Raw genomic sequence first — 144,179 nt, forward strand, 5'->3', positions numbered from 1 at the left:
GCTTTGGGGTTGTGTTGCAGCCAGTGGCACAGGGAACATCTCACGAGTAGAAGGAAAAATGGATTCAATAAAATTTCAGCAAATTTTGGATGGTAACTTGATGCCATCTGTGAAAAAGCTGAAGTTAAAGAGAGGATGGCTTCTACAAATGGATAATGATCCTAAACACACCTCGAAATCCACGGGGGATTACATCAAGAGGCGTAAACTGAAGGTTTTGCCATGGCCTTCACAATCTCCTGACCTCAACATAATTGAAAATCTATGGATAGACCTTAAAAGAGCAGTGCGTGACAGACAGCCCAGAAATCTCAAAGAACTGGAAGACGTTTGTAAGGAAGAATGGGCAAAGATACCTCAAACAAGAATTGAAAGACTCTTGGCTGGCTACAAAAAGCGTTTACAAGCTGTGATACTTGCCAAAGGGGGCAGTACAAGATATTAACTCTGCAGGGGGCCCAAACTTTTGCAGACGCCATTTTTTTGTTTTCTGTTATTTTGAAAGTGTATATGATGGAAATAAAATCTAACTTTTGTTGATATATTATAAGAATGTCTAATCTGTAATTTGATGCCTTTTGGAGATTTTTCCATCTTTCCTTGGCTTCTTTATGCACATTAATACAAATTTTCAGCTGGGGTGCCCAAACTTTCGATCCCCACTGTAAGAATAATCGGCCGATTTTCGCTCTGTTAGTGGGTCAATGGCACCGGACGATTTTCGTGGTTCTTTCCCTTTTCAGAGATCGGGCATGTTGGAAAATTTGTGAAAAATGACCGACTTTCGACTCGATGATGGTCAAATCGTACGATCGTTTTTCCTAAAAGAATATGCGCATGAGCCGTGACCTGGAAGGAACAGAAGTTTTGGCTATTATATGGGGTGAACTTTATGATTTGGTCGGCCGATTTTCGAAATCATTAATGGCGCTGTCGAATTACCGAGCGAACAACGTTTTCAATTTTCAGAATTCATTCGAAATTTGGCCCATGTATGGCCTGCATAAGTGTCATTTCTGTCCACTGCTTCATCCCTGTGCTATAAGCATGAGTCACTTCTGTTGAGTTTTCCTGACACCAAGAGACAAATGGTGACAGGGGAGGGACCTCAAGCAGATTGACTTCCTCAGCTCTGTTCCTGTGAGCGGTGTGAAGAGGGGTGTGTCCTTTCCCTCCAATCGGCTCTCAGAGCACTCCTCACTGATGTAACTTCGGTTGTCCGCCCCCTGCTTTTCAAAGCTGAAAGATCCTGTGTAAATTGTGCATTTGAACAGATTTATTTATTTCAGGTACTTATATAGCGCCGTCAATTTACACAGCGCTTTACATATATATTGTACATTCACATCAGTCCCTAACCCTCAAGGGGCGTACAATCTAAGGTCCCTAACCCTCAAGGGGCGTACAATCTAAGGTCCCTAACCCTCAAGAGGCGTACAATCTAAGGTCCCTAACCCTCAAGGGGCGTACAGTCTAAGGTCCCTAACCCTCAAGGGGCGTACAACCTAAGGTCCCTAACCCTCAAGGGGCGTACAATCTAAGGTCCCTAACCCTCAAGGGGCGTACAACCTAAGGTCCCTAACCCTCAAGGGGCATACAATCTAAGGTCCCTAACCCTCAAGGGGCATACAGTCTAAGGTCCCTAACCCTCAAGGGGCGTACAATCTAAGGTCCCTAACTCACATTTATACATACTAGGGACAATTTAGACAGGAGCCAATTCACCTACCAGTATGTCTTCGGAATGGGAAGAAACCGGAGTACCCGGAGGCAACCCACGCATGCACAGGGAGAACATGCAGACTCCAGGCAGGTGGTGCCGTGGTTGGGATTTGAACCAACGACCCTAGTACTGCCAGGCAGAAGACTAACCACTTAGCCAATGTGCTGCCCATGTAGGGGAAAGACGGCCGTAGATAAACAGGTACAACTTACTGTAGGAGGATTTGTTGCATCAACTGAAGCCAGTCACCTCACTGGGTACATGTGAGGGTTTACAACCCCTTTAAAGACTTCCATGGGGCTTGGATCGACTTTTAGAGCCTCAGCGCAGTTCAGCGAACCGAACCCATGTACGTTTGTCTCAACCCTAGTGGGAGCAAAACCTGAACCTCACACCTACTGTACATATCACCCCATAAGCCAGTGGTTCTCAACCTTCCTAATGCCGCGACCCTTTAATACAGTTCCTCATGTTGTGGTGACCCCCAACCATAAAATTATTTACCCAGTAATTATAATTCATGAGTGTCGTTTTACCTCCAATACTGCTGCTTTCAACACAGTAGCTGCTCTTTACACATCAGAAATATGTGTTTTCTGATGGTCTTAGGGGACCCCTGTGAAAGGGTCCTTCGACCCCCAAAGGGGTCGTGACCCATAGGTTGAGAACCACTGCCATAAGCCATATTTCTAGACTGACATATTCAAAATCATCATTTTGCAGAAATAATTATTTCTTGCCATTACTATTCCATTACCACGAATAATATTTATTTTCAGTACGGCTAAACAATCACTTCTTACATCCCGTCATCCGTCTGTCCTTCCTCTCCCCTAGGATACTTCTCTACGCTGCGGAAAACATCTTGATCAAGAAAGCAGCGAGTCCATATCACAAACCTCATCCCGCTTCTTCGGGGGCCCAGAGACAGAGCACTTATTGTATAAAATATGTAGCAGCGTTTGTTCTGTTGCTGCCGCCACAGTTCAGATCACTTACAAGTCGAGCGTTTTCCCCATTCTCTCTCATCCCGCGCTCTTTTTTTTTTTCGGCTTGCGGTTTTTATCTTATTCAAAGAGCACCAGACAGCCTTTGAAGACAGCTCAAAGCTCTTCTTCTTTTTTTTTTTTCCATTTTTTTTTTTCTTCACTTCTCAACTTGATACTGAATGAGGCGTCTTAGGAGAAAACATTCAACCCCGTGGTAATTTGGGATACTCCAATTATATGAGAGTATAGAACATTTGTATGATTTTTCTTTTTAACAAGAGTGTGACTATCACTGAAGCACCATCAAACAGACAAGCGTTAATGCATGACTATTGACGGAACCAGGAGAGGAGAAATAGGAAAAAAAATATAAGTTAAAGAGAGGAAATGCTGAAAAGAAGAATGTTTTGGCTCGTGATGAGAATAGTAAAATGTTGTACTGTATCTTTTGGACTAACGAACGGGGCTTAGACGTATTTAATTAAAAACCCTATATCATTAAAGAGACTAAAAAAAAAACCATAAACCCATCCTGCCCCTCCCTCCTACCTCCCTCTTGCCCATTCAGCAGTTTATTTTCTTTAATACCTGTTGAAGGACTTTCCTAAGTCCACCATCCGGGTCCCTGGGGTTGGTGCTGCTTTGGGGTGCTGTCTTCTGGATACTGAGAAGCCTCCACTCCAATGCCATGAGGGAAGTGACATGGACACCTAAGTAAGGATCCATTTTCCTGGTCACACAAGAAGAAAGAAGACATTTGACTAGATGATCGCATAAACACAAATTTAGATGACAACCAATAGGTTGTATCAACATCATGAAGGTGGTGACATGGACTACCGAAGAAGGATCCTTCCTTCTGTACACAGAAGAAGAGAGAACACATGGGACTGGATGGTCGAATGGCCAGAAATTTAGGTGACAACCAATAGGTTGTATCAACATCATGAAGGTGGTGACACAGACTAGCAAAGAAGGATCTCTCCTTCTGTACACATGGGACTGGATGGTCACATAACCACAAACGTAGGTGGCAACCAATAGGTTGTATCAACATCATTACGTGGTGACATGGACTACCAAAGAAGTATCCCTCCTTCTGTACACATGGGACTGGATGGTCACATAACCACAAATTTAGGTGGCAACCAATAGGCTGTATCAACAGCATGAAGGTAGTGACATAGACTACCAAAGAAGGATCTCTCCTTCTGTACACATGGGACTGGATGGTCACATAACCACAAACGTAGGTGGCAACCAATAGGTTGTATCAACATCATGAAGGTGGTGACATAAACTACCAAAGAAGGATCCCTCCTTCTGTACACATAAGACTGGATGATCGCATAACCACAAATTTAGATGGCAACCAATAGGTTGTATCAACATCGTGAAGGAGGTGACATAGACTACCAAAGAAGGATAGCTCCTTCTGTACTCATGGGACTGGATGGTCACATAACCACAAATTTAGGTGACAACCAATAGGTTGTATCAACATCATGAAGGTGGTGACATAGACTACCAAAGAAGTATCCCTCCTTCTGTACACATGGGACTGGATGGTCACATAACCAAAAATTTAGGTGTCAACTAATAGGTTGTATCAACATCATGAAGGTAGTGACATGGACTACCAAAGAAGGATTCCTCCTTCTGTACATATGGGACTGGATGGTCACATAACCACAAACTTAGGTGGCAACCAATAGGTTGTATCAACATCATAAAGGCAGGGACATGGACTACCGTAAAATGATCCCTCCTTCTATACACAGAAGAAGAGAGAAGACATGAGACTGGACGGTCACATAACCACACATTTAGGTGACAACTAGAGATGAGCGAAGTATTCAAAAATTCGATTCGGCTGATTCGGCGAATTCGCGGAATAAATTCGATTCGAGTCGAATATATTCGCTGCGAATTTAAGTTATAAAAAGGGTGTTTCTAGGCTTCAGAGAGCCTTTATATTAGTGCAGAACACTGTACCTTTAATTTAAATGCCCTTGGAGTCTGCTGGGGAAGAGAAATAATACTGTCAGTCAGTATGACATGCAGATGAGTGCCGTCGATCTTAGAATCACCGCACACTTCACTCATTTGGGCAGTCACGGGGCCAAAACCAGAGTGTGGAGCCACAGTGTGGCGGTGGAGGCAGCAGCAATGGGAGGCCATACAGCACCCTATGACAAAATGGAACCCACCAGCAGTGTGAGGAGACCTGAAAGTGGCACATGGCAGAGTGTGGCGATGGAGACAGCAGCAATGGGAGGCCGTACAGGGACCCATGACACACTCTGGACCTGGCAGCAGCATGAGGAGGCGGTACAGGGGCCCATGACAGATTACGGGCCTGGCAGCAGCATGAGGAGTCGGTACGGGGGCCCATGGCAGATTACGGGCCTGGCAGCAGCAATGGGAGGCCATACAGCACCCTATGACAAAATGGAACCCACCAGCAGTGTGAGGAGACCTGAAAGTGGCACATGGCAGAGTGTGGCGATGGAGACAGCAGCAATGGGAGGCCGTACAGGGACCCATGACACACTCTGGACCTGGCAGCAGCAAGAGGAGGCGGTACAGGGGCCCATGGCAGAGTGGCGAAGCGTAAGCAGCTTAAATTGAAGGCCATACAGAGGCCTATGTTAAAAATAATAACATGTTTGGGGCATGATTCATGGCGGATTTAGTCAGTTGTGTCAGGAACTGGTGGTTTGAAATCCAGACTAATCCACGCCTGATTCATTTTCACAAACGTGAGTCTCTCCACACTTTGGGTGGACAGTCGTGTCCTCCGCGGAGTTACAATACCTCCTGCCGCACTAAACACGCGCTCCGATGCCACGCTACTGGCCGGGCATGACAGCCTTTCAAGGGCAAATTCAGCTAGTTGGGGCCAAAGGTAAAGTTTCGTTGCCCAGTAGTCAAGGGGATTGTCTACCTCGGTTGGCAGGGTGCTGTCCAAGTAGGCCCAAGCCTGTTGTTTGAGGTCCTGCTCCAGGTCCACCTGATGCTGCTGCTGCTGCGGCTGGTTAGTAGTTTCCTCACTGCGCTGGTGAAGAAAGCTACTCATCATCGACTGCAGACTGAGGCAGCCGCTGCTGGTGGAGCTGCCACTGCTCCTACCACCCCACCCCTCCCCTGCTGCCATGGCAGCGGAACGCGAGCGCACAGGGCCCACAGTGTCTGAGGATGGACGTTGGCGCAGAAAGGCAGAGACCAACTGACTACATAGGTGGTTTTTATAGTACTTTATTTTGACCTCCCTCTCAGCAGGTGTGAAAAAGGCCACCATTTTTGAACGGTAGCGAGGGTCCAACAAGGTGGACAGCCAAAAGTCATCCCTCTGTCTGATGGTTATTATTCGGCTGTCGCTACGCAAGCAACCGAGCATGCTATGGGCCATTTGTGCCAAGGAATGCGAGGGACTCCCTGCCTCCATCTCCACAGCATACTGCCACGGTGCGTCTGGGTCCTCTGTCTCCTCCTCCTCCTCTACCAGATGCTCCTGCTCCTCCACTCCTGTCCGCTGAGTGGAAAAACCACCCACTTCACTCAATAATTCCTGAGCACCAATGTCCTCCTCTACCTCCTCCTCTTCTTCCTGTCCTGCCCCCACAGGGGTCATGTGGCGTTGAGATCTGTGCGCCACGTCTACCGCAGCCTGACCAGCCATTGTTAACAGCATTTGTTCCAGGACGTGCAACAGAGGAATAACGTCGTTCATCCCATAGTCCTGCCGACTCACGAATAGCGTGGCCTCCTCAAAGGGCCTGAGCAAGCGGCAGGTGTCACGCATGAGCTGCCAATGGCTGACATCTAAGTTACACAGGGGAGTACCTTTATCCGCTTGTAACATCAGGAAATCGGTGATGGCCTTTCGCTGTTCGTAAAGGCGGTTAACATATGTAGGGTTGAATTCCACCTTGTTGCAACGTCACAGCATGAGGAGTCGTTACGGGGGCCCATGGCAGATTACGGGCCTGGCAGCAGCAATGGGAGGCCCGTAATCTGCCAGCACCCTATGACAAAATGGAACCCACCAGCAGTGTGAGGAGACCTGAAAGTGGCACATGGCAGAGTGTGGCGATGGAGACAGCAGCAATGGGAGGCCGTACAGGGACCCATGACACACTCTGGACCTGGCAGCAGCATGAGGAGGTGGTACAGGGGCCCATGACAGATTACGGGCCTGGCAGCAGCATGAGGAGTCGGTACGGGGGCCCATGGCAGATTACGGGCCTGGCAGCAGCAATGGGAGGCCATACAGCACCCTATGACAAAATGGAACCCACCAGCAGTGTGAGGAGACCTGAAAGTGGCACATGGCAGAGTGTGGCGATGGAGACAGCAGCAATGGGAGGCCGTACAGGGACCCATGACACACTCTGGACCTGGCAGCAGCAAGAGGAGGCGGTACAGGGGCCCATGGCAGAGTGGCGAAGCATAAGCAGCTTAAATTGAAGGCCATACAGAGGCCTATGTTAAAAATAATAACATGTTTGGGGCATGATTCATGGCGGATTTAGTCAGTTGTGTCAGGAACTGGTGGTTTGAAATCCAGACTAATCCACGCCTGATTCATTTTCACAAACGTGAGTCTCTCCACACTTTGGGTGGACAGTCGTGTCCTCCGCGGAGTTACAATACCTCCTGCCGCACTAAACACGCGTTCCGATGCCACGCTACTGGCCGGGCATGACAGCCTTTCAAGGGCAAATTCAGCTAGTTGGGGCCAAAGGTAAAGTTTCGTTGCCCAGTAGTCAAGGGGATTGTCTACCTCGGTTGGCAGGGTGCTGTCCAAGTAGGCCCAAGCCTGTTGTTTGAGGTCCTGCTCCAGGTCCACCTGATGCTGCTGCTGCTGCGGCTGGTTAGTAGTTTCCTCACTGCGCTGGTGAAGAAAGCTACTCATCATCGACTGCAGACTGAGGCAGCCGCTGCTGGTGGAGCTGCCACTGCTCCTACCACCCCACCCCTCCCCTGCTGCCATGGCAGCGGAACGCGAGCGCACAGGGCCCACAGTGTCTGAGGATGGACGTTGGCGCAGAAAGGCAGAGACCAACTGACTACATAGGTGGTTTTTATAGTACTTTATTTTGACCTCCCTCTCAGCAGGTGTGAAAAAGGCCATTTTTGAACGGTAGCGAGGGTCCAACAAGGTGGACAGCCAAAAGTCATCCCTCTGTCTGATGGTTATTATTCGGCTGTCGCTACGCAAGCAACCGAGCATGCTATGGGCCATTTGTGCCAAGGAATGCGAGGGACTCCCTGCCTCCATCTCCACAGCATACTGCCACGGTGCGTCTGGGTCCTCTGTCTCCTCCTCCTCCTCTACCAGATGCTCCTGCTCCTCCACTCCTGTCCGCTGAGTGGAAAAACCACCCACTTCACTCAATAATTCCTGAGCACCAATGTCCTCCTCTACCTCCTCCTCTTCTTCCTGTCCTGCCCCCACAGGGGTCATGTGGCGTTGAGATCTGTGCGCCACGTCTACCGCACCCTGACCAGCCATTGTTAACAGCATTTGTTCCAGGACGTGCAACAGAGGAATAACGTCGTTCATCCCATAGTCCTGCCGACTCACGAATAGCGTGGCCTCCTCAAAGGGCCTGAGCAAGCGGCAGGTGTCACGCATGAGCTGCCAATGGCTGACATCTAAGTTACACAGGGGAGTACCTTTATCCGCTTGTAACATCAGGAAATCGGTGATGGCCTTTCGCTGTTCGTAAAGGCGGTTAACATATGTAGGGTTGAATTCCACCTTGTTGCAACGTCACAGCATGAGGAGTCGGTACGGGGGCCCATGGCAGATTACGGGCCTGGCAGCAGCAATGGGAGGCCCGTAATCTGCCAGCACCCTATGACAAAATGGAACCCACCAGCAGTGTGAGGAGACCTGAAAGTGGCACATGGCAGAGTGTGGCGATGGAGACAGCAGCAATGGGAGGCCGTACAGGGACCCATGACAGATTACGGGCCTGGCAGCAGCATGAGGAGGCGGTACAGGGGCCCATGACAGATTACGGGCCTGGCAGCAGCAATGGGAGGCCCGTAATCTGCCAGCACCCTATGACAAAATGGAACCCACCAGCAGTGTGAGGAGACCTGAAAGTGGCACATGGCAGAGTGTGGCGATAGAGACAGCAGCAATGGGAGGCCGTACAGGGACCCATGACAGATTACGGGCCTGGCAGCAGCATGAGGAGGCGGTACAGGGGCCCATGACAGATTACGGGCCTGGCAGCAGCAATGGGAGGCCCCGTAATCTGCCAGCACCCTATGACAAAATGGAACCCACCAGCAGTGTGAGGAGACCTGAAAGTGGCACATGGCAGAGTGTGGCGATGGAGACAGCAGCAATGGGAGGCCGTACAGGGACCCATGACACACTCTGGACCTGGCAGCAGCATGAGGAGGCGGTACAGGGGCCCATGGCAGATTACGGGCCTGGCAGCAGCAATGGGAGGCCCGTAATCTGCCAGCACCCTATGACAAAATGGAACCCACCAGCAGTGTGAGGAGACCTGAAAGTGGCACATGGCAGAGTGTGGCGATAGAGACAGCAGCAATGGGAGGCCGTACAGGGACCCATGACAGATTACGGGCCTGGCAGCAGCATGAGGAGGCGGTACAGGGGCCCATGACAGATTACGGGCCTGGCAGCAGCAATGGGAGGCCCGTAATCTGCCAGCACCCTATGACAAAATGGAACCCACCAGCAGTGTGAGGAGACCTGAAAGTGGCACATGGCAGAGTGTGGCGATGGAGACAGCAGCAATGGGAGGCCGTACAGGGACCCATGACACACTCTGGACCTGGCAGCAGCATGAGGAGGCGGTACAGGGGCCCATGGCAGATTACGGGCCTGGCAGCAGCAATGGGAGGCCCGTAATCTGCCAGCACCCTATGACAAAATGGAACCCACCAGCAGTGTGAGGAGACCTGAAAGTGGCACAGGGCAGAGTGTGGCGATGGAGACAGCAGCAATGGGAGGCCGTACAGGGACCCATGACAGATTACGGGCCTGGCATCAGCATGAGGAGGCGGTACAGGGGCCCATGACAGATTACGGGCCTGGCAGCAGCAATGGGAGGCCCGTAATCTGCCAGCACCCTATGACAAAATGGAACCCACCAGCAGTGTGAGGAGACCTGAAAGTGGCACATGGCAGAGTGTGGCGATGGAGACAGCAGCAATGGGAGGCCGTACAGGGACCCATGAGACACTCTGGACCTGGCAGCAGCATGAGGAGGCGGTACGGGGGCCCATGGCAGATTACGGGCCTGGCAGCAGCAATGGGAGGCCTGTAATCTGCCAGCACCCTATGACAAAATGGAACCCACCAGCAGTGTGAGGAGACCTGAAAGTGGCACATGGCAGAGTGTGGCGATGGAGACAGCAGCAATGGGAGGCCGTACAGGGACCCATGACACACTCTGGACCTGGCAGCAGCATGAGGAGGCGGTACAGGGGCCCATGACAGATTACGGGCCTGGCAGCAGCAATGGGAGGCCTGTAATCTGCCAGCACCCTATGACAAAATGGAACCCACCAGCAGTGTGAGGAGACCTGAAAGTGGCACATGGCAGAGTGTGGCGATGGAGACAGCAGCAATGGGAGGCCGTACAGGGACCCATGACAGATTACGGGCCTGGCAGCAGCATGAGGAGGCGGTACAGGGGCCCATGACAGATTACGGGCCTGGCAGCAGCAATGGGAGGCCCGTAATCTGCCAGCACCCTATGACAAAATGGAACCCACCAGCAGTGTGAGGAGACCTGAAAGTGGCACATGGCAGAGTGTGGCGATGGAGACAGCAGCAATGGGAGGCCGTACAGGGACCCATGAGACACTCTGGACCTGGCAGCAGCATGAGGAGGCGGTACAGGGGCCCATGACAGATTACAGGCCTGACAGCAGCAATGGGAGGCCCGTAATCTGCTAGCACCCTATGACAAAATGGAACCCACCAGCAGTGTGAGGAGACCTGAAAGTGGCACATGGCAGAGTGTGGCGATGAAGACAGCAGCAATGGGAGGCCGTACAGGGACCCATGACACACTCTGGACCTGGCAGCAGCATGAGGAGCCGGTACAGGGGCCCATGGCAGATTACGGGCCTGGCAGCAGCAATGGGAGGCCTGTAATCTGCCAGCACCCTATGACAAAATGGAACCCACCAGCAGTGTGAGGAGACCTGAAAGTGGCACATGGCAGAGTGTGGCGATGGAGACATGGGCCCCCTGGCCACGCTTGACTTTCTGGCCACATAGTCGACATACGGCTACGTTTACTTCCTCGGGCGGCTTGACGAAAAATTGCCACACCGCCGAGTAGGAAACTTTGCCCCCGCTACTCCTCACTGGCTGACTGCTACTTCCTCCGTGCACACCGGCACCACTACTGGCCGTGGTGGTAGGCTGCAGTGGAGCTGGTGCTCTACTCCGTGGCCGTTTGCCTCCACTGACACTGCTGCGACGCTGCTGCCTCCTGGGCAACCCACCGACTGTTTTGCTCGCTGCCAAGCTGGCACCCTCTTCTCCTGATGATGCGGAAGCAATAGCCTGATGACGACGAGGCTGCCAAGTGCGATCAGCCTCATCATCATCAATTAGGGTCTCCGCCTCACTACTAGCCCCCTCGGCTGCGTGTGGGTCAGGAGACAGACCTGTCTCTAGACCGGCTACCGAGCCACTCTCCTCGCCAGTACTTCTTCGCCTGGCTGCTGAAGAGGCGGATGTCTCCCCCCGTTCCTGACCGCCCTCTGTTAGCTCTTCCTCACTGTACAGTGGGGCTGAGCCCACAGCATGCGATACTTCGCTTGGTGAGGGAACACCAAAGGACAGGGGCAGGTAGAGGACACGTGATTTCAGTGGGCTTGCTCCCGGGCCATGCCAACTAACGGTTGTGTCTGACGTACCCACCGACTGTTGGCTGTAGGTGTCAGAGGTGACCTGGGAAGAGGAAGACGACCGAGCCAACCAATCGATGATGGCAGGGTTGTCGGTGGAGACACGACCGCTGGATGACACCGGGAGCACTGGCCTCTGGCTGCGACTAGTGCTGCCTCGACCCCTTCCTCTGCTGCCACGTCTGCTCGCTCCTGAAACATTGCCTCCGCTGCCACTCCTCTGCGTGTTGTCTGACATACTCTTTAATTCAACGATTCTGTGTCCCTGAGTAACGTTTCTGTGTCCCTGAGTAACAATTCTGTGTCCCTGAGTAACGATTCTGTGTCCCTGAGTAACGATTCTGTGTCCCTGAGTAACGATTCTGTGTCCCTGAGTAACGATTCTGTGTCCCTGAGTAACAATTCTGTGTCCCTGAGTAACAATTCTGTGTCCCTGAGTAACAATTCTGTGTCCCTCAGTAACAATTCTGTGTCCCTCAGTAACAATTCTGTGTCCCTCAGTAACAATTCTGTGTCTGTCCCTGAGTAACAATTCTGTGTCCCTGAGTAACAGTTCTGTGTCCCTGAGTAACAGTTCTGTGTCCCTGAGTAACAATTCTGTGTCCCTCAGTAACAATTCTGTGTCCCTGAGTAACAATTCTGTGTCCCTGAGTAACAGTTCTGTGTCCCTGAGTAACAGTTCTGTGTCCCTGAGTAACAATTCTGTGTCCCTAAGTAACGATTCTGTGGCCCTAAAGTCTCTTTGGCCCTAACTCTGTCCCTAATACAGAGAGGTCTGTCTCTCTTGAATGACCGGAGGCTAATGGAGAATTCTAAGATGGCCGCAATTTATAGCTCGACCATTACACAGTGCTGGCTGGCTGGCTGCTGATTGGCTAATGCTATCACATGTCATGAATGAATGCATTATGGGTCAGCGCGCCTTGTCTGCGCGCCTTCCCAGAGATCCCCGCTCCGTCGCCACACATGTCGCCGCCATTTTTGGAAAATTTCGATTCGCGCATCCGAAGTCTGCTAATTTTCGGATTCGGCGCGAATCCGAAACGAATTCCACTTCGCCAAGTTCGATTCGCTCATCTCTAGTGACAACCAATAGGTTGTATCAACATCATGAAGGCGGTGACATAGACTACTAAAGGAGGATGCCTCCTTCTGCACACAGAAGAAGAGAGAAGACATGGGACTGGATGGTCACAAGGCCAGAAATGTAGGTGGCAACCAATAGGTTGTATCAACATCATAAAGGCGATGGCATGGACTACTGAAGAAGGATCCCTCCTTCTGTACACAGAAGAAGAGAGAAGACATGGGACTGGATGGTCGAATGGCCAGAAATTTAGGTGGCAACCAATAGGTTGTATCAACATCATGAAGGTGGTGATATAGACAAGCAAAGAAGGATCCCTCCTTCTGTACACATGGGACTGGATGGTCATATAACCACAAATTTAGGTGGCAACCAATAGGTTGTATCAACATCATGAAGGTGGTGACATAGAATACCAAAGAAGGACCCCTCCTTCTGTACACAGAAGAAGAGATAAGATATGGGACTGGATGGTCACAAGGCCAGTAATATAGGTGGCAACTAAGAGGGTGTATCAACATCATGAAGGCGGTGACATAGACTACTAAAGAAGGATCCCTCCTTCTGTACACAGAAGAAGAGAGAAGACATGGGACTGGATGGTCACATAACACATTTAGGTGACAATCAATAGGGTGTATCAACATCATGAAGGCGGTGATATAGACTACCAAAGAAGGATCCCTCCTCCTGTGCACAGAAGAGAGAAGACATGGGACTGGATGGTCACATGGCCAGAAATTTAGGTGGCAACCAATAGGTTGTATCTACGTCATGAAGGCGGTAACGCGGACTCCCAAAGAAGGACCCCTCCTCCTGTGCACCGAAGAAGAGAGAAGATATGGGACCAGATGATCACATGGCCACAAATTTAGGGGACAGCCAATAGGTTGTATCTACATCATGAAGGTGGTAACGTGGACTCCCAAAGAAGGACCCCTCCTCCTGTGCATAGAAGAAGAGAGAAGATATGGGACCAGATGATCACATGGCCACAAATTTAGGGGACAGCCAATAGGTTGTGCCAATGTCATGAAGACGGGGACATGGACACCCGTAGAAGGACCTCTTCTGTGCACAGAAGAAATGGGATCAGATGATCACATGGCCACAAATTTAGGTGATTAAAAAGTGAATGTACTTTTTTTTTAAATAACACAGCCATGTGACCACCATGTAAGCTCTGACATGGTTATTAAAAGGCTCTGTTGCTGAGCAAAGCCGTGTACGTACGTGCTATAGCTTTGTTAATAAAGTTCCAGAGTGCCAGATACCACGTCAGTGACAGATGCCACTATATATCTTACTAGGTGCACTTAGAAGGTGCATTTTGTTTGTATGAAAGGTTAGGGTTAACATTAGGGTTCCTCTGTTTTTAGTATTTAATATCATGTTCTCAAGGGGCCAATTTCTGGCACAAGGTTAGCTGGAGGGAGCATATGTAGCTCTCAGGGATGCGTTGACGGCCTATTCAACTCTTGAAAACCTCTGAAACCACCTTAATTTCTCGTTCACCATTGATTATTGCTTTTCTGACAAAAGTGATGTCATATTACTGAAATGTCTTGCTTTTCACCAATATTCTCAATTTTTGCTAATCGGTAATATACAGTAAATGAACAAGAGGAGTATCAATTGTCCAATTAATTAGTGTGTGTAGCGCTTACCCTCACAGGAGCCGCTTGTATGATGGGTCCTCTACTCTCTGCCATGACTCTGTAAACCTCTTTGTCTGATTTGACACACCTGGTTATATAATAGCATGCTGCAAGAACCTATAGTATATTAGCTCAGGCATTAGAACACCACTTACAACTGTGGATACTGTATATAGTAAATAAATCCCCCTGTGCTGTGTGGAAGAGCTGTGGCAGTCTCAGGACAGGATGGACAGAAATACAAATCCTTTGGTAGGTAAAACAGTTTCCATATACAGTGAAGGAAATAAGTATTTGCTCCCCTGCTGATTTCGAATGTTTGCCCACTCACAAATGATCGGTCTAAAAATGAAATGTTCGGTGTATTGTAACACTGAGAGACAGAATGACAGCAAACAATTCAGCAGAATTGCATGTCTAACAAATGATGACTGATCTGCATGTTCATGAGGGAAATAAGGATTTGATCCCCTATCATTCAGCAGGATTTCTGGCTACCAGGTGTCTTTCATGCAGGTAGCAAGCTGAGATTAGAAGCAGTCTCTTAAAGGGAGTGCTGCTGATCTCATTTTGTTACCTGTATAAAAGACACCTGTCCACAGGAGCAAACAATCTGATTCCAAACTCTCCACCATGGCAAAGACCAAAGAGCTGTCCAAGGATGTCAGGGACAAGATTGTAGACCTACACAAGTCTGGACTGGGCTACCAAACTATCGCCAAGCAGCTTGGTGAGAAGGTGACAACAGTTGGTGCAATCATTTGCAAATGGAAGAAACACAAAACAAGTGTCAGTCTCCCTAGGTCTGGTGCACCATGCAAGATCTCACCTCGTGGAGTGTCAATGATCATGAGAACAGTGAGGAATCATCCCAGAACTACACGTGAGGATCTTGTCAATGATTTCCAGGCAGCTGGGACCACAGTCACCAAGAAAACAATTGGTAACACACTACGCCGACAAGGACTGAAATCCTGCAGTGCCCGTAAGGTCCCTCTGCTCAAGAAAGCACATGTCCAGGCCCGTCTGAAGTTTGCCACTGAACATCTGAATGATGCAGAGGAGGACTGGTGGAAAGTGTTGTGGTCAGATGAGACCAAAATCCAGCTCTTTGGCATCAACTCAGATCGCCGTGTTTGGAGGAGGGAGGAATGCTGCCTATGACCCCAAGAACACCATCCCAACTGTCAAATGTGGTGGTGGAAACATTCTGCTTTGGGGTGTTTTTCTGCTAAGGGGACAGGACAACTGCACCACATCAAAGGGACGATAGACGGGGCAATGTACCATCAAATCTTGGGTGAGAACCTTCTTCCCTCAGCCAGGGCATTGAAAATGGGTCGTGGATGGGTGTTCCAGCATGACAATGACCCAAAACACACGGCCAAGGCAACAAAGGAGCGGCTCAAGAAGAAGCACATTAAGGTCCTGGAGTGGCCTAGCCAGTCTCCAGACCTTCATCCGATTGAAAATCTGTGGAGGGAGCTGAAAGTTCGAGTTGCCAAACGTCAGCCACCCAACCGTAATGACTTGGAGAGGATCTGCCAAGAGGAGTGGGCCAAAATCCCTCCTGAGATGTGTGCAAACCTGGGGGCCAACTCCAGGAAACGTCTGACCTCTGTGATTGCCAACAAGGGATTTGCCACCAAGTACTAAGTCATTTTTTGTGAAGGGGATCAAATCCTTCTTTCCCTCATGAACATGCAGATCAGTCATCATTTGTTAGACGTATTTCTGCTGAATTTGTTGTTGCTATTCTGTCTCTGTGTTACAATACACCGAACATTCAATGTTTAGACCGATCATTCCTTTGTGAGGGGCAAACATTCATAATCAGCAGGGGAGCAAATAAGCATTTCCTTCACTGTATGTAATTTACTGGCATCCAGTCTTAGAGACGAGACAGGTAGACGTTCCTCTTGCCCTCCTTTAAGGATGTTTCACATTCACTTGGCTAGGCAAGTGGTGTTTCAAACAGACCAGAGTCAAGGAAAGGGATAGCAAACACCAGATTAGCCTGATGGCCTCCAGCTACCTTTGAGAACAGAATCCTGGGAAAGCCTCATTGTGCCCCTTCTTTGTTTCTAGGGGTTCCTTTCTCTGAAACCTAAAGGCAACCATACACTATACAATCGGATTGTACAATTTCCTTTAGATCTACCATAAACTATGTAGTGCAAGGGCCTGCTTGATTTGATACTGACCAAATTGAGTGTTTAGGGGTGTCTTTATGTTACTTAGTTTTGGTTAATATAAAATGAGATTATACAGACATTGTACATTCAGATTGCATAGTGTATGGGCAGCCTAAGTCTAATGCTCCCCTCCAGGTCCCCAGAATCTGCATGCAGCCCCCGTGGCTCTCAGCTGAACCTCTGCTCAGATATTATAAACTCCTCTGTATTTTTGTACACGAAGCCCGCTCTGCTTTCAACGCTTTGACTACTTAATGACGGTTAATGTCGGATCAGCGAGGCAGAAAATAGCCGAGAAAATGACTGAAAATTCCGTCAGGAATTACAGATATGGTGGGTGGATAATGGTGGGTTTACGGCTGTCATTTCCTCCGTTGGAATGGGTTGCAGCCCCCCACCCCCCACCCCCCCAGCACCAAGTGATCGAAAGGCACCTGCCATGGGGCTGGGCACAGCGCGCAGCTCGCCACTTTTCCGCACGGCTCGCAGGGTCCCCCGGGGCCAGCCTCGTGCTGATTTTATGGCACCATCCAATTAGAGGAAAGTGTCTGAACACAAAAGAGCAGGAGTGGAAGCCACGAAGAAAATGGTTATTAGCTCTAGAGCCGTAATTGTGCCATTTACTGTACTGTCCTGCCAACTCTATAAACTGGCATCGCTCGGCCTCGCCCCCGGATAGCGAGCGATTGGAAGACCGTTACCTCTTATATGGCCGGGCGCTGGAAGAAAAAGCGTAACCAAGAAAGGTCGTTCTGATGTTAAAGGGGACATTCATGTCTGTATTGTGCTGAGCCAGTAAGAACACTCCGTAATCTGCGACCAAAACTGAAAATAAGGCCTTGAAGAACACATGGAGAACACTCCCTCCATAGCACTGGGGTTCTGCTTTTTATCAGTGCATAGCTTCCCATATAGAAGAAAAATATATTTGAAAGATATTTTAAAAATATTCTTCCCAAATATATTGACATGTTTTTGAAATGCTACAATTGTGGCCATATTCAATATATTTCAATAAATAAATAATAATAATAAATATATATATATATATATATATATATATATATATATATTTATATTTATACTGCATGTTGAAATGCGTTTTTATAACAAAATATATATTTTTTTTAAAAATACATTTCAAATATACTGTATGTCTTTAAAAATACAAATCTGCATTCTTGGAATGCATTTACAAATATATGTAAAGATGACTTTTTTATATGTTAAATAAAAAATCTAAAGAATGTATTTTCAAAAAACATATTTTTAAAAATATTTTTCATATACTTTGTAATATATAAAAAATGCATTTCAACATGCAGTATACTGTGTATGTGTATGTATATATATATATATATATATATATATATATATATATACATACATATGTGTGAGTGTATGTATGTATATATATATACATATATATATATTTTTTTTTTAATATATTGAATATGGCCAAAATTGTAACATATATATATATAAATATATATATATATATATATATATTTATATATATTCTGCATGTTGAAATGCGTTTTTATGAAACATATATGAAAAATATTTTTAAAAATACATTTCAAATATACTTTATGTCTTTAAAAATACAAATCCACATTCTTGGAATGCATTTACAAATATATGTAAAAATATACGTTAAAATTACTTTTTTATATGTTAAAAAAATCTGAAGAATATGTTTTAAAAAAATATATTTTTAAAAATATTTTTCATATATTTTGTATTATATAAAAAACACATTTCAACATGCAGTATCTATCTATCTATCTATCTATCTATCTATCTATCTATCTATCTATCTATCTATCTATCTATCTATCTATCTATCTATCTATCTATTATCTATCTATCTATCTATCTATCTATCTATCTATCTATCTATCTGTCTGTCTGTCTGTCTGTCTGTCTGTCTGTCTGTCTGTCTGTCTGTCTGTCTGTCTAGCAATCTATCTATTGAAATATATTTTGAAATATTTTGAATCCGGCCAAAATTGTAGCATTTCCAATACGTCAATATATTTGGGAAGAATATTTTCAAAATATATCTCAAATATATTTTTCTTCCATATGTGTAAAACCCCTCAAGACATTAAAAAGACCAAAAAGGATAGATTTAGGAAAATGATTACCGATGTCATAGATGGGTAGGGAACTGGTGACTTTTTAAAAAATATATTTCAAATATATTTTTCTTCCATGTGGGTTGAAAGCCCCCCACCCACTGATACTTGCCTTCGCAGATCAAACCCATTCTCAAAGCCCTCAAAAATATCCTGCAGGACGGCATTAGAAGATGGCGTGCATATGTGCACCAAGGCACAGAACAAACTAAATTGCAGCAGGTTGCATATGCATTCACATTTCCATGACAGAGTCAATTTACACGAGCAAGCTAATGCATGCAGGCACGTTGCACAGACGTAGGTGTGCGCAGGCACATGGGCAAGTGCGCATTCCCAATTTTAGTGCCAAATGGCCCATTTAAGGAACAGAGCTGAGACAGGAATTTTCCAGGACCTTCTTCAGTTGTTACTCTGCAACCCGAACCTGTTTCTGAGTTTTTCCTTGCTGTTGCTGACCCGGCCTGCTCTTGGACTTTGTTTTGCCTTCCTTCCACTGAAGTCAGCTAGTTCCTGACCACAGATTGTCTCTGCTGATTCTTGACTTAACATTGGCTACTTTCTGATGATAGCATTATTCCTGTTGATTCCCAATTTTGACCTGGGCTTGACCGTGACTATGGCTTGTCTCTGCGAATTCCTGGCTTGACCTTGTCTAATCCCTGACCATGGCTTTTTCCTGTTCATTCCTGGTTTTGACTTCAGCTAGACCTTGACCTTAGCTTGTCTCTGCCTATTTCATGGCTTAACATTGCTTAGTTCCTGACCAGAGCTTATTCCTGTTAATTCCTGGTTTTGACTTCAGCTAGAACTTGCCTACAGCTTTTCTCTGCCTACATTTTCACTTGACCTTGGCTAATCCATGACTACAGCTCATTTCTGTTGATTCCTGGTTTTGACCTCAGCTAGACACTGACTACAGCTTGTCACTGCCTATTTCCCAGCCTGACCTTGGCTAGTTCCTGACCACAGCTTGTCTCTGCTGATTCTTGTCTTAACCTTGGCTACTTTCTGATGATAGCATTATTCCTGTTGATTCCCAGTTTTTACCTGGGCTAGACTGTGACTATGGCTTGACTCTGTAAATTCCTGGCTTGACCTTGTCTAGTTCCTGACCATGGCTTTTTCCTGTTCATTCCTGGTTTTGATTTCAGCTAGACCTTGACCTCAGCTTGTCTCTGCCTACTTCCTGGCTTAACATTGCTTAGTTCCTGACCATTGCTTATTCCTGTTAATTCCTGGTTTTGACTTCAGATAGAACTTGCCTACAGCTTTTTCTGCCTATATTTCCACTTGACTTTGGCTACTCCAGGACCACAGCTTGTTTCTGCTGATTCCTGGCTTGATATCGGCTCGTCCCTGACCACAGTTCATTTCTGTTTAGACACTGACTAGCGCTTGTCACTGCCTATTTCCCAGCCTGACCTTGGCTAGTTCCTGACCACAACTTGTTCCTGTTGATTCCTGTTTTTTTTAACTCAGCTAGATCCTGACTATGGCTCACTGATTCTTTGGTGTGAATTCGGCTTTTCTCATGATCACCAATCTGGCTGCTACCCTGCCTGCTGTACGTCATCTCAGTTGCTGACCACTACCTGTCCAAACTATGCTTTTGACCTTCTGTGTGTTCCACCCAACTGCTTTACTGCTGTTTTACATGAACATCTCACAGACAAGCCTGCCTAAAGAAGGAAGCCTCTGTGGACTGGAACTGTGGCACCTGTGCCATGGTGTGTGTTTTTGCTCCCTGTGCTCCATTATAGGGTTTTTGGACCAGAGGTATAAGGGAAGTCATCTAGTTACTGTATCTTGGCCTCCAACCAGGTACATTGTACTCCTCCTCCTTCCAGGATCCCTGAGCATCCATTTGCCAGGGCCAGTCACTGATACGTGCGGGAGGGTAGAAGGTCATTAGCCCTATTTAAGATCTGAGACCACCCAACACAGAGTTGAGAAGCAATGGTTAGGGAGAGGGGCTATTAAAAGGGTTAGTGTACCCTTAATTGGCAAAATGACAGATTCTCTCACTGGCTGTGTACAGTGACTCTAAGTACTGCAGTCAGAGGAGAAGGCGATTAGCATTTTCAGCAAGAGCAACCATCGTATTTCCCTCTGCATAGGTTCCCTTTAATTTTAGATAATGTTGTATTTCAATGTATTAAAAAATGGCAATGAACTGCCCCTTCTCAACTCTTCTGCCTCACTATTGGTTACTGAGCCCATCAATCATGGTTAGGAACCATGAGTGAGATAGGAGAGGTGGGCATGTCATCTACTTATGAATTCCAAGCTGGTATTTGCATATCAGAGCGCCTAAGTGTTCAGGGTTCCAGAATGCGCAAGAAGACATGCAGAGCTATGTGCAAGCATATTAGGAGGGTTCATTTTTGTTAACTTCCTGAGCTGGTCAGACACCACAGCCCTTCTCATTACACCTATGAGCATTGATATTTGAAATAGTACTTCATACACAGATACATAGACTTATCTCTCTGAATTAGCTCATCCTGGAGTTGAGATTTTGGGGCTGCAAGCTGGCCGCATAGATCCTGCATGCTGTTGGTGCGCAGCCTTCTGACACAAAGCAAGGTTCGTATGCAGCAGCATAAGTGTTAATTATTGTTAGGGATTAGTATAGTGCTCAGGTTTACTTTAGGTTTAAGGGTTCAGTGTTAGGGAGGGGGGCATTAAGGGTTCAGTGGTGATGTTGGTGGGGTCACATTAGGGGATTCAGTGGTGATGTTGGTGAGGTCACATTAAGGGATTCAGTGGTGATGTTGGTGGGGGTCACATTAGGGGATTCAGTGGTGATGTTGGTGAGGTCACATTAGGGGATTCAGTGGTGATGTTGGTGGGGTCACATTAGGGGATTCAGTGGTGATGTTGGTGGGGTCACATTAAGGGATTCACTGGTGATGTTGGTGGGGGTCACATTAGGGGATTCAGTGGTGATGTTGGTGGGGGTCACATTAGGGGATTCAGTGGTGATGTTGGTGAGGTCACATTAAGGGATTCACTGGTGATGTTGGTGGGGTCACATTAGGGGATTCAGTGGTGATGTTGGTGGGGTCACATTAGGGGATTCAGTGGTGATGTTGGTGGGGTCACATTAGGAGATTCAGTGGTGATGTTGGTGGGGGTCACATTAGGGGATTCAGTGGTGATGTTGGTGGGGGTCACATTAGGGGAGTCAGTGGTGATGTTGGTGGGGTCACATTAGATGATTCAGTCATGATGTTGGTGGGGTCACATTAAGGGATTCAGTGTGATGTTGGTGGGGTCACATTAGGAGATTCAGTTGTGATGTTGGTGGGATCACATTAGGGGAGTCAGTTGTGATGTTGGTGGGGTCACATTAGAGGATTCAGTGGTGATGTTGGTGGGGTCACATTAGGGGATTTAGTAGTGATGTTGGTGGGGTCACATTAGGGGATTCAGTAGTGATGTTGGTGGGGTCACATTAGGGGATTCAGTGGTGATGTTGGTGAGGTCACATTAGGGGAGTCAGTGGGGATGTTGGTGGGGTTACATTAGGGGATTTAGTGGTGATGTTGGTGGGGTCACTTTAGGGGATTCAGTGGTGATGTTGGTGGGGGCACATTAGGGGAGTCAGTGGTGATGTTGGTGGGGTTACATTAGGGGATTCAGTGGTGATGTTGGTGGGGTCACATTAGGGGAGTCAGTGGTGATGTTGGTGGGGTCACATTAGGGGATTCAGTGGTGATGTTGGTGGGGTCACATTAGATGATTCAGTCATGATGTTGGTGGGGTCACATTAAGGGATTCAGTGTTGATGTTGGTGGGGTCACATTAGGGGATTCAGTCGTGATGTTGGTGGGATCACATTAGGGGATTCAGTGGTGATGTTGGTGGGGTCACATTAAGGGATTCAGTGGTGATGTTGGTGGGGTCACATTAGGGGATTCAGTGTTGATGTTGGTGGGGGTCACATTAGGGGATTCAGTGTTGATGTTGGTGGGGTCACATTAGGGGATTCAGTGGTGATGTTGGTGGGGTCACATTAGGGGATTCAGTGGTGATGTTGGTGGGGTCACATTAGATGACTCAGTCGTGATGTTGGTGGGGTCACATTAGGGGATTCAGTGTTGATGTTGGTGGGGTCACATTAAGGGATTCAGTGGTGATGTTGGTGGGGGTCAAATTAGGGGAGTCAGTGGTGATGTTGGTGGGATCACATTAGGGGATTTAGTGGTGATGTTGGTGGGGTCACATTAGGGGATTCAGTCATGATGTTGGTGGGATCACATTAGGAGATTCAGTGTTGATGTTGGTGGGGGTCACATTAGGGGATTCAGTGGTGATGTTGGTGGGGTCACATTAGGGGATTCAGTGGTGATGTTGGTGGGGTCACATTAGGGGATTCAGTGGTGATGTTGGTGGGGTCACATTAGGGGATTCAGTGTTGATGTTGGTGGGGTCACATTAGGGGATTCAGTCGTGATGTTGGTGGGATCACATTAGGGGATTCAGTGGTGATGTTGGTGGGGTCACATTAGATGATTCAGTCATGATGTTGGTGGGGTCACATTAAGGGATTCAGTGTTGATGTTGGTGAGGTCACATTAGGGGATTCAGTCGTGATGTTGGTGGGATCACATTAGGGGATTCAGTGGTGATGTTGGTGGGGTCACATTAAGGGATTCAGTGGTGATGTTGGTGGGGTCACATTAGGGGATTCAGTGTTGATGTTGGTGGGGGTCACATTAGGGGATTCAGTGGTGATGTTGGTGGGGTCACATTAGGGGATTCAGTGGTGATGTTGGTGGGGTCACATTAGGGGATTCAGTGGTGATGTTGGTGGGGTCACATTAGATGACTCAGTCGTGATGTTGGTGGGGTCACATTAGGGGATTCAGTGTTGATGTTGGTGGGGTCACATTAAGGGATTCAGTGGTGATGTTGGTGGGGGTCACATTAGGGGAGTCAGTGGTGATGTTGGTGGGATCACATTAGGGGATTTAGTGGTGATGTTGGTGGGGTCACATTAGGGGATTCAGTCATGATGTTGGTGGGATCACATTAGGAGATTCAGTGTTGATGTTGGTGGGGGTCACATTAGGGGATTCAGTGGTGATGTTGGTGGGGTCACATTAGGGGATTCAGTGGTGATGTTGGTGGGGTCACATTAGGGGATTCAGTGGTGATGTTGGTGGGGTCACATTAGGGGATTCAGTGTTGATGTTGGTGGGGTCACATTAGGGGATTCAGTCGTGATGTTGGTGGGATCACATTAGGGGATTCAGTGGTGATGTTGGTGGGGTCACATTAAGGGATTCAGTGGTGATGTTGGTGGGGTCACATTAGGGGATTCAGTGTTGATGTTGGTGGGGGTCACATTAGGGGATTCAGTGGTGATGTTGGTGGGGTCACATTAGGGGATTCAGTGGTGATGTTGGTGGGGTCACATTAGGGGATTCAGTGGTGATGTTGGTGGGGTCACATTAGGGGATTCAGTGTTGATGTTGGTGGGGTCACATTAGGGGATTCAGTGGTGATGTTGGTGGGGTCACATTAGGGGATTCAGTGGTGATGTTGGTGGGGTCACATTAGGGGATTCAGTGTTGATGTTGGTGGGGGTCACATTAGGGGATTCATTGGTGATGTTGGTGGGATCACATTAGGGGATTCAGTGGTGATGTTGGTGGGGTCACATTAGGAGATTCAGTGGTGATGTTGATGGGGTCATATTAGGGGATTCAGTCGTGATGTTGGTGGGGTCACATTATGGGATTAAGTGTTGGAGTTGGTGGGGGTCACTTTAGGGAGTTCTTTGGTGGTGTTGGTGGGGTCACTACCACTTGCCCTCCTTAGGATTCCCCCCCCCCCCTTATTTCCTGACCAGGCCATTTTTTGCGTTACTGCGCTGCGTTACTTTAACTGACAATTGCGCAGTCATGCAACGCTGCACCCAAATAAAATTTACGTTCTTTTTTCCCACGAATTGAGCTTTATTTTGTTAGTATTTGATCGCCTCTGCATTTTTTATTTTTGTGCTATAAAAAAAAAAGACCAACAATTTTGAGAAAAAAAACAATATTTTTGACTTTTTGCTATTAAACATGTCCAGTAAAAAAATGTAAAAAATCAAATTTCATCATAAATTTAGGACAAAATGTATTTGCTAAAAAAATCCCAATAAATTAATTGGTTTACGTGAAAGTTATAGCATCTACATATGTGGTATATATACTGGAATTCTTTTTTTAATACTAGTAATGGTGGCTCTCAGTGACTTATAGCAGGACTGTGGGATTGCAGCAGACATTCTGACACTGGGGGGAGGGGGACTGACTTGGTGTTACTGACATCCCCAGTGACACCACTACAGTGATCACTGCTAAAAAAAAAAACACTGACACTGTACTAATGGCCCTGGTCAGGAAGGGGTTAACATGAGGGGCGATCAAAGGGATAACTGTGTGCAGGGAGTGGTTTACTAGGGGGCGGTGTGTTGGTGCTTTCACTATTTTTGTATCTGATTCACATGTGAATGTGTTGTGAATTTTATGTGCTTGTTGTTTTAGGGGTTTAAGCACTTTTCTCTTTGTTTTATGATTATCCCGCATTTGGGATTCACTGTTTATACACTGTGTGTATGCTTATTATCCCGTATTTTGGGATTGGGATGTTTGTTATTTTATTTTACCATACATTGGGTCCAAATTCAGGACCAAGTTGATTGTCTCACAATATTCACTATATGGCACATAGTACTATATTTTAGATTGATGAAGGATCTTATCACTACAATGTTTTTTATGAGTAATTTATTGTATACGTTGTTTTAGCGCTGCACTATATATTTGAACATACGCTGATGTGACTTCAGGACCTCAGAGAGCGACAACATACATTGATGTCACTTCAGGATCTTGGAGAGTGACCACATACATTGATGTGACTTCAGGACCTCAGATAGTGACCACATACATTGATGTCACTTCAGGATCTTGGAGAGTGACAACATACATTGATGTGACTTCAGGACCTCAGATAGTGACCACATACATTGATGTCACTTCAGGACCTCAGAGAGCGACAACATACATTGATGTCACTTCAGGATCTTGGAGAGTGACCACATACATTGATGTGACTTCAGGACCTCAGATAGTGACCACATACATTGATGTCACTTCAGGACCTCAGAGAGCGACAACATACATTGATGTGACTTCAGGACCTCACAGAGTGACCACATACATTGATGTCACTTCAGGACCTTGGAACGTGACCACATACATTGATGTGGCTTCAGGACCTTGGAGAGCGACCACATACATTGATGTGACTTCAGGACCTCAGAGAGCGACAACATACATTGATGTGACTTCAGGACCTCACAGAGTGACCACATACATTGATGTGACTTCAGGACCTCAGAGAGCGACAACATACATTGATGTGACTTCAGGACCTCACAGAGTGACCACATACATTGATGTGACTTCAGGACCTCACAGAGTGACCACATACATTGATGTCACTTCAGGACCTCGGAGAGTGACCACATACATTGATGTGACTTCAGGAACCTTGGAGAGTGACCACATACATTGATGTGATTTCAGGACCTCAGAGAGCAACAACATACATTCACTTGATTAGATATTGATGTAGCGCTGAAATATTCTCAAAAGTCAATCCGAAAAAAATGCTCAGTAAATATCATATATACATCCAAAACAGGTATGGTGGCTTTTAACCATGAGCGGTGCACTATGTGTTGAGCTTAAATTCCTGCAATTCAGCTATATTGCGACACACAGTGATTCACTCTATGGAGTATAGGTCGCCTCTTATCAATGATTATAGTAACAGTGATAATAAAATGTCCACAATATTCAGTGTGAATTATACTTTGTTGAACACACTAGAAGCGATGAGAACACATGCTTCTGTGCCGGTGCAGGTGCTAGGTGATAATCCTTATGTGGCTAGCATGCAGGATAGAGTCATGGTGATTTTCCCTGGTATTTATAAGGGGATCCTGCAGTCAATTGGTTAATCCTTATGTCAGTCAACGCGGCCATTTTGTTGAAGTCCCGATGCTCTGGGACACTTTACCGCAGCCATTTTTTCGTGGTTCCTATGTGTATATGTCAATATGGTACGCTGTATACACCTTAGCAGCTATATTCTATAATTTTGCCGATATATACAGCGACCTTATGTTTGTAATACAAACTTAAATACATATACTAATTGTATGTCTGCTGCTGTAAACACAATACTTTGTATTCTGTTTGGTAGATTTTGAATTAATGATGTTGTTATTCTAAGTAAATGAAGGGTGATTAAAAATTAATAAATAATTCAAAATAAAACCAAATTTATTGAGTATTATTAAAAAAAGGTTATATAAACCAAAGAATATACATACATTGATGTGACTTCAGGACCTTGGAGAGTGACCACATACATTGATGTGACTTCAGGACCTTGGAGAGTGACCACATACATTGATGTGACTTCAGCACCTCAGAAAGCGACCACATACATTGATGTGACTTCAGGACCTTGGAGAGTGACCAAATACATTGATGTGACTTCAGGACCTTGGAAAGCGACCACATACACTGATGTCACTTCAGGACCTTGGAGCGTGACCACATACGCTGATGTGACTTCAGGACCTTGGAGAGTGGCCACGCCCCTCGTAGCTTCATCAGGATAGAGTCATGGTGATTTTCCCTGGTATTTATAAGGGGATCCTGCTGTCAATTGGTTAATCCTTATGTCAGTCAACCCGGCCATTTTGTTGAAGTCCCGATGCTCTGGGACACTTTACCGCAGCCATTTTTTCGTGGTTCCTATGTGTATATGTCAATATGGTACGTTGTATACACCTTAGCAGCTATATTCTATAATTTTGCCGATATATACAGCGACCTTATGTTTGTAATACAAACTTAAATACATATACTAATTGTATGTCTGCTGCTGTAAACATAATACTTTGTAGATTTTGAATTAATGATGTTGTTATTCTAAGTAAATGAAGGGTGATTAAAAATTAATAAATAATTCAAAATAAAACCAAATTTATTGAGTATTATTAAAAAAAGGTTATATAAACCAAAGAATATACATACATTGATGTGACTTCAGGACCTTGGAGAGTGACCACATACATTGATGTGACTTCAGGACCTTGGAGAGTGACCACATACATTGATGTGACTTCAGCACCTCAGAAAGCGACCACATACATTGATGTGACTTCAGGACCTTGGAGAGTGACCAAATACATTGATGTGACTTCAGGACCTTGGAAAGCGACCACATACACCGATGTGACTTCAGGACCTTGGAAAGCGACCACATACACTGATGTCACTTCAGGACCTTGGAGCGTGACCACATACGCTGATGTGACTTCAGGACCTTGGAGAGTGGCCACGCCCCTCGTAGCTTCATCAGGATAGAGTCATGGTGATTTTCCCTGGTATTTATAAGGGGATCCTGCTGTCAATTGGTTAATCCTTATGTCAGTCAACCCGGCCATTTTGTTGAAGTCCCGATGCTCTGGGACACTTTACCGCAGCCATTTTTTCGTGGTTCCTATGTGTATATGTCAATATGGTACGTTGTATACACCTTAGCAGCTATATTCTATAATTTTGCCGATATATACAGCGACCTTATGTTTGTAATACAAACTTAAATACATATACTAATTGTATGTCTGCTGCTGTAAACATAATACTTTGTAGATTTTGAATTAATGATGTTGTTATTCTAAGTAAATGAAGGGTGATTAAAAATTAATAAATAATTCAAAATAAAACCAAATTTATTGAGTATTATTAAAATAGGTTATATAAACCAAAGAATATACATACATTGATGTGACTTCAGGACCTCGGAGAGTGACCACACACATTGATGTGACTTCAGGACCTTGGAGAGTAACCACATACATTGATGTGGCTTCAGGACCTCAGCAGGGCGGACTGACAACTCATCAGGCCCCCGGGCAATAGGGGATCATGGGGCCCCTGTGTCATTGCCCAAACTCAAAAAAGCCTATGAAAAGGTACCAGGGGCATCTCATGGGGCCCCCTACTGACCCCGGGCCCTTGGGCAGTGCCCGAGTTTCCAATTGGTCAGTCCACCCCTGAGTGCCACTGTTGCCCACCCCTGCCTTAGAGCTCAGATAGTGACCACATAGATTGATGCTACTTCAGGACCTCAGAGAGCGACAACATACATTGATGTCACTTCAGGATCTTGGAGAGTGACCACATACATTGATGTGACTTCAGGACCTTGGAGAGTGACCACATACATTGATGTGACTTCAGGACCTTGGAGAGTGACCACATACATTGATGTGACTTCAGGACCTTGGAGAGTGACCAAATACATTGATGTGACTTCAGGACCTTGGAAAGCGACCACATACACCGATGTGACTTCAGGACCTTGGAAAGCGACCACATACACTGATGTCACTTCAGGACCTTGGAGCGTGACCACATACGCTGATGTGACTTCAGGACCTTGGAGAGTGGCCACGCCCCTCGTAGCTTCATCAGGATAGAGTCATGGTGATTTTCCCTGGTATTTATAAGGGGATCCTGCTGTCAATTGGTTAATCCTTATGTCAGTCAACCCGGCCATTTTGTTGAAGTCCCGATGCTCTGGGACACTTTACCGCAGCCATTTTTTCGTGGTTCCTATGTGTATATGTCAATATGGTACGTTGTATACACCTTAGCAGCTATATTCTATAATTTTGCCGATATATACAGCGACCTTATGTTTGTAATACAAACTTAAATACATATACTAATTGTATGTCTGCTGCTGTAAACATAATACTTTGTAGATTTTGAATTAATGATGTTGTTATTCTAAGTAAATGAAGGGTGATTAAAAATTAATAAATAATTCAAAATAAAACCAAATTTATTGAGTATTATTAAAATAGGTTATATAAACCAAAGAATATACATACATTGATGTGACTTCAGGACCTCGGAGAGTGACCACACACATTGATGTGACTTCAGGACCTTGGAGAGTAACCACATACATTGATGTGGCTTCAGGACCTCAGCAGGGCGGACTGACAACTCATCAGGCCCCCGGGCAATAGGGGATCATGGGGCCCCTGTGTCATTGCCCAAACTCAAAAAAGCCTATGAAAAGGTACCAGGGGCATCTCATGGGGCCCCCTACTGACCCCGGGCCCTTGGGCAGTGCCCGAGTTTCCAATTGGTCAGTCCACCCCTGAGTGCCACTGTTGCCCACCCCTGCCTTAGAGCTCAGATAGTGACCACATAGATTGATGCTACTTCAGGACCTCAGAGAGCGACAACATACATTGATGTCACTTCAGGATCTTGGAGAGTGACCACATACATTGATGTGACTTCAGGACCTTGGAGAGTGACCACATACATTGATGTGACTTCAGGACCTTGGAGAGTGACCACATACATTGATGTGACTTCAGGACCTTGGAGAGTGACCACATACATTGATGTGACTTCAGGACCTTGGAGAGTGACCACATACATTGATGTCACTTCAGGACCTCGTAGACGACATAGAGTGACCACAAAACTGATTTGACTTCAGGACCTCGGAGAGCTTCACTGACTCTCATATTTAAATGGTATTGAGCAGAATCTTTTTAAATGTATTTAATCCGAAAGTCTGGAGTTTTCTCATCCTCTTTATAGATTTTGTTCAGAACACGCTATGGTTCTGTTAGTCCTTATACAATACACTCTCTGAAACCCACATCTCTATACACAGAACAACACACGGATACAAAGGACTGCAGCTGTTCTCTCCCCGACACATGGATGATGGAGTATAATTAAACTCCAAACTTTCTGCTTTTCTCAGGGAGTTACACAAGGCAACAATCTGCGTATATGTGCATTAGAAGCTGCAGCAAATCAGAACCCACCTCATTTCCTGGCTGGAGGACATCCAGCATCATCAAGCCCTTTCCTCTGCAGCTTAGCTGCTCCTGTCCCGCCCCTTCCATTCATTTGATTTCAGTTCTTTCAATTCCCACATGCAGAGCACTTATCCAAAGCTAAGGGGCTCATCTATAAAACAAATGTACAGCATTTGCACAGTTGTCAAGAATAATCCCCTAAAGCGAGCTTCACCCAAAAGGGGAAGTTCCGCTTTAAGCCTTTGTCCCCTGCTCCTTTGAGGGGCGGGAACGGATACCTGAATTTGAAATCGCCTGGGCGATCGGAAGCAGAAATTGTCCTCCCCCTCTCCCTCTCTGGGACATGTGAGAGGTCCCAGAAGACTAATGGACCATTCACAAAGTGCAGCGCTTCTCACACATGTGCAGCCGGGTGCCCACACTGAATATCCCGGAGCCAGGGAGAGAAGACGGTGGGTGAAACCAGTGGCAGTGAAGACACCGCGGGAATGGGGGACAGATAAGTGGCTGTACTTTAAAAGTCAGTAGCTACAGTTTTTGTAGCTGTTGACTTTTATTTATTTATTTTTTTAGGCGGAACTCCACTTTAAGGTGTCTACTTTGTGTAATTCCTATGATCATCAGCTCCATCTAGTGGCCATAATGTGGTATTTCCTAGGAAACCTCATTCAGAAAAATACCACATTCTGGCCACTAGATGGAGCTGGTGACCCTGGGTAATAAACGTATTAGACACATGACAGGGATTATTTGTGATGGCTGTGTGAATGCTGAGATATATGCATAGCAAATGTTTTTTTTTTATAAATATACTCCCTAGCGTTTGCTTTTTTATGTAACTCATTTAATACTGTTGCAATGCATCTGAGTCTATTCCTCTGTTTACACACACTGCTAAAAACAGCTTAAAGCCCAATTCCAGCTTGGCTCAAACATAATCAAATGGATTTCCTGGCAGCATTATAAAATGAGAGAAATGCATCTCCAGCTACTATAGTCACCTGATCTCTGGAGCTGTCTTCTGCGTCCAGCAATGCTCCTTTTCCAGGTTGAATGAAGCCTGCGGCCATCATTCATTGCTTTTCTTCACCTTTTTCTCTGGACTTATAGGAAAATGTTTTGGCATTTAGGATCCACCTACTGTCATGCATGGCTGGATCTAGGGGCGTGCTGGGGTGGGCTGTGCCCAGGGGCGGACTGACCATTTGGAAACCCGGGCACTGCCCGAGGGCCCGGGGTCAGTAGGGGGCCCCATGAGATGCGCCTGGTACCTTTTTCATAGGATTTTTTGAGTTTGGGCAGGGACACAGAGGCCCCATGATCCCCTATTGCCCGAGGGCCCCATGAGTTGTCAGTCCGCCCCTGGCTGTGCCCCCCAGGATTTCAGTTGTGCCGGATGCCCCCTCCTCCTACGTACTTTGTGCCATGCCCGCTGAACTCCTTTCCTTCCCCTGCACTCACAGCTGGCCACATCTAAAGTGATCAGTCCCGACAGGAGCGGCAGAGAGGAGAGAGCAGGAGGAGATGCCGGCTCTCTGTGATCGACCCCACCTGTCATACCAGCGATCCTCCATACAGCAGGTTACATAGGATCACTATTACATCCGATGGTACACGGCTCTATTACCCCCCATCCACATTTCCACGAGTTGAGCACTCTTTGGAGGAGATGGGGGGGGAGTAATAAAGCCATCATCTGTAATAGTGATCCTATGTAACCTGCTGTATGGAGGATCGCTGGTATGACAGGCGGGGGAGATTGCAGAGAGCCGGCATCTCCTCACTACTCTTGTTGTTCCCACATGAAAGATTGGGGGAGGGGAAGTCGTGGAGGAGGGGTGGGGGGGTTATTTGTACTGGGAAGGGTAATTGGGGAAGGGATGTGTTAGGAGGCAGGATTGGGGAAGATTTGTGCTAGGAGCGGGGAATGGGGGGGTGGGGGGATTGTGCTAGGAGCGGGGAATGGGGGGGGGATTGTGCTAGGAGGGGGATTTAGGAGGAGTATTTGTGTATTTGTGCTAGGAGGGGAGAATTGAGGGGGGGATTAATGTTAGGTGGGGGGAATTGGGGGTGATATACAGTGGGGCCAAAAAAGTATTTAGTCCGCCACCAATTGTACAAGTTCTCCCACTTACAAAGATGAGAGAGGCCTGTAATTGGCATCATAGGGAGACCTCAACTATGAGAGACAAAATGAGAAAACAAATCCAGACAATCACATTGGCTGATCTGGAAAGAATTTATTTGCAAATTATGGTGGAAAATAAGTATTTGGTGAATATGAAAAGTTCATCTCAATACTTTGTTATATATCCTTTGTTGGCAATGACAGAGGTCAGACGTTTCCTGTAAGTCTTCACAAGGTTGGCACACACTGTTGCTGGTATGTTGGCCCATCCTCCATGCAGATCTCCTCTAGAGCAGTGATGTTTTGGGGCTGTCGCTGGGCAACACGGACTTTCAACTCCCTCCAAAGGTTTTCTATGGGGTTGAGATCTGGAGACTGGCTAGGCCACTCCAGGACCTTGAAATGCTTCTTACGAAGCCACTCCTTGGTTGCCCGGGCGGTATGTTTGGGATCATTGTCATGTTGGAAGACCCAGTCACGTTTCATCTTCAGTGCCCTTGCTGATGGAAGGAGGTTTGCACTCAAAATCTCACGATACATGGCCCCATTCATTCTGTCCTGCTGAACTTGCATCCTCTGCCCCCCCGACATTTTTACTGCACCCCCAAATTAGACAGGCTAGATCCGGCCCTGCCGTCATGACCAGAGCAAAAATACCTGCAAAAAGACATGTATTGATTCTTTTTTAAAGGTGCGCAAATGTCTCCGCATTCACGCAACCTGCATGTATAACCCTCGTAATGTGTCTAATATATAAAAATCCTGCGATTATCAGCTTCATCTAGTGGCCATATTCTCCTGAAATACCTCAATCTGGAAAATACCACATTATCCCTCATATTCCTTCTGTACTGAAATGTATTGTAATTGTACTGTCTCCCTTAAATTGTAAAGCGCTGCGCAAACTCTTGGCGCTATATAAATCCTGTATAATAATAATAATAATCACCACTAGATGGAGCTGATGATCATAGGAAATACACATATTAGACACATTGCGGGGAATAGTCAGGACAGCTGTGTCAATGTTGAGATATTCGCACAACAAATTTTTATTATCAACAGAAAAGTATTTACTATTCACGTCTAAGTCATTTCATGCGATTGCATTGTGTCTACGTCTATTCCTTCTTTTTACATGCAAAACTTATACTAACAACTCACGAATACTTGCTAAAATATGTGATCGTTTCCCTGGATCAGTTTTTTTTTTCTTTTTGAAGGCAAACCACATTTTTACAGCCTTTTTTTTTTCGTTTGAAAAAACAAATAATCCCCCCTCCCCCCAATCTCTAGACCCTCTCTGGCTCCTCAGGGGGCCGCCTTGTAAACATAAAAAAGATGGCAAATGGATACATTTAAAAAAAAAAAAAAGTCCAGCATTTGCATATATCTCTTTCATATAGCCTTGGCGTTTATGGATATTTTTTTTTTCTTTTATTTCCCTTTTCAACGCTCAGATTTCAAAGCGCGTTCAGAGCAATTAATTACACCCTAGCAGCGGCTATAGGAAATCGCAGCTGTCATTATCCACTCAGCAATATTGCACTTACAGCTGTGAATATTTGTCTTTGTGGCAATTACTCGGAGCGGGTGCTAATTGACAAAAGTCGGGTCATGTGACCCCGGCTGGCTTCCAAACGTAACCTTCCCCATATATAATAATTAGGATAATATCTTAAATCGCAGGCTTGTCTGTTATTGTGGGGCTGTCGGCTGGTCTTACTGTATACGTTGATTATGTAATTTAAAGACTTTCCTTGGGGGTCATGGATGTCATTAAAAGTGGAGCGATTATGCAGAGCTGGAAAAATTCCCATTAGCAGTAATTCCTGTGTAATAAAAAAAAATACGTGGTTATGGGGGAACTCCAGTTGGGCTACAAAATGTATATATGGGAATGGCTACAAAAGACTTTTTGTAATATGTTATTAAAACAAATTTCCTCACTTCAGTCCAGGGGCGGACTGACCATTTGGAAACTCGGGCAATGCCCGAGGGCTCGGGGTCAGTCGGGGGCCCCATGAGATGCCCCTGGTGCCTTTTTCATAGGCTTTTTTGAGTTTGGGCAAGGACGCAGGGGCCCCATGATACCCTATTGCCCAGGGGCCCCATGAGTTGTCAGTCCGCTCCTGCTTCAGTCTTTAGTTAGCTGTGGTTTTCTAATGACCAAAAAAAAAAAATCCAAATTTCTCTTCTATTTAACAATAGCCATTATTATTATTATTATACAGTATTTATAAAGCGCCAATAGTTCGCTCAGCGCTGTACATTACAATGGGGGACAGAACATGTGACAGAACAATACCAATACAATGCAAAACATGAGGGGATCGAGGGTCCTGCTCCTTGGAGCTTACAATCTAGGAGGGAGGGGATGGTGGCACAGGAGGAGATAGCTGTGGGGGATGGAGTGGTGGGAAGGGTGGAGGAGGTCGGCAAGTTAGCAGGGGGTGGGGTAGGCTTCCCTGAAGAGGTGGGTTTTCAGGGTGCGCCTAAAGGAGAGGAGAGTAGGTGATAATCTGATGGGTTGGGGCAGGGAGTTCCAGAGGATGGGTGACACCCTGGAGAAGTCCTGGAGGCGGGCATGGGAGGAGGAGACCAGGGAACTAGAGAGAAGGAGGTCTTGTGAGGAGCGGAGTGTGCGTGTTGGGCGGTACTTGGATAATAGGTCAGTGATGTAGTTCGGGGCAGTATGGTGGACAGCTTTGTACGTCAGTGTTAGGATTTTGAATTTGATCCGTTGTGCAATCGGAAGCCAGTGGAGGGATTGGTAGAGGGGGGTGGCGGAGATGGAGCGGTTGGAAAGGTGAATGAGTCTGGCAGCCGTATTCAGGATGGACTGAAGCGGGGATAGCCAGTGGCGAGGCAGGCAGCTTATGTGGCTGCTATAGGCTTGGTGGTGGAAAGGGGCCCCATTAGGTTGGCTTTTTAAATACTCAAAATATGTGTCACCAGTCACAAATTCCCTTTTCAGGCTGCGATGTAAGGAGAATTATCTTAGCTTTCTTAGTAGTGTAGCTATATTGCCCTTAGAGCAGGGGTGGGCAACTGTGGCCCTCCAGCTGTCGGTGAACTACAAGTCCCATCATGCCTCTGCCTTTGGGAGTCATGCTTGCAACTCAATTTTGCAATGCCTCATGGGACTTGTAGTTCTACAACAGCTGGAGTGCCACCAGGGGCAGACTGACAACTCATGGGGCCCCCGGGCAATAGGGGATCATGGGGCCCCTGTGTCCTTGCCCAAACTCAAAAAAGCCTATGAAAAAGGTACCAGGGGCATCTCATGGGGCCCCCTACTGACCCTGGGCCCTTGGGCAGTGCCCGAGTTTCCAAATGGTCAGTCCACCCCTGAGTGCCACTGTTGCCCACCCCTGCCTTAGAGCTTCTGATCATCCTGGCCAGCACTGAAATTAACCCTTTGTGTCTAACACAGTCTTCTTCATGCTTTAAAAACTCCAGAGAGTCTCTATAGGTAAAAAAATGTTGTAGCTTGTATTAGGATTATACACTATATTGCCAAAAGTATTGGTCGCCGGCTTTTTTACTCACATGAACTTTAATGGCCCCCCAGTATTAGTTTGTAGGGTTCAGTACTGAGTTGGCCCCGCCCTTTGCAGCTATAACAGCTTCAACTCTTCTGGGAAGGCCGTCCACAAGGTTTAGGAGGGTGTCTATGGGAAGGTTGGACCATTCTTCCAGAAGCACATTTGTCAGGTCAGGCACTGATGTCGGGGGAGGAGGCCTGGCTCGCAGTCTCCACTCTAATTCATCCCAAAGGTGTTCTATGGGGTTGAGGTCAGGACTCTGTGCAGACCAGTCAAGTTCCTCCACCCCAAACTGGCTCCTCCATGTCTTTATGGACCTTGCTTTGCACTGGTGCGCAGTCATGTTGGAACAGGAAGGGGCCATCCCCAAACTCTTCCCACAAAGTTGGGAGCATGAATTTGTCCAAAATGTCTTGGTATGGTGATGCCTTAAGAGTTCCCTTCACTGGAACTAGGGGGCCAATCCCAACCCCTGAAAAACAACCCACACCATAATCCCCCCTCCAACAAATTTCACACTCGGTACAATGCAGTCAGACAAGTACTGTTCTCCTGGCAACTGCCAAACCCAGACACATCTATTGGATTGCCAGACAGAGAAGCGTGATTGGTCACTCCAGAGAACACATCTCCATTGCTCTAGAGTCCAGTTGCGGCGCGCTTTACACCACGGCATCCGACGCTTTGCATTGCACTTGGTGATGGAAGGTTTGGATGCAGCTGCTCGGCCATGGAAACCCATTCCATGAAGCTCTCTACACACTGTTGTTGGGCTCATCTGAAGGCCACACCAAGTTTGGAGGTCTTTGGCTATTGACTCTGCAGACAGTTGGTGACTTCTGCGCACTGTGCGCTTCAGCATGCGCTGACCCTGCTCTGTCATGTGACGTGGCCTACCACTTGGTGGCTGAGTCGCTGTTGTTTCCAGTTGCTTCCACTTTGTTATAATCCCACTAACATTTGAGCGTGGAATATTTAGTAGCCAGGAAATGTCACGGATGGACTTATTGCACAGGTGACCACCTATCACGGGACCACGCTTGGAGTCACTGAGCTCCTGAGAGCGACCCATTCTTTCACTAATGTTTGTAGAAGCAGTCTGCATGCCTAGGGGCTTGATTGTATACACCTGTGTCCATGGAGGGGATTGGAACATTAATTTAATGATTTGATGAGACTGTCCCAAAACTTTTGGCAATATAGTGTATATTAATCATATGCAGGAATACAAACAATTATGTCATAATATGAAATATTGGCCATTATTACTGGTACTACAACTTTTGTTCTGAAGACATGTTGGTATAGGGCCCCAGGATCTGTAGTTATGCTCCTGGATGGGGGTTGCATCTTCCCGCTCAGCCATGAGTCTACTAACAACTGGAAGTCTATGCCACAGATAAAACTACAGGTTGCAAGGGATATGGCATCCCCAGTTATATTCTTGAGCAGCCTTTTGCTTAAGAGGAACCTTTCAAATTATTTTCCGATCTAAGGGAACCCCTGATAAAACCAATTCACTGGAGGGGTCAATGGGAAAATGCCCCTTACATTGGTGGTCAGTGGAAAGAACGTCGCCCTTACAGATAGCAATTTATATTATTGGGGTCATGTCAATAGCTCTGCCAAGTGGCAATGGCCCCAGAAGCATACAGGCACTGCAAATTGGAGGTCAATCAGCTACAGCTCAAGAAACCCTTAGCAACCTCTGGAGTGATGCCAGGATTCCATGGAACCCTGGCTGAGAATGGCTGGCTTAGAGTGTACTAAGTCAAATAAAAGAGAATGAAACACAACCAGGGACGGACTGACCATTTAGCCCAGGCATGTCCAAAGTCCGGCCCGCGGGCCAATTGCGGCCCGCGTTCCGGACTGAAACGGCCCCACAGGTGAGCTACCCAAATACATAACTTACGGCCCCCGGTAGTGATTCCCTGAAAGCTACTGAGGACTCCAGCGATCTCTTGACATCATCAGCTGGTGCAGGAAGGAGAGCCCAAATCTCGCGACGTCCGAGATCTCATGAGATTTCTGCTTTCCTTCTCTGTGTGCCGGCTGATGACGTCAATTCCCGCTCGACAGATCCCTGGAGTCCTCAGTGGCGTTCGCAGAATCACTAGTGGAGGGCCGTAAGTTATATATTGGGCAGCTCATCTGTGGGGTCCGGAACGTGGGCCGAGTGATCCCAGGTGGTGCGCAGGGAATTACTACTGGGGCTACCATTTACCATTATTTACTGTGTCCGCAGTCTCTGGTCATCTCCTGTACTATGTCCGCAGTCTCTGGTCATCTCCTGTACTGTGTCCGCAGTCTCTGGTCATCTCCTGTACTATGTCCGCAGTCTCTGGTCATCCCCTGTACTGTGTCCGCAGTCTCTGGTCATCCCCTGCACTGTGTCCGCAGTCTCTGGTCATCTCCTGTACTGTGTCCGCAGTCTCTGGTCATCTCCTGTACTATGTCCGCAGTCTCTGATCATCCCCTGTACTGTGTCCGCAGTCTCTGGTCATCTCCTGTACTGTGTCCGCAGTCTCTGGTCATCCCTGTACTGTGTCCGCAGTCTCTGGTCATCTCCTGTACTGTGTCCGCAGTCTCTGGTCATCTCCTGTACTGTGTCCGCAGTCTCTGGTCATCTCCTGTACTGTGTCCGCAGTCTCTGGTCATCTCCTGTACTGTGTCCGCAGTCTCTGGTCATCTCCTGTACTGTGTCCGCAGACTCTGGTCATCCCCTGTACTGTGTCCGCAGACTCTGGTCATCCCTTGTACTATGTCTGCAGTCTCTGGTCATCCCCTGTGCTGTCCGCAGTCTCTGGTCATCCCCTGTACTGTGTCCGCAGACTCTGGTCATCCCCTGTACTATGTCCGCAGTCTCTGGTCATCTCCTGTACTGTGTCCGCAGTCTCTGGTCATCTCCTGTACTGTGTCCGCAGTCTCTGGTCATCTCCTGTACTGTGTCCGCAGACTCTGGTCATCCCCTGTACTGTGTCCGCAGTCTCTGGTCATCTCCTGTACTGTGTCCGCAGTCTCTGGTCATCTCCTGTACTGTGTCCGCAGTCTCTGGTCATCTCCTGTACTGTGTCCGCAGACTCTGGTCATCCCCTGTACTGTGTCCGCAGTCTCTGGTCATCTCCTGTACTGTGTCCGCAGTCTCTGGTCATCTCCTGTACTGTGTCCGCAGTCTCTGGTCATCTCCTGTACTGTGTCCGCAGTCTCTGGTCATCTCCTGTACTGTGTCCGCAGTCTCTGGTCATCTCCTGTACTGTGTCCGCAGTCTCTGGTCATCTCCTGTACTGTGTCCGCAGTCTCTGGTCATCTCCTGTACTGTGTCCGCAGTCTCTGGTCATCTCCTGTACTGTGTCCGCAGTCTCTGGTCATCTCCTGTACTGTGTCCGCAGTCTCTGGCCATCTCCTGTACTGTGTCCGCAGTCTCTGGCCATCTCCTGTACTGTGTCCGCAGTCTCTGGCCATCTCCTGTACTGTGTCCGCAGTCTCTGGCCATCTCCTGTACTGTGTCCGCAGTCTCTGGCCATCTCCTGTACTATGTCCGCAGTCTCTGGTCATCTCCTGTACTATGTCCGCAGTCTCTGGTCATCTCCTGTACTGTGTCCGCAGTCTCTGGTCATCCCCTGTACTATGTCCGCAGTCTCTGGTCATCTCCTGTACTATGTCCGCAGTCTCTGGTCATCTCCTGTACTATGTCCGCAGTCTCTGGTCATCTCCTGTACTGTGTCCGCAGTCTCTGGTCATCTCCTGTACTGTGTCCTCAGTCTCTGGTCATCTCATGTACTGTGTCCGCAGTCTCTGGTCATCTCCTGTACTATGTCTGCAGTCCATTGGTTCAGAATTTTTTTTTCCTGTTTTTCGCCTCTAAAACCGAGGTGCGTCTTATGGAGCGAAAAATACGGTATCAATTTGGGCTATAATGGATTGGTGCTCAGGATCGCTTGACGTCATCAGACAGTGCAAGGAGAAACAAAGCCCAAATCTCGCGACCTCCGAGATCTCGCGAGATTTGGGCTTTCCTTCTCCCTGTGCTGGCAGAGTGATTTAACACCTGTTTAGATTTGTCATCCAAGTCACAAAATGAAAAGTATGCCGTTTTCAATAAACTTTTGCATAAAATAGTTCATTTGCATTTAATGTTAATGGTTCATCAGAATGTCGGGCAAAATGGTCGGCCCTCGCACATGTTCACTTCATCAAATCTGGCACTCTTCCAAAAAAGTTTGGACACCCCTGATTTAGCCACTTGGGCACTGCCCTAGTTCCCGGGGCCAGTAGGGGGCCCCATGAGATGCCCCTGTTACCTTTCATAGGCTTTTTTAGGTGTGGTTTGAGTGTGGGCAAGGACAAAGGGGCCCCATGATTTCCTATTGCCCGGGGGCCCCATGAGTTGTCAGTACGCCCCTGAACACAACACTCCAAGAAAACAGCCCAGGGGTATAGAAGAGTAATGGTGGCTTCAACCCAACTTCTCCAAGGCCACGCCCTGACGCATTTCGCCCCACCAACAGGGCTTAGTAAAAAACATTTTGTTAATGTTTTGCATAGAGTAGGTAAGGTTTAAAACTCTATGTTGTCCATGTGTCTCATTGGGAAGGTTTTCCTTTATTCCTGTCTCAAAAAACATAACAGGACGTAGGTAGAAATCCCTCCAGATTAGGTAAATCCATTCTTAGGCAGTTGTGTTGTCCTAACAAGTCTTCCCGTTGTAAGATTTCTCCTCTGTTCAAAAATGTTCCCTGACTTTCAGCCACAAAGATGAATAGAGACAATGAATATCCCCAACGGGGACACAGACAGCAATAAAAGCCTGATAGAGAGTCTAACTATTCCCCATTCCATCCAAAACGAAAAAAGAAATGGCTTTAGATACAATTTAAAGGCAGAAACTTCTATTGACTTTACATTTTGAAAGTTCTGTTTCAATATTTTTATTGAGAAAGTTTTGTTTTAGGAATACATCACACTCAAAATACGCCCACGCAGGGGCAGAGCAGAACAATAACACATAAACAGAGACATCCTGCTGACTTGTATTAGTCAAATAACAAAATGTCCAATGTCGTCAAGAAAGGACGGCAAAAAGCCGAACCAAATAGCAACAGTAATCTAACATAATATCGGAAAGAATTGGAAAGAAAAAAGGTTAGAAAAAAGGAAAAAGAAAATAAAACAAAAGGAAATCAGAAAGAAAACATGAAAGAAGGGAAACTAGAGGGCTCACGGATCCGGGGCTGGCATAGGCAGCGACTATAGGAGGCCATAACTAGTAGGAGGCAGGGATGGCAAGGAATAACATATCCAAGGTTCCCAAACCTTAAGGAATCTGCGATGAGAATTATTAAGAATGCTAGACATCTGTTCATTGAACAACACAGCATTCATTCGGGTCTTCACCCCCTGGAAGACAACCGAAGGGGTTCTCCAAGCTTGAGCTATAACACGTTTGGCCGAAATACATTTTGAAAGTTCTTAGCACGTCTATCCCATTATCTTCTCATGCAGAATAAGGTAAGACTCTGCAATGACGTGCGCTAAGATCCTTAAATATAGCGAGAAAGGCTGAACGAGGAAAGCTAAAGCAGCCATCAAATCTAGGGACTGGTGAGCTTCAATATATAAACTTTTTGTTCTTGGGTTTAAACACACTTTAAAGCTGAACTCCAGAATATGAAAATATTATCTAAATCCATTCATCATGCGTATTCATCCTGGAAACATGATGTGCTTTGTGTATTTCTTCCAGATCTGGGCAGTAATCCAGTGTGAGACTTTATTTTGTGTAATAAAGACTGGTCACTGCTGCTCTCTCTCATTGTGCAGGGTGATTGGATGACTTGTCTTCTCCCCCTTCTGAAGACAGCCTGTAGTGGGTGGAGCTTCTGGACCCCTCCCACAACTCTGCTCTCTGCACAGGCTAAGTAAGGCACAGAGATGGCATCACCACTACTTTTACAAGCTAATAGCTGGATTTGCAAAGGCATTTGGTGCTCACAAAGTGGATTCATATCCTTTATGGCAATTGATGAATTTATTTCAGATTAAAAAGTGTGTGCCCGAATTTCAGCTTTAAAACTAGCCCCTATTGCCCTCTGTAGCTGAAAGTACTGTGGAGTAATTCATTCTCAAAGATTACAGGAAACATACTCTTTTTCATTTATCTGAACTGCTTTTTTTTGCTCCTCCCTCCAAGCAGTAACTTATCAGCTCAGCTCTTCCTGCTTCACCCCTCCCACCAGTGACTCAGCAGCTCAGATCCTCCTGCTCCACCCCTCCCAGCAGTAACTTAGCAGCTCAGATCCTCCTGTTCCACCCCTCCCACCAGTGACTCAGCAGCTCAGATCCTCCTGCTCCCCCCCTCCTACCAGTGACTCAGCAACTCAGATCCTCCTACTTCACCCCTCCCACCAGTGACTCAGCAGCTCAGATCCTCCTGCCCCACCCCTCCCATCAGTGACTCAGCAGCTCAGATCCTCCTGCTCCACCCCTCCCAGCAGTAACTTAGCAGCTCAACTCAGATCCTCCCGCTCCACCCCTCCCAGCAGTAACTTATCAACTCAGATCCTCCCGCTCCACCCCTCCTACCAGTGACTCAGCAGCTCAGATCCTCCTGCTCCACCCCTCCCACCAGTGACTCAGCAGCTTAGATCCTCCTGCTCCACCCCTCCCACCAGTGACTCAGCAGCTCAGATCCCCCCTGCTAAACCCCTCCCACCAATGACTCAGCAGCTCAGATCCTCCTGCTCCACCCCACTCACCAGTGACTCAGCAGCTCCACCCCCTGAAGCTCACATCTCCCTTCTTCCACACCCAGCCATGGCTCAGCAGCTCACCTCCCCTTGCTCAACCCCTCTCAGCAATGACTCAGCAGATTATCTCCCCTACACCCAGCAGTGACTCAGAAGTTCAGTTTCCTCTCTCAACAGTGACTCAGAAGTTCAGTTCCCTCTCTCAGCAGTGACTCAGAAGTTCAGTTCCCTCTCTCAGCAGTTCAGTTTTTCAGAAACTCAACAGCTGAGCTCTCTCTGATCTACTCCTGCAAGCAGTGACTCGAGCAGCTTTCCAATCTCTTATGTTAACAAGAGGGGAGAGAGCAGAGTGCTGAGACCTGACTTGAATGCCTTTGCTTAAAGGCTAAGTCTGAAAAATAAAACAATACATACAGCCATATTTTCAGGATAAAAAAAAGTTGCATTTATTTATTTCCATTGGAGCCTGCAAAGAATTGCACTTGTGATTGGTGGATGGCAGGAGCAGCTGCAGACTGTTCCTCCAGCTCTCTGTCCAAACAGAGCTGCAGGCTTTCTTTTGGAGACTGGAGGAAGCGTCAATGGACTATGAGTGCCGTGAATATCACACCTTGTGTTCCATTGTGAACTGCAACTGCGACTGGTTAGAGGGTGGGAGGAGTCACATTTGCAACTTGACAGAAGCGCAACTCCAAGAAAGGGTACAGACCCTCTCCCCCCTGGTCCTTGAGTGTAGACTCACACATCCAGTAATGGCAATGACAAGCATCCGAGATGCCGCTCTTCCATCTGACCTTTATGAGGCATGCTATACGGCCTCAGCCAGTGATAACTCCACTGACATGTTTCACCCCACCAACTTAGCCAGTAAGTCCCAGTGGGCAGACTGAAACGCATCAGTGGTTGAGGTCACTGGTGTAGTGCTGGCTGAGGCATGCCTCATATGTATCGGATGGGTGAGCGGTGTCATGGCCACTTCAGGGGTCACACTTGCACCATGTTCCATATTAAACTATTCCCCCCAGCCCGCGCCCCCCCCCCCCCGACTTCTCCATCAAGATCAATAACACAATCATCAGTCCCTCCCCTCATGCCAGGGTACTAGGTGTCATCCTAGACTCCCATCTGTCCTTTCACCCCCAAATCCAATCACTGTCCACATTTTGTAGACTTCACCTCCACAACATCTCCAACCTCCGCAACATCTCCAACCTCCACAGCATCTCCAACCTCCGCAGCATCTCCAACCTCCGCGACATCTCCAACCTCTGCAACATCTCCAACCATCCGCAGCATCTCCAACCTCCGCAACATCTCCAAGATACGCCCGTTCCTAACCTCGGAAACCACTAAGCAACTTATTCCCTCCCTGGTTATATCTCGCCTTGAGTATTGTAACTCCCTCCTCATTGGCCGACCTCATCGCAGGCTATCCCCTCTTCAGTCTATCATGAATGCTGCTGCCAGACTCATCCACCTTACTAACCGTCCTGTATCTGCCACCCCTCTCTGCCAATCCCTCCACTGGCCTCCACTCACTGTCCTCCACCCCTCTCTGCCAATCCCTCCACTGGCCTCCACTCACTGTCTTCCACCCCTCTCTGCCAATCCCTCCACTGGCCTCCCCTCAGTGTCCTCCACCCCTCTCTGCCAATCCCTCCACTGGCCTCCCCTCAGTGTCCTCCACCCCTCTCTGCCAATCCCTCCACTGACCTCCACTCAGTGTCCTCCACCCCTCTCTGCCAATCCCTCCACTGACCTCCACTCAGTGTCCTCCACCCCTCTCTGCCAATCCCTCCACTGGCCTCCACTCAGTGTCCTCCACCCCTCTCTGCCAATCCCTCCACTGGCCTCCACTCAGTGTCCTCCACCCCTCTCTGTCAATCCCTCCACTGGCCTCCACTCAGTGTCCTCCACCCCTCTCTGTCAATCCCTCCACTGGCCTCCACTCAGTGTCCTCCACCCCTCTCTGCCAATCCCTCCACTAACCTCCACTCAGTGCCCTCCACCCCTCTCTGCCAATCCCTCCACTGACCTCCACTCAGTGTCCTCCACCCCTCTCTGCCAATCCCTCCACTGGCTTCCCATTGCCCAATGGATAAAATTCAAAACATTAACAATAACATATAAAGCCATGTCTAACTCCGTCCCAAACTACATCACCAATCTTGTCTCTAAATATCACCCAAACCGTACTCTCCGCTCCTCGCAAGACCTCCTGCTCTCTAGCTCCCTTGTCTCCTCCTCCCATGCTCATCTCCAGGACTTCTCCAGAGCCTCCCCCATCCTCTGGAACTCTCTACCCTAATTTATCAGACTATCACCTACTCTGCTCACTTTTAGGCGATCTCTGAAAACCTCTCTCTTCAGGGAAGCCTATCCTGCCCTCAGCTAATAATGGATTCTTCTATTCCTCCTACCAGTCCATCCCCCACAGTTACTACCTTTTGTACCACTAGCCCCTCCCTCTTAGATTGTAAGCTCCCAGGATCAGGGCCCTCCTATCCCTCTTGTATTGAACTGTATTGTTGCTGTATTGTCTCCCGTTATATTGTAAAGCGCTGAGCAAACTGCTGGCGCCATAAATCCTGTATAATAATAATAATAAATATGGATGAAACATGATGCAAAATGTGGAGTTACCCTTTAAGCACAGTTCCATTGTCAGTTAGGCAACATAGGCAGTTCCACAATTGTATCTCTGCACCTGGAGTTCCTGTTTCAACTTTGTTTAGCATCTATAGTAGAAACGGCCATTGATCTTCCGTCCGATCGGTTTAAAGGTCGACCAGCCCACAGCTCCGGCGTTGTCAAAGACGCCCGCAATGATGCCGAAATGAAACCGTAAATACATAAATAAATATAATGTTCCTTATTGATATAGAGCTGGCAGGATTCCTCATCCTCCAGGGAGGCCATCTGGAGCGCACAATACGACTGTCAGAACTTTATTGTCCATCACAAGTTTTACAGCAGGACCATAAAAAGTGTCACGATAAAATTCCCATTTTTTTTTACTGCAAGTTTAATCAGCAAATTGTCACTTTAGACTTGGTCTGGGTGTTTGATCGCAGAGGGGGGAAAAGAGGAAAGGATAAAGGATGACTATAGCGGGCGCACTGTCCCGTCCCTAATGGAGCTCTCTGTCAGTTAAAGGGCTTATTTAGATGGAAAAATGCAGATTGCTTTCCGCTACGTTCAGCTTGTGATAGAGATCAGTTTTAAAGAAGAGCTAAAGGCTCCTTTATGGCGGTCCAAATGCAGTTCCTATGTGAGGCATGTGACGGGAGTCACTTTGGGTGGGGGGCCCATGGAACACAGCCCCCTTTGGAGAGGTAGGGAGACCCCTGTCTCAGCTCCCCATATCCCTATTATGTGTAAGTCACCCTGTGCTTGTTAGGGGTACAGGGTGGAATGTTCTAATATTTGGGTGGGTGGGGGGTGTTCATTGTTCACTGCTATGTGGCTGCATCCCATTGTTCTATTGTGTGTCTTGCTTGGGAGCAAACTATTATGGGATGTATGGGTTTGTGTATTGTCTACTGCCACCTGGTGTATCCCATTGTCCTATTGTGTGTCTTGCTCAGGGGCGGACTGACCATTTGGAAACTTGGGCATTGCCCGAGGGCCCAGGGTCAGTAGGGGGCCCCATGAGATGCCCCTGGTACCTTTTTCATAGGCTTTTTTGAGTTTGGGCAAGGACACAGGAGCCCCATGATCCCCTATTGCCCGGGGGCCCCATGAGTTGTCAGTCCGCCCCTGGTCTTGCTTGGGAGCAAACTATTTTGGGATATATGTGTTTGTTCTGGCTTGGTGGGGGGTGTTTCCGGCAGCCCTTCACCCTGATGGGACGGCCTGCTGATGTGTTTCCTGTTACTGGGTGTATCTCCCATCCCTGTGTATGTATCTTGTGTCTATGTTAAAATAAAGCAGTCTATTTCCTGTTTTAATACAAGTCTGGTGCTGTCTCGTCCTGTATGGTCAGCGGTGGTGTCCGTGGATCTGTGTTCGGACAGGGAAGCAGAAGTCTAATGGAATTACCCTAGTGCAGTCGGGTCCGGTTCCGTTACAAGGCACAAACCTCACAAAGCAAGACAAAAACTTACTTTACTGAGCCAAGTCCTCCTTCATTTGCGTCTCATGCGCTCACCCCACTGGGCACTGCAGGTCACAGTGGGAGGGTGTCAGTAAGAGAGACAGTGCTGTCAATCCAGAAAGTAATGGGCAGAACAAGGTGTGGTCAGATGCTGTTTGACAAGATGCACGACCCCTACAGGTTCTTATTGCAATGCAGCTCCCTGGGATTCAAGGTACCTTGGCTGGTGGAGTCTGGTGGCACATTACGTGGCACATTACGTGGCACCAGCTCAGAAATGCATTGCGGAGGTTAGAGAAGTGTAATAGGAACTGTTATCTATAGTGTGCAGTGTATGATCCAAGGAACTGGACCGCACAATCCAAAACTACTGGGTGAAGAGATGCTGCTCATTACAGGAATGACGGATTAACATCAATATTGTGTTTCAGCATATGCCTCTGTCAGCCACTAGGGGCGTAAGCGTGCGCTCCTCCCTGTCCCCATCTGAGCACTGCCCACAGGCACATCTCCCCAAAACTGTTCCGTAGATGAAGGAGAGTTCAACCCACCGAAAGTCTTTATTGGTGAGATTCTGTGCCGAGTTTCTGCCTCTGCACACTTTCTGTGCCCATTGTGAGGGGTTCCCATCATCCCTGTGCTGAGTTCTCAGGTCTACACACCTGCTGTGCCCATTATGAGGGGTTCTCACCATCCCTGTGCTGAGTTTCTGTCTCTGCACACTTGCTGTGTGCATTATGAGGAGCTCCTACCATCCCTGCACTGACTTCCCAGGTCTGCACACCTGCTGTGCCCATTATGAGGGGTTCCCACCATCCCTGTGCTAAGTTTCCACCTCTGAACCCCTGTTGTGCCAATTATGAGGGATTCCCACCATCCCTGCACTGAGTTCCCAGGTCTGTACACCCGCTGTACCCATTATGAGTGGTTCCCAACATCCCTGCACTGACTTCCCAGATCTACACACCTGCTGTACCTATTATGAGGGGTTCTCACCATCCATTCACTGAGTTTCTGGGTCTGTACACCTGCTGTGCCCATTATGAGGGATTCCCACCATTCCTGTGCTGAGATTCCGACTCTGTACACCCGCTGTGCCCATTATGAGGGGTTCCCACCATCCCTGTGCTGAGTTCCCAGGTCTGTACACCCGCTGTGCCCATTATGAGGGGTTCCCACCATCCCTGTGCTGAGTTCCCGACTCTGTACACCCGCTGTGCCCATTATAAGGGGTTCCCACCATCCCTGTGCTGAGTTCCCGACTCTGTACACCAGCTGTGCCCATTATAAGGGGTTCCCACCATCCCTGTGCTGAGTTCCCGGCTCTGTACACCCGCTGTGCCCATTATGAGGGGTTCCCACCATCCCTGTGCTGAGTTCCCAGGTCTGTACACCCACTGTGCCCATTATGAGGGGTTCCCACCATCCCTGTGCTGAGTTCCCAGCTCTGTACACCCGCTGTGCCCATTATGAGGGGTTCCCACCATCCCTGTGCTGAGTTCCCAGGTCTGTACACCCACTGTACCCATTATGAGGGGTTCCCACCATCCCTGTGCGGAGTTCCCAGCTCTGTACACCCGCTGTGCCCAGAGCTCCTGTCCCTGGGCATGTCCACTCTCAGGCAGAAGTTTTCCTTTTAGAGTCGAACTCTCGGGCTCCTCTTTAACTCGAAGCGAGAAAAATCAGAAATGCGCCGCGAGTCAGAAAGTGTGAAAAAGGTCAACTCTCCTTTAATGGGGGCGACCTTCATCTTGACGTTCCTGTAGGATGCGAAGGCTACAATTCCACATCATGGATGTTGGTACGTGCGGACACACCGGGACGTCTGGCAGATACTACGTCGGGGGAGGGGTGAAGAACAATCCAAGAAACGCAGGACGGCCGGGAGCCGGTAGACCGCGGCGTGCAGAAAGGTCACGGTAGAGGTCACTTTCATTATGTGGAGCAGATGCAGCTTTAACGAGATCTCAGGACACCGTTGCCGTTTAGAATCTCCTGGATTGTTAAACATTATTAAAAGCCTGAGTAGGTAGACATTACCGCCCAATTACCAAAGCAGAGCGGGCGATAAAAACGGTTATCATAACACCGAAGTGGAGGCCATATGTGAGGAGAAGCACTTTGGTTCTCAGTCATATCTAGAGGCCCCCTGACACCGACTCTATACGACAACTCCTACCTTCTGCCCGTCCTTTCTCCTCCTGCCTTTCTCCACACCTGCCGTCATGGCCAAAAGTATTACCCCCCCCCCCTGCATTTCTGTCAGATCACGCACCACTTTGCACAGATAATTGTGGCAATGACAACCTAATTCAGGAAATAACGGAGGGTAATATCTAAAAGGACCCAGAGACAGATCTCTTTTATGGTGTTAAACTTTCAGTCAAAGAATAGAAGAACTCAGGTTTATGCCGGCCATAGGAGGGTTGAAAATTGGCCGATTTTCGCACCCTTAGTGGGTTAATTGGTCAGCCGTTTTTCAGGCTTTATACGCATTTTTTTTTATTGGGCATGTTGGAAAATTCGTGGCCGATTTTGATGATTGGACGATTTTCCTGGCAATGATGGGCAAATCGGCCAATCATTTTTCCGATAAAAAAATCTGTGCATGAGCTGTGACCTGGAAGAAGAAGAGGAAGAGGAAGAAGAAGAGAAAGAAGAAGAAAAAAGCAGCAGAAGAAGAAAAAGAAGAAGAAGAAAAGCAGCAGAAGAAGAAGAAGAGGGAGAAGAAAAAGCAGAAGAAGAAGAAGAAAAAGAAAAGCAGAAGAAGAAGAAAAAGAAGAAAGAGCAGAAGAAGCAGAAGAAAAAAAAGAAGAAAAGCAGAAGGAGAGGAAGAAAAGAGAAGAAGAAGAAGAGGAAGAAAAAAAAGAAAAAGCAGAAGAAGAAGAAGAACACAGAAGAAGAAGAGGAAGAAGAAGAGGAAGAAGAAGAAGAAAAAGAAGAAGAAGAAGAAGAAGCAACAGAAGACGAAAAGCAGAAGAAGAAGAAGAAGAAGAAGAAGAAAAGCAGAAGCAGAAGAAGAAGAAGAAGAAACAGAAGAAGAAAAAGCAGAAGAAGAAGAGGAAGAAAAGAAGAAGAAAAAGCAGAAGAAGAGGAGGAAGCAGAAGAAGAAAAAGAAGTAGAAAACCAGAAGAAGAGGAGGAAGAAGAAGAAAAAGAAGAAGAAAACCAAAAGAAGAGGAGGAAGGAGAAGAAGAAGAAAAAGAAGAGGAAAAAGCAGAAGAAGAAGGAGAAGAAGAAATGGTGACACTGTACTACTTGTGGAGGGTGATGACGATTTTTTTTTTTTTACACTGATTGCTTTTGCACCCATAAAGGCTGTAAAAGCAATCATTTCTCCTTCTCTCTGGCTGCATTCTTGCAGCCATTGAGAACTACTGTGTGAGATGTGATTGGTCACAGCTTGTCACATGGTACAAGGCTGTTGTGAATAGCCCTGTACCATGTGATCTCTGTGATCATTCACAGATTTCACACGTAGTAAGCAATGATGTCAGAAGTGACATCATTGCTTACTACTCTGCATGTGATCACTGATTGGCCAATCTGTGATCACATGATTTAGGACCTCGCACAGAGGTCCCGTACAACGATCGATGTTCCACTGTGTCCGGAGGACACAGCGGGCACCGGATCGCGGTGCTGCGCACTCCCAGGGAGCGCGCACAAGCAGGGGGCGGGGAGGCTGTTTATAAACATCCACCCGACCCTGCACTGCCACCGTCCGGCCGTTTATATGCAACGGCCGAACAGGAAGTGATTAACCTCCCTGGTGGTCTAACTAATCAATATTTTTGAATGTCAAAGCGGTACATTGTGCTTCTGTGTCCTCCAGTGACCCCTGCACTCCTGTATCCTCCAGTGACCCCTGCACTCCTGTGTCCTCCAGTGACCCCTGCACTCCGGTGTCCTCCAGTGACCCCTGCACTCCCGTTTCCTCCAGTGACCCTTGCACTCCCGTTTCCTCCAGTGACCCCTGCACTCCCATTTCCTTCAGTGACCCCTGCACTCCTGTTTCCTCCAGTGACCCTTGCACTCCCGTTTCCACCAGTGACCCCTGTCCTACAGTGAATCCTGCACTCCCTTTTCCTTCAGTGACCCCTGCACTCCTGTTTCCTTCAGTGACCCCTGCACTCCCGTTTCCTCCAGTGACCCCTGCACTCCCGTTTCCTCCAGTGACCCCTGCACTCCCGTTTGCTCCAGTGAACCCTGCACTCCCGTTTCCTCCAGTGAACCCTGTCCCCCTCTTTCCTCCAGTGAACCCTGCACCCCTGCATCCATCAGTGAACCCTGCACTCCTGTGTGCTCTAGTGAACTCTGCACTCCTGTATCTTCCAGGGACCCCTTCACCCCTGTGTCATTGGTAACTCTTTGACTCCTGTACACTTCAGTGAGCCCTGCATTCCTATTTCACAAGTGACCCCTGGACTTCTGTTCCTCCAGTGACACATGTGATCCTGTGTCCTCCAGTGAACCCTGCACCCCTGTGTCCTCCAGTGACCCCTGCACCCCCTTGTCTTCCAGTGACCCCTGCACTACTGTGTCTCCAGTGACCCCTGCACTCCTGTGTCCTCCAGTGACCCTGGCAATCCTGTGTCCTCCAGTGACCCTTGCACTCATGTGATCTTCAGTGACCCCTGCATCCCTGTGTCCTTCAGTGACCCTGGAACTCCTGATTCTCCAGTACCCTGCACTCCTGTGTTCTCAGGTAACCTCTACACTCCTATGCCTTCAGTAACCCTTGACCCCCTGTACATTCCAGTGACCCCAGCGCTCATGTGCCGCCAAGTGATTGTAAAGGAAAAAATTGTATTCTTTTAAAATAACAAACATGTCTATACTTCCCCCCTCTCCCACATGGAAGAAAAATATATTTGAAACATATTTTAAAAATATTCTTCCTAAATATACTGACATATATTTGAAATGCTACAATTTTGGCCGTATTCAATATTTTCAATATATATATATACTGCATGTTGAAATGCATTTTTATATATTACAAACTATATGAAAAATATTTTTGAAAATATATTTGTTTTAAATATGTTCTTCAGATTTTTTTAACATAAAGATGTCAATTTAACATATATTTTTACATATATTTGTAAATGCATTCCAAAAATGTAGATTTGTATTTTTAAAGACATGCAGTATATTTGAAATTAATTTTTAAAAATATTTTTCATATATTTTGTAATAAAAACGCATTTCAACATGCAGTATATATATATATATAATATGGCAAAAATTTCAAATATATGTCAATATATTTGACATATATTTCAACATGCAGTGTATATATATAGAATATGGCCAAAATTTCAAATATATGTCAATATATTTGGGAAGAATATTTTAAAACTATATTTCAAACATATTTTTCTTCCATATGGGCTATGCAGTGACTTTGCACAGAGCAGCCTGGATCCTCCTCTTCTCGGGTCCCCTGATGATGCTTCTGGCTCTCCCTTCCTGCCCAGTGTCCCCATAGTAAGCCGTTTGCTCCTATGCCCTGGACACACAGAGTGTGGCTTGTCCCCTCCCTCTGCAGTGCGCAGAAGTCACCATCTGTCTGCAGAGTCAATAGCTAAAGACCTCCAAACTTGGCGTGGCCTTCAGATGAGCCCAACAACAGTGTGTAGAGAACTTCATGGAATGGGTTTCCATGGTGGAGCAGCTGCATCCAAGCCTTACATCACCAAGTGCAATGCAAAGCGTTGGATGCCGTGGTGTAAAGCACGCCGCCACTGGACTCTAGAGCAGTGGAGACGAGTTCTCTGGAGTGACCAATCATGCTTCTCTGTCTGGCAATCCGATGGACGTGTCTGGGTTTGGCAGTTTCCAGGAGAACGGTACTTGTCTGACTGCATTGTGCCAAGTGTGAAATTTGATAGAGGGGGGATTATGGTGTGGGGTTGTTTTTCCAGGGGTTGGGCTTGGCCCCCTAGTTCCAGTGAAGGGACTCTTAAGGCGTCAGCATAACAAGACATTTTGGACAATCTCCTGCTCTCAACTTTGTGGGAAGAGTTTGGGGATGGCCCCTTCCTGTTCCAGGCCTCCTCCCCCGACATCAGTGCCTGACCTGACAAATGTGCTTCTGGAAGAATGGTCCAACCTTCCCATAGACACCCTCCTAAACCTTGTGGACGGCCTTCCCAGAAGAGTTGAAGCTGTTATAGCTGCAAAGGGCGGGGCCAACTCAATATTGAACCCTACGGACTAAGACTGGGAGGCCATTAAAGGTCATGTGTGTGGAAAGGGCGAGGCCAACTCAATATTGAACCCTACGGACTAAGACTGGGGGGCCATTAAAGGTCATGTGTGTGGAAAGGTCGGCCGAATAACACTTTTGGCAACAGTGTATAATGCCATCAATTTACGCAGCACTTTACATATATATTGTACATTCACATCAGTCCCTAACCCTCAAGGGGCGTACAATCTAAGGCCCCTAACTCACATTCATACATACACATACTAGGGCCAATTTAGACAGGATACAATTAACCTCCCAATATGTCTTTGGAGGTGCGAGGAAACTGGAGTACTGGGAGGAAACCCACACAGGCAGAACATGCAAACTCCAGGCAAGTGGAGCTGTGGTTGGGATTTGAACCACCAACCCTAGTACTGCCAGGCAGAGGTGCTAGCCACTGTGCTGCTCCAAATGGCAGAGGACGAGGCAGAGGACAGAAAAGACACCTAATGCTTTGGATAGATACAACTGCAAACTGTAGAGGGATATGCTTTGTCCATATTTTATGCCTGAGGTTTACAAACACTTTAAGAACCATGTCATACTAGGGATTCTTCAGCTGGTGATACCTCTGTATCAGGGGAAGTATTGAAGCAAGAGGATCAACAAGACAAGCAATTTCAGAAGACAAAAGAGGTCAGCAAAGCAAGCCTGCCCATTGTTTACTGGCTCCAGAAAGTGTCTAGATTATTTAATACATTAAAGCGGTGTTCCACCCAAAACTGGAGGCTCCATTTTTCTGTCTCCCCCCCTGCTGCCATATTTGACACCTTTTGGGGGGAGGGGGGAGCAGGGTCAGGGGCGGACTGACAACTCATGGGACCCCTAAGCAATAGGGGATCATGGGGCCCCTGTGTCCTTGCCCACACGCAAACCACCCCCAAAAAAGCCTATGAAAGGTACCAGGGGCATCTCATGGAGCCCCCTATTGCCCCCGGGCCCTCAGGCAGTGCCCGAGTGCTGGAATGGTCAGTCCACCCCTAAGCAGGGTACTTGGTTTTGATAGGTACCTGCTCCCACTTTGGAATTTCGGCACCCCCTGTGGCCCCCTGGGACACTTCCAAGGTCCCAGAGGACTGCAGCCCATTCACAAAGCATGGCGCGCATATGCAGTAGGAAACTGGTGGTAAGGCCGCAAGGCTTTACTGCTGGTTTCCCTTAGTCAAGATGGCGTCGCCAGCACCCGACTGCTAATTGAAGAATCGGCTCGGGGTCAGAACACCGCTAGATGCCTGGGCTGGTAAGAGACCTAATATTAAAAGTCAGCAGTTACAGTATTTGTAGTTGCTGACTTTTTTTTTTTTTTGGGAGGTGGCGGGGGCCGCAATTCCAATTTAAGAGGAGAAGCACGACATATCGTATCTATGATGCACTATGAGGAAAACCAATCCTGGTGACCAGGGGCGGACTGACCATTCGAGCACTCGGGCGCTGCCTTAGGGCCCAGGGTCAGTAGGGGGCCCCATGAAATGCCCCTGGTACCTTTTTATAGGCTTTTTTGGGTGTGCTTTGAGTGTGGGCAAGAACACAGGGGCCCCATGATCCCCTATTGCCCGGGGGCCCCATGAGTTGTCAGTCTGCCCCTGCTGGTGGCAAATAAAAGTCCTGCTTTATGCTGCACTCCTTCCTATTGGTAGAAAGAACGGAATGAATAAAAATGGATGACAGGGCAGCAGACGTCCACACGCATGTCCCTTTATGGAATCTGAACATTTACTGAACAGGCTAAATTAACATTCCCCCTCCAATGGGTTTATCTGTGAATGGACATATCAGAAGGTCATCACCGTTCCATCTCTGTGGGACATCAATTGCAGTTTCCTGAAATAAGCGCGATGTGCGATTAAGTGGTGTTTTGATTAAATGATAAATTGCAGATGGAAACGTATAATTTGCGGCAAAGGAAGCGCCATTACGAGCGCCCTGTCTCCAGGGTCACACAAACAAATCATAGAAGCCTCCAGACCTTGTTTGTTTGCTTGGCTAGAACGCAAGTGAAAATTGTCATCATCGCTACTTCTTATCAGTCAGCTACATGCGTTTCTGTATTTCCCGTCTACGTTGGATTGCTCAATGGTTGTTGGAGGCAACACAGATATCTGTAAACAGTACAAAAATGTGTATGCTGCTTATTCAGATTTTGGTTATATCTTTTTTTCTAGCTATGAATTGATCCGAGCAGCCGCCATTTTTGTTGCATGTGGTATGGGCGCACACTGGGGGTCTTCGGCTGACCAGGGGCGGACTGACCATTTGGAAACTCGGGCACTGCCCGAGAGCCTGGGGTCAGTAGGGGGCCCCATGAGATGCCCCTGGTACCTTTTTCATAGGCTTTTTTGAGTTTGGGCAAGGACACAGGGGCCCCATGATCCCCTATTGCCCGGGGGCCCCATGAGTTCAAGTCTATTGGGGCCAAAACACTTGACTATGCCCTAAATAAAAGCTAATGCCATTTCAAGCATCAAGAGACACTACCCCTAAGCATGGCTGGATCTAGGGAGGCTTGGGGTGGGCTATGCCCCCCCAGATTTTAGTTGTACCCTCCCCCCCCAAAGCCAACCCTAACCTGCCACTATACTGCCCTAACCTGCTACTGTGTTGCCCTAATCTGACATTATACCACCCTAATCTGATACTTTACCGCCCTAGTTTGACACTATACTGCCCTAGCCTGACAATATACTGATCTCAGCTATGCATTGTGTGAGGGGGACTAGCTCTACTACCTGTGCCCAGGCTGTGAACAGTACAGGGATGGGGGAAGCAGCCATGCCCCTGTCCTCTGCCCTGCCAGCAGTGACCCCTGTCCTCTGCCCTGCCATCAGTGACCCATTTACTCTGCCCTGCCAGCAGTGACCCCTGTCCTCTGCCCTGCCAGCAGTGATCCCTGTCCTTTGCCCTGCCATCAGTGAGCCCTGTCCTCTGCCTTGCCAGCAGTGACCCATGTCCTCTGCCCTGCCAGCAGTGACCCTTGTTCTCTGCCCTGCCAGCAGTGACCCCTGTCCTCTGCCCTGCCATCAGTGACCCCTGTCCTCTGCCTTGCCAGCAGTGACCCCTGTCCTCTGCCCTGCCATCAGTGAGCCCTGTCCTCTGCCTTTCCATCAGTGACCCCTGTCCTCTGCCCTGCCATCAGTGACCCCTGTCCTCTGCCCTGCCATCAGTGACCCCTGTCCTCTGCCCTGCCATCAGTGACCCATGTACTCTGCCCTGCCATCAGTGATCCCTGTCCTCTTCCCTGCCAGCAGTGACCCTTGTTCTCTGCCCTGCCAGCAGTGACCCCTGTCCTCTGCCCGGCCATCAGTGACCCCTGTCCTCTGCCTGGCCATCAGTGACCCCTGTCCTCTGCCCGGCCATCAGTGAGCCCTGTCCTCTGCCTTGCCAGCAGTGACCCATGTCCTCTGCCCTGCCAGCAGTGACCCCTGTCCTCTGCCCTGCCATCAGTGAGCCCTGTCCTCTACCCTGCCAGCAGTGACCCTTGTTCTCTGCCCTGCCAGCAGTGACCCCTGTCCTCTGCCCTGCCAGCAGTGACCCCCGTCCTCTGCCCTCCCAGTAGTGACCCCTGTCCTCTGCCCTGCCATCAGTGACCCCCGTCCTCTGCCCTGCCATCAGTGAGCCCTGTCCTCTGCCCTGCCAGCAGTGACCCCTGTCCTCTGCCCTGCCAGTAGTGACCCCTGTCCTCTGCCCTCCCAGTAGTGACCCCTGTCCTCTGCCCTGCCAGTAGTGACCCCTGTCCTCTGCCCTGCCAGTAGTGACCCCTGTCCTCTGCCCTAACTGTCAAATCCTGACCAAAGGTTTCATATTTAATCCACATATGAATAAAATAGTAAATACAATGAAATAATACATTGTTTACTCTGTATTAAGCGTGATGTGTCTTTTTACAAAGGGGCGCCTGCTGTAATTTCCTGTAATAGTGGTGGGGGAACAGAACTGAGCATAGGAGGTACGTCCTAGAAAATTGAATGACATTTTTTTGAGGGCATGTTTTCAATGCTCAAAGTCCTCAATGGATTAAAGCACCCAGGCACAAAAATCAATGGCTATAACCATATTGTGATTTCTCAGCACAGACATCTCCCCGGTAGAGGTAGTCTAATGCAGGCCATAGACGGGTCGAAAATCGACTGTTTTTTTATAGAAAAAATGAAAAATCGGTCGTTCGATTACCACCATTGGTAAAAAAAAAATCGGCCGCTTTTTGTCCTGTCTATGGCCAGCATTTAATTACTTCTGTCCCTTGCAGAGAGCTCCGCTATTATATTTGACATAAAAAAGTATTGCGGTTGCAACAATGTATCCATTTGTATCCATTTCGGATACAGATGTTTTTATTTGGATACAAATGGATAAATTGTTGCAACGGCAAGACTTTTCATATAAAATATAATAGCGGACTGGAATTCTTTTTCTTCTTCTTTTCTTCTTTTTCTTCTCCTTCTTTTCTTCTTTTTCTTCTCCTTCTTTTTCTCCTTCTTTTTCTTCTTTTTCTTATTCTTCTTTTTCTTATTACTTTTCTTCTTTTTCTTATTCTTCTTTTTATTCTTCTTGCAGGTCACGGCTCATGCGCAGATTTTTTATCAGTAAAACGATCGGCCGATTTGCCCATCATTGCCAGGAAAATTGGCCGATCGTCAAAATCGGCCACAAATTTTCCAACTTGACCGATAAAAAAAAAGTGACAAAACCCTGAAAAATGGCCGACCAATTAACCCACTAACGGTGTGAAAATCAGCCGATTTTCGACCTGTTTATGGCCTACATAGCTCTCCAACACCTTCCAAACTTTAAAATATAGTTTTTTGGTCGGTATGGCCATTTATTTCTGACACCTTTTACAAATCAATTTGTGGGGGTGTACCCTGGCACATGCCATAATTGTCCAGCAATCACATGTTTCAGATTTTCTAATGTATTCCCATCGTGTGACTTGGCCAACTATTCAGCATCCTTCACTCTGCAGTTGCTACACGGCAGCTAAATGCGGCAGTTTATCACGGTGACAGTTCCATGTATATGGTGTCCTCTTGGTCTCCCGGTTAATTTTCTTCACTATATTACTGTCATTTTTCCAGGCATGTAAAATTCACACAATTTAATCATGTTCTAACATGTCCTTTAAATATCACATGCCTTTGTCCATTACTTGGAATGTGTCATATTTTATTTCACACTAGTGCACATTATCTGTCTCCTGGCGTTACCATGAAACGACGCTTCATCATGTCTGCCAGCAATGGACACATCTCCCAGAAGAGAGATAGCACATAGACGCTGCAAAGTAATGGCACCAGCTAGGGAAAACAAAAAAGGGAATTAAAACACTGAAGGGCCATATTTTATTTAAATTAGTGAATCCCCTGAAAAAAATAGGATGCAAGTAAGAGCAAAACTATTCTCAGACCCCCTTCATAGGCATTCTGCAACATATTTAACCACTTCCAGTCCGGACACTTTCCCCCCCTTCCCGTCCGGACACTTTCCCCCCCTTCCAGTCCGGACACTTTCCCCCCCTTCCAGTCCGGACACTTTCCCCCCCTTCCAGTCCGGACGCTTTCCCCCCCTTCCAGTCCGGACACTTTTCCCCCCTTCCAGTCCGGACACTTTCACCCCCCCTTCCAGTCCGGACACTTTCCCCCCTTCCAGTCCGGACACTTTCCCCCCCTTCAAGTCCGGACACTTTCCCCCCCTTCCAGTCTGGACACTTTCACCCCCCCTTCCAGTCCGGACACTTTCCCTCCCTTCCTGTCCGGACACTTTCCCCCCCTTCCAGTCCGGACACTTTCCCCCCCTTCCAGTCCGGACACTTTCACCCCCTTCCAGTCCAGACACTTTCCCCCCCTTCCAGTCCGGACACTTTCACCCCCTTCCAGTCCGGACACTTTCACCCCTTTCCAGTCCGGACACTTTCACCCCCTTCCTGTCCGGACACTTCCCCCCCCCCTTCCAGTCCGGACACTTTCCCCCCCTTCCAGTCCAGACACTTTCTCCCCCTTCCAGTCCGGACACTTCCCCCCCCCCTTCCAGTCCGGACACTTTCACCCCCTTCCAGTCTGGACACTTTCACCCCCTTCCAGTCCGGACACTTTCCCCCCCTTCCAGTCCGGACACTTTCCCCCCCTTCCAGTCCGGACACTTTCCCCCCTTCCTGCCCAGGCCAATTTTCAGCTTTCAGCGCTGTCACACTTTGAATGACAATTGCGCGGTCATGCAACACTGTACCCATATTACTTTTTTAGCATTTTTTTGAGACAGATAAAGCTTTATTTTGGTGGTATTTATTCACCACTGGGATTTTTAAATTGTTTTGCTATATAAATGAAAAGTAAAAACATTTTGAAAAAAAGTGTTTTTCTTGTAACATTTCGCAAATAAATAATATTTCATCATACATTTTGGCTATAAAATTAATTCTGTTATCTTTTTAGTAAAAAAAAATAACCCAAATTAGTTTATAACCAAAAATTATAATTTTTTTATTTTTTTTTTTACATTTTTACTTTATTTTTTTATATTATTAATATTATTATATTTTTTTTTTACATACTGTCACCCTAGCAGTACAGTGTCACCACAGTGACACTGTACTACTTGTGGGGGGTTATGAAGATTTTTTTTACACTGAAGGGCCATATTTTATTTAAATTAGTGAATCCCCTGAAAAAAAAATAGGATGCAAGTAAGAGCAAAACTATTCTCAGACCCCTTTTATAGGCATTCTACAACATATTTAACCACTTCAAGTCCGGACACTCTCACCCCCTTCCAGTCCGGACACTTTCACCCCCTTCCTGTCCGGACACTTTCCCCCCCTTCCAGTCCGGACACTTTCCCCCCCTTCCAGTCCGGACACTTTCACCTCCTTCCAGTCCAGGCCAATGTTCAGGTTTCGGCGCTATCACACTTTGAATGACAATTGCGCAGTCATGCAACACTGTACCCATGTGACTTTTTTAGCATTTTTTTGAGACAGATAAAGCTTTATTTTGGTGGTATTTATTCACCACTGGGAGTTTTATTTTTTTTTGCTATATAAATGAAAAAGTCCAAAAATTTTGAAAAAAAGTGTTTTTCTTATAACATTTTGCAAATAAATAATATTTCATCATAAATCTTGGCCAAAATTTATTCCGTTATCTTTTAAGTAAAAAAAATAACCCAAATTAGTTTATAACCAAAAATTAAAATGTTTTAAATTTATTTTACATTTTTATTTTATTTTTTTATTTTAATATTTATGTTTTTTTTTTTTTGTTGTTTTTTTTTTACATACTGTCACCCTAGCAGTACAGTGTCACCATAGTGACACTGTACTACTTGTGGGGGGTGATGATTTTTTTTTTACACTGATTGCTTTTAGACCCATAAAGGCTGTAAAAGCAAACATTTCTCCTTCTCTTTGGCTGCATTCTTGCAGCCAGTGAGAAATACTGTGTGAGCTGTGATTGGTCACAGCTTGTCACATAGTACAAGGCTGTTGTGAATAGCCCTGTACCATGTGACCTCTTTGATCATTCACAGATTTCACATGTAGTAAGCAATGATGTCAAAAGTGACATCTTGCTTACTACTATTCATGTGATCACTGATTGGCCAATCAGTGATCACATGATCGGGACCTCACACAGAGGTCCCGTACAATGATTGGTGTTCCACTGTGTCTGGAGGACACAACGGGCACTGGATCGCGGTGCTGCGCGCTCCCTTTATAAACGGCCACCCGCCCCTGCACTGCCACCATCTGGCCATTTATATACAATGGCTGGATGGGAAGTGGTTAAAGCTGAACTCTAGACAAACAGCTAAATACACTGATAAAATACATACAGTATAACAGAGAAGTTTCACCTGCCAAAGGATTTTTATTTCTGTTCATCCGGTCCTGAGAATTGCACAGCTCCGCTATACCACACATACTTATCTGGAAAGCAGGAGACCTGGTTGCTTCCTGCTGCAGTTACACTAACACTTACAGATCTTGTGATTACCCTAGCCAATGATTGGACATTACATGAAGAAGCAGCAGACTGATGAACTCATCTCTTTGTTACCCTGCCCTCTCAGCATGATTCTTGTTAGTGTAGCGCTACCCCTGAAGGAGTCACTGGTGATGATAGGTCCTCTGCCACGACTCTCTAAACTGCTCAGTCATTTACTAAAGCTGTTTGCACCACCATTCAAATAATACTGCACAGAAATCAAACCACTTAAGGGTAAAGTGATAGAATGTGTTAAGGCAATGCAAACAAACATGGGGTAACTCAATAAATACTGTTTGTGGTTATGCAGACTTAAGAGTGCTATACCGTGTGAAATCATCTATAACACACTAGCTGAAACGTAAAGATTTTAGCAAGACTAAACTGACCTACAATCGGGTAACCAGAGTCTCTAAACAACCTCAACCAGTTCAGAAGAATCAAAAAGGGTCCTGGTATACAACTAACAAATACAACTCTAACAGCAGGCAGGTGTATGTGTCTGTAGTGGATGAGGTACCCCTTGACATGTTTGAAAGTCCCTGATGCCTGGTATTTAACATTGGCTGGCTTTCGGTGGGGCCCTTCTTTGGGTGATGCACTATCCCTTTAAGAGTTTAGTGGAATGATTGGGGACAGGTTGCTAAGTAGGACAGTCTCTATTTGGACTAAAAGTGTTTGGTGGGCTGTAATAGTTTGTGTCTTTAATACCTGGTTGACGTCTATATTTAAAATGGACCTAGCATCAGACATATTTGAGGTGTGTGCATGTCAAGTAGAGTGTTTAACAATTCTAGATATTTATTACTACTTACAGAGATCATGATATGTGGCGATAGTGATATCTGGAGTGGAGTGTAGAGAATAGAGGAGCAATACTGAACACAGCGCCAACCTCATTTACCCCAAAATCAGGAAAAAGCCAATCAGATTAAAATTCCATGTCTGTGCCGAGGCAGCTGTGCTCAAGCCATTTGCTGCCAGGCATATTTTTGCGGGTTTTTTTGCACACATTTAAAAAATAAATATAGTTAAAAAACCCAAAACATTATATATTTTCTGAAAGCAGAGATCCATGAGAATAAAATGCTGGCAGTTCCAATTTTTTTTATATCACATGATATTAGCGCAACTGTTTATCAAGCGCAAATTTTCAGTAATTTTAGGACACGCAAATGCAATATATTACTTATAAGTGATCTTACGCTACAACCTTCATATTCTTTCATTTAAATGGGACATGTTGTTGTGTATTATTGCAAATGGCGATATGCAGTAGGCACATGGGTATGTAGTATATATAGTTACATAGTTAGTTAGTCTGGCTGAAAAAAGACAAAAGTCCATCCAGATTTATGATTTGATGCACAAGATAGGGTTGCTTTATTTACATTTAGGGAAGGAAGAGGGAAATATTTGGGTTTCTAGAGCATTGGGCTGACTTTTCATTGGGGTACAACCTATATGCTAGAGATGGTCTGCACCTAAATGGAAGGGGTCTGCTGTGCTGGGGGAGAGGTTTATGGGAAGGCTGGAGGAGTATTTAAACTAAGATGGAGGGGGGGAGGTACAATTAGATTATAAAGGGGGAAAACAGATCAGACAGGGGTCAGTACTTATTGGTGGGTGGAATGGGGAAAGATGGGGGGAGGGCTATGGTAGATGATAAGACAGTTCCCATGTTACAAACAACCACTGGAATTGGTACCGTTTGTATGAAAATAAAAAAAATATGCAAAATACGTGTGCGCGAGGTGTCACATTAAAATGAATTAAAGTGTTCACCAATGCCAGAAGTCTGCCAAGCAAAATAGATGGAAGATTTGGTGCATGAAGAGAACTATGATTGAATTGGTATTGCTGAATCTTGGCTTCATTCTTCACATGACTGGGCCATTAATATTCCTGGCTATGTTCTCTTTCACAGAATCAGAGTAAAAAGGAAAGGTGGTGGTGTCTGTCTCTATGTGAGAAGTGATCTCAGAGTGAGTGTGAAAGAGGACCTCATTGATGGAGAGTGTGATGAGGCTGAAGCATTATGGGTGGAACTGCAATGGGGGTGCGTACTACAAAGGTAATCATTGGAGCTTGTTATAGGCCTCCCAGTGTTAATGAGGAGGTGGAAACTCAGCTCCCTGCATAGATCAAAAGGGCTGCAAGGGCTGGGACAGTGATAATAATGGGGGATTTTAACTACCCGGAAATTGACTGCAGTAGTGTCACTGCAGGAACAGTCAAAGGGCAAAAATGTATAAAACTACTACAGGACAATTTTACGGTACAGTTCATAGATGCCCCAAATAGGAATAATGCTGTGCTGGACCTGGTCATCTCCAACCATGCAGAGCTTATTACGAATGTCCATATAAAAGAACATCTGGGTAGCAGTGACCATAACATGATTTAATTTATTGTTAGCTGTAAACAACAAACACACACTGAAAAAATAAAAATGCTCAATTTAAGAGAGCTAATTTTCCAAGGCTGAGAGCTGCTCTCCAAGACTTAGACTGGGAGGGAATATTGGCATCGATGAACACCACACAGAAATGGGAGTTCTTCAAAAAGACTGTATGTGAATACACTGCAAAATATATTCCAATGGGCAACAAGTTTAAAAGGCTAAAAATCAAACCTATGTGGCTTATGGCCAAAGTTAAAAAGGCTATAGATAATAAGAAAAGAGCTTTTAATAAATATAAAAATGAAAGAACGCTATCATCGTTTAAACATTACAACGAATATAACAGAGTATGTATAAAAGAAATCAAAGCCGAAAAAATTGAAACCGAATGAAAGATTACTAATGATAGCAGGACCAACCCCAAAAAATTAATCTACATATTAATAGTAAAAAGATCCGGTCCGATCATGTAGGCCCTTTACAGAATAATCTAGAGTGGGTGACTGGGGACAAAGAGAAGGCAAATTTATTAAATCCCTTCTTCAGCTCTTTGTATACAAAGGAGCATGGCGGAGCTCTTGTCCATAATGGACATGGTACTGACACAGCTCCAGATGATCCACATTGGCTCACAATTGATATGATCCAAAAATATTTAGACAGAATAAAGGTGAATAAAGCCCCTGGACCGGATGGCATACACCCACGGGGCCTTAAAGAATTGAGCTCTGTCATTTCAAAGCCATTGTTTTTCGATTTTAGGGACTCTTTAATGACTGGCATAGTACCACTGGATTGGCGTAAGGCCAATGTGGGGCCAATATTTAAAAAGGGGTCAAACTCTTTACCAATTATAAACCTGTTAGTGTAACTTCTATAGTTGGGAAGATACTGGAGAGTTTAATAAAAGATCACATAGAAGAGTTCTTGCTGGAAAAAAATATTTTAAGCAACAGACAGCATGGATTCATGAAAGTGGCTGTGGATGTGATATACTTGGACAGAGGGGTGGCGGTGGATGTGGTATACTTGGACAGAGGGGGGGCTGTGGACGTGGTATACTTGGACAGAGGGGTGGCGGTGGACATGGTATACTTGGACAGAGGGGTGGCGGTGGATGTGGTATACTTGGACAGAGGGGGGGCTGTGGACGTGGTATACTTGGACAGAGGGGTGGCGGTGGACATGGTATATTTGGACAGAGGGGTGGCAGTGGACGTGGTATACTTGGACAGAGGGGGGGGGGGGGCTGTGGACGTGGTATACTTGGACAGAGGGGTGGTGGCGGACGTGGTATACTTGGACACAGGGGTGGCAGTGGACGTGGTACACTTGGACAGATGGGTGGCTGTGGACATGGTACACTTGGACAGATGGGTGGCGGTGGACGTGGTATACTTGGACAGAGGGGTGGCAGTGGATGTGGTATACTTGGACACAGGGGTGGCAGTGGAGGTGGTATACTTGGACAGAGGGGCGGCGGTGGACATGGTATACTTGGATTTTGCAAAAGCGTTTGATACCGTTCCCCACACACGGCTAATGTGTAAGGTAAAGCCTACAGGCTTGGAAAAATCTGTATGTAAATGGATAGAAAACTGGCTAAAAGATCGTATTCAGAGAGTAGTGGTTAATAATTCATACTCTGAATGGTCTAGGGCAGTGGTGGGCAACCTTTTTTTTCAACTGAGCCAAATCTCGCCAAAACCACGACTAAAATTTATTTTGAGAGCCACATTTTTAAAACTGAAAATACATAGGATGGTACACTGTTTTTAGCTTCAATAAGTTTTTATAGTAATTCATCCCCCATAGTAATTCATCCCCCATAGTAATTCATCCCCCATATAGTAATTCATCCCCCATATAGTAATTCATCCCCCATAGTAATTCATCCCCCATATAGTAATTCATCCCCCCATATAGTAATTCATCCCCCATATAGTAATTCATCCCCCATAGTAATTCATCCCCCATATAGTAATTCATCCCCCATATAGTAATTCATCCCCCATAGTAATTCATCCCCCATATAGTAATTCATCCCCCATATAGTAATTCATCCCCCATATAGTAATTCATCCCCCATAGTAATTCATCCCCCATATAGTAATTCATCCCCCATATAGTAATTCATCCCCCATAGTAATTCATCCCCCATATAGTAATTCATCCCCCATATAGTAATTCATCCCCCATAGTAATTCATCCCCATATAGTAATTCATCCCCCATATAGTAATTCATCCCCCATAGTAATTCATCCCCCATATAGTAATTCACCCCCCATAGTAATTCATCCCCCATATAGTAATTCATCCCCCATATAGTAATTCATCCCCCATAGTAATTCATCCCCCATATAGTAATTCATCCCCCATAGTAATTCATCCCCCATAGTAATTCATCCCCCATATAGTAATTCATCCCCCATAGTAATTCATCCCCCCTATAGTAATTCATCCCCCATAGTAATTCATCCCCCCTATAGTAATTCATCCCCCATATAGTAGTAGTAAGTAAGTAGCAAGTAGTAAGCCAAGTCCCCCCTGTGTCAATTCACTTACCTTTGCTCCGCGCGTTCCTCTCGCCGTGTTCCTGCGCCGTTCCGGTCTTCAGGGCGGACTGTGAGAGGAGCCTAGCTCCCCTCACGTTCGTCACGCTGCCCCGCCTACACACATCCTGACAGCCAATCACTGGCTATCAGGATGTGAGTGGCAGCGAGACTGGCCAATCATTGCATTTGAGCGCGCTGCCCTGGCTGTTTTTTTTTTGGATCACGCTGCAGAGTCCCTGCCGCCTGAGAGGAGGGAGGGGAGCGAGCGCCCGGCACACAAGAGCCGCATTAAAGCATGTAAAGAGCCGCATGTGGCTCGCGAGCCGCGGCTTGCCGACCACTGGTCTAGGGGTGTCAGTGGTATACCCCAAGGTTCAGTGTTGGCATCCTTACTTTTTAATACATTTATAAACAGTATAGGGTCTGGGATTATAAATCCCATTTCAGTCTTTGCAGATGACACCAAGCTGTGCCGGGGAATAACGTCCTTACAGGATGTCTCCAACTTACAAGCCGACCTCAATGTTCTGTGTAATTGGGCAACTATGTGGCAAATGAGGTTTAATGTTGATAAATGTAAGGTTCTGCACTTGGAGGCTAAGAATATGCATGTATCATACATACTAGGGGGGTACAACTGGGGGAATCAATGGTGGAAAAGGATCTGGGGGGGTCAATGGTAGAGAAGTATCTGGGTGGGTCAATGGTGGAGAAGGATCTGGGGGTTCTGGTAGATCACAAGCTTAAAAATGGCATGCAATGCCAAGCTGCGGTTTTCTAAAGCGAGCAAAATCCTCCCTTATATTAGGAGAGGTATAGACTCCAGAGAGAGATATATAATTTTCCACGGTACAAAACAGTAGTAAGACCTCATCTGGAAAATGCAGTTCAGTTTTGGGCACCAATTCACAAAAAGAACATTGGGGAACTGGAGAAAGTACAGAGAAGGGCAACTAAACTGATAAGAGGCATGGAGGAGCTCAGCTATAAGGAAAGATTAGAGGAACCTTTAAGGAGGAGTGGGCTCCCTCAGGTCCACCTGCCCTTGGTTATCCATTACAGCAGACTTCCACTCACCCTGTGAAAAAATAAAAGTCAGCAGCTACAAAAAAAGACTTACCTGTCCCTTGGTCCCCCGCAGCCCGTTTCATTGGCCGTCCTGTGTTCCAGGCGCAGGCATCTTCAGTGTGGGCACCCGGCTATGATAGCTTGCGGCTTCACAGCCGGGTACCCATTGCACATGTGCGTATAGCGCTGCGCTTCATGAATGGTCCTGCAGTCTTCTGGGACCTGTCACGTGTCCCAAAAGACTACATGGAGGGAGGACACCTTCCGCTTCCAGTCGCCTTGGCGATGGGACCGGAAGTGGGAGCGGGTACCTGTCAAAGGTGCCAATCCTTAATGGGGAGCAGGGGAGCAGTCTTTAAAGCGGAACTTCACCTTTTGGGTGGAGCTCCTCTTTAAATACATGTGTCTGTACTATGGGGGCTCGCAACATTTGTAGAGTTAGGTACTGCACAATATCGGGGTGCCATGACGAGGCTCTGTGGCTTACGCATGTATTTCAAATGTGTGCTAACTAAACCTCTGGTTTTAATGCATACTGTTAGACGGGTTAATTCTATTTGTTTGCAGGCTGGTTGGCAAGCTGAGCTGGGAATGTTTCTCTTTTGTTGTTTGATATGTGTCGCCCTTCCATGTGCTCCTTGCTGTGAAGGCCAGTTATAGACTGGGGCAGCGGCCATATTTTGTACTATGTAGCTATGTAACATTTAGCACTGCATATTTTATAAATGCACAAATGCACTATATTTACCTAATCCTTTACTTACTCATTTATGTGCATATTGATTTTAATTGTAACTCCTGACAATACATCGGGTTTATTTACCACTAACCAGTCTGATGTTTGCTTTGTGATACTGAATAGAGATGAGCGAAGTATTCAAAAATTCGATTCGACTGATTCGGCGAATTCGTGGAAAAATTTCGATTCGAGTCGAATATATTCGCTGCAAATTTACCTTATAAAAGGGTGTTTCTAGGCTTCAGAGAGACTTTATATTAGTGCAGAACACTGTACCTTTAATTTAAATGCCCTTGGAGTCTGCTGGGGAAGAGAAATAATACTGACAGTCAGTATGACATGCAGATGAGTGCCGTCGATCTTAGAATCACCTCACACTTCACTCATTTGGGCAGTCACGGGGCCAAAACCAGAGTGTGGAGCCACAGTGTGGCGGTGGAGGCAGCAGCAATGGGAGGCCATACAGCACCCTATGACAAAAATGGAAACCACCAGCAGTGTGAGGAGACCTGAAAGTGGCACATGGCAGAGTGTGGCGATGGAGACAGCAGCAATGGGAGGCCGTACAGGGACCCATGACACACTCTGGACCTGGCAGCAGCATGAGGAGGCGGTACAGGGGCCCATGACAGATTACGGGCCTGGCAGCAGCATGAGGAGTCGGTACGGGGGCCCATGGCAGATTACGGGCCTGGCAGCAGCAATGGGAGGCCGTACAGGGACCCATGACACACTCTGGACCTGGCAGCAGCATGGGGAGGCGGTACAGGGGCCCATGACAGATTACGGGCCTGGCAGCAGCATGAGGAGTTGGTACGGGGACCCATGACACACTCTGGACCTGGCAGCAGCATGAGGAGGCAGTACAGGGGCGCATGACAGATTACGAGCCTGGCAGCAGCAACTTGGACAGGAGGACGTTCAGCTTCTGCACCGTCGGGTGCGTGCTCGCAAACTGTTGTCTCTTGGAAACGGATTCCAAGAAAGACTGCTGACGGAATCCGTGAAGAGGAGTAGCAGGAGAAGGAGCATCTGAACGAGCGGAATATGCCAACAAGCGACAACAGGGGCCCATGACAGATTACGGGCCTGGCAGCAGCATGAGGAGTCGGTACGGGGGCCCATGGCAGATTAGGGGCCTGGCAGCAGCTATGGGAGGCCCGTAATCTGCCAGCACCCTATGACAAAAAATGGAACCCACCAGCAGTGTGAGGAGACCTGAAAGTGGCACATGGCAGAGTGTGGCGATGGAGACAGCAGCAATGGGAGGCCGTACAGGGACCCATGAGAGACTCTGGACCTGGCAGCAGCATGAGGAGGCGGTATAGGGGCCCATGGCAGATTAGGGGCCTGGCAGCAGCTATGGGAGGCCCGTAATCTGCCAGCACCCTATGACAAAAAATGGAACACACCAGCAGTGTGAGGAGACCTGAAAGTGGCACATGGCAGAGTGTGGCGATGGAGACAGCAGCAATGGGAGGCCGTACAGGGACCCATGAGAGACTCTGGACTTGGCAGCAGCATGAGGAGGCGGTATAGGGGCCCATGGCAGATTAGGGGCCTGGCAGCAGCTATGGGAGGCCCGTAATCTGCCAGCACCCTATGACAAAAAATGGAACACACCAGCAGTGTGAGGAGACCTGAAAGTGGCACATGTTTGGGGCATGATTCATGGCGGATTTAGTCAGTTGTGTCAGGAACTGGTGGTTTGAAATCCAGACTAATCCACGCCTGATTCATTTTCACAAACGTCAGTCTCTCCACACTTTGGGTGGACAGTCGTGTCCTCCGCGGAGTTGCAATACCTCCTGCCGCACTAAACACGCGCTCCGATGCCACGCTACTGGCCGGGCATGACAGCCTTTCAAGGGCAAATTCAGCTAGTTGGGGCCAAAGGTCAAGTTTCGTTGCCCAGTAGTCAAGGGGATTGTCTACCTCGGTTGGCAGGGTGCTGACCAAGTAGGCCTAAGCCTGTTGTTTGAGGTCCTGCTCCAGGTCCACCTGATGCTGCTGCTGCTGCTGCTGCGGCTGGTTAGTAGTTTCCTCACTGCGCTGGTGAAGAAAGCTACTCATCATCGACTGCAGACTGAGGCAGCTGCTGCTGGTGGAGCTGCCACTGCTCCTACCACCCCACCCCTCCCCTGCTGCCATGGCAGCGGAACGCGAGCGCACAGGGCCCACAGTGTCTGAGGATGGACGTTGGCGCAGACAGGCAGAGACCAGCTGACTACATAGGTGGTTTTTATAGTACGTTATTTTGGCCTCCCTCTCAGCAGGTGTGAAAAAGGCCACCATTTATGAACGGTAGCGAGGGTCCAACAAGGTGGACAGCCAAAAGTCATCCCTCTGTCTGATGGTTATTATTCGGCTGTCGGTACGCAAGCAAGCGAGCATGCTATGGGCCATTTGTGCCAAGGAATGCGAGGGACTCCCTGCCTCCATCTCCACAGCATACTGCCACGGTGCGTCTGGGTCCTCTGTCTCCTCTTCCTCCTCCTCTACCAGATGCTCCTGCTCCTCCACTCCTGTCCGCTGAGTGGAAAAACCACCCATTTCACTCAATAATTCCTGAGCACCAATGTCCTCCTCTACCTCCTCCTCTTCTTCCTGTCCTGCCCCCACAGGGGTCATGTGGCGTTGAGATCTGTGCGCCACGTCTACCGCACCCTGACCAGCCATTGTTAACAGCATTTGTTCCAGGACATGCAACAGAGGAATGACGTCGTTCATCCCATAGTCCTGCCGACTCACGAATAGCGTGGCCTCCTCAAAGGGCCTGAGCAAGCGCAGGTGTCACGCATGAGCTGCCAATGGCTGACATCTAAGTTACACAGGGAGTACCTTTATCCGCTTTTAACATCAGGAAATCTGTGATGGCCTTTTGCTGTTCGTAAAGGCGGTCTAACATATGTAGGGTTGAATTCCACCTTGTTGCAACGTCACAGCATGAGGAGTCGGTACGGGGGCCCATGGCAGATTACGGGCCTGGCAGCAGCAATGGGAGGCACGTAATCTGCCAGCACCCTATGTCAAAAAATTCAACACACCAGCAGTGTGAGGAGACCTGAAAGTGGCACATGGCATGAGACACTGTGGACCTGGCAGCAGCATGAGGAGGCGGTACAGGGGCCCATGGCAGATTAGGGGCCTGGCAGCAGCTATAGGAGGCCCGTAATCTGCCAGCACCCTATGTCAAAAAATTGAACACACCAGCAGTGTGTGAGGAGACCTGAAAGTGGCACATGGCAGAGTGTGGCGATGGAGACAGCAGCAATGGGAGGCCATACAGGGACCCATGACAGACTTTGGACTTGGCAGCAGCATGAGGAGGCGGTATAGGGGCCCATGGCAGAATAGGGGCCTGGCAGCAGCTATGGGAGGCCCGTAATCTGCCAGCACCCTATGTCAAAAAATTCAACACACCAGCAGTGTGAGGAGACCTGAAAGTGGCACATGGCATGAGACACTGTGGACCTGGCAGCAGCATGAGGAGGCGGTACAGGGGCCCATGGCAGATTAGGGGCCTGGCAGCAGCTATAGGAGGCCCGTAATCTGCCAGCACCCTATGTCAAAAAATTGAACACACCAGCAGTGTGTGAGGAGACCTGAAAGTGGCACATGGCAGAGTGTGGCGATGGAGACAGCAGCAATGGGAGGCCGTACAGGGACCCATGAGAGACTCTGGACTTGGCAGCAGCATGAGGAGGCGGTATATAGGGGCCCATGGCAGATTAGGGGCCTGGCAGCAGCTATGGGAGGCCCGTAATCTGCCAGCACCCTATGACAAAAAGTGGAACACACCAGCAGTGTGTGAGGAGACCTGAAAGTGGCACATGTTTGAGGCATGATTCATGGCGGATTTAGTCAGTTGTGTCAGGAACTGGTGGTTTGAAATCCAGACTAATCCACGCCTGATTCATTTTCACAAACGTGAGTCTCTCCACACTTTGGGTGGACAGTCGTGTCCTCCGCGGAGTTACAATACCTCCTGCCGCACTAAACACGCGCTCCGATGCCACGCTACTGGCCGGGCATGACAGCCTTTCAAGGGCAAATTCAGCTAGTTGGGGCCAAAGGTCAAGTTTCGTTGCCCAGTAGTCAAGGGGATTGTCTACCTCGGTTGGCAGGGTGCTGTCCAAGTAGGCCTAAGCCTGTTGTTTGAGGTCCTGCTCCAGGTCCACCTGATGCTGCTGCTGCTGCTGCTGCGGCTGGTTAGTAGTTTCCTCACTGCGCTGGTGAAGAAAGCTACTCATCATCGACTGCAGACTGAGGCAGCCGCTGCTGGTGGAGCTGCCACTGCTCCTACCACCCCACCCCTCCCCTGCTGCCATGGCAGCGGAACGCGAGCGCACAGGGCCCACAGTGTCTGAGGATGGACGTTGGCGCACAAAGGCAGAGACCAACTGACTACATAGGTGGTTTTTATAGTACGTTATTTTGGCCTCCCTCTCAGCAGGTGTGAAAAAGGCCACCATTTTTGAACGGTAGCGAGGGTCCAACAAGGTGGACAGCCAAAAGTCATCCCTCTGTCTGATGGTTATTATTCGGCTATCGCTACGCAAGCAACCGAGCATGCTATGGGCCATTTGTGCCAAGGAATGCGAGGGACTCCCTGCCTCCATCTCCACAGCATACTGCCACGGTGCGTCTGGGTCCTCTGTCTCCTCCTCCTCTACCAGATGCTCCTGCTCCTCCACTCCTGTCCGCTGAGTGGAAAAACCACCCATTTCACTCAATAATTCCTGAGCACAAATGTCCTCCTCTACCTCCTCCTCTTCTTCCTGTCCTGCCCCCACAGGGGTCATGTGGCGTTGAGATCTGTGCGCCACGTCTACCGCACCCTGACCAGCCATTGTTAACAGCATTTGTTCAAGGACGTGCAACAGAGGAATGACGTCGTTCATCCCATAGTCCTGCCGACTCACGAATAGCGTGGCCTCCTCAAAGGGCCTGAGCAAGCGGCAGGTGTCACGCATGAGCTGCCAATGGCTGACATCAAAGTTACACAGGGGAGTACCTTTATCCGCTTGTAACATCAGGAAATCGGTGATGGCGTTTCGCTGCTCGTAAAGGCGGTCTAACATGTGTAGGGTTGAATTCCACCTTGTTGCAACGTCGCAGATCAGGCGATGATGTGGAATTCCGTTCTGCCGCTGCAGCTCAAGGAGGGTGTGCTTTGCGGTGTAGGAATGGCTGAAATGCATGCAAAGTTTACGTGACATTTTAAGGATGTCTTGCAGTGGGATGGTGGATTTTAGGAACCGCTTGACAACCAGATTGAACACGTGAGCCATGCATGGCGCATGGCACAACCTTCCTTGACGCAGAGCAGACACCATGTTCTTTCCGTTGTCGGTCAACATGGTTCCGATTTTCAGTTTGCGCGGAGACAGCCATCTGTCGATTTCTCTGTTCATTACACTCAGAAGTTCCTCCCCTGTGTGACTACGTTCGCCAAGGCATACCAGGTGCAGAACAGCGTGACACCGTTGCGCCCTGCACATGTGATATGCCGGTCGGGTAATGGGACTTGGCACGGGGGTGGCGGCTGAGGACACGGCGGAAGAAGAGGTGGTAGAGGCGGATATCTTTTGTGGACCAAGGACGTGCAAACGTGGAGGCAAAAGCGGCGTGACCTGTCCAAGTTGCTGGTGCGGCTGTGACGGCACCACGTTCACCCAGTGGGCCGTAAATGACATGTACTGTCCCTGACCGTAGTTACAGCTCCACACGTCGGCGCTGCCGTGCACTTTGGCAGAGACCGACATGCTCAAAGACTGGCCCACCATCTCTTCTACATGTGAATGCAGGGCTGGCACTGCCTTTTTGGCGAAGAAATGACGGCTTGGCACTCTCCACCGCGGCGCGGCACAAGCCATCATTTCTCGGAAAGGTGCTGAGTCCACCACTTGGAAAGGGAGGGACTGCAGTACCAGCAACTTGGACAGGAGGACGTTCAGCTTTTGCACCGTCGGGTGCGTGCTCGCAAACTGTTGTCTCTTGGAAACGGATTCCAAGAAAGACTGCTGACGGAATCCGTGAAGAGGAGTAGCAGGAGAAGGAGCATCTGAACGAGCGGAAGATGCCAACGAGCGACAACTCCCCTCAGCAGAGGTGTTGGAGCCTTGACTGGCTGATGGAGGGCGATTGACGTCGGGTGACGGAGCAAGTAACGGAGCGGGTGATGGAGCGGGGGCTGGGGCGGGCAGAAGCGCCGTATCTTTATCACGGTTTTCCCAGGCCACCAAATGGCGACGCTGCATATGCTGCCGCAACGCTGTAGTCCCAACATGGGCCCCCTGGCCACGCTTGACTTTCTGGCCACATAGTCGACATACGGCTACGTTTACTTCCTCGGGCGGCTTGACGAAAAATTGCCACACCGCCGAGTAGGAAACTTTGCCCCCGATACTCCTCACTGGCTGACTGCTGCTTCCTCCGTGCACACCGGCACCACTACTGGCCGTGGTGGTAGGCTGCAGTGGAGCTGGTGCTCTACTCCGTGACCGTTTGGCTCCACTGACACTGCTGCGACCCTGCTGCCTCCTGGGCAACCCACCAACTGTTTCGCTCGCTGCCAAGCTGCCACCCTCTTCTCCTGATGATGCGGAAGAAATTGCCTGATGACGACGAGGCTGACAAGTGCGATCAACCTCCTCATCATCAAGTAGGGTCTCCGCCTCACTACTAGCCCCCTCGGCTGCGTCTGGGTCAGGAGACAGACCTGTCTCTAGACCGACTACCGAGCCACTCTCCTCGCCACTACTTCTTCGCCTGGCTGCTGAAAAGGCGGATGTCTCCCCCCGTTCCTGACCGCCCTCTGTTAGCTCTTCCTCACTGTACAGTGGGGCTGAGCCCACAGCATGCGATACTTCGCTTGGTGAGGGAACACCAAAGGACAGGGGCAGGTAGAGGACACGTGATTTCAGTGGGCTTGGTCCCGGGCCATGCCAACTAACGGTTGTGTCTGACGTACCCACCGACCGTTGGCTGTAGGTGTCAGAGGTGACCTGGGAAGAGGAAGACGACCGAGCCAACCAATCGACGACGGCAGGGTTGTCGGTGGAGACACGACCGCTGGATGACACCGGGAGCACTGGCCTCTGGCTGCGACTAGTGCTGCCTCGACCCCTTCCTCTGCTGCCACGTCTGCTCGCTCCTAAAACATTGCCTCCTCTGCCACTCCTCTGCATGTTGTCTGACATACTCTTTAATTCAACGATTCTGTGTCCCTGAGTAACAATTCTGTGTCCCTGAGTAACAATTCTGTGTCTGTCCCTGAGTAACAATTCTGTGGCCCTAAGTAACGGTTCTGTGGCCCTCAGTAACAATTCTGTGTCCCTCAGTAACAATTCTGTGTCTGTCCCTGAGTAACAATTCTGTGGCCCTAAGTAACGGTTCTGTGGCCCTCAGTAACAATTCTGTGTCCCTGATTAACGTTTATGTGGCCCTAAGTAACGGTTCTGTGGCCCTCAGTAACAATTCTGTGTCCCTGAGTAACAATTCTGTGTCTGTCCGAGTAACAATTCTGTGGCCCTAAGTAACAGTTCTGTAGCCCTCAGTAACAATTCTGTGTCCCTGAGTAACAATTCTGTGGCCCTAAGTAACAGTTTTGTGGCCCTCAGTAACAATTCTGTGTCCCTGAGTAACAATTCTGTGGCCCTAAGTAACGGTTCTGTGGCCCTCAGTAACAATTCTGTGTCCCTGAGTAACAATTCTGTGTCTGTCCGAGTAACAATTCTGTGGCCCTAAGTAACAGTTCTGTGGCCCTCAGTAACAATTCTGTGTCCCTGAGTAACAATTCTGTGGCCCTAAGTAACGGTTCTGTGGCCCTCAGTAACAATTCTGGGTCCCTGAGTAACAATTCTGTGTCTGTCCGAGTAACAATTCTGTGGCCCTAAGTAACAGTTCTGTGGCCCTCAGTAACAATTCTGTGTCCCTAAGTAACAATTCTGTGGCCCTAAGTAACGGTTCTGTGGCCCTCAGTAACAATTCTGTGTCCCTAAGTAACAATTCTGTGGCCCTAAGTAACGGTTCTGTGGCCCTCAGTAACAGTTCTGTGTCCCTCAGTAACAATTCTGTGTCCCTCAGTAACAATTCTGTGTCTGTCCCTGATTAACGTTTACGTGGCCCTAAGTAACGGTTCTGTGGCCCTCAGTAACAATTCTGTGTCCCTGATTAACGTTTCTGTGGCCCTAAGTAACGGTTCTGTGGCCCTCAGTAACAATTCTGTGTCCCTCAAGAAACAATTCTGTGTCTGTCCGTGAGTAACAATTCTGTGGCCCTAAGTAACGGTTCTGTGGCCCTCAGTAACAATTCTGTGTCCCTGATTAACGTTTATGTGGCCCTAAGTAACGGTTCTGTGGCCCTCAGTAACAATTCTGTGTCCCTGATTAACGTTTCTGTGGCCCTAAGTAACGGTTCTGTGGCCCTCAGTAACAATTCTGTGTCCCTCAGTAACAATTCTGTGTCTGTCCCTGAGTAACAATTCTGTGGCCCTGATTAACGTTTATGTGGCCCTAAGTAACGGTTCTGTGGCCCTCAGTAACAATTCTGTGTCCCTGATTAACTTTTATGTGGCCCTAAGTAACGGTTCTGTGGCCCTCAGTAACAATTCTGTGTCTGTCCCTGAGTAACAATTCTGTGGCCCTAACTAACGTTTCTGTGGCCCTAAGTAACAGTTCTGTGGCCCTCAGTAACAATTCTGTGTCCCTGAGTAACGTTTCTGTGGCCCTAAGTAACAATTCTGTGGCCCTCAGTAACAATTCTGTGTCTGTCCCTGAGTAACAATTCTGTGGCCCTAACTAACGTTTCTGTGGCCCTAAGTAACAATTCTCTGGCACTCAGTAACAATTCTGTCTGTCCCTGAGTAACAATTCTGTGGCCCTAACTAACTTTTCTGTGGCCCTAAGTAACAATTCTCTGGCACTCAGTAACAATTCTGTCTGTCCCTGAGTAACAATTCTGTGGCCCTAAGTAACAATTCTGTGGCCCTCAGTAACAATTCTGTGTCTGTCCCTGAGTAACAATTCTGTGGCCCTAACTAACGTTTCTGTGGCCCTAAGTAACAGTTCTGTGGCCCTCAGTAACAATTCTGTGTCTGTCCGAGTAACAATTCTGTGGCCCTAAGTAACAGTTCTGTGGCCCTCAGTAACAATTCTGTGTCCCTGAGTAACAATTCTGTGGCCCTAAGTAACGGTTCTGTGGCCCTCAGTAACAATTCTGTGTCCCTGAGTAACAATTCTGTGTCTGTCCGAGTAACAATTCTGTGGCCCTAAGTAACAGTTCTGTGGCCCTCAGTAACAATTCTGTGTCCCTGAGTAACAATTCTGTGGCCCTAAGTAACGGTTCTGTGGCCCTCAGTAACAATTCTGTGTCCCTGAGTAACAATTCTGTGTCTGTCCGAGTAACAATTCTGTGGCCCTAAGTAACAGTTCTGTGGCCCACAGTAACAATTCTGTGTCCCTGAGTAACAATTCTGTGGCCCTAAGTAACAGTTCTGTGGCCCTCAGTAACAATTCTGTGTCCCTGAGTAACAATTCTGTGGCCCTAAGTAACGGTTCTGTGGCCCTCAGTAACAATTCTGTGTCCCTGAGTAACAATTCTGTGTCTGTCCGAGTAACAATTCTGTGGCCCTAAGTAACAGTTCTGTGGCCCTCAGTAACAATTCTGTGTCCCTGAGTAACAATTCTGTGGCCCTAAGTAACAGTTCTGTAGCCCTCAGTAACAATTCTGTGTCCCTCAGTAACAATTCTGTGTCCCTGAGTAACAATTCTGTGTCTGTCCGAGTAACAATTCTGTGGCCCTAAGTAACAGTTCTGTGGCCCTCAGTAACAATTCTGTGTCCCTGAGTAACAATTCTGTGGCCCTAAGTAACGGTTCTGTGGCCCTCAGTAACAATTCTGTGTCCCTGAGTAACAATTCTGTGTCTGTCCGAGTAACAATTCTGTGGCCCTAAGTAACAGTTCTGTGGCCCTCAGTAACAATTCTGTGTCCCTAAGTAACAATTCTGTGGCCCTAAGTAACGGTTCTGTGGCCCTCAGTAACAATACTGTGTCCCTAAGTAACAATTCTGTGGCCCTAAGTAACGGTTCTGTGGCCCTCAGTAACAATTCTGTGTCCCTCAGTAACAATTCTGTGTCCCTCAGTAACAATTCTGTGTCTGTCCCTGATTAACGTTTACGTGGCCCTAAGTAACGGTTCTGTGGCCCTCAGTAACAATTCTGTGTCCCTGATTAACATTTCTGTGGCCCTAAGTAACGGTTCTGTGGCCCTCAGTAACAATTCTGTGTCCCTCAAGAAACAATTCTGTGTCTGTCCGTGAGTAACAATTCTGTGGCCCTAAGTAACGGTTCTGTGGCCCTCAGTAACAATTCTGTGTCCCTGATTAACGTTTCTGTGGCCCTAAGTAACGGTTCTGTGGCCCTCAGTAACAATTCTGTGTCCCTCAAGAAACAATTCTGTGTCTGTCCGTGAGTAACAATTCTGTGGCCCTAAGTAACGGTTCTGTGGCCCTCAGTAACAATTCTGTGTCCCTGATTAACGTTTATGTGGCCCTAAGTAACGGTTCTGTGGCCCTCAGTAACAATTCTGTGTCCCTGATTAACGTTTCTGTGGCCCTAAGTAACGGTTCTGTGGCCCTCAGTAACAATTCTGTGTCCCTCAGTAACAATTCTGTGTCTGTCCCTGAGTAACAATTCTGTGGCCCTAAGTAACGGTTCTGTGGCCCTCAGTAACAATTCTGTGTCCCTGATTAACTTTTATGTGGCCCTAAGTAACAGTTCTGTGGCCCTCAGTAACAATTCTGTGTCCCTGATTAACGTTTATGTGGCCCTAAGTAACGGTTCTGTGGCCCTCAGTAACAATTCTGTGTCCCTGAGTAACAATTCTGTGTCTGTCCGAGTAACAATTCTGTGGCCCTAAGTAACAGTTCTGTGGCCCTCAGTAACAATTCTGTGTCCCTGAGTAACAATTCTGTGGCCCTAAGGAACAGTTCTGTGGCCCTCAGTAACAATTCTGTGTCCCTGAGTAACAATTCTGTGGCCCTAAGTAACGGTTCTGTGGCCCTCAGTAACAATTCTGTGTCCCTGAGTAACAATTCTGTGTCCCTGAGTAACAATTCTGTGGCCCTAAGTAACGGTTCTGTGGCCCTCAGTAACAATTCTGTGTCCCTGAGTAACAATTCTGTGTCTGTCCGAGTAACAATTCTGTGGCCCTAAGTAACAGTTCTGTGGCCCTCAGTAACAATTCTGTGTCCCTGAGTAACAATTCTGTGGCCCTAAGTAACAGTTCTGTGGCCCTCAGTAACAATTCTGTGTCCCTGAGTAACAATTCTGTGGCCCTAAGTAACGGTTCTGTGGCCCTCAGTAACAATTCTGTGTCCCTGAGTAACAATTCTGTGTCTGTCCGAGTAACAATTCTGTGGCCCTAAGTAACAGTTCTGTGGCCCACAGTAACAATTCTGTGTCCATGAGTAACAATTCTGTGGCCCTAAGTAACAGTTCTGTGGCCCTCAGTAACAATTCTGTGTCCCTGAGTAACAATTCTGTGGCCCTAAGTAACGGTTCTGTGGCCCTCAGTAACAATTCTGTGTCCCTGAGTAACAATTCTGTGTCTGTCCGAGTAACAATTCTGTGGCCCTAAGTAACAGTTCTGTGGCCCTCAGTAACAATTCTGTGTCCCTGAGTAACAATTCTGTGGCCCTAAGTAACAGTTCTGTAGCCCTCAGTAACAATTCTGTGTCCCTCAGTAACAATTCTGTGTCCCTGAGTAACAATTCTGTGTCTGTCCGAGTAACAATTCTGTGGCCCTAAGTAACAGTTCTGTGGCCCTCAGTAACAATTCTGTGTCCCTGAGTAACAATTCTGTGGCCCTAAGTAACGGTTCTGTGGCCCTCAGTAACAATTCTGTGTCCCTGAGTAACAATTCTGTGTCTGTCCGAGTAACAATTCTGTGGCCCTAAGTAACAGTTCTGTTGCCCTCAGTAACAATTCTGTGTCCCTAAGTAACAATTCTGTGGCCCTAAGTAACGGTTCTGTGGCCCTCAGTAACAATACTGTGTCCCTAAGTAACAATTCTGTGGCCCTAAGTAACGGTTCTGTGGCCCTCAGTAACAATTCTGTGTCCCTCAGTAACAATTCTGTGTCCCTCAGTAACAATTCTGTGTCTGTCCCTGATTAACGTTTACATGGCCCTAAGTAACGGTTCTGTGGCCCTCAGTAACAATTCTGTGTCCCTGATTAACATTTCTGTGGCCCTAAGTAACGGTTCTGTGGCCCTCAGTAACAATTCTGTGTCCCTCAAGAAACAATTCTGTGTCTGTCCGTGAGTAACAATTCTGTGGCCCTAAGTAACGGTTCTGTGGCCCTCAGTAACAATTCTGTGTCCCTGATTAACGTTTCTGTGGCCCTAAGTAACGGTTCTGTGGCCCTCAGTAACAATTCTGTGTCCCTCAAGAAACAATTCTGTGTCTGTCCGTGAGTAACAATTCTGTGGCCCTAAGTAACGGTTCTGTGGCCCTCAGTAACAATTCTGTGTCCCTGATTAACGTTTATGTGGCCCTAAGTAACGGTTCTGTGGCCCTCAGTAACAATTCTGTGTCCCTGATTAACGTTTCTGTGGCCCTAAGTAACGGTTCTGTGGCCCTCAGTAACAATTCTGTGTCCCTCAGTAACAATTCTGTGTCTGTCCCTGAGTAACAATTCTGTGGCCCTAAGTAACGGTTCTGTGGCCCTCAGTAACAATTCTGTGTCCCTGATTAACTTTTATGTGGCCCTAAGTAACAGTTCTGTGGCCCTCAGTAACAATTCTGTGTCCCTGATTAACGTTTATGTGGCCCTAAGTAACGGTTCTGTGGCCCTCAGTAACAATTCTGTGTCCCTGAGTAACAATTCTGTGTCTGTCCGAGTAACAATTCTGTGGCCCTAAGTAACAGTTCTGTGGCCCTCAGTAACAATTCTGTGTCCCTGAGTAACAATTCTGTGGCCCTAAGGAACAGTTCTGTGGCCCTCAGTAACAATTCTGTGTCCCTGAGTAACAATTCTGTGGCCCTAAGTAACGGTTCTGTGGCCCTCAGTAACAATTCTGTGTCCCTGAGTAACAATTCTGTGTCTGTCCGAGTAACAATTCTGTGGCCCTAAGTAACAGTTCTGTGGCCCTCAGTAACAATTCTGTGTCCCTGAGTAACAATTCTGTGGCCCTAAGTAACAGTTCTGTAGCCCTCAGTAACAATTCTGTGTCCCTGAGTAACAATTCTGTGGCCCTAAGTAACGGTTCTGTGGCCCTCAGTAACAATTCTGTGTCCCTGAGTAACAATTCTGTGTCTGTCCGAGTAACAATTCTGTGGCCCTAAGTAACAGTTCTGTGGCCCTCAGTAACAATTCTGTGTCCCTGAGTAACAATTCTGTGGCCCTAAGTAACGGTTCTGTGGCCCTCAGTAACAATTCTGGGTCCCTGAGTAACAATTCTGTGTCTGTCCGAGTAACAATTCTGTGGCCCTAAGTAACAGTTCTGTGGCCCTCAGTAACAATTCTGTGTCCCTAAGTAACAATTCTGTGGCCCTAAGTAACGGTTCTGTGGCCCTCAGTAACAATTCTGTGTCCCTAAGTAACAATTCTGTGGCCCTAAGTAACGGTTCTGTGGCCCTCAGTAACAATTCTGTGTCCCTCAGTAACAATTCTGTGTCCCTCAGTAACATTTCTGTGTCTGTCCCTGATTAACGTTTACGTGGCCCTAAGTAACGGTTCTGTGGCCCTCAGTAACAATTCTGTGTCCCTGATTAACGTTTCTGTGGCCCTAAGTAACGGTTCTGTGGCCCTCAGTAACAATTCTGTGTCCCTCAAGAAACAATTCTGTGTCTGTCCGTGAGTAACAATTCTGTGGCCCTAAGTAACGGTTCTGTGGCCCTCAGTAACAATTCTGTGTCCCTGATTAACGTTTATGTGGCCCTAAGTAACGGTTCTGTGGCCCTCAGTAACAATTCTGTGTCCCTGATTAACGTTTCTGTGGCCCTAAGTAACGGTTCTGTGGCCCTCAGTAACAATTCTGTGTCCCTCAGTAACAATTCTGTGTCTGTCCCTGAGTAACAATTCTGTGGCCCTAAGTAACGGTTCTGTGGCCCTCAGTAACAATTCTGTGTCCCTGATTAACTTTTATGTGGCCCTAAGTAACGGTTCTGTGGCCCTCAGTAACAATTCTGTGTCTGTCCCTGAGTAACAATTCTGTGGCCCTAACTAACGTTTCTGTGGCCCTAAGTAACAGTTCTGTGGCCCTCAGTAACAATTCTGTGTCCCTGAGTAACGTTTCTGTGGCCCTAAGTAACAATTCTGTGGCCCTCAGTAACAATTCTGTGTCTGTCCCTGAGTAACAATTCTGTGGCCCTAACTAACGTTTCTGTGGCCCTAAGTAACAATTCTCTGGCACTCAGTAACAATTCTGTCTGTCCCTGAGTAACAATTCTGTGGCCCTAACTAACGTTTCTGTGGCCCTAAGTAACAATTCTCTGGCACTCAGTAACAATTCTGTCTGTCCCTGAGTAACAATTCTGTGGCCCTAAGTAACAATTCTGTGGCCCTCAGTAACAATTCTGTGTCTGTCCCTGAGTAACAATTCTGTGGCCCTAAGTAACAGTTCTGTGGCCCTCAGTAACAATTCTGTGTCCCTGAGTAACAATTCTGTGGCCCTAAGTAACGGTTCTGTGGCCCTCAGTAACAATTCTGTGTCCCTGAGTAACAATTCTGTGTCTGTCCGAGTAACAATTCTGTGGCCCTAAGTAACAGTTCTGTGGCCCTCAGTAACAATTCTGTGTCCCTGAGTAACAATTCTGTGGCCCCAAGTAACAGTTCTGTGGCCCTCAGTAACAATTCTGTGTCCCTGAGTAACAATTCTGTGGCCCTAAGTAACGGTTCTGTGGCCCTCAGTAACAATTCTGTGTCCCTGAGTAACAATTCTGTGTCTGTCCGAGTAACAATTCTGTGGCCCTAAGTAACAGTTCTGTGGCCCTCAGTAACAATTCTGTGTCCCTGAGTAACAATTCTGTGGCCCTAAGTAACGGTTCTGTTGCCCTCAGTAACAATTCTGTGTCCCTGAGTAACAATTCTGTGTCTGTCCGAGTAACAATTCTGTGGCCCTAAGTAACAGTTCTGTGGCCCTCAGTAACAATTCTGTGTCCCTGAGTAACAATTCTGTGGCCCTAAGTAACGGTTCTGTGGCCCTCAGTAACAATTCTGTGTCCCTGAGTAACAATTCTGTGTCTGTCCGAGTAACAATTCTGTGGCCCTAAGTAACAGTTCTGTGGCCCTCAGTAACAATTCTGTGTCCCTAAGTAACAATTCTGTGGCCCTAAGTAACGGTTCTGTGGCCCTCAGTAACAATTCTGTGTCCCTAAGTAACAATTCTGTGGCCCTAAGTAACGGTTCTGTGGCCCTCAGTAACAATTCTGTGTCCCTCAGTAACAATTCTGTGTCCCTCAGTAACAATTCTGTGTCTGTCCCTGATTAACGTTTACGTGGCCCTAAGTAACGGTTCTGTGGCCCTCAGTAACAATTCTGTGTCCCTGATTAACGTTTCTGTGGCCCTAAGTAACGGTTCTGTGGCCCTCAGTAACAATTCTGTGTCCCTCAAGAAACAATTCTGTGTCTGTCCGTGAGTAACAATTCTGTGGCCCTAAGTAACGGTTCTGTGGCCCTCAGTAACAATTCTGTGTCACTGATTAACGTTTATGTGGCCCTAAGTAACGGTTCTGTGGCCCTCAGTAACAATTCTGTGTCCCTGATTAATGTTTCTGTGGCCCTAAGTAACGGTTCTGTGGCCCTCAGTAACAATTCTGTGTCCCTCAGTAACAATTCTGTGTCTGTCCCTGAGTAACAATTCTGTGGCCCTAAGTAACGGTTCTGTGGCCCTCAGTAACAATTCTGTGTCCCTGATTAACTTTTATGTGGCCCTAAGTAACGGTTCTGTGGCCCTCAGTAACAATTCTGTGTCCCTGAGTAACAATTCTGTGGCCCTAAGTAACGGTTGTGGCCCTCAGTAACAATTCTGTGTCCCTCAGTAACAATTCTGTGTCTGTCCCTGAGTAACAATTATGTGGCCCTAAGTAACGGTTATGTGGCCCTCAGTAACAATTCTGTGTCCCTGAGTAACGTTTCTGTGGCCCTAAGTAACGGTTCTGTGGCCCTCAGTAACAATTCTGTGTCCCTGAGTAACAATTCTGTGTCTGTCCCTGAGTAACAATTCTGTGGCCCTAAGTAATGGTTCTGTGGCCCTCAGTAACAATTCTGTGTCCCTGAGTAACGTTTCTGTGGCCCTAAGTAACAATTCTGTGGCCCTCAGTAACAATTCTGTGTCTGTCCCTGAGTAACAATTCTGTGGCCCTAACTAACGTTTCTGTGGCCCTAAGTAACAGTTCTGTGGCCCTCAGTAACAATTCTGTGTCCCTGAGTAACGTTTCTGTGGCCCTAAGTAACAATTCTGTGGTCCTCAGTAACAATTCTGTGTCTGTCCCTGAGTAACATTTCTGTGGCCCTAACTAACGTTTCTGTGGCCCTAAGTAACAATTCTCTGGCACTCAGTAACAATTCTGTCTGTCCCTGAGTAACATTTCTGTGGCCCTAACTAACGTTTCTGTGGCCCTAAGTAACAATTCTCTGGCACTCAGTAACAATTCTGTCTGTCCCTGAGTAACAATTCTGTGGCCCTAAGTAACAATTCTGTGGCCCTCAGTAACAATTCTGTGTCTGTCCCTGAGTAACAATTCTGTGGCCCTAACTAACGTTTCTGTGGCCCTAAGTAACAGTTCTGTGGCCCTCAGTAACAATTCTGTGTCTGTCCCTGAGTAACAATTCTGTGGCCCTAACTAACGTTTCTGTGGCCCTAAGTAACAGTTCTGTGGCCCTCAGTAACAATTCTGTGTCTGTCCCTGAGTAACAATTCTGTGGCCCTAAGTAACGTTTCTGTGGCCCTAAGTAACAATTCTCTGGCACTCAGTAACAATTCTGTCTGTCCCTGAGTAACAATTCTGTGGCCCTAATAACGTTTCTGTGGCCCTAAGTAACAGTTCTGTGGCCCTCAGTAACAATTCTGTGTCTGTCCCTGAGTAACAATTCTGTGGCCCTAACTAACGTTTCTGTGGCCCTAAGTAACAGTTCTCTGGCACTCAGTAACAATTCTGTCTGTCCCTGAGTAACAATTCTGTGGCCCTAACTAGCGTTTCTTTGGCCCTAAGTAACGATTCTGTGGCCCTCATTAACAATTCTGTGTCCCTGAGTAATGCTTCTCTGTCCCTAAGTAACGTTTCTCTGTCCCCAAGTAACGTTTCTGTGGCCCTAACTCTGTCCCTAATACAGAGCGGTCTGCCTCTCTTGAATGACTGGAGGCAAATGAAGAATTCTAAAATGGCCGCTATTTATAGCTCGACCATTACACAGTGCTGGCTGGCTGCTGATTGGCTAATGCGATCACATGTCATTAAGGAATGCATTATGGGTCAGCGCGCCTTGTCTGCGCACCTTCCCAGACATCCCCGCTCCGTCGCCGCACATGTCCGCCGCCATTTTAGGAAAAATTTCGATTCGCGCGTCCGAAATTTTCCAATATTCGACTCGAATTCCACTTCGCCTACTTCGATTCGCTCATCTCTAATACTGAACCTTAGTTTTATATCTATATTTGTGATCTAGTAGCAGTGCGGTATCCATTTGCTTAACCTGTTGTGTCAGCAGGGCTGAGATTGCTCTCAGAGGAAGAAGAACAGAGAATCCAATCTACCAAGTGGCTCCTGCGGGAGTAAGTCTACATGAACATTTAAACAATATGCTACTGTTGTATGGACAGCTTAAATCTTTAAGGTAAATCTCTGAATACTGTGACTAGAAATGAAAGAACTTTGCTGCCGTAGTGTGAAAGCTGTTACATTCCTGTCTGAGTGTGGCAGCAAATGCTACAGTCAATTTTTAAAGGTCAGAATTGCAACAGGGGATGCAGTAAACCATGTGTGTCTCTTTTAAAACACATGGGGGGCTGACTACTTAGTTGCTCAGTTGACCTGCCCCAGTGATGATCAGTTCCACCCAGCTGGTGCTTAGATTGTTGCCCGCAAGCAGAAAAATCTCTGTGCAGGGTGAAGTTGAGAGTGTGTACAGGAACATTTAAGCAATATTCTACTGTTGTATGGACAGCTTAAATCTTTAAGGTAAATCTCCGAATACTGTGACTAGAAATTAAAGAACTCTGCTGCCGTAGTGTGAAAACTGTTACATTCCTGTCTGAGTGTGGCAGCAAATGCTACAGTCAATTTTTAAAGGTCAGAATTGCAACAAGGGATGCAGTGAAATGCGTATGTCTCCTTTAAAACACATGGGGGACTGACTACTTAGATGCTTAGTTGACTTGCCCCAGTGATGATCAATTCCACCCTGCTGGTGCTTAGATTGTTGCCCGCAAGTGGAAAAATCTCTGTGCAGGGTGAAGTTGAGAGTGTGTACATGAACATTTAAGCAATATTCTACTGTTGTATGGACAGCTTAAATCTTTAAGGTAAATCTCCGAATACTGTGACTAGAAATTAAAGAACTCTGCTGCCGTAGTGGGAAAACTGTTACATTCCTGTCTGAGTGTGGCAGCAAATGCTACAGTCAATTTTTAAAGGTCAGAATTGCAACAAGGGATGCAGTGAAGAGCGTGTGTCTCCTTTAAAACACATGGGGGGCTGACTATTATTATTATACAGTAGTTATATAGCGCCAGAAAGGTTTGCTCAGCGCTGTACGTTATAGTGGGGGACAGAACATGAGACAATGCAGTAACAAAACAATACACGAGGGGTTCGAGGGCCCTGCTCTTTCGAGCTTACAATCTAGGAGAAATGAAAGAACTCTGCTGCCGTAGTGTGAAAACTGTTACATTCCTGTCTGAGTGTGACAGCAAATGCTACAGACAATTTTTAAAGATCAGAATTGCAACAAGGGATGCAGTGAACTGTGTGTGTCTCCTTTAAACACATGGGGGGCTGACTACTTAGTTGCTCAGTTGACCTGCCCCAGTGATGATCAATTCCACCCAGCTGGTGCTTAGATTGTTGCCCACAAGCGGAAAAATCTCTGTGCAGGGTGAAGTTGAGAGTGTGTACATGAACATTTAAGCAATATTCTACTGTTGTATGGACAGCTTAAATCTTTAAGGTAAATCTCCGAATACTGTGACTAGAAATTAAAGAACTCTGCTGCCGTAGTGTGAAAACTGTTACATTCCTGTCTGAGTGTGGCAGCAAATGCTACAGTCAATTTTTAAATGTCAGAATTGCAACAGGGGATGCAGTGAACTGTGTGTGTCTCCTTTAAAACACATTGGGGACTGACTATTATTATTATACAGTATTTATATAGCGCCAGAAAGGTTTGCTCAGCGCTGTACGTTATAATGGGGGACAGAACATGAGACAATGCAGTAACAAAACAATACACGATGGGTTCGAGGGCCCTGCTCTTTCGAGCTTACAATCTAGGAGAGATGAAAGAACTCTGCTGCCGTAGTGTGAAAACTGTTACATTCCTGTCTGAGTGTGGCAGCAAATGCTACAGTCAATTTTTAAAGGTCAGAATTGCAACAAGGGATGCAGTGAACAGCGTATGTCTCCTTTAAAACAGATGCGGTGCTGACTACTTAGTTGCTGAGTTGACCTGCCCCAGTGATGATCAATTCCACCCTGCTGGTGCTTAGATTGTTGCCCGCAAATGGAAAAATCTCTTTGCAGGGTGAAGTTGAGAGTGTGTACGTGAACCCCCCCTCGAAAATCTCATAATCTGCTTATCTCTCCAGAAGGACACCTCCATCTTGTTCAGGTCCTCTCCAGGGTCATCATATACTGAATTGCCTAAGATGCCAGCTCAAAGTCATGTATATCCTCGTTCACCTTGCAGTTCTTGGCTGTGATCAGGCGCGGACTGACCATTTGGAAACTCGGGCACGGCCCGAGGGCCTGGAGTCAGTAGGGGGCCCCATGAGATGCCCCTGGTACATTTTTCATAGGGTTTTTTTGAGTTTGGGCAAGGACACAAGGGCCACATGATCCCCTATTGCCCGGGGGCCCCATGATTTGTCAGTCCGCCCCTGGCTGTGATCATCAATGTCTTAAACAGATCAGCCCCCGTTGCAGCTGCCCACCTGGTGTCCTTGTTACAAAGTTACAAATTACAGTCTGAACACTGGAGGAGAGGAGACTCAGGAAATTCCACCTCCTTCCTGCAGCAGACTTATGACCTGATCTCAACCTTGTCACTAGACTAGATGACTTTTTATGACAAGACTGTTCTGAAAAATGATACTGTTGCCGTATTTTGTGATGTGTAACCAAAAATCGCAGACTTATAAAGTCACTGGCCCACTTTCAGCTCATTTAAAGTATTATACTTTTGAAATTCGGCGTCAGCCTGTGCCGGCATGATCGGGCCCCGGCACTGTGCCCCCGGAGACCAGGAGAGGCTTTCCTGCCCTTTGGTGTTTCCTCTGATTGGCAAAGTGACATTCTTCCACTTGTGTGACTGTTGGGCGTCGCGGTCGTGCGGCATTAACTCCCATTCCGAAATGAGAGCGCGCTGTTAATATTGGCACGGGCCATTATGCTGTACTTTTATGCAGACATGCTTCATTGGCAGAAATTGAAGCTGCATACTGGGTCACAGTGTACGGCAGGTTCCTTTATGATATATTAAGAAATCCAGTCAGCTAGAAAAGACCAGAGCCGTATTTTATTGGACGACAGGTGAATAATAATCCTGATGAAGCCTCCAGCGGACTGTTTTATTCCACATACACGGAAAATACTTTACAAAGATCTGTGCGCTTTACACTGAAAAATCAATCAGGCCCCCAAAGCAGAAAAATCTCAACAGGAAAGTGTACATCCAGGATGGAGAAATCAGCCTATTCATTGGCTAGTCCCCGGGGACCGTTTACCAGGTGTGGCACCCCTGCATTTCTTTTGGTAGCAGGAGCAGTTGTTGGGTTGGAGGTGCATTCACATAAATGGAAACTTGCGGAAATGCATTAACCAGGTAATACAGTAGGGGGCGACTCTGAGTCAAAAATGGAATGGCTACTTCCATTGCTGTGGCAAAATGATGGAATAGTCATGAAGTGGTGAGATTAAAGCAGATCTAAACCCAACAAAAATGTAAAGTATATGTAAACCTTGTAAAACAAGACATTTAATTACATAGTTACATAGTTAGTCTGGCTGAAAAAAGACAAAAGTTCATCCAGTTCAACCATAAAAAAAGTTATAATCCTACACCCACAGTTGATCCAGAGGAAGGCAAAAAACCCAGCAAAGCACGATACAATTTGCTCCTGCTGGGGAAAAATTCCTTCCTGATCCCCCGAGAGGCAATCGGATATTCCCTGGATCAACTTTACCTATAAATGTTATATCCAGTTATATTCTGTGTATCCAAGAAAGAATCCAGGACTTTCCTACAGCAATCCACTGAGCTGGCTGGATATCATATCCCCCTTATGTATTATACATGGAGATCATATCCCCCTTATGTATTATACATGGAGATCATATCCCCCTTATGTATTATACATGGAGATCATATCCCCCCTTATGTATTATACATGGAGATCATATCCCCCCTTATGTATTATACATGGAGATCATATCCCCCCTTATGTATTATACATGGAGATCATATCCCCCTTATGTATTATACATGGAGATCATATCCCCCCTTATGTATTATACATGGAGATCATATCCCCCCTTATGTATTATACATGGAGATCATATCCCCCCCTTATGTATTATACATGGAGTTCATATCCCCCTTATGTATTATACATGGAGATCATATCCCCCCTTATGTATTATACATGGAGATCATATCCCCCCTTATGTATTATACATGGAGATCATATCCCCCCTTATGTATTATACATGGAGATCATATCCCCCCCTTATGTATTATACATGGAGTTCATATCCCCCTTATGTATTATACATGGAGATCATATCCCCCCTTATGTATTATACATGGAGATCATATCCCCCCTTATGTATTATACATGGTGATCATATCCCCCCTTATGTATAATACATAGAGATCATATCCCCCCCTTATGTATTATACATGGAGATCATATCCCCCTTTATGTATTATACATGGAGATCATATCCCCCCTTATGTATTATACATGGTGATCATATCCCCCCCTTATGTATTATACATGGAGATCATATCCCCCCTTATGTATTATACATGGAGATCATATCCCCCCTTATGTATTATACATGGAGATCATATCCCCCCTTATGTATTATACATGGAGATCATATCCCCCCTTATGTATTATACATGGAGATCATATCCCCCTTATGTATTATACATAGAGATCATATCCCCCCCCTTATGTATTATACATGGTGATCATATCCCCCCTTATGTATTATACATGGAGATCATATCCCCCCCTTATGTATTATACATGGTGATCATATTCCCCCTTATGTATTATACATGGAGATCATATCCCCCCTTATGTATTATACATGGAGATCATATCCCCCCTTATGTATTATACATGGAGATCATATCCCCCCCTTATGTATTATACATGGAGATCATATCCCCCCCCCTTATGTATTATACATGGAGATCATATCCCCCCTTATGTATTATACATGGAGATCATATCCCCCCCTTATGTATTATACATGGTGATCATATCCCCCCTTATGTATTATACATGGAGATCATATCCCCCTTATGTATTATACATGGTGATCATATCCCCCCTTATGTATTATACATGGAGATCATATCCCCCCTTATGTATTATACATGGAGATCATATCCCCCCTTATGTATTATACATGGAGATCATATCCCCCCTTAATCTCCTCTTCTCATAGAGAATACATTCAGTTCCTCTAATCTTTCCTCATAGCTGATCTCCTCCATGCCTCGTATCAGTTTGGTTGCCCTTCTCTGTACTTCCTCCAGTTCCCCAATGTTCTTTTTGTGAATTGGTGTCCAAAACTGAACTGCATATTCCAATTAAAACAGAAATGAAAGGCAAAACTTTTGTGTACGAGGTGTTACAATTAAATTCCAGCAACGGACTAAAAAAAAATGTTCTTACCTATTCACTAGCGGCTTTTGTTACCTTCAAAGTAGTCCTCTTGTGAAGCTGCGCACTTTTCTAGACTACTGTGTCACTGACAGAAACATTCCTGTGATTTGTTTTCCGGAGCGCTGCGCAGTATTTTTAAGGCAGTTTGCTAAGTCAGAGGAATAAGGTGGTTGGTCGAGTTTCGGAATGGATTTCTGGGCCAGGAGCTCATGAACGCTTGGCGCATCTTGTGCAGGAGCATTGTTGTGGTGGAGAAATCACTTGTCAGGCCAGAGTTCTGGTCTTTTCCTCTGAACAGATTCCTGTAACCTTTTCAGAATTTCCAAGTAACAATGTTGGTTGACCGCTAGTACCACTTTTATGTGTTATTGTGGACATCTTCCCACCCTTGTAATGATAACTTTTTTTTCTATAAAATAATAAACATGTTATACTTATCTGCTCTGTGTAATGGTTTTAGAATTGAGTAGCTTCGATCTCCCTCTTCTCGGGTCCCCTACCGGTGCTCCTGGCCTCTCCCCCCATAAAATGCCCCCACATCAAGCCGCTTGCTATGGGTGCACTCTAATTTGCTTGCTTCTGAGCCCCTCTCTGTGTGTCTATAAGACACAGAGGGTGGTTCAGCCCGCTCCCCTTCACTGGCTGTGATTGACAGCAGTGGGAGCCACTGCTCTGTCTCAGCCAGTGAGGAGAGAGAGACCTGGGAGAGCCACTGCTCTCATGCACATCTCTAAATTGATATTGGGCTCAGGTAAGTATAAGGGTGCTGGGGGCTGCACACTGAAGGTAAAAAAGCCTTCAGTCCTTAGAACCACTTTAAACCACATATGCCTTTCAAAAACACTTGATTTCTTCATAAAATATTCACCATAAGCCTGTTGTAATAGAGCTAAAGTTTCAGTCGCATTTTTGCCAATTTTCACACAAAATTTGATGTAAATCCGCTGACCCGGATTTCTGTCACTCATTTTCCACCATCAGCACAACGCACACGCATGGTGTTTCTTCTAATACTCCATAAAGATGAAGTCAACTGGTCTGCAACCCAGGCGTGTGCAAGTTACACCATGGGAATTCTGCTAATTAATTTGTCACTATATATATTTCTTAAAAGTGATCATAAAATCTCTATACTCTTTTCATAAATGGCTTAGAGAGGTGGAGGTGGAGAAACAGGAGGACACTGATCTTCCCAGTCAATGGCTGTGCAGTGGGGAAGGCATGTTGGTACAAGTCTGACCCTTGGAGGACAGTCAGGCTATGCTCCCTGCACAGCCCGAAAACTATGTCTAGCACGGTCATTTGTAATGGTAAGGAACGTGTGTACTGCTGGAGAAGGGTCAACCTGTAATGGTAAGGAACGTGTGTACTGCTGGAGAAGGGTCAACCTGTAATGGTAAGGAAAATATGTACTGCCGGAGAAGGGTCAACCTGTAATGGTAAGGAACGTGTGTACTGCTGGAGAAGGGTCAACCTGTAATGGTAAGGAAAATATGTACTGCTGGAGAAGGGTCAACCTGTAATGGTAAGGAAAATATGTACTGCCGGAGAAGGGTCAACCTGTGATGCTAAGGAACGTGTGTACTGCTGGAGAAGGGTCAACCTGTAATGGTAAGGAACGTGTGTACTGCTGGAGAAGGGTCAACCTGTAATGGTAAGGAACGTGTGTACTGCTGGAGAAGGGTCAACCTGTAATGGTAAGGAAAGTATGTACTGCTGGAGAAGGGTCAACCTGTAATGGTAAGGAAAATATGTACTGCCGGAGAAGGGTCAACCTGTGATGGTAAGGAACGTGTGTACTGCTGGAGAAGGGTCAGCCTGTAATGGTAAGGAACGTGTGTACTGCTGGAGAAGGGTCAACCTGTAATGGTAAGGAACGTGTGTACTGCTGGAGAAGGGTCAACCTGTAATGGTAAGGAAAGTGTGTACTGCTGGAGAAGGGTCAACCTATAATGGTAAGGAACGTGTGTACTGCTGGAGAAGGGTCAACCTGTAATGGTAAGGAACGTGTGTACTGCTGGAGAAGGGTCAACCTGTAATGGTAAGGAACGTGTGTACTGCTGGAGAAGGGTCAACCTGTAATGGTAAGGAAAGTGTGTACTGCTGGAGAAGGGTCAACCTATAATGGTAAGGAACGTGTGTACTGCTGGAGAAGGGTCAACCTGTGATGGTAAGGAAAGTGTGTACTGCCAGAAAAGGGTCAACCTGTAATGGTAAGGAACGTATGTACTGCTGGAGAAGGGTCAACCTGTAATGGTAAGGAACATATGTACTGCTGGAGAAGGGTCATCCTGTAATGGTAAGGAAAGTGTGTACTGCTGGAGAAGGGTCAACCTGTAATGGTAAGGAAAGTATGTACTGCTGGAGAAGGGTCAGCCTGCAATGGTAAGGAAAGTATGTACTGCTGGAGAAGGGTCAGCCTGTAATGGTAAGGAAAGTATGTACTGCTGGAGAAGGGTGTGCCTGTAAAGGAATGCAAAAATGGGTACTGCTGGAGAAGGGTCAACCTGCACATGGAAGGAAATGTGTACTGCTGGAGAAGGGTCAAGCTGTAATGGTAAGGAAAGCGTGCACTGCTGGAGAAGGGTGTGCCTGTAAAGGAATGCAAAAATGGGTACTGCTGGAGAAGGGTCAACCTGCACATGGAAGGAAATGTGTACTGCTGGAGAAGGGTCAACCTGTAATGGTAAGGAAAGTGTGTACTGCTGGAGAAGGGTCAACCTGTAATGGTAAGGAAAGTGTGTACTGCTGGAGAAGGGTCAACCTGTAATGGTAAGGAAAGTGTGTACTGCCGGAGAAGGGTCAACCTGTAATGGTAAGGAAAGTATGTACTGCTGGAGAAGGGTCAACCTGTAATGGTAAGGAACGTATGTACTGCTGGAGAAGGGTCAACCTGTGATGGTAAGGAACGTGTGTACTGCTGGAGAAGGGTCAACCTGTAATGGTGAGGAAAGTGTGTACTGCCGGAGAAGGGTCAACCTGTAATGGTGAGAAAAGTGTGTACTGCCGGAGAAGGGTCAACCTGTAATGGTAAGGAAAGTGTGTACTGCTGGAGAGGGGTCAACCTGTAACGGTAAGGAACGTATGTACTGCCAGAGAAGGGTCAACCTGTAATGGTAAGGAAAGTATGTACTGCTGGAGAAGGGTCAACCTGTGATGGTAAGGAAAGTATGTACTGGTGGTGTGGGGTCATAGGAAAAGTAGAGGGCCTCTTTAAACTTTTCAGCCCTATAGATTGTAGGCTGGTGAAACTTTACATCTGTTTGAGATAGATCTGATGTGTTTCTAAGAAGCTTTTATTACCGAAGACAAAGCTGACTCTATTTTGCATCCTTTATCTGTGGGTGTTTTTGTGTAATTCATTAGGCGTAATAGACGTATCTTTTGGCTCCCTGGCTCCAATATGTGTTCTTTGTTTGAATTTGTTTTTCGCATTAACAATATTTTTTTCGCTGCGGCCTCCATTAAGCCAGACGCCGTGTCAAAGGAGAAACGCATTTGCAGCTCGCAAGACGCCAGAGACGCTCCTCTAAATATTTACTACACTTCCATAGAGGAGAGAAATGAAAGCCTTTTCATTTATTGAAGCAAACATTTACTTTATGAATGTCTCAGTGAATGGGCTGAAAGCTATTTGTGGGTGCATAACGCCGCGTTATTCCTCAATATATAATAACACGAGTGAGAAGGGAGCCGGACGGAGCGGCGGAGAGCCAGAAGAAGGACATAAAACAGAAGGAGACCAATTACCAGCGAAGTCTTGTTAATGCCTTTTAGTCCGAAAGCTGAGTCTATTGTGACAATCATTACTTTTCTTAGACCCTCTGCGGTGACACGCTATAATACAGGAAACATGGATTTGTTACAGACCTATATAGACGAGGGCTGTAGACGTTTTAAACACAAATCTTAAAGAAGGTTTCATTCTTTATTTAAGCAGTTCATCTCTCAACCCTGTACACTCCCTATAGACCGGAGCAATTTGTACATGTCTGCTATGGGCCTGTATATTCAGCCATAACCTCAACATTACTTAACCACTTCCCGTCCGGCCCATGTACATAAACGGCCGGACGGGAGCAGTGCAGGAGCGGGTTGCCGTTCATAAACGGCGCCCACATTTACAGACTGTGCGCTCTCCCTGGGAATGCGCTATACCGCAATCCGGTGCCCGCTGAGGACACAGCGGAACACCGATCGCTGTACGGGACCTCTGTGTGAGGTCCTGATCATGTGATCACTGATTGGCCAATCAGGTATCACATGAATAGTAGTAAGCAAGATGTCATTTCCTGCCATCATTGCTTACTACTAGTGAAATGTGTGAATGATCACAGAGGTCACATGGTACAGGGCTATTCACACAGCCTTGTACCATGTGACAAGCTGTGACCAATCACAGCTCTCACACTATTTCTCAATAGCTGCCAGTTAGAAGGAGAAATTATTACTTTTACAGCCTTTATGGGTGTAAAAGCAATCAGTGTAAAAAAAAAAAATCTTCATCACCTCCCACAAGTAGTACAGTGTCACTATGTACTGCTAGGGTGACAGTATGAAAAAAAAAATGTAAAAAAATGTTTTGAAAAATTATAATTTTTGGTTATAAACTAATTTGGGTTATTTTTTTTTAAATAAAAAGATAACTGAATAAATGTTGCCAAGATTTCTGAAGAAAGATTATTTATTTGAAAAATTGTATAAGAAAAACACTTTTTTCTTCAAAATATTTGGACTTTTTTATTTATATAGCAAAAAAAAATAAAAATCCCGTGGTGAATAAATACCACCAAAATGAAGCTTTATCTGTCTCAAAAAATTGCTAAAATATTCATATGGGTACAGTGTTGCATGACCGCGCAATTGTCATTCAAAGTGTGACAGCGCTGAAAGCTGAAAATTGGCCTGAATCGGAAGGGGGGGGGGGGGGGAATGTCCGGACTGGAAGTGGTTAAGATACTGAAGTAATACCTTTATAACAAGGATTTCTTTTGGTGATATTGTCATGCAAAAATGATTTGATTTCTTTATGCAATCCTTAAACTAACAGTATCAAAACTAAAAAAGAAAATGCACATTTTCTACATCTCCTTTCCCTCTCCCCCCCATCTCCTTCCCCTCTCCCCCCATCTCCTTCCCCTCTCCCCCCATCTCCTTTCCCTCTCCCTCCCATCTCCTCCCCTCCCCCCCCATCTCCTTACCCTCTCCCCACCTATCTCCTTCCCCTCTCCCCCCATCTCCTTTCGCTCTCCCCCTCATCTACTTCCCTTCTCCCCTCCATCTCCTTCCCCTCTCCCCCCATCTCCTTTCCCTCTCCCCCCCATCTCCTTCCCCTCTCCCCTTCATCTACTTCCCCTCTCCCCCACATCTCCTTCCCCTCTCCCCCTCATCTCCTTCCCCTCACCCCCCATCTCCTTTCCCTCTCCCCCCCATCTTCTTCCCCTCTCCCCCTCATCTACTTCCCCTCTCCCCCCCCCCCATCTCCTTCCCCTCTCCCCTCATTTACTTCCCCTCTCCCCCACAATTCTTCCCCTCTCCCCCCCATCTCTTTCCCTCTCCCCCTCATCTACTTTCCTTCTCCCCTCCATCTCCTTCCCCTCTCCCCCCATCTCCTTTCCCTCTCCCCCCATCTCCTTCCCCTCTCCCCCCCATTTCCTTCCCCTATCCCCTTCATCTCCTTCCCCTCTCCCCCCCATCTCCTTCCCCTCTCCCCCCATCTCCTTTCCCTCCCCCCCCCATCTCCTTCCCCTCTCCCCCATCTCCTTTCCCTCCCCCCCCCATCTTTTTCCCTTCTCCCCCCATCTCCTTCCCTTCTCCCCCCATCTCCTTCCCCTCTCCCCCCCATCTCCTTCCCCTCTCCCCCTCATCTACTTCCCATCTCCCCCACATCTCATTCCCCCCCCCATCTTTTTCCCTTCTCCCCCCATCTCCTTCCCCTCTCCCCATCATCTCCTTCCCTTCTCCATCTCATTCCCCTTTCCCCCTCCATATCCTTCCCCCCCAATCTCCCCCCCCCCTTGATGTCCACAGTTAGCCCTCAGGGACAACTTTAGTACTTTTGGGTATAGCTGACAACCTTCTAGCTGGCTAAACTGCTGGGGTTTTAACTCACAGGTTTGTGATGCTTCTGTTTTAACCCCTTTCTGCCCATCCCCAGTATGGCTTTAGGGGCCTGTATACATGAGCATTGGTCTCTGAAGAGCGATCTGCATTCAGATCGCTGTTCAGAGAACATTTGGCAGGCAGTGAGGAGGGGTTGTTTCTCCTCCTCACTACCTGCTTTAACCCCTAGAACCCCACACTAGTGCACTGAAAGTGCATACCTTGCACGCAGTTGTGGGGTGCTTGCAGAGGTGCTCCTTTCCCTCCAATGGGTCATGTTCAGCAGGCACTGTGCCCACAAAATGCAACAGAATATATCATTCCTGCCGCAGCCACGAAGCAAAACATCCTAGTGGCAGCATGTGTACACCCTCAGCCCTGTGTTCCCAGCCATCCATAAATTTATAGACAGTTTGTATAAAACAGGCACTTTTCTCTTGTCCATAAATGTTCACAAACAGGAGGAAAGTGCCCATAAAAACCCCCGTGCCATGGGCTCTGAACTGTGCATGCACAGTACCGCAGCCAGCCAATCAGAGAACTGGGTGTGCACCTGTGCAGTGACATCATGGCACTTTTTTGGCATGACTTATATTCACACCCCACCACACAAGTGGAGGCTGAGCCCAGCATTTCATTGGCTCACTTTGGAGCTGTGCATGCACAGTTCAGAGCCGACAACAAGGGCATTTTTTATGTTGTAAGCCTTTTCCTGACAGCTGCCCACCAGTAGTTAAAGTATGTTTAAAGGGGTCACTCTGCCAAACTCTGATGTAGGAAGGGGACTCTACCAGAATCTAATGCAAGGGCCACTCTGCAGATTCTGATGTAAGGGGACACTCTGCAGATTCTGATGAAAGGGGACACTCTGCAGATTCTGATGAAAGGGGACACTCTGCCAGACACTGATGGAAGAAGAGGACTCTGCCAGAATCTGATGTAAGGGGACACTCTGCCAGACTCTGATGTAAGAAGGGGACTCTACCAGAATCTGATGTAAGGGGACACTTTGCCAGACTCTGATGTAAGAAGGAGACTCTGCCAGAATCTGAGGTAAGGCCCCTCTGCAGATTCTGATGTAAGGGGACACTCTGCCAGACTCTGATGTAAGAAGGGGACTCTACCAGAATCTAATGCCCTCAGAATCTAGGTCCCCTCATACTTTCTCCCTCTACAAATCTGAATTTCTCATCTACACCTCCTCCCTCCACGCTGCCAAGCAGGCCTACTTTGTTAACCTAATCAACACCCTCTCCTCCTGCCCCCGCCGACTCTTCTCCACCTTCAACTCCCTGCTCTCTCTCCCCCCTCCTCCACTCAGTACCTCTCTCACCGCCCATGAGATTGCCACCCATTTCCACAACAAGATTGACGCTATCTGTAAGGACATCGTCAACTTGCAATCTACCTCCCCACCTAGCCTCCTCACCCCCGTCACCCCTTCATCTCCCCCCTCCTCTGCCCTCACAACCGCACTGCCCCCCACCTCTCCCAAGGCCCCGCCCACCATAATCCCCCCTGCACTGCACTCCCTCAGCCCTGTCACTACTGAAGAAGTCACCAAAGTCCTCTCAGAAGCCTGCCTCACTACCTGCCTCCTGGACCCTATCCCCTCTCAACTCCTCCGGTCACCCCCCGCCTCCCTCATCCGCTCCCTCACCCACATCTTCAATCTCTCCCTCTCTACTGGCGCATTCCCCTCCCCCCTAAAGCACGCGCATATCACCCCCATCCTCAAAAAGCCCTCCCTGGATCCCGCGGACCCCAACAACCTCAGACCCATCTCCCTGCTGCCACTCACCTCCAAGCTCCTTGAGCGCATAGTCTACGATTGCCTAAGCTCCCACCTTACAGACAATAACCTCCTTGACCCACTACAAGCCGGCTTCCGTCCCCTACACTCCACTCAAACTGCCCTACTCAGAATCACTAACGACCTACTAAATGCCAAAGCCAAGGGCGACTACTCTGTCCTCCTTCTCCTGGACCTCTCTGCGGCCTTCGACACAGTTGACCACCCCCTCCTCCTTAATAAACTACTCTCCCTTGGCATCAGAGATACTGCTCTCTCTTGGTTCTCATCCTACCTATCCCGACGCTCCTTCAGTGTCACCTACAATGGTGCCACCTCCCCCTCCCTCCCCCTCTCTGTTGGGGTCCCCCAAGGCTCTGTCCTTGGACCCCTTCTCTTCTCCATCTACACCTCCTCCCTGGGCAAACTCATACACTCTCACGGCTTCAACTATCACCTCTACGCTAACGACACCCAAATCTACCTCTCCACCCCTCTCCTCACTCCCACTATCTCCGCCCGCATCACTCACCTCCTAAATGACATCTCAGACTGGATGTCGCTACATTTCCTCAAGCTCAACCTCTCCAAAACCGAGCTCCTCGTCTTTCCCCCTGCCAACACCCCCCCCCCTTACCTATCCATCCTCACCAACAACTCCACTATCACTCCCGCCCCGCAAGCCAAAGTCCTTGGTGTCATTCTTGACTCGAACCTCTCCTTCTAACCTCATGTCAAATCACTTACAAACACATGCAGGCTCCATCTTCGCAACATTGCCAAGATACGTACCTTCCTCACCCCAGACACCACCAAACTTCTAGTACACTCCCTCATCATCTCACGCCTTGACTACTGTAATTCTCTTCTCACCGGCCTACCCCAGTACAAGCTCTCCCCGCTCCAGACCATCCTGAACTCAGCGGCTAGACTCATCCACCTCACCACCCGCTCCACCTCTGCCACCCCCCTCTGCCTCTCCCTCCACTGGCTCCCGATTGCCCAACGCATCAAATTTAAACTCCTAACCCTGACCTAGAAAGCCATTCACAACACTGCCCCTGACTACCTCACCAACCTGATCCCCAAGTACCGCCCTACCCGTACCCTTCGCTCCTCACAGGACCTCCTTCTATCCTGCTCCCTGGTCTCCTCCTCCCATGCACGACTGCAGGACTTCTCCAGGTCCTCCCCCATCCTCTGGAACTCACTGCCCCAATCCATCAGACTGTCGCCTTCCCTCTTCACATTCAGGCACTCCCTCAAAACCCATCTCTTCAGGGAAGCCTACCCCACCCTCACCTAACGGCCATTCTCCCTCTTTCCTCCCACCCCTCATTCCCCTCAGCCACTTCCTACTGTACCTTTACCCCCTCCCACCTAGATTGTAAGCTCGAAAGGGTAGGGCCCTCTTACCCCTCGTACGTTGTTTGTTGTTGTTGTACTGTGCCATGTATTGTCCCCCCCTCTATTGTACAGCGCTGAGCAAACCCTTTGGCGCTATATAAACTCGAAGTAATAATAATAATAATAATGCAAGGGCCACTCTGCAGATTCTGATGTAAGGGGACACTCTGCAGATTCTGATGAAAGGGGACACTCTGCAGATTCTGATGAAAGGGGACACTCTGTCAGACACTGATGAAAGAAGAGGACTCTGCCAGAATCTGATGTAAGGGGACACTCTGCCAGACTCTGATGTAAGAAGGGGACTCTACCGGAATCTGATGCAAGGGCCACTCTGCAGATTCTGATGTAAGGAGACACCCTGCAGATTCTGATGAAAGGGGACACTCTGCCAGACTCTGATGTAAGAAGAGGTCTCTGCCAGAATCTGATGTAAGGGGACACTCTGCCAGACTCTGATGTAAGAAGGAGACTCTACCAGACTCTGATGTAAGAAGGGGAGTCTACCAGAATCTGATGTAAGGGGACACTCTGCCAGACTCTGATGTAAGAAAGGGACTCTACCAAACTCTGATGTAAGGGTCACTCTGCAGATTCTGATGTAAGGGGACACTCTGCCAGACTCTGATTTAGGAAGGGGACTTTGGGGACACTGATGTGCAGGTGGCACTCATCCTCACTGTTGCTTTGTATATTACTTACACCTAACCCCTGCACTCTGCAGATTATGCATTGATATGCAGTACATAGACTGACCAAAGTGTTCGTCGTCTCAACAGTCGCTGGTGTGAATGAAATTCTTCCTTACGGTAGGCTCAGTACTGCAGTCTATACATTAGTCATTCTTTGTTCCACATCGGGGTTCCCCCGTGGATGCAGAGATCGCTCCCGCTGACGTATTGTGTTCTGACAGCGGAGAGACGTATCACTTGCCACCGATAAGTGCTGCCGGCTATACCTGGCGGTGCTGATCGGGTGGGAATGATCCTAGAGGCTGGTTGTACAGAAGTCGATTGGTACACTGCCCTACAAACTGCTGATTCCTGCCCTCTGCTCTGCTGACCCCTATCCTCTGACCTGTTGACCCCCAGTACACTCCGCTATTGATTCCTGTTTTTGTACACTGCCCTGCAGACCTCATATCCTCTGCCCCCCCGACATTTGTTTACTGCACCCCCATATCATACTGGCAAGATCCGGCCCTGCTTTACATTTCCATTTTGGGGGGCAGTAAACCCCATAGACATCAGGAGTGTAGCGTCAGGGGTTGCAATGGCTACCCCACCCCATGCTCCAGGGGGCCTGTGCGGCCTCCCTGTCACATTCTGTTTTACATTTGGACTGGAGAGGTGGCGTGGTGACATCTACAGGAACTGATCCACTCCAAGTTCCCCCTGAAAGCCAGTGTTTCCTTCTTTCCCTCCAGCCAGCATTCAGCGGCTGCTATTCAAAATAAAAAATTCAAAACTCCGAAACATTTCATTTCATTGGGTCCTGTGACCTGTTACCAGATAATTTAAGTGGTCCTCACTCCTCAAAATGTTGAGCACCCCTGGTTTAGAGTTAGCTAAAAGCTCTTGTGTTAGAATTATTGTTCTCACTTTGATGTTCGCGGTGATATGCCACATGTGTGGTGTGACCATGGTTTACATACGGACGGACACCCGAGCTTGCATTTACATAGGTGTTCTGGGCATCGGTGGTTACATAGTTACATAGTTAGTCTGGCTGAAAAAAGACAAAAGTCCATCCAGTTCATCCATTAAAAAAAAATTATAATCCTACACCCACAGATGATTCAGAGGAAGGCAAAAAAAAAAAACAGCAAAGCACGATCCAATTTGCTCCTGTAGGCAAAAAAATTCCTTCCTGATCCCCCGAGAGGCAATCGGATATTCCCTGGATCAACTTTACCTATAAATGTTATATCCAGTTATATATCTGTGTATCCAAGAAAGAATCCAGGACTTTCCTACAGCAATCCACTGAGCTGGCCACAACCAACTCTTGAGGGAGTCTATTCCACATTCTCACAGCTCTCACTGTGAAGAAACCTTTCCGTGTTTGGAGATGACATTTCTTTTCCTCCAGACGTAAAGTGTGCCCCCTTGTCCTCTGTGATGACCTCAGGGGGGATAACTACACCGAGTTCACTATATGAACCACTGATGTATTTATACATGGAGATCATATCCCCCCCTTATGTATTATACATGGAGATCATATCCCCCTTATGTATTATACATGGAGATCATATCCCCCCTTATGTATTATACATGGAGATCATATCCCCCCTTATGTATTATACATGGTGATCATATCCCCCCTTATGTATTATACATGGAGATCATATCCCCCCTTATGTATTATACATGGAGATCATATCCCCCCTTATGTATTATACATGGAGATCATATCCCCCCCTTATGTATTATACATGGAGATCATATCCCCCCTTATGTATTATACATGGTGATCATTGCCCCCCCCTAATCTCCTCTTCTCATAGAGAATACATTCAGTTCCTCTAATCTTTCCTCATAGCTGATCTCCTCCATGCCTCTTATCAGTTTGGTTGCCCTTCTCTGTACTTTCTCCAGTTCCCCAAAACTGAACTACATTTGAGGTCACGGCAATTATTTTTGTTAATTTGAAAATTTTTTAACTCTAATTTTAGTTTTTAAACTTTTTTTTATTTTTATTTATGTTTACTTGATTTCTATCACAAGGGGATAATAACCCTTTTATGGAAACACTCTGTAGACATTAGGGGTCCAATAGACCAATGCCAAGAAAACAAAGGTTGGCACTGGCAACAATGTGGCAGATAAAATCCTTTATTAGGATCTTTCCCAAACAGTATGATAAGAACATGACAGCTCCAAGACTGAACAAAGAAACAGTGAACGCGTTTCACAGGAACACGTGCTTGGTCATTACTCTAATGACTAAGCTAACTCTAAACCAGGGGTGCTCAATGTTTTTAGGAGTGAGGGCCACCTAAGTTATCTGGTAACCGGTCACAGGACCCAATGAAATGAAATGGTTCGAAATTTTGAATTTTGTATTCTGAATAGCAGCCATTTCAGACATCACTGTAACGACTAATCATGTGTTCGTGTGAAACGCGTTTACTGTTTCTTTGTTCAGTCTTGGAGCTGTGATGTTCTTATCATACTGTTTGTGAAAGATTCCAATAAAGGATTGTATCTGCTACATCATTGCCAGTGCGGCCAACCTTTGTTTCCTGGCATTGTCCCTGCGATCACGGATCGGGCCGGCACTGATGTGTATGTGGAGGGGCTATACATCTTCAACACTCACCTGGAGTGGTCGGTTTGTCCTCCTGGCTTGGGTCTAATACCAACCATAATGTCTCCCCTACCCTTCACACCATCTAACCAAGCACAGATCTGCTTGGCTAGATGTGTCCCCTGGCTGTACTGGCCAGAAAATAAGTAAGTGACATCACTTCTGGTTTTTAGTGTTTTCATGGGAGATCAAGACATAGACTTGCCTCAGTCTCACAGAACTCTCCAACCCCTAGCCGATGGTTGAGTTTGAGGACTCCAGTAAGAGAGCTCTGGAACCATGGGAGGAGGGGAGCCGCCGGCAGAGGAAGATGGGGGGGGGGTGTGCACTGTGCTGCAGGCTCTGTGAAAGTGATCCACAGCTATGGAGCTGCCGCATCACTTTCACTTTCAAACTGGGAGCCAGCTAACCAAAACCAGCACACTGCTACTGCAGCCATCAGCTTGTGATGAAAGGGTCACACTCTTTGGACGTACGTAGTATGTAGTGCTCTCTCCAGCCAATATCTCGCTCTTGTCACTCCTGTTGCTGTCCTTATCTCCACTACCACTCGTCATGGACCTTTGGCTTGTTCCTCAACTATGCTTCTGCTTAATCCCACACTGCGACCACGTGTTACCGACCTTTGGCTTGTTTACCGACTACGCTTCTGCACTTCTACGCTTTTCTGATGGGTCTCAAGCACAGGAAGTAAGGGTAAACATTACTAATGGGACACATAAAGAAAAACAAAACCCAACAAAACCAAACAAGAAAAAGCCCAAGAGGGGTTCTAAAAATTCACTATCCAAAACCGAAACTGAAAAGTTTTGTCTGTGTGTACAGGTATACACTTCAGAGTGGACCTTGCAGTAAAATGCAAGGTCTGCCCAAATAGCTCTGAGTCTCCCTTCACACGCAGTAGCGTGTGTGCTTGGTTCCTCTATATGCGTTTCATCACAGGCAACATTATCAGGATGGACGAAACGCGTAGGGTGGAAGCAAGCACACACGTTACTGTGCTGGCGGCCATTTTGGAAACTGGAAAATTTGGATTTTTTTTGCCAATCAATGCCTAATGATGTTTGCCTACATGTGAGTGCAACTTTAAATAAATGTTGTGTCTATGGTTTTACACTATGTGGAGTGTTCTTTTTTTCATGTTTTCAACTACGAGTCCAAGCCTCATCCTGAGTGGTTTAGCTACCCCAATTAAGGTCCATTGATGGAAGATCTTTATCTGCTTTTTTGGAGATCTGGAGGAGAATTCAAGTGACCGGCTTTCTGCATTGTTTTACAAAGGGCAGTTGACCGCTCTTAGCAGGGGGTCATGCCTTTCTGGTAAGCCTTCTGTATGAGTGGTTGGTGACAGGACAACTGTCCTTGGATTTCTTTTGTTTCATCCTCTGGGACTTTTCTTTCATTTTTAAATGGATTACTTTTTTTTAAACACTTTTCTCTGTTTCTTTATGATTATTTGTCACTTTTTTAAGTGCTGCACTTTTATGCATTATTGCGGATTGCCTAGTATCAGGTTTTTTGTGTTCAGCTGCTATATTTATTTATTTTATTTATTTCAGGTACTTATATAGTACTTACCGTATTTTCCAGCGTATAAGACGACCCCCTACTTTTCCTGTTAAAATATAGGGTTTGGGCTATGCTCGCCGTATAAGACATTGGTGTCAGTGGCAGGAATTGTGCCCCATCATTGGTGTCAGTGGCAGGAATTGTGCCCCATCATTGGTATCATTGGCAGGAATAGTACCCCATCATTGGTATCAGTGGCAGGAAAAGTGCCCCATCATTGGTATCAGTGGGGGGAATAGTGCCCCATCATTGGTGTCATTGGGAGGAATAGTACCCCATAATTGGTGTCAGTGGGAGGAATAGTACCCTATCATTGGTGTCAGTGGGGGAAGGACTAGTGTTCCATCAATGGCGTCAGTGGGGGGTGGAATAGTGCCCCATCATTGGTGTCAGTGGGGGGTGGAATAGTGCCCCATCATTGGTGTCAGTGGGGGGAGGAATAGTGCCCCATCATTGGTGTCAGTGGGGGGAGGAATAGTGCCCCATCGTTGGTGTCAGTGGGGAGGAGGAATAGTGCCTCATTGTTGGTGTCAGTGGGGAGGAGGAATAGTGCCTCATCGTTGGTGTCAGTGGGGGGGGGGATAGCACCCCATCGTTGGTGTCAGTGGGGGGGGGGGAATAGTGCCAATAGTGTTCCAGCATGGTGCTGCTGCACACTTACCGGCCGCTCTCTCACTCGATTTTCGTGGGACGGCTCGGTTCCACCTCCTCGCCGGTGATTGGCCTCCTGTGTGCCTTTCCTGAGCTACAGTTCTGGCGCCCAATCACCGGTGAGGAGGCGGAGCCAAACGGCCACGCGGACATCGAGCGGCCGAACAGAATGAAGGAGCAGCTGCGCTTCCTGGACCGGATCGTCATGGGACCGGGACCGGAGCCAGGTAAGAAACAGCAGCCCCCTACTTAGTGTCTCCTCCATTGGAAGGGGGGGCACCGCGCCGCCCCCCGAAAAAGTGCTGCCCTGACACCGGCTCGCTGTATACCGGCGTATAAGACGACCCCCGACTTTTCAGAAGATTTTCATGGGTTAAAAAGTCATCTTATACGACGGAAAATACGGTATGTTTCACAACTCATTTTTTGATTATTGATTATTTATTGTGGTTTTTATCAGCGCAGGTTTATATATATATATAAAAATATCAATGTTTTTGGATAGGTAACACATCTACAGTTTCATTTCAGATGTTGGATATGATAAAGGTTTATATTTTTTTTAGTAGAAAAAGCTATTTTATGTTCACGTATTGATTTTTTTTTTTTAATCCAGAAACCAGGAAACTGATTCTCTCGTTATCCGGAGGGAGCCTTTCACGGATCACGAGTGTTTAGAGTTTGTCGGGAAAATAAAAAGTGAAGTACTATATGGCAACGGTGTGTCGAAATTGAATGTGACTCTGCTGGTGGATAAAGAAAATAAAGCTGAAGTTTAATCTGCTTCTATTTTACTTCCGCCATGCTAATGAACGTTTTTAAGAAAACCTATGTTCCCATTATATACCTCATCCACTGGAAGATCGGCCCTTTTCTGGCACTTTTTGTTTACATGTAACAAATCTAAATTTTTTTCCTAGAAAATTTCTTAGAACCCCTAACTATTATATTCTGTATTTTGTTTTTTAAGCAGAGTCCCCAGGGAATAAATTGGTAGGTTTTGCCTGGACCAGGGGCGGACTGACAACTCATGGGGCCCCCGGGCAATAGGGGATCATAGGGCCCCTGTGTCCTTGCCCAAACTCAAAAGAACCTATGTAAAAGGTAGCAGGGGCATCTCATGGGGCCCCCTACTGACCCCGGGCCCTCGGGCAGTGCCCATGTTTCCAAATGGTCAGTCCGCCCCTGGCCTGGACCCAACAAAAAATTAATGAGTGCTGCTGCCAACAAAAGGTTTTGCAATGTTCGTATCCCACATTATTTGTGCAGCAAATTTTCAAATAAAAATAAAAAATACCCTTTTTTCAAATTTTAATGCAAAAAAAAAAAACACAATACATAACACAATTTTTTGGTAAAATATAAAAGACGATGTTACACAAAGTAAATAGATAATAAAGATGTCACGCTTTTAAATTTTCGAGTCAAAATGGAAGGTTGAAAAGTGGCTTTTGGTATTCAGTGGGTTTCATATGGCTCCTGAGATTTAGGGAGAATCCCTCCAACTATCCCGGGTCAGTTCTGGTTCCAACTAACCATCTCCTTGTTTTATGTTTTCACAGATATAGGAAAAACGGAAATAGGAAAAAGTTAGTAAAATAAATATACAGTGTAAGTAAAGTGACTGTATACATACGATGCACAAAAAAAAAATGAGCAACAAAAAAAAAAAACATAAAACTACTTGCAATAAACTAAACTACCCTAAACAGACCCCAAAAAACCGTTTAAAATAGAAACAAAGGCAAAACATATTTTTTTTTCATTTTGGATAGAGAGAGTGTGTGTGTGTGTGTGTGTGGGGGGGGGGGGGTGGTGGTGGTGGTGGTGGGAGGAGGGGTTGTAAATGGTTCCTGTCTAAATTGGTCCTAGTATGTGTATGTATGAATGTGAGTTAGGGACCTTAGATTATACGCTCCTTGGGGGCGGGGACTGATGTGAATGTACACTATATCAGGGGCGGACTGACCATTTGGAAACTCGGGCACTGCCCGAGGGCACGGGGTCAGTAGGGGGCCCCATGAGATGCCCCTGGTACCTTTTTCATAGGCTTTTTTGAGTTTGGGAAAGGATGCAGGGGCCCCATGATCTCCTATTGCCCGCGGGCCCCATGCATTTTCAGTCCGCCCCTGCCCCTGTCAAGTTATTTTACCATCATCTGTGACTCATTGGGAGGATTTCCTCTCACTTCCACCAAAACTGGTGTCCCCACTGGAACATTCCCCCTTTATCCCTGTTCTAGCATCAATGCAAAGTTTGGACTTTTCTTTCATTTTCACTCTCAATGATTAATGATAATGACCAACAGAAGAAATAGGGAGGGTGAATCTCCATAACAGGCGACAGCAAAAAAAAAAAAAACCCCAAAAAAACAAAAAGTATTCTAATCCTTCTCAGCTCTATCCAAAATGAACAAAATTGCACTTAGGTATTCTCTAAAGCAACTTATTAAACAAAGGGCCAGTTTACTGTTCTTTAGACTTTAGAAGGACCAGACCATGGCCAGTGGGAGTAAACAATGTCTCAGGCTTGGTGGTCAGTGGGAGTAAAAAAAACAAACAAACTTAGTGCCGGTTATCAGTAGAAGGAGGAATAGTGCCCCATCATTGGTATTAGTAGAAGAAATAGTGCTCCATCATTGGTGTCAGTGGGAGGAATAGTGCCCCATCATTGGTGTCAGTGGTAAGAATAGTGTCCCATCATTGGTGTCAGTGGGAGGAATAGCGCCCCATCATTGGTGTCAGTGGGAGGAATAGTGCCCCATCATTGGTGTCAGTGGTAAGAATAGTGTCCCATCATTGGTGTCAGTGGGAGGAATAGCGCCCCATCATTGGTGTCAGTGGGAGGAATAGTGCCCCATCATTGGTGTCAGTGGGAGGAATAGTGCCCCATCATTGGTGTCAGTGGGAGGAATAGTGCTCCATCATTGGTGTCAGTGGGAGGAATAGTGCTCCATCATTGGTGTCAGTGGGAGGAATAGTGTCCCATCATTGGTGTCAGTGGGAGGAATAGCGGCCCATCATTGGTGTCAGTGGGAGGAATAGTGCCCCATCATTGGTGTCAGTTTGAGGAATAGTGCTCCATCATTGGTGTCAGTGGGAGGAATAGTGCCCCATCATTGGTGTCAGTGGGAGGAATAGTGCCCCATCATTGGTTTCAGTGGGAGGAATAGTGCCCCATCATTGGTGTCAGTGGGAGGAATACTGCCCCCATTATTGATATCAGTGGCTGGAATAGTGCCCCATTATTGGTGTCAGTGGGGGGAATAGTGCCCTGTCATTGGTGTCAGTGGAAGGAATAGTGCCCCATCATTGGTATCAGTAGAAGAAATAGTGCTCCATCATTGGTGTCAGTGGAAGGAATAATGCTCCATTGCTGGAGTCAGTGAAAGGGGTAGTGATCTACCATTGGTTTTAGTGAGAGGAATAGTGCCCCATTGTTGATGTCAGTGGAAGGAGTAGTGCCCCATTATTGATGTCAGTGGGTGGAATTGTGCTCCATCATTGGTGTCAGTAGGTGGAATAATGCCCCCATCATTGGTGTCAGTGGCCGGAATAATGTCCCATCATTGGTGTCATGGTAAGGAATAGTGCCCCATCATTGGTATCAGTAGAAGAAATAGTGCTCCATAATTGGTGTCAGTGGAAGGAATAATGCTCCATTGCTGGTGTCAGTGGAAGGAGTAGTGATCTACCATTGGTTTTAGTGGGAGGAATAGTGCCCCATTGTTGATGGCAGTGGAAGGCGTAGTACCCCATCATTGGTGTCAGTGGGTGGAATACTGCCCCCATCATTAGTATCAGTGGGTGGAATTGTGCCCCATCATTGGTGTCAGTGGGCGGAATACTGCCCCCATCATTGGTATCAGTGGCCAGAATAGTGCCCCATCATTGGTATCAGTGGCCAGAATAGTGCCCCATTATTGGTGTCAGTGGGTGGAATAATGCCCCATCATTGGTGTCAGTGGAAGGAATAGTGCCCCATCATTGGTGTCAGTGGAAGGAATAGTGCCCCATCATTGGTGTCAGTGGAAGAAATGGTGCCTCACCATTAGTTTCAGTGGAAGGGATAATGCCTCTTCATAGGGGTCAGTGGTAGGAAATGTGCCCTTATATAGGAAGAGGGAATGTTATACCGTGGTAAACATGGTCCTTTCCCACCGTTTTTGAGATGTGTTGATGCCACCAACTTCAAAATTACCAAGTTGTTTTCTTAAAAGTGCCCAATTTCTCAGTTTAAACATTTGATATGTTTTTGATTTTGAACATTTTTGAAATTGGGGTTGGAGAAGCAATATAAAAAATGGGGTAGGGTAGAAAATTGAGCTTAATAACACTTTAATGAAATGCTCAGCCAAAAATTAATAAATAAATCATCACCCATTGGACTATATTTTGGTAATCCTAATTACAAATTTTCGGCACACTGTAAGCAAATTCTGTGCGATTTCCGTCATTGTCCATATGATGGTGGTGGCATGCTTGGGTGACCATATCACCCTGGTCATGTGCGCTGTCCTTCAAGCTGCAATTCCCAGGATTTTAGAACATTGCGGGATTTAATGTTATTGCTTGATGAAAGTGAGGAAACAATGTTACTAGATCTGATCGTTCCCCCTTTTTTAAACAATTTAAACCCAAATCTACCAATTTCCCTGAATTGGCGACCAGCTCACATATTTGGACATTTTTGACTCTTAGCGATGTAAAACGCATGACCTTGGTGACCATAGATACCAATATTACCCCTACACAGAGGAAAGCTCTAAATTATCTTAGAGGTAGAACCAGTCTGGGCATTAAACCCTCTGATAAGGGGGGTAACATTGTTGTTATGTCCACATACCAATATCAGCGAATGTTTATGCGAATGTGAATCATAAACGACTCCCATTGGCATAAACGGATTCCAGCCCGGGTGACACAACAATTCTCTACTGAGTTTAAGGACCTTATCAATGGGGCCTTCCTCGAGGGCCTAATTGACAAGGACACCTATGACTTCTTGAGCCTTCTATTTCCCAGGGAAGCTACCTTTTACTCTTTGCCTAACATTCACAAAAACCTATGTGTTCCACCAGGAAGACCGATCATCTCTGGCATTGGTTCTCAAACTGAAAACGCTAGTAAATTGGTTGACTTTTTTCTGATGTCAATGTTACACGACTCCCTTCTTATGTTAAGGATACTTTAGATCCACTTAGACATATTGATGGTCTATCCATTCCTCCTGGTGCCTTTCTGGTGACTATTGATGCCGAGGCTCTATATTCAAGCATACCATATGAGCGTGGAATAGGTATAATATGTTCCTTTTTGATGGAACAGGATCGCACACACTGAATGTTGTGCAATTTTGTTTTGGATCTAGTGTACTACATATTGACCCATAATTAGTTCACGTTCCTGGGCTCCCACTATCTCCAGATAAAGGGCATTGCCACGGGCACCTGTTGTGCCCCGGCCAGGGGCGGACTGACCATTTGGAAACTCGGGCACTGCCTGAGGGCCCGGGGTCAGTAGGGGGCCCCATGAGATGCCCCTGGTACCTTTTTCATAGGCTTTTTTGAGTGTGGGCAAGGACACAGGGGCCACATGATCCCCTATTGCCCGGGGGCCCCATGAGTTGTCAGTCTGCCCCTGGACCCGGCATATGCCAATCTCTATCTGGGTGGATGTGAGCGCTTTATCTTTTCGGATGATGCCCTAGCCAAATACCTGGACCATGCCCTTTGCTGGTTCAGGTATATTGACGATGTGTTTGTCATCTGGACTGGTACATTGAGATGCTGGATGAATTTATGCTGCTACTTAATAAGAACTCCTTCAATTTGACGTTTACTATGAATTGCCATAGCAATACTATTGCGTTTTTGGACTTGTAAATGTTTAAAGATACAACTAATTGTCTAGCTACTAAGCTTTTCCATAAGGAAACTGCTGGCAACATGATACTTCATGAAGATAGCTCTCATCCTCCTGCGTTGGTGAGAAGTATACCCTTTACACAATATATCCGCCTACGGCAGAACTGTACGTACTTACAAGACTTTAAACATCAAGCCCAATTGTTACAACAACGCCTATTAGCGTGTGGATACAGCAAAACTTTGTTGCGCAAGGCCTACAATAAGGCCCTGGTTTAGGACAGGACTAGCCTACTCAATTCCACATCCAAACCTAAGGCGGAGCCTCCCTCTGTCAGATTCATAACACAATATTTGGGTTCTATATACTCCAAAGGGGTTTCTACTTGTGGAAAGTGTACCTTTTGCCCTTAAGTATGGATTGGAACGCAGTTTCATCTACCTAATGGGGAATTATTCCTTCCCAGATTCCATGCTAATTCCACAACCAGGGGAGTTGTCTACCTTATGACGAGTTCATGCGGAGCCTATTATGTGGGAAAAACTATACGCCAGTTTAATCAGAGAATACATGATCACATCTATTATTCTTCGAATGACAAAATTCTTACTCCCATCAGTCGTCATTTGGGACTCTATCATAAATTTGACACCACCCATGCCAAGATTACTGTTCTAGAAGTAGTAGCTCGAGACCCACGTGGAGGGAGTTGGGATCAAAAAATACTGCATAAGGAGACTATGTGGATTGAACGACTCAACGCAGTGAATCCACCAGGTTTAAATGAGATATTATCATATAAATCATTCTTACATAAGCTAGCTATATGGTCACCAATACCACTCTTGGTTTTTGTGGCGTTTATGTCTAGATTTGGGACCAGGGATGTCAATATTGCCAATGTCCTTTGGTTTCTTTTTCTTCTGAGAGACGTAGGTACCCTTAGTGGCCTATACATTGTGGTGTGGTGCCTTGATAACTAATTTTCCGGTTCTTTGAAATTCTCTTGTCACCATCCCCATCATACCGCAATATTTTCAGCAACATTATGACCTATATGCTGTATATGTACATTGTATTTTATGTTGTTATTTTCTATTTCAATTGGTTTTTACTTTGTAGCAGGGTGGATTTGATTTAAATCAAACTGATTTAAATCACGATTTAAATCACGATTTAAATCACTAGTCAGTAAGGCTTGATTTAAATCCTAGTTTTCTACATAAAGACTAATTCTTGCTGGTATAACTTTAATATGCAAGTAGATGAAGATTTTTAGAATAACAACTTTTCATATTAGTTTTTTTATCCCCAGTTTAATAGGTTAATCATTCATATTTGGACAACTTTTCTGTTGTACTTCGGAAGGAGAAAAATAATCATTACCTTAATAATAACAATTTAAATAGATTTATTCAACTGAAACAATAACATTCCAGCATATGTTATTCGCTTAAACAAACATCCATGTTTGTTAACTAATTTGGCTAAACAAAATATATATATTTTAAGAAACTTAGACTGTAGGCCCCTTTCTCCTCGCACTGTCGGCCCCTTCCTCCTCGCACTGTCGGCCCCTCCCTCCTCGCACTGTCGGCCCCTCCCTCCTCACACTGTCAGCCCCTTCCTCCTCACACTTAGTTTCACTTTCTTTTTGTGCAGATCTATTCCACTCCAAACAATCAGAAAAATATTGTTTCTATTCTATTCACTGAACTTCTTGCACCTTCGCACTGAAGGGGTTGATTCTGTATTCATAGGTTTGTAGAAGTTAGGATGAAGGTCTTTTTCTTAACTCTGTTCATGTTATAACATTTTTGCTGTGAAGAAGAGGCCTGTGATCTCCGCTGAGTCAAATTCAGTGTTGAGAACTGAAAAAGTAAACCAATCATCTGTGATAATATCTTGTAGGCAGAGAAACTGCCCAATAATCTTACAGAAACCTCTGGAAGAGCATGACATTGTGAATGGATTCATGGAATTTATTTACCAAAAAAATTTAACATATACAGCCTTATTCTACATAATTAAAAAACTAATCTTTACTTCATGATGGAATAACCTTTGGATGGTAATATATTTTCCTCAAAAAGCATTTTATTTAAAAAAATCTGATTTGAATAAAAAAAATACGATTTAAATAAAAACAATCCGATTTTTTTGATTCTTTGAAAAAAATCATTGATTTTTATCCACCCTGCTTTGTAGTTACATACTACTATTGTGCGGTTGTGTACCATGCCTCGGTGGATCCTTTTTGGTTGGTGGGGCCTGGTCCTGCCACTTGCTCCTCTGGGTTCTGTGGGGGGGTGGGAGGTCAATTCTATATTAGTCCGGTATGTGGCCGTGGGTTTGTCCCACTCTGGCCCCCTTTGGAACATTGGACGGGGCACCCGTGGGATGGTGGGGCGGATCTTCCGATCTGTCCCCCCTTGAGCACGCGCGCAAATCTACATTTTTGGAATGCATTTACAAATATATGTAAATATATTTGTTCAGATTACTTTTTTATATGTTTTTAATTTTAAGTATATTAACATATAATTTTACATATATTTGTAAATGCACTCCATAAATGTAGATTTGTACTTTTAAAGACATATAGTGTATTGTATTTGAAATGTATTAAAAATATTTTTCATATATTTTGTAATAAAAATGCATTTCAACATGCAGTATGTATATATATATATATATATATATATATATATATATATATATATAAATATATTTTTAAATATATTGAATATGGCCAAAATTGTAGCATTTCAAATATATGGCAATATATTTGGGAAGAATATTTTCAAAATATATTTCAAATATATTTTTTTTCCATGTGGGACATCAATATAAGAACATACAGAAAACTGTGAGGGAGCGAGGAGCCAGACACACAAGGAGGTGCAATTAAAGGTAGGTTTATTAATATAAAAATAAGACAAGAGTCTATGCAAGTCCAACAGCAGATATCGTAGCTAAAGCCGGGATCAAGAGCCGGGAAGAATCGACACCAGAGCCAGGATCAGGAGCCAGGAAGAATGGTCGCCAGAGCCGGGGTCAGAAGCCAGGAGGAGTCTTAGCCAAAGCCGAGTCGGTATCCAGGAAAGCAATAAGTAGCTAAACAGGAGCTTGTTGCTGTGCAAGAGACAGGACACGAATGCAATGAGCAGCTGCAGACAGCAGGCTTAAATGTGATAAGCCACCACCTCCTGGAGGAGGAGCCACAGAGGCCTGAAAGCATAAAGGATCCCACAATGTTTTGCAGACACCTAAGATAGATGCCAGCACATGGAGCAGCCCAAACCCTGAGGAAAGGTAGGACCTTGACAAAAACACAATAAATATTAAGGCTATAGATGTCGATATGTGATTCTCACCAGTAATGCTGCCTTTAGGGGATGCAATTCTTAGTCCAACATGTGCTCTGATAGCTGGCTTCTTCTCTCCCAGTTTCTAAACTAAAGTCTGAGCCCCCAAGATGCATCTTTTTTCCTTTCTCTCAGAATTATTAGCATTTTTATTAACTGTTATCTAAATAGTCTCCAGTGATCAAGTTTGATATTGTCAGGCAGGACAGACATAATATATTCCCCTGCTGGTGGCAGAACAAATACAGGGGTTGGTTAAAAATATGGAAACTCTACATGATTTGCAGGTGTAAAAGTGATGATATGTCTTGCTTTGAAAGTGGAAGTGATGCAACATTCTTTTGCTTCCTCTGTGTGATGAGACACTTAGCTAACAGGTGGGAATCCTCGCTTTTGTCATTCACTGCATGTGTTGCTAGTAATATGGAGTCATGTCAGAGCTTACTGAGATTCAAAGAGAGCAAAAAGCTGGTGCCTCTGTGACTGAAGTTGCCAATTAATTTACCATGTTGCAAGGTGCAGTATCAAAGGTTATGACGGCGTATACAGTTTCTGGGAAAACGTCTGATAAGCATAAGCTCGGTCGAAATGTTCAACTGACCAAAAGAGACAAAAGAACATTGCCCAGGATTGTGACCCGGAATAAGAAAACTGCTGCAAAAGTGACTGCAGAGCTCAAACTCAGTCTTCCAAAGCCCGGGTCCACCAAAGCAAAATATTCATAGGCGAGCTGCAATTGCCAAATCACTAGTGACCGATATTAATGCTCAGAAGAGGAAAGGATGATACAACACCCATAAATCGTGGACTTTCTATCAATGAAAGATATGGTCCAATGAATCGAGTGTCACACTGTTCCCAACCACCGGACGTGTTTACATGTGATGAACACCATCCCAAGCTTAGGACCAGGACAGTCTTGTGCCAATGGTAAAGTATGAATCATGGTTTGGGCCACCATATCTTGGTATTCTGCAGGCCCCATCAACACCTTGAAAGGTAGAGTCACTTCCAGTGACTATGTACATATTTTGTGCACTTAATGGTGCAGATATTGTTTCCCGAAGACAGTGCTATTTACCAAAACCATAATGCTCCAATTCACACAGCTCATGTTGTTAAATCGTGGTTTGATGAGCATGCAGACAAAGTCTCGTACCTTCCCTGGGCTCCGCAGTCACCTGGACCTCAATATCAGAGTGCCACTAATGTCTATTTTGGAGAACAAGGTTTAGGCTCGTTTTCCGCCTATGGCATCTCTGCAAGAACTGGAAATATTTTTGAAGAGTGGTTCCATTATCCACCATTCAAGACTTATGTGACGGGAGTCACTTTGGTTGGGGGGCCCATGGAACCCAGCGCACTGTGGAGACGTGAGGAGACCCCTGTCTCAGCTCCCCATATCCCTCTTATGTGTAAGTCACCCTGTGCCTGTTAGGGGTACAGAGTGATCTGTCCTAATATTGGGGTGGGGGGGGTGGTTGATTGTTTAATGCCATGTGGTTGCATCCCATTGTTCTATTGTGTGTCTTGCTTGGGAGCAAACTATTATGGGATGTACTGTATGTGTTTATGGGTATTGGCTTGGTGGGTGGTGTCTCCAGCAGCCCTCCCTCCTGATGGGACTGTCTGTTGGTGTGTCTCTTGTTACTAAATGTTGATTGACCCACCCTGTGCCATTATGCAGGGAGGGAGGTATTGTTCCCTTGAATGTATATATCTTGTATCTGTGTTAAAATAAACTTGTCTACCTCCTGGTTTACTTCAAGACTGGTGTCGTCTAGTCTTGTATGGTCAGCTGTGGTGTCTGTGGTCGGTGTTCGAACGGGGAAGCGGTATTCTAACGGAGGTACCCAAGCACAGACTGGGTCAGTTCCGTTTCAACTTATATTTGTCAATTCCCAGAAGAGCAGTCCAGCACCATAACAATTTCGTTTTTTTTTACCTGGTGTTTCCATAATTTTGTCCAACCCCTGTATATTCCTTAACCACTTGCCTACCAGGCACTTATACCCCCTTCCTTACCAGGCCAATTTTCAGCTTTCAGCGCTGCCGCACTTTGATTGACAATTGCGCGGTCATGCAACATTGTACCCATATGAAATTTTGATCATTTTTTTCTCACAAATAGAGCTTTCTTTTGGTGGTATTTAATCGCCGCTGGGCGCTTTACTTTTTGCGCTATAAATTAAAAAAAGTGCAAAAAATTTGAAAAAAAAAAAAGTTTATTTGTTTCTTTTATAAAATTTTTCAAACAGGTATTTTTTCTCCTTCACTGATTTGCGTTGATGAGGCGGCACTGATGGGCACTGATAGGCGGCACTGATGGGCACTGATAGGCAGCACTAAAGGGCACTGATAGGCAGTACTAATGAGGTGGCACGGATAGGCGGCACTGATAGACAGCACTAATTAGGGGTCACGGATAGGCGGCACTGATATGCAGCACTGATAGGCGGCACTGATAGGTGACACTGATGATGGGCACTGATAGGTGACACTGACTGGCATCACTTCTGGGCATTGACTGGCGGCACTGACTGGCACAACCCCTGGGCACTGACTGGTGGCACTGACTGGCAGCACTGGTGGGTGGCACTGGTGGGTGGCACTGGTGGACAGCACTGGTGGGTGGGCACAGGTGGGTGGCACTGGTGGGCACAGGTGGGTGGCGCTGGTGGGCACAGGTGGGTGGGCACAGGTGGGTGGCACTGCTGGGCACAGGTAGGTGGCACTGCAGAGTGGCACAGGTGGGGGCACTGCTGGGCACAGGTGGGGGCACTGCTGGGCACAGGTGGGGGCACTGCTGGGAATGGGTGGGCGGGGCTAGTGGGCGCACAGCTGATCGGAACTTGCGGGGGTCACTGCTGGGCACCGATCATCAGGGCACTGATCATCAGTGCCCTGATGATCGGTGCCGATCCCCGCTCTGACAACTGCCGGTTCTCGGCAGTACTTTCCTCACGATCTGACAGCGTGAGGAAAGTGCAGCCGAGAACCGGCACTTGCATTTTCCTGTGATCAGCGTGTCATTGGACACCGCTGATCACGTGGTAAAAGGCCGGTGGGATCGGCCTTTCACCACATCTCGTGATCAGCTGTGTCCGTAGGACACAGCGATCACGGAGATCGCCGGGTGCGCGCCCCCTGGGGCGCGCAGGAGAGCGCGTTCTGGGAGGACGTCATATGACGTCCACTCAGAACTGGCCGGCCGCGGTGAAGCCGTCATTCGGCTATGCGCGGTCGGCAAGTGGTTAATAGGCCACAAAGGATATAAATCCACTTTGTGTTCACCCAATGCCTTTACAAACCCATATATTACCATCTAGTTACATCATCACTGTGGTGTACAGAGAGCAGAGATGTGGGAGGGGCCAGGCACTCTCCACCCACTACAGGCTGCCTGTAGAAAACTACAATAGGGGGTGGAGACAAGACCAGTCACCCTGCACAAGGAGAGAGAGCAGCAGTGAGCGGTCTTTATTACCGGAAGCTCCTGCACAGAGGTAAAGCTTCTCACTGGATTAGTGCACAAAGCATACCAAGATTCAAGGAAGAATACACATGACGAATGTCAAAGAAATAGTGCAGCGCTTAAATGAATAGTCCTCAGTAATTCCCGATCAGTGGATGTTCCTCAAATTAGAATGGAAGAAATGCCCACTCACCGGAACTACACTTGGTACAGTGCAGTATATGAATATTATTCCCTGGTGTCACTGGAAGTGTACATCTGGATCAGCACGTGGAAGAGTATCCCTCTCTGGATCAAGCAGGTCCAGGATCACAACAATTTAGGCTCCGACATGGAGTTCCCCTTAAGGGATGTATGGGTGTTGCTCTTACAGTAGTAGGAACCTCCCTCTCTGGATGGATTCGGAGTAACACAGCTTCTGGAAAAAAGTACTCCCCATGCGGGGTTAAAGCAAAAAAGTGCCCATAGTGTGATAAAGTTTGAATAAAGCGAATTTTATTGTGAGAATAAAGGATGCATCCAATGAATATCAGTTGGAACGGCAGATAGCAACATAAGCACTAACCGTCCCTAGAAGGAAATGGCCGCCGGAGCTCCACAATGCTCCGACGGCGTGATGTCAACGGCGCGAGCAGGCTCCTCCTTACGCGTTACGTGCCATGCACATCGTCAGAGGGTGAGCCGGTCTTTTTCACTTTGTTTACATGACGAATGTATTTAGACAATATTTGATTATCCTGAGTCCAGTTTTTCAAATTTCAAGTAGAAGAAAAAGGAAATTAGCTGGAGACTATGTCCGGTCTAATTCAGTGTCACTGTGGCATTTTAATATGTGAGTAGAAATGTTGGCCCGCGACCTTCCTTCAGGAGATCTGCCAGACACCGAGAACACGGGCACTCGTCTGAAGCTTTTTGTTTTATTGCATATTGACAACATCCAGGCGGAATAGAAGTCAAGCCGTGGGGCGCAGACAAAAAAATATATATCTGCTTGGGGATTACAGGGATCTCATAAAGCACGCAAAGGAAGCTCAAGTGGTTTGAAATGCAGTCGGACCCTGCGGCCATAGACACGGGAGTTTTACTGTAGATGAAATGTAGCTCTGTACGGATTGCAGCTCGCAGGAACGTTCTCTTAGCTCTCGGGACGCGGCTCTAAGACATGAGTGAGAGGCCTTGTCCATTTGACTGCTGTGCTGCTTTGTTTTTATTCTTAGACTTGCCTTGCCCTAATGTTTGGTGAGTGAATGTTGGTGGAGACAGCGAGGACTCCTTGATGACATCCGAGGCTCGTTCTTTTCTTTGATCCCTTGTTAGCTTTTATGCTTTGAAGAAACCTTCGCTGTCTAGCCTATCATCTTCCAAAACGTTATGATACTGAGTTAAGTTATATATAAACCAAAACATTTTTATTTTTGTTTTGGATAGTTTTGGTGACCATTGATATTGAGGCATTATGGGAAATCCAAAGTTTTACGGTTGTCACTAGGACAAGAGATGAAACTCATGGTAGCACCTCTTCCATTGATAGCTGTCTAAGAATATAATAGCAATTGCACTTTCTTTGCAATGAGCCTCATAGTGATATATCTGCGGTGTGAGATCATGTAAGACATTGCTGCCTCTGTTAGTCCCACCAGATTTAGTGATGTGCTGCTCACTGTTCTCCTTGCTGGAGAGGAAGCTGTACCTGCAGGGTTGGATTTCCTATTAGGCAATGAGGCTCATAGGGATATATCTGCGGTGTGAGATCATGTAAGACATTGCCACTTCTGTTAGTCCTACCAGATTTAGTGATGTGCTGCTCACTGTTCTCCTTGCTGGAGAGGAAGCTGTACCTGCAGGGTTGGATTTCCTATTAGGCAATGAGTCTCATAGTGATATATCTGCGGTGTGAGATCATGTAAGACATTGCTGCCTCTGTTAGTCCCACCAAATTTAGTGATGTGCTGCTCACTGTTCTCCTTGCTGGAGAGGAAGCTGTACCTGCAGGGTTGGATTTTCTATAAGGCAATGAGGCTCATAGCGATATATCTGCGGTGTGAGATCATGTAAGACATTGCCGCCTCTGTTAGTCCCACCAGATGTAGTGATGTGCTGCTCACTGTTCTCCTTGCTGGAGAGGAAGCTGTACCTGCAGGGTTGGATTTCCTATTAGCCAATGAGCCTCATAGTGATATATCTGCGGTGTGAGATCATGTAAGACATTGCCACCTCTGTTAGTCCCACCAGATGTAGTGATGTGCTGCTCACTGTTCTCCTTGCTGGAGAGGAAGCTGTACCTGCAGGGTTGGATTTCCTATTAGGCAATGAGCCTCATAGGGATATATCTGTGGTGTGAGATCATGTAAGACATTGCTGCCTCTGTTAGTCCCACCAGATTTAGTAATGTGCTGCTCACTGTTCTCTTTGCTGGAGAGGAAGCTGTACCTGCAGGGTTGGATTTCCTATTAGGCAATGAGCCTCATAGCGATATATCTGCGGTGTGAGATCATGTAAGACATTGCCGCCTCTGTCACCTCACCACCAACAGAATAGCTCTGGGGAGAATGGTGGTGACAAGGTAGCAGACATGGTGTTTAGCATTCAGGAACCATGCAAAGCACAGGGGGTCATAGAGGGTGAAGAGCTGAGGGTGTACTTTGGTATGAGCAAGTTCAGACATAATTGGGCTGTAGTGCAGACAATGGGGGGGGGGGGCTATAAGAGAGTCTACAGACAATAAGTAGAGAGTTGCCAGAGAATGTAGTGTGGAAGGGGAGAGGAATGCTGGAGAAAATAGAAGAGATGAGAGAGGAAGAGGTAGCAGTGCAGCGTGGATGGCGGTGACAAGGTGGTGCCAGGGGGACCATCAGAAGGAATGGGGTCCCCCTAAGCCTCTCCATGAACCCCCACCTCCCAAAAATACTAGCAGTCTAGTGAGATAGTACCCCTTAAATTCCCTGGTGGTCTAAACTTTTGAAAAAAAAAGAGCCAGTTTACAGTTCTTCAGATTTTAGGGGAGCCAGACTGTAGCCAGTGGGAGCAGAAAATGCCCCGGCATCAGTGGTAGTAAATGGTGGTCAGTGGGATAAAAAAACATTGAATCTGTGTATTTATTTATTTCAGGTACTTATATAGCACTGTTAATTTACACAGCGCTTTACATATATTTTACATTCACATCAGTCCCTAACCTGTACAATCCATGGCCCCTAACTTACATTCATACATACACATATAAGGGATAATTTAGACAGGATCCAATTAACCTACCAGCATGTCCTTGGGGTGTGGGAGGAAACTCACACAGGTATATGGAGAACATGAAAACACCAGGCAGGTGGTGCCGTGGTTGGGATTCAAACCAATGACCCCCGTACTGCCAGGCAGAAGTGCTGACCATTTATCCACTGTGCTCAGTTACACTGGCTTTGGTCTCTGAAGAGCGATCCACGTTAAGAGCAACCCTAATCACTTGATTGGGTTGCTTTCGGTGGCCGCTATCCCTGCTGAAAGCATCAGGAGGTGCAATTCCTGCTGCGGCCGCAAAGCATTATGGCTGTGGCACATGTACACCCCTGGCCACCGCCTCTGCAGCTAAAGGGGGGTAATGGTTGGTGGATGACATGAAGCTCATAACATCTGAAAGGCTTCCTTACCCATATTAGAGGTTTACTGATTGGTGCCATCTATATTATCTGCCATTTTGTATGAAACGGGCACATGAGGATGTTCGATCTCTGCACCAGCATGCTGGTGAGCATTACTACCCCGTTGTTCAGCAATGATACATTTCACTGTAACATTTTCAGAGACACGAAGGCAATTCAAGAATCCCTGTCAACTCGTGAACTCTCAGAACGGCGACCGGAGAATGTTTTCATTGAGCTGGAAAATCACATTGAGTTGCAGCGTATAGAACTCTACATGCCAGGTTCACTGAAGACTTAAAATGAGGACGTAGTTTGTAAAAGTTTTATCGGCGAGGATGTGTTTCTGGGATTTTCAGGGAAAAAAATGTGTTTTCAGTCTTAAAACTAAAAACTGGCACTGTGTAAGATTATTTATCGGAGCTGTTTATATCACTCGATCGATAATGGGTTAGCTGGCCCCTTGAAGCTGTTCCTTTATTTATGGTTCAGAGTGGTTGTGCTGGCAAAATATAAGGACTCTTGCTGGGGATTGAGGAGACCCTGTCACTATCATATACCTGGAAATGGAGGCCAATGGAGAGAGGGCTTCCCTTGTGGCTAAGTTCCGGACTCCCCTGAGAGTGGGACAGCGGGAGTCAGGCCCAAAGTTGCACAGGTCGCCTGTAGGAATGCTGGTTGGTGGTCCACCCAGAAGCACAGCTGGTGCACGGAGATAGGTCTGCAGACAGGAGGCGCCTGTGCGTGGTATGCAAGCCCTTCCGGGAATAGAGGTTTACTGGATAGCCGGTTCAAGCCAAGGTCAGGTACCAGGTGGGAATCAGAGCAGACGTAGTCAGATGGGATAGCCAAGGTCATACACAGAGGAGTGAGAGAGAGAGTATCTGTAAGCCAAGCCAAGGTCAGATCAGGGGTTAAGCAGAGTAGACCGGTCCAGGAGCAAGCCAATTCGGTATCAGGAAATCACAGATCACAATAACACAGGAAACAGGAACCAGGAACAGGGCACGGGGAGCTAGAGATCATCCAGCAACTTGAGGAAGTGATGAGCTTCCTTATAAAGGCCGTCTGGTACCAAACTGAGGCTGATGCGTGATTCTGCGGCCATGCAGGATACTGGCAGAAATGCCAGATCTTCCAGAACTTCTGCCGTGGACAGGACCCTGACAGTCAGCTTAATAAAGAAAGAATAAAGAAAGATAACTTGTAAAAGAAAACATTTATGCCTACCTTTCTGTCTGGGGGGATAAATGGAGCCTGCACTCTCTTGAAGAACTCCATTCACCTCTATTGTTTGACTCTTACATGTATGTTGGATAGCAAGTCGTCTACCGATTGCTGCGGTTCCTGCCACCAGCTGCTACATCACCACTGTGTTCTGCAGTGACATGGCGTCCTTGAGGAACATGTGAGATCTGTGAGGACTTGTTTTAAAGCTTACCTAAAGCTTGTTAGGATTGAGTAAATTTGGCCACAGCTCTTTAACCATTTTCCACCCAGCCTCGGTGCGCCTCTAAGTGGGTCTCTATGCCCCATGGGCAGGATGGATTTCCTGACCACTGTGATTGGCTCTTATAAAGGTCACAAGATTGGGAGCTCTACCCTGATCATTGGGTCTCTTTGGTTCCCTATGCAGATCATGGTTGGTGGATTGGGCTGTACATAGCTTCATCACAGCACCCTGCCTCAGTACCCCTCTCATGAGTCCTCAGCCCAGTTGCAAGCAGCTGAAGTTTTAAAAATATTCTTCCCAAATATATTTCCATATATTTGAAATGCTGCAATTTGCGGCATATTCAATATATTTAAAAAAAAAAAAAATATATATATATATATATATTGTATGTTGAAAACACATTGTATTTCAAAATACATTTAATCTACCTTCTTGGAATGCATTTACAAATATATCTAGAAATATATTTTAAAATTACTTTTATATGTTAAAAAAAATCTGAAGAATACCGTATTTTTTGCTCCATAAGACGCACTTTTTCCCCCCCAAAAAAGGGGGGAAAATGTCAGTGTGTCTTATGGAGTGAATGTAAAGCGGCCGGTCCGGTATTTCTGCTGCCACCATGTCAGAATATCGGGCCGGCCGCTCAGCTCTTCTCTCCTGCAGGACCTTACCTGTTCCTCGCTCCAGCGCTGCAGTCTTCCCGTGGTGGCTTCTGTGACAGCTGGGTGCTCACTGCACATGCGCAAGAAGTGCTGCGCTTTGTGAATGGTCAGGCGTCTTCTGGGACACATGACAGGTCCCAGAAGGCTCCGGGCCATTCACAAAGCTCAGCACTTCTCGCACATGCGCAGTGGGCACCCGACTGTCACAGAAGCCACCGCAGGAAGAAGAGGGAAGGACAACTCCGCGGAAGTGGGAGCGGGTACCTGTCAAATTCAGGTACCCGTTCCCCCTCCCTGCCCAAAGGTCCGCAGTCTCTGGTCATCTGTACTATGTCCGCAGTCTCTGGTCATCTCCTGTACTATGTCCGCAGTCTCTGGTCATCTCCTGTACTATGTCCGCAGTCTCTGGTCATCTCCTGTACTATGTCCGCAGTCTCTGGTCATCTCCTGTACTGTGTCTGCAGTCTCTGGTCATCTCCTGTACTGTGTCCGCAGTCTCTGGTCATCCCCTGTACTGTGTCCGCAGTCTCTGGTCATCTCCTGTACTATGTCTGCAGTCTCTGGTCATCTCCTGTACTTTGTCCGCAGTCTCTGGTCATCTCCTGTACTATGTCCGCAGTCTCTGGCCATCTCCTGTACTATGTCCGCAGTCTCTGGTTATCTCCTGTACTGTGTCCGCAGTCTCTGGTCATCTCCTGTACTGTGTCCGCAGTCTCTGGTCATCTCCTGTACTGTGTCCGCAGTCTCTGGTCATCTCCTGTACAGTGTCTGCAGTCTCTGGTCATCTCCTGTACTGTCCGCAGTCTCTGGTCATCTCCTGTACTGTGTCCGCAGTCTCTGGTCATCTCCTGTACTGTGTCCGCAGTCTCTGGTCATCTCCTGTACTATGTCTGCAGTCTCTGGTCATCTCCTGTACTGTGTCCGCAGTCTCTGGTCATCTCCTGTACTGTGCGCAGTCTCTGGCCATCTCCTGTACTATGTCCGCAGTCTCTGGCCATCTCCTGTACTATGTCCGCAGTCTCTGGTCATCTCCTGTACTATGTCCGCAGTCTCTGGCCATCTCCTGTACTATGTCCGCAGTCTCTGGTCATCTCCTGTACTATGTCCGCAGTCTCTGGCCATCTCCTGTACTATGTCCGCAGTCTCTGGTCATCTCCTGTACTATGTCCGCAGTCTCTGGTCGTCTCCTGTACTGTGTCCGCAGTCTCTGACCATCTCCTGTACTATGTCCGCAGTCTCTGGTCGTCTCCTGTACTGTGTCCGCAGTCTCTGGCCATCTCCTGTACTATGTCCGCAGTCTCTGGTCATCTCCTGTACTGTGTCCGCAGTCTCTGGTCATCTCCTGTACTGTGTCCGCAGTCTCTGGTCATCTCCTGTACTGTGTCCGCAGTCTCTGGTCATCTCCTGTACTATGTCCGCAGTCTCTGGTCATCTCCTGTACTATGTCTGCAGTCCATTGGTTCAGAATATTTTTTTTCTTGTTTTTCTCCGTCTTATGGAGTGAAAAATACAGTATATATATATCATGTTGAAATGTGTTTTTTATATATTACAAAACATTTATAAACTAGTTTTAAAAATATATATTTTTTAAAAACTATTTTTCATATATTTCGGAATATATAAAAAACACATTTGAACATGCAGTATATATACTGTGTCCGCAGTCTCTGGCCATCTCCTGTACTATGTCCGCAGTCTCTGGTCATCTCCTGTACTGTGTCCGCAGTCTCTGGTCATCTCCTGTACTGTGTCCGCAGTCTCTGGCCATCTCCTGTACTATGTCCGCAGTCTCTGGTCGTCTCCTGTACTGTGTCCGCAGTCTCTGGCCATCTCCTGTACTATGTCCGCAGTCTCTGGTCATCTCCTGTACTGTGTCCGCAGTCTCTGGTCATCTCCTGTACTGTGTCCGCAGTCTCTGGTCATCTCCTGTACTATGTCCGCAGTCTCTGGTCATCTCCTGTACTATGTCTGCAGTCCATTGGTTCAGAATATTTTTTTTCTTGTTTTTCTCCGTCTTATGGAGTGAAAAATACAGTATATATATATCATGTTGAAATGTGTTTTTTATATATTACAAAACATTTATAAACTAGTTTTAAAAATATATATTTTTTAAAAACTATTTTTCATATATTTCGGAATATATAAAAAACACATTTGAACATGCAGTATATATATTAATATATATATATATATATAAATATATTGAATATGGCCAAAATTTTAGTATTTAAAATATATGTCAATATATTTGGTAAGAATATTTTTAAAATATATTTCAAATATATTTTTCTTCCACGCGGGTTCCTTGCTGTTTGCGTGAAAGACCTTAAACACACCAGCTTGGACCACATACCTGTGGGACCGCCGTGGAAGCAGTTATTACTTTAGTACTCGTTGCTACTATAGTGATGGCCGTGGACGTCCCAGTCCCATGCCTGGCACAGCTGCCATTCAGAGAATGCATTGCATTTTCCAAATGGAAGAAAAATATATTTGAAATATATTTTTAAAATATTCTTCCCGAATATATTGCCATATATTTGAAATGCTACAATTTTGGCCGTATTCAATATATTTATATATATATATATACAGTTGCAAGAAAAAGTATGTGAACCCCTTGGGATTACGTGGAGTTTTGCATGAATTGGGCATAAAATGTTCTCTGAACGTCATCTAAATCACAACAATAGAAGAACACAGCCTGCTGAACATAATACTACACAAACATTAGATGTTGCCATGGTTTAATTGCACATAACATGTAAACATTCACAGTGCAGGGAGGAAAAAGTATGTGAACCTTTGGACTTAATAACTGGTTGACCCTCCTTTGGCAGCAATAACCTCAACCAAACGTTTCCTGTAGTTGCAGATCAGACCTGCACAACGATCTGGAGTCATTTTGGACCACTCCTCTTCACAAAACTGTTTCAGTGTAGCAATATTCTTGGGATGTCTGGTGTGAATCGCTCTCTTAAGGTCATGCCACAGCATTTCAATCGGGTTGAGGTCAGGACTCTGACTGGGCCACTCCAGAAGGCGTATTCTGTGCTGTTGCAGCCATTGTTTTGTTGAATTACTTGTATGCTTTGGGTCATTGTCCTGTTGCATCACCCATCCTCTGCGGAGCTTCAGTTGGCGGACAGATGATCGTACGTTTTCCTGCAAAATGTCTTGATAAACTCTGGAATTAATTTTCCCATCAATGACAACAATCCGTCCAGGCCCTGAGGCAGCAAAGCAGCCCGAAACCATGATGCTCCCTCCGCCATGTTTTACAGTGGGGATGAGGTTTTGATGTTGGTGTGCTGTGCCTTTTTTTCTCCACACATAGTGTTGTGTGTTCTTCCCAAACAACTCAATCTTGGTTTCATCTGTCTACAGTATATTTTGCCAGTAGTGGTGTGGAACATCCAGGTGCTCTTTTGCAAACTTCAAACGTGCTGCAATATTCTATTTGGACAGCAATGGCTTCCTCCATGGTGTCCTCCCATGTACTCCATTCTTGTTTAATGTTTTCCTTATTGTAGATGTGTCAACAAAAATGTTAGCATGTGCCAGAGATTTCTGTAGGTCTTTAGCTGACACTCTGGGATTCTTCTTTACCTCATGCAGCATTCTGCGCTGTGCTCTTGCAGTCATTTTTACAGGACGACCACGCCTAGGGAGAGTAGCAACAGTGCTAAACTTTCTCCATTTGTAGACAGTCTGTCTTACCGTGGACACATGAACATCAAGGCTTTTGGAGATACTTTTGTAACCCTTTCCAGCTTCATGCAAGTCAACAATTCTTGATCGTAGTTCTTCTGAGAGCTCTTTTCTGCGAGGTATGGTTCACATCAGACATTGCTTCTTGAAACCAGTAAACCCAAAACAGGTGTGTGTTTTTTAAGGGCAGGACAGCTGTCAGCAACACATCCAATATCATCACACTGATTGGAGTCAAGGTTGGCTCACTCCTGACTCCAATTAGCTCTGGGAGAAGTCATTAAGCTAGGGCCTCACATACTTTTTCCTCCCTGCACTGTGAATGTTTACATGTTATGTGCAATTAAACCATGGCAACATCTAATGTTTGTGTAGTATTATGTTCAGCAGACTGTGTTCTTCTATTGTTGTGACTTAGATGACGTTCAGAGCACATTTTATGCCCAATTCATGCAAAACTCCACGTAATCCCAAGGGGTTCACATACTTTTTCTTGCAACTGTATATATATATATATATATATATATATATAATATATATATATATATATATATATAATTTTGGCCGTATTCAATATATTTAACATATTCAATATTCAATATATTTATATATATATATATATATATATATATACACACACACACACACACACATATATATATATATATATATATATATATATACACACACACATATATATATATATATACTGTATACTGCATGTTGAAATGCGTTTTTTTTACAAAATATATGAAAAATATTTTTAAAAATACATTTCAAATACATATTTTCAAAATATATATATTTTTAATCTTCAGATTTTTTTTAACATATAAAAAAGTCATTTTAACATACATTTGTAAATGCTTTCCAAAAATGTAGATTTGTATTTTTAAAGACATACTGTGTATTTGAAATTTATTTTTAAAAATGTTTCATATACTTTGTAATAAAACCGCATTTCAGCATGCAGTATATGTATATATATTTATTGAAATATATTTTGAAATATATTGAATACGGCCAAAATTGTAGCATTTCAAATATATGGCAATATATTTGGGAAGAATATTTAAAAAATATATTTCAAATATATTTTTCTTCCATGTGGGTAAAACCCCTCAAGACATCAAAAAGACCAAAAAGGATCTATTTAGGAAAATGATTACTGATGTCATAGATGGGTAGGGAACAGGTGACTGAAGAGGAACGCCGCTGTTCTGTCTCAGTTTCTGGGCTCCGGCAATATTCCAGAAGATTGATCCTTTTATGTCTCAGATTAGGAAAAGATGAACTCTCTGAAGGTCAGTTTGGGACAAAGACATCAAAAGAGAGAGATCTGTATGGAAATTTACATTTTTTGCTTTTGATATAATTATTTCCTAAAGTCCCTTCAATTAATATGAATGTAGGTTGTGAATAATGAATGAAAAAATCCTTTGATGATATGTGGTATGGTACAGTCAACCTTTAGGTGAGGACAAGAAAAACATTTTTAAGAAGTCGTTGTGACGGTAGATCGCAGCTAAGAAGACGCTGTATACCCTGTAAATATAATAATATATAGGACATCCATTTTCTTTAAAGGAGAACTCCCGAGGACACCCCCGGTCACATCACACCCGACTTTGAAATCATGCGACTTACAGTGAAGTTGCAGGATTTCAAAGTCGGGTGAGATGCCGATTTCAGACCAGAGTTGCACCACATCTGACACAGATGTCTATGCAAATCGCACCAAAAGTAGTGCATGTACTAATTTAGAAATCAGTGCGGCTCTGACCAAGTCAGACCCGCAACCATTTGAGGACAAAAGGGGCGACTTGCCATGCGATTTGCAAGTCGCAGGGCATGCAAGTCGCATGCCAATTTGCATCCAGTGCGACCGGGGTGTCAACCAGTTGCCGCCTGGCCTATAGTCAAATGGCGGCCGGGCGAACAGCTTGTCCCTCCAGGTGGACACCATATCCCAGTTATATGATGACGCTGTACTGCACTGGTGACACTTGGGGGATATCTGTACCATCCTGACATTTGGGGGATATCTGTACTGTTCTGGCATTTGGGGGATATCTGTACTGTCCTGACATTTGGGGGATTTCTGTACTGTCCTGACATTTGAAGGATATCTGTACTGTCCTGACACTTGGGGGATATCTGTACTGTCCTGACACTTGGGGGATATCTGTACCATCCTGACATTTGGGGGATATCTGTACTGTTCTGACATTTGGGGGATATCTGTACTGTCCTGACATTTGGGGGATATCTGTACTGTCCTGACATTTGGGGGATTTCTGTACTGTCCTGACATTTGAAGGATATCTGTACTGTCCTGACACTTGGGGGATATCTGTACTGTTCTGACATTTGGGGGATATCTGTACTGTTTTGACGTTTGGGGGATAACTGTACTGTTCTGACATTTGGGGGATATCTGTACTGTCCTGACATTTGGGGGATATCTGTACTGTTCTGACATTTGGGAGATATCTGTACTGTTCTGACATTCTTGGACCTCAAGAAATTAGATTGGCTGTCAGTACTTCAGGATTGATCAATATTCAGATCTATACCATAGTTTGTGAACTCTATAACTTTCCTACAAACTAAATAACAAATACTGTTTTGGGTTATTTACACCAAAGACATGTAGCAGAATACATCTCGGCCTAAATTTATGAAGAACAATTATTTATTTGCAAACTTTTATAACAGAAGCAAAGAAATACGTGGGGTTTGTTTTCAAAATTTTCGGCCTTTTTTTGTTAATTTATCAAAAAATAAAAACCCCGGCGGTGATTAAATACCACCAAAAGAAAGCTCTAGTCGTGTGAACAAAATGATAAAATTTTAGTTTGGGTACAATGTTGTATGACCGCGCAATTGTCATTCAAAGTGTGAGAGCGCTGAAACCGGAAAATTGGCCTGGGCAGGAAGAGGGTAAAAGTATTGGGCTCCATTCACTAATCGCATGTGGCCTTTAGGTGATCTGACACATTTTCCCCATATATCGCATGTGATGCTGAAAATGGCAGTTCGCTATCCCTTCATGCGGTACTTACTTCAAAAACCCAAAACGTTCGGTAAATACCTCAGAAAATGGTTTTAAAATCTATTTGCTAAAATATATAAATAAATACATTGCCGTTTTATGGTTCCTGTGATACTCTAGATCAGGGGTGTCAAACTGGCGGCCCTCCAGCTGTTGTGAAACTACAAGTCCCATCATGCCTCTGCCTTTGGGAGTCATGTTTGTAACTGCCAGTCTTGCAATGCCTCATGGGACTTGTCGTTTGGTAACAGCTAGAGGGCCGCCGGTTTGACACCCGTGCTCTAGAGCCTGTTTTATGGATGTGTAGATATTATTGCTTCTACAACAGGGATTGCGGAATGATTGTTTCCTATTACAGTGTCTTCCATGAATATGCATTGATTATATATTTATTGATCCTTAAAGTGTTCCTGAACCCCCAGCAGTACAATCACTCTATATATGCAGTAAAGCATGCTTGTTATACTCACTGTGGAATCTAAGGGGTTAATCCTCTGCATTGTGTAAAAAGGCTGTTTGATTCTGTCTTCTCTAATTCTCCCCTTCTTTTGCTGTCCCCGATCCATCTGTTGATAGAACAGAGCCTTGGGGGCAAGCTGCACATGCTTAGTTTGGTGTGTAGAGAGGTTTATTTTTTTCCTGGGAGAGTGCATTTGATCAGCAAAGGGCCAATCAGCACTGTTCAGACAGAGGTCAGGGGTTCTGCATCGTCCTAGAGCAGAAAGAAAACTCCTCCTACAAGCTTTAACCAGTGCTCTGCTGGACACTGATAGAAGTCACAAGACTGCTCTATACTGCTGATGGGACTAAAATAATTGCATTTCCATGTTGTGTGCACTGTGGGAGAGCAGATATAGTGAATGCAGGGTCCGGGGAGAGCGGATATAGTGAATGCAGGGTCCGGGGAGACAAGATATAGTGATTGCGGGGTCCGGGGAGAGCGGATATAGTGAATGCGGGGTCCGGGGAGAGCGGATATAGTGACTGCGGGGTCCGGGGAGAGCGGATATAGTGAATGCAGGGTCCGGGGAGACCGGATATAGTGAATGCGGGGTCCGGGGAGACAAGATATAGTGAATGCAGGGTCCGGGGAGAGCGGATATAGTGAATGCAGGGTCCGGGGAGAGCGGATATAGGGAATGCAGGGTTCGGGGGGAACGGATATAGTGAATGCAGAGTCCGGGGAGACCAGATATAGTAAATGCAGGGTCTGGGGAGACCAAAAATAGCAAATGCAGGGTCCGGGGAGACCAAATACAGTGAATGCAGGGTCCTGGGAGAGCGGATATAGTGAATGCGGGGTCCGGGGAGACCTGATATAGTGAATGCGGGGTCCGGGGAGACCGGATATAGTGAATGCGGGGTCCGGGGAGACAAGATATAGTGAATGCGGGGTCCGGGGAGAGCGGATATAGTGAATGCGGGGTCCGGGGATAGCGGATATAGGGAATGCAGGGTCCGGGGAGAGCGGATATAGTGAATGCAGGGTCCGGGGAGAGCGGATATAGTGAATGCAGGGTCCGGGGAGACAAGATATAGTGAATGCGGGGTCCGGGGAAAGCGGATATAGTGAATGCGGGGTCCGGGGAGAGCGGATATAGGGAATGCAGGGTTCGGGGGGAACGGATATAGTGAATGCAGAGTCCGGGGAGACCAAATATAGTGAATGCAGGGTCTGGGGAGACCAAAAATAGCAAATGCAGGGTCTGGGTAGACCAAATACAGTGAATGCAGGGTCCTGGGAGAGTGGATATAGTGAATCCAGGGTCCGGGGAGACCAGATATAGTGAATGCAGGGTCCGGGGAGACCAGATATAGTGAATGCGGGGTCCGGGGAGACCAGATATAGTGAATGCGGGGTCCGGGGAGACCAGATATAGTGAATGCAGGGTCCGGGGAGAGCGGATATAGTGAATGCAGGGTCTGGGGAGACCAAATATAGCGAATGCAGGGTCCGGGGAGAGCGGATATAGTGAATGCGGGGTCCGGGGAGAGCGGATATAGTGAATGCAGGGTCCGGGGAGAGCGGATATAGTGAATGCGGGGTCCGGGGAGAGCGGATATAGTGAATGCAGGGTCCAGGGTTTAGTAACACTTTAAGGACATGGTCTCTCTACAGAAATATATCTGGATGTCATCATCTCCTGAAGACGTGAACATTGTTATATGAAACACGTCAAGATTATTACGGTGCGCTACCAGCACAAAGACAGGTACGCAAATATTTGGCCCACAAAAAAAGCCCAGTTCTCTGAGACCGCATATTTGTGTGACGTCGGCACCAAGGGGTTAAGGGAGCAGGACCCACTCAGCTTCGGCCATGGTAGACCAGAGCATGCCTTGCCCCTGTCAGGAGTATTGCACTCTGGGGGTTCAGGGCTTCCTCTTTGGAGACTGGTCCTTTTCTTTACCTTTTTGCTCTTTTTTTTGTGCTGCAATTTCACGGTTCACTTTTTTTTTGTTCACTGGGGATCAAATCAATGTACTGCAGAGCTCTGAAAATTATAAAAAAAAAATTGGTGACCAAACTTTGGATTCAATGGATGTGTTAATGTTGTGCCTATAACCTTGGGTCACATTGAAACTTACTCTTTGGAGGCTGGCCATTTTCTATACCAATTTTGCGCTTTTTTTTGTGCTGCAATTTCACGGTTCACTTTTTTTTTTGGTTCACTGGGGATCTAATTACTGTACTGCGGAGCTCCGAAAATGATGAAAACATTTTGGCAACCAAATTTGGATTCAATGGATGTTTTAATTCTGTGCCTAGAACCTTGGGTCATATTGAAACTTCCTCTTTGGAGGCTGGCCCTTTTCTATATAATTGTTTGTTATTTTTGTGCTGCAATTTCACGTATTCACTTTTTTTGTTCACGGGAGATCTAAGCATTGTACTACGAGGCTCCAAAAATGATAAGAAAAATTTGCAACCAAAATTGGGATTCAATAGATGTGTTAATGCTGTGCCTATAACCTTGGGTCATATTGAAACTTCCTCTTTGGAGGCTGGCCCTTTTCTATACCATTTTTGGGATTTTTTTTTGTGCTGCAATTTCACGGTTCACTTTTTTTTTGTTCACTGGGGATCTAATTATTGTACTGCAGAGCTCCGAAAATTATAAAAAAAATTTTGGCAACCAAATTTGGATTCAATGGATGTGTTAATGCTGTGCCTATAACCTTGGGTCATATTGAAACTTCCTCTTTGGAGGCTGGCCCTTTTCTATATAATTGTTTGTTATTTTTGTGCTGCAATTTCACGTATTCACTTTTTTTGTTCACGGGAGATCTAAGCATTGTACTACGAGGCTCCAAAAATGATAAGAAAAATTGGCAACCAAAATTTGGATTCAATACATGTGTTAATGCTGTGCCTATAACCTTGGGTCATATTGAAACTTCTTCTTTGGAGGCTGGCCCTTTTTTATACCATTTTTACGCTTTTTTTTTGTACTGCAATTTCACGGTTCACTTTTTTTTTGTTCACTGGGGATCTAATTATTGTACTGCGGAGCTCCAAAAATGAGCAAAAAAAAAATTGGTAACCAAACTTTGGATTCAATGGATGTGTTAATGCTGTGCCTATAACTTTGGGTCACATTGAAACTCCTTCTTTGGAGGCTGGCCCTTTTCTATACCATTTTTCAGGGGGTTTTTTAGCTGCAATTTCATGGTTCACTTTTTTTTGTTCACTGGGAATCTAAGCATTGTACTGCAGAGCTCCAAAAATGATAAAAAAAATTTTGGCAACCAAAACTTGGATTCAATGGATGTGTTAATTCTGTACCTATAACCTTGGGTCATATTGAAACTTCCTCTTTGGAGGCTGGCCCTTTTCTATACCATTTTTTTGTGCTGCAATTTCACAGTTCTTTTTTTTTTTTTCGTTCACTGGGGATCTAAGCATTGTACTGCAGAGCTCCAAAAATGATAAAAAAATGTTGGCAATCAAATTTTGAATTTATTGGATGTGTTAATGCTGTGCCTATAACCTTGGGTCATATTGAAACCCTTTTTTATACCATTTTTAAGCTTTTTTTTTTGTGCTACAATTTCACAGTTCACTTTTATTTTTGTTCACTGGGGATCTAAGCATTGTACTACGAGGCTCCGTAAATGATAAAAAAAAATTGGCAGCCAAAATTTGGATTCATTAGATGTGTTAATGCTGCACCTATAACCTTGGGTCATATTGAAACTTCCTCTTTGGAGGCTGGCCCTTTTTTATACCATTTTTATGCTTTTTTTGTGCTGCAATTTGTTTTTTTTTGTTCACTGGGGATCTAAGCATTGTAGTATGAGGCTCCATAAATGATAAAAAAAAAAAATTGGCAGCCAAAATTTGGATTCAATAGATGTGTTAATGCTGCACCTATAACCTTAGGTCATATTGAAACTTCCTCTTTGGAGGCTGGTCCTTTTCTATACCATTTTTACGCTTTTGTTTGTGCTGCAATTTCACAGTTCTTTTTTTTTTTTCGTTCACTGGGGATTGTACTGCGGAGCTCCAAAAATGATAAAAAAAATTTTGGCAATCAAATTTTGAATTTATTAGATGTGTTAATGCTGCACCTATAACCTTGGGTCATATTGAAACCCTTTTTTTAGACCATTTTTGATTTTTTTTTTTTTGTGCTACAATTTCACGGTTCACTTTTTGATTTGTTCACTGTACTGAGGAGCTCCGAAAAATTATAAAAATTAAATAAAGTGATATTTCTGATGACCTTAACCCTTTGAGGACCAAGGGACGTATTTGTCCCATGTTTTTAATTGCGTGTATCATCTGATTAACCGTTTCAATACCGGGCAATTTTACACCTTCCTGCCCAGGCAATTTTTCAGGTTTCAGCGCTCTCACACTTTGAATGACAATTGCGCGGTCATACAACACTGTACCCAAACTAAAATTTTATCATTTTGTTCACACAACTAGAGCTTTCTTTTGGTGGTATTTAATCACCGCTGGGGTTTTTATTTTTTGCTAAATTAACAAAAAAAGACCAAAAATTGTGAAAATAAACCACATTTTTCTTTGTTTCTGTTATAAAAGTTTACAAATAAATAATTGTTCTTCATAAATTTAGGCCGAGATGTATTCTGCTACATGTCTTTGGTGAAAATAACCCAAATTAGGATGTATTGTTTAGTTTGTAGGAAAGTTATAGAGTTCACAAACTATGGTATAGATCTGAATATTGATCAATCCTGAAGTACTGACAGCCAATCTAATTTCTTGAGGTCCAAGAATATCAGAACAGTACAGATATCCCCCAAATGTCAGGACAGTACAGATATCCCCCAAATGTCAGGACAGTACAGATATCCCCCAAATGTCAGGACAGTACAGATATCTCCCAAATGACCCCTTTTTGCAGAGTAGACAGTCCGACGTACTTCATAAGAGGAATGGCGAGTTTTTTGAAGTTGTATTTCTTTGTCATAATTTTTCGGAAAATGAAAAAATTAAAAAAATTATTTTCACTATTTTTTTTTTTACATACTGTCACCAGTGCAGTACAGCGTCATCCTATAACTGGCATGGCGGTGAACAGGGACACTGACTGGTGACAGTATGAAAAAAAAATATATATTTTTTTTTAATTTTTTTTAATTTTTTTATTTTTAATTTTTTATTACATTTTTTTTTATTTTTTTTTAAGATTTTTTTTCATATTTTACTATGACCAAAGTAGTACAATGTTACCTTAGTAACATTGTACTACTTTGGGGAAGTGATCAGTATTTTTTTTTTACACAATTTGCTTATAGCAAACAATTACTTTGCTATAAGCAAGCATTTACCTGAATGAAATCGATTCATTCAGTTTTTTTTTTTGTTTTTTTTTGTGCTTAGCTGTGATTTGGTCACAGCTAATCACATGACATGTGCATGTGATTAGCTGTGACCATTCACAGCTAGGCACTAGTATACAATGGATGGCATGAATGAAGCCATCCATTGTATACAACTGTCATGTGACCTGCTGTGATTGGTCGCAGCAGGTCACATGGCACCAGCAACGGGGCCGGTACTCAGATCTGTCATCGGCCGTGTCCGAGGTACGTGGCCGGTGACAGATCGCGCTGCTGTGCCGCTCTGCATTAGCGCCAACTGCGCATGTGCGGGAGGATGCCAAATGGCGTGCACCCGGAGTGCAGCAGCACTTTTGAAGCCGCCAAACGGCCATTGGCCGGGCGGCTAATGGTTAAGAACTTAAAACTCTTTTTTTTTTTTTGGTTTGAGTCAAAATATTAGTTCTTATCAACAAACAACAAACGGATCTAGCTTTTTGCCAATTATTTCATGAAATAGTTACAGCAACTGAAGTGTACGAACTTTAAAAACAAAAAAATTGATTCTTTTGGCGTTCCAAAATCTTACGGTCCTCAAAGGGTTTAACGGGTCTTCTGCCACCACTTCCGTAAATGACCTAAAAACCCCTTTTGTATATTTATTTTATTGCTAAAATCCCCCCAAAAAAACGCTTGGGAAAGAATAAGAAACCACAAAACATTTTTTAAACTGTGCTTTATTTAGGGCTAAGCTGAAAAGCGTCATTCAATAATTACAGAAGATTACAAGGAGATTTTTTAAGGTAATTGAGAGTGAAAAGAGCAGTTGGACGGAAATGCAGCTGCTGTACACACCTGTACTTACTAACAGCAGGAATTAAAAGGAACACAATGACCAAGAGAAAAAAAAAAGACGATGCCCCAGAGCGGGCAAGGAAAACAACGATTAAAAAAAAGAAGTAAAAATAAAAGAGTTCAGTGACAGAAAAAAAAAAAAAGAGTCTGCATTCTAATGAACAGCAAGGATCACAGCGATAAACTATTCTGAAAAAAAAAAAAGACCATTGTGATACAAGTTGGGTTTTGTAACAAGTCAGCATAGGGTTAAATAATAAAAGTTATTAACAAAAACGAGGCTTGAGAAAAGGAATCCATTTTTTTTTTATCCAGAGGAGGGCTATGGCACAGCGTTCCATCCCCTTCCAGCAATTAAAGGGAAAAAAAGTGACCCATTGCAGGAGATAATACTTCATGATTTTTTTTTTTCGTGTATTTATATATATATTTATATTTATATATATATTTATAAAAAAAAAAGTTAAACATGATCAAAAACACTCTTTTAGTTCAACTAAAACGAGTGAGAACAGAAAGACGAAAAAAAAAAAAAAGATAAAACTGAAAAATTCATACAGCAGAAATAAATTAGAATAAATATGATATATTTTAAAATATATGTGTTTTTTAAATAGTTCATTGACTTATTTTTTTTTTTTCTGAATCTGAGTTTATTCTAAAGCAACATCTTTTTTTTTTTTTTTTGTTTTTTTGTTTTTTAACTGCTCTAAAGTCAATTACCAAAGATAAATATCGTGCTTTCATTTTAAATAATTTTTCCTTGTTTTTTTTTTTTTTCTCTATCATTACAATTAAAAGACCTACAAAATATGCAAATGTATTTACAGAAAAACAGAGCCAGCATCGTTTTTAAACATCCCCTGTTTTTCAAAATTCCTTGTAAACAGTTTCAGAAATTTTTTTTTTCTCAAAGATTGTTTATATTTTTTTTTTTTTTTATTTTTACTTTTTTTTAACATTAAGGTTCTAGGCTGTCTTTTGCCCCTGAAGGTCTAGAACAAATATGGAAACTACTAAAGCAGAGGATGATGGGAGGGTCAGCAAAGAGCAGATTACGAAGATATGAAGCGAGAGCCGTGTCATTCTTCGAGTTAAAATGAACTGATAAAAAGACAATAGCTGTTATTATTTCATTGCATCATTTTACAAGAGTCAAGTTTTATTTTTAATAGGTGGAATGCTTGCAGTTAAAAGCTGCCATCACAGCCTCTCATATCCTCCTCAATAAAGTATGCAATAGGATTTTATGCTTATTCTAAACTCTACAAAAATTACAGTTCTACAACATCTTTCTTTTAGCCATAATGCTAACGTCTATTTTTTTTTTCTTTTTTTTTTTTTTTTTTTGCTTTCTAATTTTTTTTTTTAACTATTATATAGATATCTTAAACTTTTCTGTTAAATCTGTACAACTATTAGGATTTTAAGGGGGGAGGGGGTAGTTAGAAGCATTTACAAACCCTTTTTTTTTTTCCTACTACCTTCTTTCTAATGCATTTTTCATTTTTTATTTTCGTTTTTATTTTTTTTTTCTCTTTTTTTGTTTTTTTTTTCTTCCATCTCACAGTTTTGTTTTTTTTTGTCTGCTTTTAAAATATCTATCCTTTATTTAATTCCTACATACTTATCCTTTTCATAATATACAGAAAACCATAGGAAATTTTCAGAATTTAATTAATGTAACCAAAGAACCTTCTATAGTATCAAATAGCTATTATCTTGCCATTTTTTTTTTTAAAAGCGTTTTAAGCATTTTTTTTTTTTTTTTTTTTACATATTTCATATAATTGCTCCCAAACTGTTTTAAGAACAGCTAAGGTGTAGGAAGTTAACTTCATATTTTACATACAGCTACAAGTCTGCGATAAAAAGTTTGGTCCTTTGGTCCCTAAATAGCTAAGGAATGACATATACGATGCTTCTTGCAACAGTTGCCCTGGGGATGCCATTGCAACATAACTCATGGTGGCAAACAGGCACTCCTTGTCAAAATTTCAGGTTTCTTAGAAGAAGAAAAAGCCTTTTTTTTTTTTTTTTGTGGCATTATCAGTGTCTGTTCGGAAATTCCCATTGATCTTGATCCGCCCTGATGTTTCCAACTTGAGTTCCCATCCACGTAAGCAGTCGCGATACTTTCATCGAAGAAATATTACAGTCTTAACAATCAAAGTAGAAGAAAAGTCTGAAGTCTTCAGCATGATTGGTACTTTGCTGATATGTCAAAATTGTAATCCGGCGCGTCTCGATCATATATTCTTTATATGTTTATTTTGTATTGTTATAATACGGCCCATTCAGTTCCTGTCCTGAAAATAAAAAAAATAATAAGGGATTATTAGTCAATTTTTTTTTTGTACATGTTAAACATACCGACCCTATTCAGATCGCGCGTGAACTGCCTGACCCCAGTTCTGAAAACGTTACTTTGTGAAATTTTTCCAAATTGTTATTTGACAGATAGGACAACAGTTATTTCCATCAAGGATTTTCATATTTGTTGAATTGTGTTTTTTTTTTTAGAGTAACTTTGTAGCGAAAGTGGAGTGGAATTGCAAAAAAAAACAAAACGCAAAGGGTGGTTAATAATTACACTTGTTTTTCCATATGGAAGAAAAATATATTTGTCCAAAAAATATATTTTCCTACCCTGACCTCTGCCTGCCCCTAGATTATACTTACTGTCTGCCGCCTGCCCTGACCTCTGCCTGCCCTAGATTATACTTACTGTCTGCCGCCTGCCCTGACCTCTGCCTGTCCCTAGATTATACTTACTGTCTGCCGCCTGCCCTGACCTCTGCCTGTCCCTAGATTATACTTACTGTCTGCCGCCAGCCCTGACCTCTGCCACCTGCCCTGACCTCTGCCTGCCCCTAAATTATACTTACTGTCTGCTGCCTGCCCTGACCTCTGCCTGCCCCTAAATTATACTTACTGTCTGCCGCCTGCCCTAACCTCTGCCTGCCCCTAAATTATACTTACTGTCTGCCGCCAGCCCTGACCTCTGCCTGCCCCTAAATTATACTTACTGTTTGCCGCCTGCCCTGACCTCTGCCTGCCCCTAAATTATACTTACTGTCTGCCACCAGCCCTGACCTCTGCCTACCCCTAAATTATACTTACTGTCTGCCGCCAGCCCTGACCTCTGCCTGCCCCTAGATTATACTTACTGTCTGCGCCTGCCCTGACCTCTGTCTGCCCCTAAATTATACTTACTGTCTGCTGCCTGCCCTGACCTCTGCCTGCCCCTGGATTTTGCTTACAATCTGCCACCTAACCTGACCTCTGTCTGCCCATGGATTATGCTCACTGTCTGCTGCCTGCACAGACCTCTGCCTGCTCCTGAATTATGCTCACCCTTTGCCACCTACCCTGACCTCTGCCTTTCCTGGGAGGGGGATGGTCAGTAGTGTGGTGGAGCAGCTGCCGATGTAGGCGCTGCCGTGTGTTCCAGCACAAAACTGTATCCCGAAAACCAGTAGTGGCGGCAGCAACTGCGCATGCGTCTATCAGCTTCAGACAGAACAAGCCGAGCTGCTGCAGCCAAAGTGGTCAATTAACCCCTTACATGCTGAAATCTCAGCGGGGACACAGGCAGCACTATCACTCCTTGCCCTATCAATCTCTCTCTCTCTCCCTGCCTCCTCCTCTCTCTCCCTGCCCCTTCCTCTCTCTCTCTCCCTGCCCCCTCCTCTCTCTCTCTGCCCCCTCCTCTCTCTCCCTGCCCCCTCCTCTCTCTCTCTCCCTGCCCCCTCCTCTCTCTCCCTGCCCCCTTCTCTCTCTCTCCCTGTTCCATACTCTCTCTCCCTGTCCCATCCTCTCTCTCCCTGCCCCCTCCTCTCTCTCCCTGTCCCCTCCTCTCTCTCCCTGCCCCCTCTTCTCTCTCTCCCTGCCCCCTCCTCTCTCTCCCTGCCCCCTTCTCTCTCTCTCCCTGTTCCATAATCTCTCTCTCTGCCCTCTCCTCTCCCTGTCTCCTTCTCTCTCTCTCTGCCCTCTCCTCTCCCTGCCCCCTCCTCTCTCTCCCTGTCCCATTCTCTCTCTCCCTGCCCCCTCCTCTCTCTCCCTGCCCCCTCCTCTCTCTCTCTGCCCTCTGCTCTCCCTGCCCCCTCCTCTCTCTCTCCTTGCCCCCTCCTCTGTCTCCCTGCCCCCCTCTCTTTCCCTGCCCCCTCCTCTCTCGCTCCCCCCCTCTCTCTCCGCCCCCTCCTCTCTCTCCCTGCCCCCTCCCCTCTCTCCCTGTCCCCCCTCTCTCCCCGCCCCTCCCTCTCTCTCCCTGCGCCCTCTCTCTCTCTCAACCTGCCCCCTCTCTCTCCCTGCCCCCCTCTCTCTCCCTGCCCCTCCTTCTCTCTCCCTGCGCCCTCTGTCTCTCCCTGTCTCATCTCTCTCTCTCCCTGCCCCCCTCTCCCTGCCCTCCCTCTCTCTCCCTGCCCTCTCCTCTCTCTCCCTGCCCCCCTCTCCCTGCCCTCCCTCTCTCTCCCTGCCCTCTCCTCTTTCTCCCTGCTCCCTCCTCTCTCTCCCTGCTTCCTCCTCTCTCTCCCTGCCCCCTCCCTCTCTCTCCCTGTCCCTTCCTCTCTCTTCCTGTCCCCTCCTCTCTCTCCCTGCTCCCTCTCTCTCCCTGCCCCCCTCTCTCTCCCTGTTCCCTCCTCTCTCTTCCTGCCCCTCCTCTCTCTCCCTGCCCCCTCCCTCTGTCTCCTTATCTCCTCCCCCCTCTCCCTGTCCCCTCCTCTCTCCATGTCCCCTCCTCTCTCTCCCTGCCCCCCCCATCTCCCTGTCCCCCTCTCTCTCTCCCTGCCCCCCTCTCTCTGCCCCCTCTCTCTCCCTGCCCTCTCCTCTCTCTCTCTCTCCCTGCCCCCCGCTCTCTCCTTGCCCCCTCCTCTCTCTATCTGCCCCCTCCCTCTCTCTCCATGTCCCCTCCTCTCTCTCCCTGTGCCCCCTCTCTCTCTCCCTGCCCCCTTCTCTCTCCTTGCCCCCTCCTCTCTCTCCCTGCCCCCCTCCCTCTCTCTCCATGTCCCCTCCTCTCTCTCCCTGTGCCCTCTCTCTCCCTGCCCCCCTCTCTCTCCCTGTTCCCTCCTCTCTCTTCCTGCCCCTCCTCTCTCTCCCTGCCCCCTCCCTCTGTCTCCCGATCTCCTCCCCTCTCTCCCTGTCCCCTCCTCTCTCCATGTCCCCTCCTCTCTCTCCCTGCCCCCTCCTCCCTCTCCCTGCCCCCCCCCCCTCTCTTTCGGAGCTCAATTTGTGTGTGTTGCCTAGGACAGCACAAAACCTAAATACACCGCAGTGCCCACCCATCCCCTTGTCCCTGGACAATGCTACTAACTATTGTCAGCCTGACCTGCTATTGGATTTTACTGGCTATTCACCGCTTAGAAACAGTCCCCCCCCCCCCCCCTTTACAAATTGTGTTCAAGAAATGAAAATCCTTGTTGAAATTTCACCATACAGAAGAATATTTTATAACGAAAGTTTAGGTTAAAAATACTAAAAAAAAATCTGCCCTTTGTAGTTAAATATGTTCTTGTGTGTATGTGTAATTGAAAAAATGGCAACCAAATAAATATGCTTAAATGCCAAAAGTTAAAAAAAAAATTGAAAAATGTAATGTTTCCCATCAGACCGGCAAACCCATGTTCTCTTCAGACACCCAGATTTAAAATGTCAAACCAAATAAAATGTATATATATATATATATATATATATATATTTTTTTTTTTTTTTCCTCTCACCATTAACTGACTGATTTACTGGTCTAATGAAAAAAAAATGTAAACCTTTTTTTTTTTTATTCTCTTATTGATTTACACCTGGGTGGGTAGTGATGAAATCTATGATGTGTCAATCTCTCATAAAATCCTTGAAAATACATATGAGGTTTTTAAATATTATGCCGCACAGTTAGTATATAGACGTGATCATTTTGGCTAGTTTTAGTCAGTTTTCAAAAGCTTAAATTTCAAGACACAATTATTGTTGAAGCAAAAAATGTGTAGATCCTCTGCCCTACAAATAATTTCTTTTTTTTTTTTGTTTTTATTTTAAATCTGAGCCGTAAAAAATGGAACCAGCCCAAAAAAACAAATAGATACCCAAAGCCTATAAATATATATATATATATATATATATTTTTTTTTTTTTCTTCTCACCATTAACTGACTGATTTACTGGTCTAG

General features: G+C 46.1%; 1 protein-coding gene across 8 annotated transcripts in view; it reads right to left on the minus strand.

Moving 5' to 3' along the window:
* Positions 1–137,979: 137,979 nt before the first annotated feature.
* CELF4 (CUGBP Elav-like family member 4) overlaps positions 137,980–144,179 on the minus strand; it is a 1,398,731-nt gene continuing 1,392,531 nt past the window's right edge. For all 8 annotated transcript variants that reach the window (XM_089687534.1, XM_089687538.1, XM_089687536.1 and 5 more), the window contains one exon: positions 137,980–140,327. Coding sequence is in view for 2 of the 8 variants with exons in the window: in XM_089687539.1 (XP_089543665.1) it covers positions 140,287–140,327 (41 nt within the window). In the remaining 6 variants the exon portion in view is untranslated. The remainder of the gene's footprint in view (positions 140,328–144,179) is intronic.

This window comes from Staurois parvus, unplaced genomic scaffold (genome assembly GCF_062004578.1).
Source record: "Staurois parvus isolate SC_StPar_1 unplaced genomic scaffold, SC_StPar_1.0 ptg000428l, whole genome shotgun sequence".
Lineage (NCBI taxonomy): Eukaryota > Metazoa > Chordata > Amphibia > Anura > Ranidae > Staurois > Staurois parvus.